The sequence below is a fragment of the Gigantopelta aegis genome, chromosome 9, assembly GCF_016097555.1.
Source record: "Gigantopelta aegis isolate Gae_Host chromosome 9, Gae_host_genome, whole genome shotgun sequence".
NCBI classification, from domain to species: domain Eukaryota; kingdom Metazoa; phylum Mollusca; class Gastropoda; order Neomphalida; family Peltospiridae; genus Gigantopelta; species Gigantopelta aegis.
This window is the reverse complement of record NC_054707.1, coordinates 83897876-84036823: the sequence shown is the minus strand read 5'-3', so window position 1 is coordinate 84036823 and position 138948 is coordinate 83897876. Positions and strand designations below refer to the sequence as shown.

Genomic DNA, 138948 nt, shown 5'->3' with positions numbered 1-138948 from the left:
TTTTTTTTTTGGGGGGGGGGGGGGGGCACGGCAAGTGTTGTCTTCGTTTTAATAACACAAAATAGGGCACCAAGACAAAATTTTCCTTCAAAAGTAGGGTATGAAGGCAAACTACTTTCTATCAAGTTCTAACAAAGAATGATTACTGAACAAAATAAGAAACTTCCGCTAACTTTGCTTGAACATAACTTGATAAAAACAAACCGAGGGAATAATTGTTATATATGTGTTTAAAGAGTGTTCCATGATGCATCGTTTGGTGCAAAAATCATGGCCATAGGTTAACAGAAACTGGGAGAAATTTTGACCAAGTATGGTAGGGGTTAAAAAAAAAAAACCCACTTAATAACGGGTATGACCACCTCTTGAATTGACCACTGCAGTGCATCGCAGGCGCATAGAATTGACTAAAGTGTTGGTTTCTGCCTGTGGAATATTGTTCCATTCCTGAATGAGCGCTTGACGAAGTTCGTTGACGTTAGCGGGTGGGTTGGGACGACGCCTCAATCGTCTGTCCAGACTATCCCAGACATGCTCGATGGGGTTGAGATCAGGACTTTTAGCGGGCCAGTCATCAATGAAAACAATGTTATTTGTCCTAAGAAAATCTACAGTATCTCTAGCTGTATGAGAGATGGCATTATCATGCTGAAAAATCGAGATGTTGGCGTTGTTATGGAACAGAGGAATGACGTGATGAGCGAGAATGTCATCGCGGTAACGTTGAGCATTTAAATTGCCATCAATGACGACTAGTGGTGAACGATAACCATGGGCAATGGCTGCCCAGACCATGACACAACCCCCACCCCCGAAACGATCTCGTTCAAGAACGCAACAGTCAGCATAGCGTTCATTTCTCCTACGGTAGACGCGCACCCTGCCATCACCACGTTGTAAAGAAAATCTGGATTCATCCGAAAAAAGAACGGTATTCCAGCGTCGCCGTATCCAACGAGTGTGTACACGTGCCCAATTAAGACGATTTAGACGATGACGTTGCGTTAAAACGTATCCGACGTAAGGACGTCGTGCATGTAAACCGTTCTCCCGCAGACGATTACGAACAGTTTGCCCACTGATTCGGTTATTATGAAGCCCAGGTGTGTTAGCAGCAGTAGCAGTGGCAGTTTGGAATCGATTGCGCAAATGCGTGTTCATGATATAGCGGTCTTGACCACGCGTTGTAACACGCGGACGTCCACGACGTGGCAAGTCGTTGGTGCTTCCTGTTACGCGAAGATTTTGTATCGCTCGACTAGAACTCCCAACATGCCTTGCAACGTCTTCTGTCGACATGCCAGCATCAAGCATGCCAATCGCCCGTTCGCGTAAATTATTGGGTATTCTTAGCATACTAAAAATGCTACAATGTAAAAAACGTTGTTGTTTTTTACAAATTTTGAAGTGTTTTCGTTCACTTGACAACAATGTCAGTAAGACAAGTAAAACAAATTGACCAAATACTACACGGGACATGTCGAACCATGCATGCACGTGCAAATTGAATTTCACGTTGTCGACGATTAACAGTGCAAAAATAATCGATAAAATTCATGAATCCTGATAATACAGCTCAAGGCTAATACTACCTATATAATTTCATTACGCAATGAATTCTTTAACACAACAAATACTATATGTACAAATTATATTTTTGAATTAAAAAAGGAGTCATGAAGTACCAAACATTATTTTAATATGGTAATCGTAAATGCATGATACAGGTACAGGTATAACCTCATATCACTTAAGTTTAGCCTCAGCTAACATTAATGAATTTTGTGCTAAATAAATGTTTGATGATTTATACAATATATAGTAGATACTAGGGTAGGACTTTCTTTTGGCACTGTCACGTATAAAGAACATTATAAATACTTATCACAAATAGTTAGGGTTAGTAACAGTGCCAAAGGAAAGTCTTTCCGTGAAATGCACAATCTCCAGTGGAGCTAATTTTAATCAAATTGTGAAATGCATAAAGCTGTCTAGCGGACTGCTCGGTCTCGCTGAATTCGGCCCAGGGCCCAGTAACACAAAACACTCGTAACACTTACGTCAGATGTACACCATACATAATGTGTGGCGTACGTCTGACGTAAGTGTTACGAGTTCTTTGTGTTACCGGGCCCTGGTGCTCCGACTACAAACGCTTCACGTGATTCTGACGTGCTCGAAAGTATAATTATTCATTTGTTGGAGGATGATCCAAACGTAAATAAACAATGAATAATAATGTGTAAGTCACAAAGAATATATTTAAACTGCTGTAAATAACGTTTTTTTTCTTATAAACATTTTAGCACGTTTTATCTTAGATCCAAGTATAACCGACCTGTCACTTCGTCTGTCTTCGCTAAATAATAAAATTGTGAGTTTAAATTATTTTAGTTTTTTAATTAAATTATATTATCAATGGATGCATGGGAAGGGCACGGTGGCAAACCAGGTAAGGCACCGAGGCATTTTTCTTGCCGTCGACGCCGTAATATTTTCGGGGCATAACGGAAAGTAAAAGCGCGCGCGCGCGCGCGCGCACGCACACACACACACACACACACACACACCGGCTACGTCACTGGAACTGTGAAAAAACCTTCACAAATAAACAAGCAGACGGCAACAAATCGGATGTTGATTGCGCGAACCGTGCAAAAAAACAAAAAGCGAATGGAGTTTGAAGCGTAACGCAGTTAGGGATACATTATAATTTATCGTTTATTTTTCTTTATTGTACGCACCAGTTGCAAGAAAACGCAAAGTTGTAGCTAGACGTTCGCCCGCTGTGATACTACATCTCATATTTGTGTCTTGCTTCTTGATCTCTAGCCCTACCATCGTTAAAATGGTTTCGAACGAATCCCTGTCAACTCGGTGGAATTGGCGAAACATTTCTGGATCTTCAGCGTTCAGCTCTTCCAGCAGATTGGCGTAAACGCCTTGTGCCTGTCGTCGCTGGATCCAGCTTCTTGTCCATGTTTGAAAAGCTGCACGTCTACGACGACGACGGCGCCTTAACAAAAGAATAAATAAAAGGGCCATTTCCGCGTCTTCGACTTCGTCTTCCATTTTAACGTCATCACATGATATCAACCAGTGACGTCACACTCGTAAGCAAACTAGCTCAGCTGATACTGATAGCTCATCGTGTGCGGTGATAATATAGAATACTATACGAGTTTTTGCTAGATATAATTTTTACGAAACGAGTGAACTTCCCAAACGCATCTGACCGAAAGAAAGTGAGGTTAGATACGTTTGGGAAGTTCACGAGTTTCGTAAAAATGATATCTAGCGAAAACGAGTGTGATATTTTATTTATTATCCTTTAAATCACGCAAATTATGAAAAATAAATCAATCAATCAATCAATTTTGCATTTCAAGACCGGATGTTGATTTACATAACTAGCCGGTGCACCGCCGCATTGAGAAATAGTTCGTTGTACTTCCGCTACTTCTCAGTAACGTTTTCAGGGGAGTGATGTAGACGTACTTCCCCATAAATTTCCATCGGGTTTCTTTTTTTAATTTAAAGAAAGCTGTAAGGTACATGCATAAATATGTTTATTTTCATATTGGGTGAAAAATGGGTAAAACTAATGCATAATTCCATATTTTAACAAAACGCCCCCAAGAAACAAATGTTCCCGTTACGCGACTGGTTATGCTAATAATGATGAATTCACAAATCACAACTGACAATAACAATTTGTTGACCAAAAATCCAACCAATAAGAGAATAACAAGTGTTTTTGCAGTTAAAAAAGTGTAGGTTGCAAAAGCAGCCGAGTTCACGGGGAAAACTAGTTATTACTTTAAGGTCGACGACAGTCACTTTTCGAGCCCTTGTTTTGGCTTTGTACACAATAAATATAGCATATCTTACCGTAATTTCACTTGAAATCCATATTTCGTAAAAGGTACAATTTTTTAATCACACTTAATTTTTTTGTAAACACATTCAGGTGCTTCAGTAATGTTCGAAAAAAAAAAAAAATCAATAGGAATTTTGCATTTTAGTTTTTCCAGCATTCTAAAATGGAAACGTCATTTGGCCTCAGATTACAGTTACTTTGCATTTGGTTGTCGAAAAATCCGGAAGTTTTCAGCGCGCATGTAGTTTGCGTTTTAAGACTGTGATTAAATCCATGGCAGACAGCTATGAAGTTTCTTTTCTGTTTGACTGAAGTGACAGGGGATAGCATGTAGTTTGTAAACATGTGTAAACTTGTTGACATTGAAGACTTGTTTGTGGTAATTCCGGCCCATGCAAAAGTAGTGCTTTTTGTGTAAAATGAGTGTACTCCGGCCTGCTTTTGAGGGTACACGTCTGTTTTGCAAAAACAATTGTTATGCTGGGAGAAAGAGCTGGACAACAGGGTTGTTGTGATTTTCATGGTATGTGTCCCCCATGCAGGGCAAAGGTAACATACAAAACTTCACGGGCCTGCTGATATTAATAAAAATTAGTTATAGCCACTAAGGCTATATAGAAAATATAGCGAAATTAATGTGTGGTCCATAGGCCTTCTTAAATACCCAGTTTGCGGTGATTGTAAGGAGGGGGAAACGTGACTACACATTAAAATAAAAACTGGTCTACTAACCTTGACCCCTGTTAAATTTCTACAGGCAAGCAAACAACGCTGTTTACAGTTCGGTATGGATTTTACTTTTTCATAATTCTAAAAAAAATATGTTTGAGTTTTCCGCAAAGCTCAATACCTTTTGTCAAACTTTGCATCATATGAAACCAGTCCAAACTGGTTAACGTTGGATATGTTTCATTTATTGTGTACGAAGCCAAAACAAGGGTCCAAAAAGTGACTGTCGTAGACCTTAATAATGATGAATTCACAAATCACTGTGCCACTACCAGTCGTATGGTTAGTGACACTCTGATGATTCGTATAGTGGTAGTACTCTTTTATAGTCGTCGCTGTACGAGCGCGCGTTGTGGAACACTCGTACAACGGTTGATAAACTCGGAAGATCGATCAAGTTAAGGAAGATTTTAATAGGTTACAAGTTACACATTTCACAAGGTATAGTTCAGTTCTTCATTGGGTTCTTGTCACAGAGTTAATTGATAGGATGATTTTTCGTAATTCGGGATAAAATGTTCACAGGAAATGCATCTGCCACACGTTTTCGTCGATATGTTTCAGTTTGAACTTTCGTCAGAAACGTTTAAAGTTCACTGGTTTCGTAACAAATGTAGCTGCGAAAACTTGTTGGTATTGCCGTTGGTCGGTTTATTTTCATATTGGGTGAGAAAAGACTGTCGATAGAGCTTGCTGGCTCCTCTTTTAACACTACTGGCACAAGGAAACAATGTTCCCGTTACGCGACATGGGTTGAGGCTAATCTGTCCGTCAACACAAATCACAACTGACATCTAACACCGTCCACAAAAAATCCATATGAATAAGAGACTAACCAGTGCTTTTGCCGTTAAAAACGTCAGTAGCTTAGTTCGGAAGATTTCTGGAGTTCCGCGGGAATCATCGTTCCTTTAAAGTGCTGTTCCAGATGTATGATGTATTGAGCTATATCAATCAAGATATTAGTTAATATGATTAGAAAATTAAAAAAAAAAAATTAAAAAAATTATATAACGGTATATTTTCCATTTAAAAATAGTCCCCTGAAAAACAGAACCAGCTGAATTCGTTTCGGGAATTTCCGTAAGATTTGATCCGTGACGTCACGAAGGGAACTCCTTTCGATAGTCCGCGCCATTATTCATTGCTTCTTTTGTGTTTATTATGGTTAAACGGCGTGTTGTTGGCGGCTGTAGCGATACAAAAGCCGATAAATTTAGTCTTCACACATTTCCTAGTAATGTTGCTGTGAGAAATCTGTGTGTAAATTTGATTAAAACAACGTGGAAATACTGGACAGGAAGAAAATGCCGGAGACCGGAGACCGTTAGTTTCGATTCGTCCTAACTGGCTTGTCGGCTTAAGCGAGATATGGGAATACCATGTGTTATGGCTTTTAAAAAAAAGATGCCGTACCAACAATTTTTCTGCGACACAAAACAAATGACAACAGCCGATGCCATCCACACCGAAACGACCTTGGGGTGCATATCGTCAATGTCCCAAATTGCGTTATGCTTTCAACTCCGGTCAGTTTGTTTTTTCATGCACGGTTCGTGCAATCATCGAGATCCGATTTGTTGTCGTTTGCATCTCGTTCATTTGTGAGATTTTTCTTTACAGTTCGTGAACATTAAAACAATAAAGTACAGACAAGTAAGTATCTATAGCCTAGTCCGTCCCATCCTACAAAAATGTAGGGGTTTTTTGTGAGAAAAAAAAAGAAGCTAAATGCATCTTAGAAAACAATCGGCTCAAAATAAATGACTTGTAAATTCCATTAAAAAAAAAGGCGTTATAAATTTAAATTAATTTTACTATACCTTCCCACAGAGAAAACCTTTTTTCATACTATGGAATGTGCTATAAGTTATTTATTTCTGAGCAGACTGTTTTCACAAATGCACACAAAAAAAAATAGTATTGTTTTGTTGTTTCCAAAACACTTTTTTTTTTTTTTTTACGTCAAACTAAACTGAAATTATTCACACAAAAAAAACATCTTCATAGGATGGGACGGGCTAAAAGTCGTTTTTTGTTTATTTTTTTAAATTAAAATAAGTTATTTATTTCTGAGCAGACTGTTTTCACAACTACACACAAAAAATAGTATTGTTTTGTTATTTCCAAAACACTTTTACTCTTTTTTTTTACGTCAAACTAAACTGAAATTGTTCACAAAAAAAACCCATTTTCATAGAGGGACGGGGACGGACTAAAAAATCGTTTTTGTTTATTTCTTGAAATTACCGATATCGGGTCCACTTGACTCGTAGAATTCAAGAGTTATTTATCGTCTTCTCTACTACATCACAAGTATTAGAATATACAGTGTAGCAAAATAATTCGCACCAAAAGCTAAAGAACAAAACAAGAATAAAAGTTGTAAATTAGTGGTAAGCTGTCTCCACGACCATTTTTCATCGTCATCTGTCAGGCCGGTGGTTCGTCGTAAGATGTTCCAGGTTCAAACTGATAAGGCATTATTTTTTTGTGTTGCACAAATATTAGTCCAGTCGTCATTACTACACTATTCATCATCGAAAGAAGAATCGCATGATCAATGAGCTTGGCAGTCGCTGTCGGTCTCACTTTCGCTTGCGCTGAAAGTCATCTCGTGGTAGGTTTCAGTGAAGCGCGTTCCCTTCGTGACGTCATGGCTATTTACAGGCAAATGTTTTTACCGAGAATTTTACTCGGTCGTTTCCGGCAGTGTTCTACGGGAGTGATGTTTTAATACTTTTATGGGGCATTTTCGTAATTATTGATTTACATATCGGTGTAAAATATTATTGCAATGAATTAAGAAAGCATTTAATTATGGAATTTGAAATTTTAGTGTATGGTCTGGCACAGCACTTTAAGGTGTCAGCGCCCTTGAACAATAGTTAGCTATCTTACTGTTTTCACTTTAATGTGAGGGTATTGTGTTACATCACAGACTGACAAAAACAATTTGTAGACCAAAAAAAAAAAATCCACACAATTTTTTCCAATAAAACGGAAACGTCAACCCAGTTTGTTTAATTATCATTGTTCTGTTCATTCAAATGCTTATCTTATTATTTGCTTCGCCACACTTTACTAAACCCATGTTAAATTTCTACGCGCGGTCCAGTTTACATCAACTTTTAATGAATGACATTGCTGAATCGGTGAAGGACATTTGTAGTAAAAGTTGTGGATGTTACTGACCTTGACATTAATTATGAATGAAAAAATAGTCCAATTACGCTAATAAGGTCGCTGTCCAACCAATCGAAATTGACTCTGTTCCCTGTTGACAAATCAAAATACAGTTTGTAATACGCACCTGGTGGTGCGTACGAAATTTGTACGACACCGCTATATCTTCACCAGGAGGGTAATAAAAAATTGTTATGAGCTATCAGCTGAGCAAAAAGTCTCAAGTAACTTTTTGCTCAGCTGATAGCTCTCGTGTGCGGGGGCTTTAAGGAATAAAGTAAAATAATATTATGCATCTTAATTGCAGCGCTAAACATCGATGCCCAATAATGTCATTTTATTGCAGTCCACACATTCGACTTTTGTTTTCACACAATGTCTCATAGCGGTATAATGTTATCGGCAACAAGCATATGCATTCAGGCTATAATATTATGGAAAAATGACACACAAAATAGAATTAAATGAGACTGCTCTTCCTTGCACGGATAACCGAGTGTCGTGAACGTGCTCGATAACCGAGTGCCGTGAACGTGCCCGATTACCGAGTCCCGTGAAGGATTACCGAGTGCCATGAACGTGCCCGATTACCGAGTGCCGTGAACGTGCCCGATTACTACAGGCCAAAGATGGAACTAAATCTTGTCTTATTCTTTGTACGTGCCTCTATACCCCTATGGTTTCAGACACGCCCCTCCAGGGTCACGCCTCTGGCATGGCCAGTAACGTGGCCCTGGACGGAAGCATAATTTGAAGGGGACAATTTAAAATATTGTTATAAATTGGGGAAAGGGGGGGGGGGGGGGGGGGGGGGTAGTATTTGGAGGTGCCATTTAAAATTAACATAGTGGGTATTTCAAATTATTCTATTTATTAGGCACTATTTTTGATCGGGCTATCAAAAAAATGAAATAATTAAATGAAATAATTAAATTTATTTTTGATGCTGTCAAAGGCATGTAGATTGAGGTTCATTTTGGGGGTCACGTGGTAACTAATTGCTAGCTAATCGTAGTATCCATAGTATATGTCCTGAACATTTCACAGGTGAAAATTACCCAGAAGTCCTGTGTGTGTGGTGTGGGGTGGGGGGGGGGGGGGGGGGGGTGCTCAAATGACGTCATTAAAATGGCGATCGTATTTATTATATTTTTCAAGCAGCCCAGTAAAATGATGTAGACGTTCCAGATAAAAGCATCAAATTCCGTCCACAAGTTTCCCAGTGCCACAATTTTCAACTTTTAATATTAACCACTTGCCCAAATTACAATATGGTGGTTAAATTGGATTTCAAGATGACCGCCATATAAAACCTATTAGTACCAATATCTCAGCACCAATGCCACCTAGGATCGCAATTCTTTGGTCTAACCTAACTTTTTTTAGGGGTATTGCAATGATATAATTACAAATATTACTAGCTAGGTTTGTATAAAAGGAACAAAATCAAAAATATTATTGAGGAAAACAAACATATATTATACACTTCCAGCTTCTTGCTGTATTATCGTTATGTTTTAGAAGTCTTTAAGAAGAAACTGTACAAAGAATAAAAGAAATGTTTTGTTTATCGACACACAAAACATGGCTTCGAAAATATGGTTACGGACCACAGAGATAATCAGAGAGGAAACCCGCTGCCGGTTCTCCATGGATTACCCTATTTTGATATGGAATCAATTAATTCATGAGAACGTACTTGAAAATAGATACGGTACTAAATTGTAGTCACGGCATAGATTAACACAATTAACAATTGCAATATGCAGAGGTATATATTATTGAAGCTGATTTCATACGCCACTGCACAGACATTGAATTTTTTAAAATTAAAACTATAATTATCGCAGTAACAAATACATTTCAATACACTCCAGTGCAGCACATCTGTTACCGTATCACCTCGGACTTGAAACTACACTTAACAGTTCACTTCCATTTGGTTAAAATGCCATTTAGTCGAATAATAAAATAAATTATAAAAAATAACGAGTAAATCGCTAATCATCTAACGGTTACATCCATTTGGACCATTTAACATTTCTGAACAGAATAACAAGAAAGAAATAACAATAATATTTTATAAAACTTATTAGAAAACATCACATTTTAAATGAACATTTTAGTGAATAATACTCGAGGAATAGTTTGAAAGTTTTAATGTCATTGCCTAATTATTGTCAATGTTATCAGAGTTTAATATTAATAGGAGTTAAAATAGTACCGGTGGAGTGTAAGCATCTTCATGAAACTCGAAAAGATATTTTTGGCCAATGTAATGTGATGGAATCATTTCGATTCCATCCAGAACGTATTTTACAATTTTGACACCGAGTTTTATTCTAAATTTTAATTATATCTATCTGTGATATTTGTATTTTTACACAGTCCTTTACACTGTGTTTTTATTTAACTGTTGAATTTTTATATTCATGTTGATCATAAAACAATTGTTTTTGCATTTACCATAGTTTGACACCCAATAGCCGATGTATTTTTCGTGCTGGGGTGTCGTTAAACATTCATTCATTCATTCATTCATTCATTCATTCATTCATTCATTAAAATAGTACCGGAATACACCTAGCTTAACATCATTATTAATCGGTCACAAGGCATTTTAAACAAATGCAAAACAAATTAGAGACATCTCATTTAAAGGTAGGGTCAACTCAGACAAGAGCCTTATGTGTTGGAAAGATGCATACCCGGACCACCAACACATACTGACACTTTAACAAACCCATGATTATTCCTGCTAACTGGGGGCAGCCATTTTGTTTCGTTTTTGTGACGTTCGGTGGTATAGCTTGGGGAGAAGTGACGTCAGCTCCGTCCATCTCCTCTATGCACAGTCTAAACAAACGCTCTAATTTACGACAAGGCTCTTCGCTTTCATCAACCTGATTTGTAAAACAACATAAATAACTTGATAGTATAATAAACTATTTAACTAAATATATTTCAGATTGCATCAGTAGCCCGATATAGAGTTACAGTATTTTTTCTTTTTAAAAAAATCCAAAGAAAAAATGCATATTATTAGGCCTATTGGTAGGGTACGTTCGAGCAAAAACGACCACTCACGATACTCAAGTGATACTTTTCTTTTCTTTAGGACGACGTAATTGGTCAATTTTGTGATTTTAGGTGGGAAAGTCTACTTAGTCAAGGGTTTTATAGAATTACTTACAGTAATAAAGCAGGACGGCTGATAATGACCATTACGATTTGAGGGGTATCCGTGCTGTTATCACACAATACCCGGTGATCTTAGTAAAAGAGACAGGTCTTTTTAGTGTGTCTGGGGACCGTCTAAATATACACCTGCCAATCAGGAACCACAGGTACAGGCCACGGAAAGAAAAGACCAATTAACAAAGAAAACACTCTGATTATTGTTTCAGTACGTGGGTTAATTTATGTACAAAACAAAGTTATTTCAACAATTTGACAATGGTGGTTTATTTTGTATTGAAAAATAATATATAATTGGTGCTGGCTTACTAGGATGGATATTATTACAGAACATTGCGATGCATCCGCAAAAATCAAGTATGTTTTGTTTCTTCAATTCGAAGACCAATTCCTGACGTGACACGTTAGGTATTACGTAACCACCAGCTCGCCAGAGGGCGTATTCACTGCGATGGTACAAAATGGCTGCGCCCGTTATATATAATAACCGTCACAATTAACCGTTTTATTAATTAACTATACGATTATATTTGTTGATATTAAGCAATAATGTGCATTATATATCGTTGAATATGCATACCAGGCCAAATGCCTTAATTGTTCCCTCCTTTAATATATTAGTTAATATTAAAGACACTACCTATTTTACTATTATTACTAAATGACACAAACGAATAGAAGCTTCCTACGCCAGTGAGTGTGACCCTCAAATACTGCAGTGTTGTTACAAGAGTAAGCCCGTAGACACGTTGTATACAGCATTGCACGGGCACCGCACGGGCACAGTTCGGCCCCGTAACATTCGTACGGATTTTGGGACGGAATTTCGGGCCCTTCAAATCGTACGTCACCCGTACGATTTCCAAGATCATAGTACGAGTATCTTACGATGTTCGTGCCAGTCCCTCGTGAGCCCTGTACGATGTGTAAAAATCGTACGGGTCCGCCGTCCGACCGCCGGGCGGCGTTCGTAGGATTACCCTCGGTTCCTTTGCAGCTTACACAACGAGCGCCTCGCGATTGGAGTTGAGAAAACTTCAAAGGGCACCGCGCGGGAACCGCTGAATATGTGACTGCTAAACACGGATGCCGCAGACCCCTGCGATACCCCGATTTCTTGAAATCATAAAAATCCGCCGTAAGTAGAACAATTCGTACGGGGCCCGGTGGATATGTTACAGCAGCATACGTGGATCAGGATCCAAAATATAATGCTATGTTTTACAAATTAATTTGTATTAGTAATCAAAGCACTGTATTAATATAACCAGACAAGCTGCCACAGCTTACATTTAGTAAATCTAACTTCATCATCACTAAGAAACAGCATTATTGGCCTGGAGACAACCACATGGGAAGCACTCTCTACTGTTTAAACGTTTATTAATGCCCAAAAATTAATAAATGTTGTTTTAAAATATATTATAACATTTCCAAACTTAGTAAAGGCTTAAAATGCCGAGCAACTAAAGAGAATGAAAAGACTATCGGAACTAGATGCAAAAATATCAAAATCGAGGCAGCCATATTAATGACGTCATTTGACTATGTTTTCCCCCATAGGTATTCTGGTAATTTTTACCTGGGAGCTAGTCAGGATCTTTAATTTCATAAAACCCAAAATTAACTGGTAGTGCGATAGTTGCCATTTCGGTAATTTTTAGAGAATGTTTGGGCCATCTCCTGCACGCCTAATCATGTATTTCAGCTCTAGAAGGCTAAAGGGTAACTAAATCATGACTACATAACATAACTAGGGCCTACACTTGTTTCATTTCACTCAGTAAACTAATATCTGCGTAATTATTAATGTAACAGTTTGAGACACTGAGTTAAAATAATAATATTTTAAGGTGATTGCAATGATTCGAGGTTACATAAACTATATGATAAAAAAGAAACCTTTCTTTCGTGAAAAACAACACCAAAAAGAAATCCGGATATGTGTTCGCGCAATGACCTCTTGGAGGAAGCGGGTTTCTTGATACCGTCGGCAGGTAACAGCAATTAGCCTTTTAAATTTTACAGAGGCGAATCCAGGGGGACCAGGAGGATGCGTCCCCCCTCTCCCCATTTTTCAAGTACCCTCAAAATGTCCAAGTGCCCTTTTTGTTTGTATAAAAATTGTTTTGCACGGAAGCATTTTTAGCTGCATGAAGTTAAGTTGTGCGTGTATGCGCAAGCTTGCAGAGGTTTGTCTGTGTTATTGAGTCTCAATGGAGTTCAGTGTTCACCATATTGTTTAACGCGAATTATGCGTGATCAAAGTTGCATAATGATAGCCTAACAGTTTTTGCTTTGAAATTGTATAAATCTTCAAAATTACTAATGAACAATATATAGGCTCTGTCATTTTTATGTATATCTGCCCAACCTAGACTGAGCCATCCCTAGAATAGTGCCCTATAAAGCTATAAGTTACAAGTGTTATTTGTATCGTTTTTATGTATAATCGCCCCACTTAGACCGAGTCGTCCCTAGAATAGTACCTTTTAAAGTTTTAAAGGGACATTCCTGAGTTTGTTGCAACTTTTTAAAGATGTTATCGACATATAAAATGTTTCCACGATTAATCTTACATATTAAATATATTTTCTTGTTTAGAATATTAGTGGCTGTATATTAAACGTGTTTCTAATCGTTCTAATATTTGTATTAGGTTAATTTTCATTTTATTTCCAAAAATCCAGTTTGGGCTTCTTACAAATATTAAGACGACCAGAAACATATTGAATATACAGACACTGATATTCTAAACAAGAAAATATACTTTATATGTAAGTTTAATCGTAGAAATATTTTTTATGTTCCCGGATCTCCCCCCCCCCCCCCCCCCCCCCCCCCCCCCCCACACACACACACATTTCATGTTATGCTTAACATTAAAAAAAACAATTTGGAGCCCGTTCAAGTGGTGATATGATTCTCCGGAAAATGTATTGATAAAGACGGAACTTTTCAATGAGCAGGAGGGATTTTGACCCTCGGATCTCTCCCCCCCCCCCCAGCCCTCCCTGTGTTGCTGCTGCTGCTGATACTACTACTATTGTTGGGGTTATTTTTATTCTTGGGAGGGGGTAAAAACAGAAAGAAATGTTTTATTTGACGACGCACATTTTATTTACGGTTATATGGCGTCAGACATATGGTGAAGAACCACACAGATAATGAGAAAGCAAACCCACTGTCGCCACTTCATGGGCTACTCTTTTCGATTAGCAGCAAGGGGTCTTTTATATGCGCCATCCCACAGACAGGGTAGTACATACCACGGCCTTTGATATACCAGTCGTGGTGCACTGGCTGGAATCAGAAATAGCCCAATGGGCCCACCGACGGGGATCGATCCCACACCGTCCGCGCATCGAGCGAGCGCTGTACTACAGGGCTACGTCCCGCCCCTCGGGGGGGGGAGGGGGGTGGTAAGTGAGTGTTTGTTTTGCGGGTGACTTTAAAAATATATATATATGCATTTGTTTTTTAACTGTCGAAAAAGGCGTGTAAGGCTGAGTCTACAAAGACCCACACAGAGAGACAGAGAGAGAGAGAGAGAGAGAGAGAGAGAGAGAGAGAGAGAGAGAGAGAGAGAGAGAGAGAGAGAGAGATATCATTTGGGGGTGGGGGCTGATTGAGATCGAGAGCGCAAAGCAAAGTTTCTAGGGGGTTCGGTGGTATGCTCTCCTGCTAAATTTTAAAACTAGATGTCCTGAAATGCAATTCATTTATGCATTAAGATTTACTACCAATAATATTTTTGATTCAGAATTATTGGAGGGGGGGGGGACCCCAGCTCCCTGCTCCGCCGTGCCTGAAAGGTTGTGGTATGTGCTATCCTGCCTGTGGGATGGTGCATATAAAAGATCCCTTGCTACTCATGGAAAAAATTTAGCGGGTTTCCTCTCTAAGACTATATGTGAAAATTACCAAATGTTTGACTTCCAATAGCCAATGATCAATAAACCAATGTGTCGTTAAACATAACATATTTTTAACTTTACTCTGTCGCTATGCTGAATTGGCGGTTGTAGCGAATTTGCCATAATGACGTAAAGAAAAATTCTGCTTTTAAACTACCACAGTTATAACAGAAGACTGAATTGCATTTAAAGCATGATCAAATATCTTAATGATATGTCAACAACAAGGTGCATTCACTGCTAGGCCTAACCATTCACTAGTTAAAACGTCTGTTTTGTTTAACGACACCACTAGAGCACATTGAGTTATTAATCATCTGCTAATGGATGTGAAACATTTGGTAATTTTGAGTCTTATAGAGGAAACCCGCAACATTAGTAGCAAGGGATCTTTTATATGCACCACCCCACAGACAGGATAACACATACCACGACCTTTGATTTACCAGTCGTTGTGCACTGGCTGAAACGAGAAATAGCTCAATGGGCCCACCGACGGGGATCGATCCCAGACTAACCGTGCCTCAGGCGAGCACTTTACCACTGGGGCTACGTCCCGCCCCTCACTAGTTAAAGACGGATCTACGATTGGTGCCCACTTCTGTCCTGTGCATTCCTCTTCTCTGCTTTCCGTACCTGTAGATGCTTCCACAATTAAAAAAGAAACCTATTAATTTGTTCATCTAAAAATGACGAAGTATACAACAGACCCTTCCTTCTCTGCGGAGGTGTTACAGGATGCTCTTCATAGAGCGCATAATACGTCGGTGTGACCAGATGAAATACACCATCAACTAAACTACCACTGAGCTACACCCCCAAACATGGATGGAACCAATTCATGTAATAGACTGTATAAATTTAAAAATGAATATAGAAATTAACGTGTTTTGTCCAAATGTAATAACCATAAACACATATGGCGACAACAGTAATAATCACTATAGCCTCCTTCGGGATGAATTTTGACTTTTGAAATGGGGTTGGGGGGATACCATACAGAGGTAATTGAAGTTGGCAAGACAACGCTGCCAGGTTGTAGGTTGAATGTCGTGCGAACAGGTGCAGTGACAGTCCCGCTTGGTGCCAGTTCAGCATGGTCTTCGAAGTGTCGAGAAACCAGTTAGAATAGATGGTATCCCGGGTCCGACTTCTGTCATAGTTGACAAATGCTTTTTGTTTAGCCAAGTGTACGAATTGTTAATCCTCGTCAATAGACTGCAGTTCATAGAAATGGGATTTAATTTTTAATATTTTTATCTCTAAAGTCACTGATTGTTCCCTTGGGATTTCCCGCGTCTCTAGATAAAGGTAAGAAGACTTTAGCGATATGTATGGAATTGTATTATTTTCTTTGTCGAACAAATCCTCCGTCTTTCTGCCAAAATTGGTCGTCGACTACCTAACAGTGTGTGTAAAAATAAGTCTTCAGCGACTGCCGATTGTCTATGTAAACGTGACTTTTGTCTCACTGGGAAATCTCCTTTCCTGACAACAGGGTTACGGGGAGTATCTCGGAGAAAAAGAACAACGGATTAAAAACTGAAAACGAGAGCCGCGATGTTTAAGTCAGCACTTACGAATCTAAGTCTTCTTTTGAAAGCGCCATATTAAACAGCTTGGCAACAAAACACGCGTCAAAAGTTTTGATAAGCACACAATGAATATTAATATAATGTGTTTACCGTACATACACATATGACAGACTTTATTAATTTGATTTTTTATATTTATATTTAAAGTTAAACATATAAAAAGTTTCTAATCAGAATTCACATGCCATGACTCAGTTGAGTTTGGTGCCAGTACATCTCGTTTAGTTAACGTGTATTGTATTATTGGAGAATATATACTCATTAAGATGATAGGTTAGTGCTCATGTTCAACGCATCGGTGTGATTGCCGATCATCAAGGCACAACGCGGGAAACCACTGCACCACGGGAAGGTATTGTTTATGTATGAGTTTTCAGGACATAATGACATTATTTAAGAAAAAGAAGTATAGAATTATACAGTTATAATTGTTTCAGGGAACGTGTCGAAAAAAAAAGGTAGGTAGCTAAATTTTATTTTACGGTTTTATTTTTCTTACGGTTCTGCCATTGCACATCACAAATTGTAATTCTGATCATGCACGTGCATTATTATTTTATATCCCTCACTTTATTTGTCTGTAAGTAGTACATCTGTAACAAAAAGCTGTACACAGTAGGCAGTCCAACATCGAGGAACATCGACCATATGTATACAGTATAATCACGTATAGGGTCTGCCGGTAGTTAAAAATATACAGGAGATATATGATGCAACATTCAAATAAATCTCATTGGTTAATTCAGGACCGTGCAACAAAGGAAAAGAAAGAAAGACACGTTTTATTTAACGACGCACTCAACACATTTTATTTACGGTTATATGACGTCAGACATATGGTTAAGGACCACACAGATATTGAGAGATGAAACCCGCTGTCGTCACTTCATGGGCTACTCTTTCCGATTAGCAGCAATGGATCTTTTATATGCACCATCCCACAGACAGGGTAGTACACACCACAGCCTTTGATATACCAGTCGTGGTGCACTGGCTGGAACGAGAAATAGCCCAATGGGTCCACCGACGAGGATCGATCCCACACCGACCGCGCATCAAGCGAACGCTGTACCACTGGGCTATGTCCCGTCCTGCCCCAAAGGAAGTACATGTTTACAGTCACTCTCTCATATCGTCCACATTTATATTCATTTCAATCATTGGCAGTCAAATATTATTATTTTCCAGAAATTGACCTTTGCATATGTACTATATAAAAGTTGCTTCTTTTCGTGTATCGCTAATTTTGGAAAATCTGTTGCATATAATATTATCTTTTCCTCAATTTGATTGCTTTCAAAATAAATGTGTATTCACATTTTGAATGTATGTACATTACTATTATATTATAAAATGTATGACATTATCACTATTAATATTATAGTGTATGCTTTTATGTCCAATGTTTTTGACCGACCTCAGTAGCGTCGTGGTTAGGCCATCGGTCTATAGGCTGGTAGGTACTGGGTTCGGATCCCAGTCGAGGCATGGGATTTTTAATCCAGATACCGACTCCAAACCCTGAGTGAGTGCTCCACAATGCTCAATGGGTAGGTGTAAACCACTTGCACCGACCAGTGATCCATAACTGGTTCAACAAAGGCCATGGTTTGTGCTATCCTGCCTGTGGGAAGCGCAAATAAAAGATGCCTAGCTGCTAATCGGAAAGAGTGGCCCATGTAATGGCGACAGCGGGTTTCCTCTCAAAATCTGTGTGGTCCTTAACCATAATTATGTCTGACGCCATATAACCGTAAATAAAATGTGTTGAAAGAAAGAAAGAAGTGTTTTATTTAACGACGCACTCAACACATTTTATTTACGGTTATATGGCGTCAGACATATGGTTCAGGACCACACAGGTTTTGAGAGGAAACCCGCTGTCGCCACTACGTGGGCTACTCTTCCGATAGGCAGCAAGGGATCTTTTATTTGCGCTTCCCACAGGCAGGATAGCACAAACCATGGCCTTTGTTGAACCAGTTATGGATCACTGGTCGGTGCAAGTGGTTTACACCTACCCATTGAGCCTTGCGGAGCACTCACTCAGGGTTTGGAGTCGGTATCTGGATTAAAAATCCCATGCCTCGACTGGGATCCGAACCCTGTACCTACCAGCCTGTAGACCGATGGCCTGCCACGACGCCACCGAGACCGGTAAAAAATGTGTTGAGTGCATCGTTAAATAAAAACATTTCTTTCTTTCTTTCCAATGTTTTTATTGTTTTTGCAATAAAATATGTTTTCATTCAAATTAATTTGAATATTTGGCAATAAAACATTTCTTATTTCTAGAAATTAATATTTAAAGCAGCAGTATCTGGAATATTTTTATTATTTAAGCATATAGAACAGAAAATCCAATTACGTTTGGTGCATATATGACGCCGCACTCCGCATTGCTTTCACTATGCTGGTGTTTCCAGGTCAAAATCAAAGCCAGTATTTTGAAAGTGGGACACTTTTGACGGGCTAGTACCGACCTCGGTTTTCATTGGCTTATCACAAGTATAGAATTCCCCAACAAGAGATCACGTGAGATTTCGCAATTTTTGAACAAATTTAACTGTCTTGATTGAGGGGTCGTCTCATATCTCCAAAACATATTTATATCCATAGAAGTATGGTACGCCTTTCCAGGGGTCGGTGGGTAGGGGATATGCCTTGAAATTTTGACAGTGGCCAGCTGTTGGCATACGCGTCACATGTAAGGGGGTGTTACTAATTACGTAACGCTCTAGGGGTAGAGGAAGAGGGTACTGTGTTCGATTTACGTAACATTTTTCAAGACTATATGTTATTTTTATTCATTACTTAGACCTATAAAGGTGTTTTTTGGAAATGCGCGGTCAGTCTAGGATCGACCCCCATCGGCGGGTATATAAAAGACCATGGTATGTGATATCCTGTCTGTGGGATGGTACATATAAACGATTCCTTGCTAAAAAAAAAAAATGTAGCGGGTTTCCAAGGCGCGTGTGCAGGGATTTCAACGGGGTTGGGGTTATAGACTGTGTTGAGCGAAGTTTATATGGGGCCATGCTCCCTCAAAAAATACATTTCAACTTTTTTAAAGCTTGAGCAAGTAAGGGTTTCGACCTCCAATACCCCTCCCCCTGCACATGCACCCGATTCCTCTCTAAGATTATATGTCGAAATTACCAAATGTTAGACATCCAACAGCAGATGGAAGGAAGGATGGGATATGTTTTATTTAACGACGCACTCAACACATTATTTTATTTACGGTTGTATGGGGTCGGATGATTATTAAATCAATATGCTTTATCTTTGATGTCGTTAAACACCCCCCCCCCCCCCCAACTTTACCCTTTCCAAACGAAATAATATTTATTTGAATGTCGATTTTAACACGTAAAATTAAGAAGTGAAAACATTCATTGTCTACTTTCGTATATTTTATTTTAAAAATATATACATGATTAATGTGTTACTAGTATACAAATTAAACTTTGAAAGTTCTACTAACACTTTATAAAATATCAATTCTGAAATAGGAAGGTACGACTATCGATAATACGTTGTCAAGATCAAAACCGGTTTTAACTAAAGACTCTAATACCGTATCCTCAACCGAGCGTTCTTCGTACAGCACAAGATTTCTCTTTTAATTTTTTGAGACGAACCCTACAATTTGAAATCGACAAACGCACGTGTTAACTGAAACTGACAACAGGCTGTCGTTTGTGCTTTGCCTGGACACCACTAGAGCACATTAATTCATTAATCATCGGCTATTGGATGTCAAATATTTGGTAATTTTATCATAGTGTTAGAGAGGAAACCCGCTACATTTTATCATTAGTAGCAAGTGATCTTTATAGGCCTATGCACTATCCCACAGACAGGATAGCACATACCACGGCCTTTGATATGCCAGAGTGGTACACATGCCAAGCAGGCATACGACTAGTAGATGAAATACTTTTTTGACCTTGAGAAAACGTGAATGTAATATTGTTTCTGTGTGTGTGTGTGTGTGTGTGTGTGTGTGTGCGTGCGTGCGTGTACCACTCTGTCGCTTTGGTGATTGTCCACAACCCAGTGGTAAAGCGCTCAATGGATGCATTGTCGATCTGGGATCGATCCCCGTCGGTGGGTCCATTGCGCTATTTCTCGCTTCACCCAGTGCACCACGACTGGCATATCAAAGACCGTGGTATGTGCTTGCTAGATCACTTGCTACTAATGATAAAATGTAGCGGATTTCCTCTCTAACACTATGATAAAATTACCAAAGGTTTGACGTCCAATAGCCGATGATTAATGAATCAATGTGCTCTAGTGGTGTCGTTACACAAAACAAACCTTTTTTTGTGTGATTATCGGGCACTTGTCGTTTTGAGACGGTCCCTGGAAGACGGAATGGCTGAGTGGGCGATCATGTGACGCAACGTCACGATATAGGTCGGCGAACTTATCGTTTTGAGACGGTCCCTGGAAGACGGAATGGCTGAGTGGGCGATCATGTGACGCAACGTCACGATATAGGTCGGCGAACTTATCGTTTTGAGACGGTCCCTGGAAGACGGAATGGCTGAGTGGGCGATCATGTGACGCAACGTCACGATATAGGTCGGCGAACTTATCATTTCTGCTGTGGGTGATCTTTTAATCCACCAGGAGGAAGCCTGCAACACTAGTGTGATCCGGGCGCTCGAGCATTGTTGGCAGCAGTTTGTAGACCGCGGAGGGGATTATGTTGAAAAAATAATAACAACAAATTCCCTCAGCGTATTTCATAACATTTCAGCCATCCCTTGTAGTTTTATCATTCTCCTTTTCTAGACAACTAGGTAAAGCTACCATATTGAAAAGTTCTTCATGCATTTTTGTTTTGTCCTAGGGCGTACTAAAACGATTATAACGGTTTTGTTTGGTACCCTCAGATGGTACCAATTTTTGGTCTGGCTCATTGACCATTTCTTGCTGTGACGTAAGACAGCACGTGGAGTCAAAAAGGTCTGTATGCTTGGACCATAGCTGTCTTTAATTTCTCTCTAACACAGGTCCCATTGTTCTGAATGAGTAGCATGGCTTGTTTTAAGAAAATTTTCAGCCAAAGTCGAAGTCATAAAACTTTCCTCAACTATATGGAGAATGTAAAGGAAAATATTTTGGGTACCAAGGCAAAGGAGGGAGCACCATGGCCATTGAGGATAGACCAAGGCAAATTATCAGGAGGACGTAAAAAAGCTAAATATATGCCTACCCACCTTTTCTGTGCAATTCATGCTTTAAAAAAAAATCCCTTGCTGGTGTTTAGTGAACGATTCGATAGTGGACATTGGGTCATTACACTTGATTTGGGTGGGAGCCGGTAACGGAACGCGATCTCAGGACCTACCAACCAGTACGATGTCTTAACCAACAACCCCCCCCCCCCCCCCCCGAGGTCTGTAGTTTCAACTCACATTTCTTTTCCTTTTATAACATATTATTCATATATACTTCAGGCCGTAGCTAGGATTTTTAGTTTTTTGTTGGGGGGGGGGGGGGGAACAACTGAGTAGTTAATAGTCTAAAACTCCTTAAACGGTTAAGAAGAGAATTTTCTTTAAGTTTCTATAAATTTTGATTTTTTTTCTTCTGCACCCCTCCGCCCCCCCCCCCCCCCCCCCCCCCGCCTGCTAGCTACGGCCCTGTACTTGGGCCTACCTTTATTTGACACCCAATAGCCGATGTGAATTTTTGTGTTGGGATGTCGTTAAACATTCATTCATTAATTCCTTTTATTACCTTAAAATTACACTTTCTTCCAAGCTACAGGACTATTACTTTGTGATATCTAGTCTTCGCCCATGTCATGGACTAGATCCCGCTCGACTGACCTTCTAATAAAATATTAAACGGACATTCGTGTCTTTTTCCGTTCAACTAAACCCAATATATGGCGCACGTACAACTCTCCCCCACCCCACCTCCACCCGAAGCTAACTTTATGGATAAAGTAGGCCTAAATTTAAATTGACGTGGGTTTTTTTTTCACTGTTAAATAATATATGATGAATTCAAATGACATTTGTTAAAGTTTATTGAAAAAGCTTGTACTGAAGTATAAGTATAAGAAACCGCACGTTCCAGAACCACGTCATTTTTCGCGCGTCGTCTGCTGTGGAACCAAGCATGGCGGTCCGCTATGATATATGCTTTATGGTATGGATAAAAAAAATGGCAGTGCTGTTGACGTTAGTAAACAAAACACTTCAGGAAACAATCTAAACTTATTAAGTAAGTATATTTAATGCGTATAATAATTTTTAGTACCTGTCACTTAACACCTGTTGATTAAATGACAAAAAATAATTCGCGAATCGGTAGGCAACGCAATTTTGACAAAAATACTTGTCAACAGGGGAGTGCAACCCAAGAGCTATTGTTTGCCATTGTATTCGCTATCGATTAAAGACTGCAGTCAAAAGCGGGACAGTCCAATACACTATTTCACTTTTATTGTAACGTGACACAAATTTTATATATATATTTGACCCGTGTCTGATAAATAACGGCAGCCTGGGTCCCATCATTGAACGTAAACCCAGTTACCCGGTCGGTATACAGCACAGTATTTTATAAACTGGGACGTTTATTCATATTCACTGATCGATCTATTTATGTTATGAATAGTTAGTAGGTCATATTTAACTTGAAAATACTTTGGTACGAACTTAAGCATAGAAATACATTTTATATTAGTTTTATTGTTTACCCAAACTACGTTTGTTACTGATCAGGATGCCAAAGTTAAGGGCAGATCCAGCGGTTATTATAGGAGGAGGTTGTTACAGTAAGTATTATGAAGTTACCACATATGGCCTACCAGACCCATAGGACTGATATCTGAAGTGGGGCGTGAGGGTGGTTGGGTACAAACTCTAGTGAGGAGGCCTCAGTCTCTGGTAGTGGTGGGAACCCAATAGCCAATGTATTTTTCGTGCTGGGGTGTCTATTCTATTCTAGTGGTGGTGGGGTGAGTGGGGTGTTGTTAAACATCTATTTTATTCTAGTGGGGCTGGGGATGAGTGGGGTGTCATTAAACATCTGTTCTATTCTAGTGGTGGTGGGGGTGAGTGGGGTGTCGTTAAACATCTGTTCTATTCTAGTGGGGCTGGGGATGAGTGGGGTGTCGTTAAACATCTATTCTATTCTAGTGGTGGTGGGGGTGAGTGGGGTGTCCTTAAACATCTATTCTATTCTAGTGGTGGTGGGGGTGAGTGTGGTGTCGTTAAACATCTATTCTATATTCTAGTGGTGGTGGGGGTGAGTGGGCTGTCGTTAAACATCTATTCTATTCTAGTGGGGTTGGGGATGAGTGGTGGTGGGGGTGAGTGGGGTGTCCTTTTCATCTATTCTATTTTAGTGGTGGTGGGGGTGAGTGTGGTGTCGTTAAACATCTATTCTATTCTAGTGGTGGTGGGGTGAGTGGGCTGTCGTTAAACATCTATTCTATTCTAGTGGTGGTGGGGGTGAGTGGGGTGTCGTTAAACATCTGTTCTATTCTAGTGGTGGTGGGGGTGAGTGGGGTATCCTTAAACATCTATTCTATTCTAGTGGTGGTTGGGGTGAGTGTGGTGTCGTTAAACATCTATTCTATTCTAGTAGTGGTAGGGGTGAGTGGAGTGTCATTAAACATCTATTCTATTCTAGTGGTGGTGGGGGTGAGTAGGGTGTCGTTAAACATCTATTCTATTCTAGTGGTGGTGGGGGTGAGTGGGGTGTTCTTAAACATCTATTCTATTCTAGTGGTGGTGGGGGTGAGTGGAGTGTCGTTAAACATCTGTTCTATTCTAGTGGTGGTGGGGGTGAGTGGGGTATCCTTAAACATCTATTCTATTCTAGTGGTGGTGGGGGTGAGTGTTGTGTCGTTAAACATCTATTCTATTCTAGTGGTGGTGGGGGTGAGTGGGCTGTCGTTAAACATCTATTCTATTCTAGTGGTGGTGGGGGTGAGTAGGGTGTTGTTAGCATCTATTCTAGTGGTGGTGGGGGTGAGTGAGGTATCGTTAAACATCTATTCTATTCTAATGGTGGTGGGGGTGAGTAGGGTGTTGTTAAACATCTATTCTATTCTAGTGGTGGTGGGGGGTGAGTTGGGTGTTGTTAAACATCTATTCTATTCTAGTGGTGGTGGGGGTGAGTGGAGTGTCATTAAACATCTATTCTATTCTAGTGGTGGTGGGGGTGAGTGGAGTGTCATTAAACATCTGTTCTATTCTAGTGGTGGTGGGGGTGAGTGGAGTGTCATTAAACATCTATTCTATTCTAGTGGTGATGAGGATGAGTGGAGTGTCGTTAAACATCTATTCTATTCTAGTGGTGGTGAGGGTGAGTGGGGTGCCGTTAAACATCTATTCTATTCTAGTGGTGCTGGGGGTGAGTGAGGTGTCGTTAAACACCTATTCTATTCTAGTGATGGTAGGGATGAGTGGTGATGGGGGTGAGTGGGGTGTCGTTAAACATCTATTCTAGTGGTGGTGGGGGTGAGTGGGCTGTCCTTAAACATCTATTCTATTCTAGTGGTGGTGGGGTGAGTGGTGTATCCTTAAACATTATTCTATTCTAGTGATGGTGGGGTGAGTGGTGTATCCTTAAACATTATTCTATTCTAGTGGTGGTGGGGGTGAGTGGGTATCCTTAAACATCTATTCTATTCTAGTGATGGTGGGGTGAGTGGTGTATCCTTAAACATTATTCTATTCTAGTGGTGGTGGGGTGAGTGGTGTATCCTTAAACATCTATTCTATTCTAGTGGTGGTGGGGGTGAGTGGGTATCCTTAAACATCTATTCTATTCTAGTGATGGTGGGGTGAGTGGGCTGTCCTTAAACATCTATTCTATTCTAGTGGTGGTGGGGGTGAGTGGGCTGTTCTTAAACATCTATTCTATTCTAGTGGTGGTGGGGTGAGTTGTGTATCCTTAAACATCTATTCTATTCTAGTGGTGGTGGGGGTGAGTGGGGTATCCTTAAACATCTGTTCTATTCTAGTGGTGGTGGGGGTGAGTGGGGTGTCATTAAACATCTATTCTAGTGGTGGTGGGGGTGAGTATGGTGGCGTTAAACATCTATTCTATTCTAGTGGGGGTGAGTGGGGTGTCGTTAAATATCTATTCTATTCTAGTGGTGGTGGGGGTGAGTGGGGTGTCGTTAAACATCTATTCTATTCTAGTGGTGGTGCTGGGGGTGAGTGGAGTGTCGTTAAACATCTATTCTAGTGGTGGTGGGGGTGAGTGGGGTGTTGTTAAACATCTATTCTATTCTAGTGGTGGTGGGGGTGAGTGGGGTGTCGTTAAACATCTATTCTAGTGGTGGTGGGGGTGAGTATGGTGGTGTTAAACATCTATTCTATTCTAGTGGTGGTGGGGGTGAGTGGGGTGTCGTTAAATATCTATTCAATTCTAGTGGTGGTGGGGGTGAGTGGGGTGTCATTAAACATCTATTCTATTCTAGTGGTGGTGGTGGGGTGAGTGGGGTGTTGTTAGACATCTATTCTATTCTAGTGGGGTTGGGGATGAGTGGGGTGTCGTTAAACATCTATTCTATTCTAGTGGGGCTGGGGATGAGTGGGGTGTCGTTAAACATCTATTCTATTCTAGTGGTGGTGGGGGTGAGTGGGGTGTCCTTAAACATCTATTTTATTCTAGTGGTGGTGGGGGTGAGTGGGGTGTCGTTAAACATCTATTCTATTCTAGTGGTGGTGGGGGTGAGTGGAGTGTCCTTAAACATCTATTCTATTCTAGTGGGGCTGGGGATGAGTGGGGTGTCGTTAAACATCTATTCTATTCTAGTGGTGGTGGGGGTGAGTGGGGTGTCCTTAAACATCTATTTTATTCTAGTGGTGGTGGGGGTGAGTGGGGTGTCGTTAAACATCTATTCTATTCTAGTGGTGGTGGGGGTGAGTGGAGTGTCCTTAAACATCTATTCTATTCTAGTGGTGGTGGGGGTGAGTGGGGTGTCGTTAAACATCTATTCTATTCTAGTGGGGTTGGGGATGAGTGGTGGTGGGGGTGAGTGGGGTATCGTTAAACATCTATTCTATTCTAGTGGTGGTGGGGGTGAGTGGGGTGTTGTTAAACATCTATTCTGTTCTAGTGGGGGTGAGTGGTGGGCACATCATTCTCATGTACACCTATAGGTGACAGCAGGTGCCAGCAGCTAGGGGTGTGGGGTATGATGCAGCTATTCAAATTATTATTTTATTCACCTTTCACCTGGTGGAGATGTGGGTGAAATCAAATCCTATTCTGGTCCTCCAGCTTCAGATTTGAGTGAGGGCAGTGCCCCCCCCCCAGTGCTGACTCACTCAAAAATAACACCCCAAGAGAATTAAACTCCAGTTCTTGTTTGTATACATCATAAATTACTAAATTATACAGCATTTTGATCATTTGAAAATAGCCATTTATTAGTATCAATTATATATATATATATATATATATATATATATATATATATATATATATATATATATTATATATATATATATATATATATATATGTATATGTATATATATATATATATGTATATGTATATATATATATATATATATATATATATATATATATATATATATATATATATATATATATATATATATATATATATATATATATATACAGTGAAACCTCTTAAATATGGACCCTCTCTAAACCAGAATTCCCTCAAAACCGGACACTTTTCATGGTCCCTTTTTAATAATCAGTACAGAACTTAACTTCTCTAAACTTGGAACCTCTTGAAACCGAACATTTTACTTGGTCCAGAGGATGTCTGGTTTAGAGAGGTTTCCCAATATATATATTATATTTTCATTTAATTATTTTTTTGAAGTTGATTACCACTGTAATTACTATAATATTCTTAGAAGAGGACAGAGACTGAAGTCCATAGACCTCACTATTTTTAAATCATCCCGTGCGAAGTCCTTTTCATTGGCTATCCCCTTAGCAACACCAAATACAATCCATTACCAAAAGTTGAAATGATTTTACCCAATGTTTGTCGAGCATGAGGCACGCGTCTCGAGTTGGCACCGACTTTTTAAATTGTCTTAAACAAAGATACAGCACTAACAAGAGGCTATTTGGTTTAGTGGTATCGGTTACACAATCCAACAATGGTGTTTGTCCAGTTGGAGGAATAATGAACAAACCTTAGCATTTCACCCGGCCTGACTTTACGGTTGTCCCAGGCACTGGAACATAACGTACATGTATGTGGAGCTAAAATTGGGCATTGTGCTGACAGTACCCTTTATCATTTGCACTATCTGCTCAAACAGTCTGGCTCTTAATTTTGCTGACTGTAATGTGTTCACTCTAGTAATTGCCCCTTTGATTTGTTGTCAGACTAGGCGAAACCTTTTCTCCCACTCGTACATTGTACATTTTGCCACTGTATGTCCAACTTATTTTCCTAACCGAAATAATGGGAGATTGTCCTGTTATACAGACAAAAGCACCACACCCTCGATTTAAATGTAGCACAAGCTTTTGAAACGCATCAGAGGTCCCATGTATTGGCCCAACAATATTTAATAGAAGGTAACCCTTTTGTGTTTTCATTCATATGCAATCTATCGCAACTATTGAAAAATATAACAAAACCTACAATTGGAGTTGTGTGGTGTGCCAGTTACTCAGACATTTTATTTAGATTTGGATGGGTAGTGAGTCTTTTTAGACCGGTCTTCATGGACGGTTACTGCAGTTGAAACATTTGATAGTGTTTTTTGTGTGTGGTTTTTTACAAATCAAGGCAAGTTTTTATACATTGTTTTTCTGGTAACTGTTTATTTCAGGTTTTTGTAAATGCACAAAACTCTTAACGTACAGTAACATAGCGAGTATGGTGTAGCTCAGTGTTGGAGTTCTCACCTCATGTGATTGCTTCCCCTTAATGGACACCGCAGAGTTTTCCCCAGCCAGACCTGACTAGTTGAAGTTTGTTTTTATTTTGTTTAATGACACCACTAGAGCACATTGATTTATTAATCATCAGCCTATGGATGTTAACCATTTAGTAATTTTGAGATGTAGTCTTAGAGATGAAACACGCTACATTTTTCCCATTAGTATTTAAGGGATCGTTTATGTGCACCATCTCACAGACAGGATAGCACATACCACAGTCTTTGATGTACCAGTCGTGGTGTACTGTCTGGAACAAGAAATAGCCCAATGAGCCCATTGACGGGGTTCGATCCATGACCGACCGTGTATCAGTCAAAGCTTTACCAAGTGTCCTGCCCCACTAGTGTGTGCCAAATGCTGTAGTATGTGCTGTCCTCTCTGTGGGCAATGTAATGTAAATATCCCTTGGTGCCTTTTGGCATTAGTGTGCCATGTGGTGTTAGGGGCTTTGCTATCTCACACTCTAGAGCAGGTATCAAAATAATCATGTTAGCAGGTGCTGATCCAGGGAGTTGTTGAAGGGGATTTGGACCTCGCCATACTCATGAAGAAACAAATCCCCCCAACATTTTTTAAAGTTCATTCACTGCTAATAAACAACTTCATTTTAGTAGTTGGGCCCATCAGAGCAGTTTTTTAAGCATGTGTGTGTGTGGAGGGTATGTGTGCATTGATCAAGGTCATTATTAAGCAAGTTATTAATCCTTGCCCGAGGGCACGCAACACCTGAGATATGTAGGGGGGGTCTAGGGGCATGCTTCCCATTGAACATTTTAAAATTGTCTGTAAGTGCCTTTTTTGGCATCTGAATAACAAAATTAGCCATTTTTAAACAACAGATTTAAAACTATTTTAAGGATTATTTTGCCTAGTATTTTAACCCAATAATGTTTTAATTTAGATGACCTTAATCGCATTAGACCTCACCAGTTAAGTGTGGGAGGGGCAGTGATTGTCAAAGGGGGTTCTGGGAGTATGCTTCCCCATGAACATTTTAAAATTGGATGGCTTTAAATGCCTTATCTTGGCATCTGAATAGCAAAATTAGGCATTTTTTAACAGCAAATTTAAAACTATTTTAAGGATTATTTTGCCTACTATTTTAACCCAAGAAAGTTTTCATTAAGATGGCTTTAAAGGCACTAGACCTCACTGGTTAAGAGTGTGTGTGTGGGGTGGGGGGGGGGGGGGGGTGGGGTGGGTAGTGATCAAGGTCCGCGATGTCTAGGGGTGTCTGGGGGTATGCTACCCTGGGAAAATGTTAATACTGAATGGCTTTAAACATGGTTTCTTGGCATCTGAATTGCAAAATTAAATACATTTTTAGACAATAATTTCTTAAGTATTTTAAGGATTATTTTGCATAGTATTATAACCCAATAATGATTTTGTTTTCTTTTGTTTTTTCATTATTTAGATAGCCTTAGACACAATTTCTTGACATCTGAATAGTAAAATTACCCATTTTCAGACAGTTGATTAATTGCTCTTTTCAAGAATTATTATTTAGAAGAGTGAAACCCGTTACTCTTTGATCTGAATTTTGAATTTTAGCATTGACTGTGTTACCGCTGTTTTGCTGCAAGTGTTTTGTTTCTGTGATTTTTTTTGCGTTTGGAAGGGAAACATCATCTGGAGGGAGACAGCAGGCGCAAGTGCAGGGGAGAGGATTCGGGGGTCGAACTCTGCCCTGCTCAAGCACATTTTCTGTTTTCTTTTCAATACATTTTCTGGGGGAGCATGTCTCGACCCTCCCCCTCCCCATAAACTTTGCTCACCAGTCTAGACTCCCCCACCCCATCCTGAAAATCTTGCACCTGGACAGCTTATTGAAATATTTTTATATTATAGTGTATTGTCAAGTGAAGTTATCAAACACATCGTGTCATCAGCTATATATGCAAATGGTTGTTTTTTAACAGGGATAGTGTACTTGATCACTGTATTGCACTGTCCGTATTAAACCCTCAGAGACTTTAAATACAAACAAACAATAACAACCCAAACAACAACAAAACAAAACAGAATACACCCTGCTCAATATATAGTGTTTCTTGGCACTAAGAACATCAGATTTGTTCGTTAAGCTGGGCGGGGTTTAGCTCAGTCGGTTGAGTGCTTGGTTGAGGTGCTTACATCGCAGGATCGAACCACCTCAGTGGATCTGTTCAACTGATTGGGTTTTTTCTCGTTCCAACCAGTGCACCACAACTGGTCAAAGTTCCCTTGCTGCATTAAGAAAATGTAGCGGGTTTCCTCTATTGACTACGAGTCAGAATTACCAAATGTTTGACATCCAATAGCCAATGTTTAATATATCAATGTGCTCTAGTGGTGTTGTTAAACAAAACAAACTTTGTTAAGCATTGCAGTTCTATATTTTACGCTGTAGTTCTAACAACAGTTTTTGATGATGCACCACTTAACACTTTTTATTATGCTTATATTTGACATTGGACATTATGGTTAGAAGCCACAAAGATAATAAGAGAAGAAACCCGTTGCCGCCATACCTACTATTGACACCCCCCCCCCCCCCCCAAACATCCAGGGGTCATTTATATGCACTTTGATATACCAGTTGTGGGGCACTGGTTGTGATGAAAAAAGATCAGAATCTACACAGTGATTTAATACAATTAGACCGGCCTCGGTGGCGTTGTGGCAGGCCATCGGTCTACAGGCTGGTAGGTACTGGGTTCGGATCCCAGTCGAGGCATGGGATTTTTAATCCAGATACCGACTCCAAACCCTGAGTGAGTGCTCCGCAAGGCTTAATGGGTAGGTGTAAACCACTTGCACCGACCAGTGATCCATAACTGGTTCAACAAAGGCCATGGTTTGTGCTATCCTGCCTGTGGGAAGCGCAAATAAAAGATCCCTTGCTGCCTGTCGTAAAAAGAGTAGCCTATGTGGCGACAGCGGGTTTCCTCTAAAAACAGTGTCAGAATGACCATATGTTTGACGTCCAATAGCCGATGATAAGATAAAAAAATCAATGTGCTCTAGCGGCGTCGTTAAATAAAACAAACTTTTTTTTTTTTTAATACAATTAGAAATTGAATTCTAATATGTTTGAGTTTATAATATTATAAGTCAAATACATTTTTGAAAAAGTGTGAGGGGTAGATGGGCATAGTCCCCCAGGTCCGACGGTCCTCCAAGTTGCATATAGACCCCACTTGGCACTGGGAACATCAGATTCTGAATGGGTCATTTGTTCATTAAGCATTGCGGTTCTATATTTTGCGCTTTTTTTTTTATGATGCACCACTTAACACAATTTATTATGGTTATATTGATGTCGGACATTATATTTAGAAGCCACAAAGGTAATAAAAGAGGGAAAACGGGTTTCTGTCATACCTACTACTGAAAACGGGTTTCTGTCATACCTACTACTGAAAACGGGTTTCTGTCATACCTACTACTGAAAACGGGTTTCTGTCATACCTACTACTGAAAACGGGTTTCTGTCATACCTACTACTGAAAACGGGTTTCTGTCATACCTACTACTGAAAACGGGTTTCTGTCATACCTACTACTGAAAACAGCATTCCTAGTTGCATGTAGACCCCCCTTTGGAAAAAATCCTTGATACTCACTTAGTTAGATATGAAACAGCTGCAGATTAAAATGTACTGATGTGTGAAAGACACAGATATACAATACATGACATGTAAATGTCATGGTTATCTTTAAAAACAACTTGTTATTTCACAGTCCACCAGGATGGACGAGGTCAGTATGGTCATCGGTTAACGGTTTAGTATAACCGGACTCCATTTCAGCATACAGTATTGGTGTGTAGACATTTTATTTTATGGATGTTGTGATTATCGCATACAGTATTATTATGTTATTAAAAAACAGAGAGTTCATATGGTCTTGTTATAGGTCCGAGGGGAGTTGTAACGGCCCTCCGGTGGCTATATTGGCCCGAGGCAACAATGAGTGCCAATTTAGCCACGGAAGGATCATTACAACTCCCCTAAGAGCTATGACTAGGCCAGTGTGACAAAACCCAACATTTAATGACATTTTTATTAATCAACTTACTGGAATAGTGACGATCACAATTGTGAATTAGGTTTGGGGCGTTTGAAGTAATATTTTACAAAAAGTTAGCCTAAATATTTTGTTTCAGACCAAATAAAATTTGTATGTTTACATGTAGGTATGTTTTTATTTTTGATAATTTTACACAAAGTATTAAAGGGACATACCCTAGTTTTTAAACACTAAGGTATATTTTTTACTATTAGAGCCATTTTTGATAACTGAAATCATACTTTACTATTTTATCGTTTAGGTTATCCATTTCCATACATTCAAAGTGTTTTTGTTCATCCTGGTGTTCTTTATACCACAAAATGCATTTCTCATATTTTAAAAAATGCACATGTGTCTGAGAAGTAACAGTTATGGAGTTGAGTTTTAGTCTATTTTTAAAGGGTATTTCACGATTTCAAAGTCACAGACTCATGTTTCACTCAATTGTAACTTTGTCCAGATGTGTTACAGGTTTGTAGATTGACTAAATTTAGTGTTAATTTTCACGGGTTAAAACTAGGGTCTGTTCCTTTAAGTTTTAAAAAATGAAATAAATAAAAAGTACCATTCGTCAAGTATATCGTATAAAACAATTACAGTTAGAAATGTTATGTTTATTGTGTATGAAGCTAAAACAAGGGTGTGAAAAGTAACTGTCATCAATTAGGCATTTTAAGGGGGGTGTGTGTGTGTGTTAAGGCGAGTTAGTTTGATGATTACTAAGTAAAAATTCATGTATTTTGTTTTACTAATAATTTAAGTTACTACAATGTTGTTGACTACTAACGCCAGGTGCACTGAAATGTATCCACACAAATTGTTCTATTCTTGTGTTGAAACATAAACATAAATGTCTCAGGAGGAAAGTCACAGTGAAATATAACTGACAATGTTATTGACAACATTGTGCCCAAAACAAAACCTAACTTGGGACTGATGACAGGTTGGCATTCTAGATGATAACGACAATATGTGAAAATTATGTATAATCATTACATTTTGTAACATGCAAATTTACCTTTTAAAAATTGCAAATTTATAGTGCAACTACATGGAAAATGAATTTTTTTTATAGTTTTTCATTAAACGAGTCTACAGCAGTAAGTAAACTTAGTGTTTTAGATAATTACTCTCAACAAAGTGAGAGGATGTTTCCGAGGTGACTTAATAGAAAACAATAGGAACTTGGTTCATTCACACACCTTGTGTATTTAGTAGGCTGGGACATAGCTCAGTGGTAAAGTGCTTGGTATGTGCTATCTTGTGTGTGGGATGATGCATATAAAAAAAACCCCACCTTACTACTAATAGAAAAATGTGGCAAGTCGTCAGTTAATTAATTAATTAAACAATTTTAATTAAAATACTTAAAATTGCATTTAGCTTGACATTGTAAAGTTTTACATTTAGTTCCATTCCCCACAAATTGTAAGTCATAAAACACCGAAATTTGTTTTATAATTGTTCCTGGGGATGTTCAACACAATGTATGTAAAAAGAATTAAAACTAAATATAATTTGTTTTTGAGATGAACATCTTATGGATTCAGCTATCAGTGACACCAAATAAGTTTATGGTAGGTGAAACATTGAATTCTGCAGAATTTGTATTTTATAAATAGTAATTATGTTAAAGAAATTCACTCAATTTATAATTTACACATTTCAGTGACGCATCACACATCTGCGTACATTTCAGAAAGACTACTTTAAATGCAAGGTGTTGCTACATACATTGTAACCAATAGTGTTAATTGTTACTGGGTGTAGTTGTCATAGTAATAAATATAACATCCTGCAACTGCTTATAAACTGTACTGTGTTTCGTTTTACAGTATCAAAACTAGATTTTATTGCCATACTGAAGTCGCATCCATAGTTGCAAGGAGCTAACAGTATTACATGCATTGGATCACTGAAGGTAAAGCATTACCATTATTTGGCTCTTTCTCTCCCTCTCATCCCTTTCTCTCCTTCCCATCTCTACCTCTCATGCCTTTCTCTCCCTCTCATCTGCCTGCAATCACTTTCTCTCCCTCCCATCCCTACCTCAAAGCCCTTTCTCTCCCTTCCATCCCTTTGTCTACCTCATATCCCATATCTCCCTCCCATCCCATATCTCCCTCCCATCCCTTTCTCTACCTACCATGCCTTTCTGTCCTTCCTATCCCTACTTCCCATGCCTTTCTCTCCCTCTCATCTCTGCCTGCAATCCATTTCTCTCCCTCCCATCTCAACCTCCCATCTCATCTCTGCCTGCAATCCATTTCTCTCCCTCCCATCTCAATCTCCCATCCCATCTCTGGCTGCAATCACTTTCTCTTGCTCCCATCCCTACATCCCATCCCTTTCTCCTCCTCCCATCTACCCCACATCCCTTTCTCTCTCTCTCTCCCATCTCTACCACACAGACCTTTCTTTCTCTCGTTTATGTAAAAAGAATAAAGGTTTCACAGAATGTCTTAAAAGTATATACTGTTATCTTGTTAAGTGGCAGTTTCCAAAAATCATAACACATATTATTGCTTTTTGTGCGAACTGATCTTTTGCTAGCTGTGATCCTTAATTGTGTTGATATAGAAGAACAGTGTACAGAAGTTTTCACTTAATAAGATAAAAATAGCTGCATAATTTAATGTGTGCACTACATTAACGGAATAATATCTGTGTTATCATTGTTAATTTCTGGCAAGGATTGCAAGCTTTGGCTTCTATTTTCAAGTGTTTCATATCCTAACCTGCATTCAACGTCTCAACCCGTTGTTTAATAAATAAAAGGCTTAGGTAAAAACACATTCATAGATAAAAGTTGGGCCATTGTTGTATCAAAATGTGCAAGGATTTCAATATGACAATCAATATTCAATTGTCCCTGACAGAGAAAATTGTTAAGTCTCTTAGGTGGACATAAAGCGTGGTGAATGGGGTCTTTTCTACAAGATTTTATTATGTAGTGATGAAATTTGGGTGTTGGTAGTTGGCCATTCACTTGGGTTTGTGAGTGGAGTAACTTTGATGTGAGGCCACTGTTAGCAGTGACAATGGTTGCCACTGCTGTGTGTTGTGTGGCTGAGACTTTGCCACTGTTCTTTTGAGATAAACTTTCTCCTTTCTCAACACCGTGGGTCCACACCTGGGCCGAACAATGTCCTGACAATCGACAGCACTTCACTTAATTCTATAAACATGATATTAGTTGCGATGCTTTTGTAAGAAAGGGGCCGGCAATCCTTGTTAGATTCTAATGTGTCAAGTTTTTATATTCTGCTTGGACATGAACAAGTGAAAAAAGTGTCGCCATTTTGTGCAGGTAGGTTTAAAAACATACAGTCAATATCAGTTAATACACTATTAAATACTGTTTATAACTAATGAATATATTTTTTATCATTTTGAGTTCTATATCACTTTAAAATGTTCATTTCATTTCATTTCAACTTATTTTCGTGCTTATAATCTAATTAAGGTTCAAGCACGCTGTCCTGGGCACACACACCTCAGTTACCTGGGCTGTCTGTCCAGAACAGTGGGTTAGTTATTAGTTGGTTACCGGCCTCGGTGGCACAGTGGTTAAGCCATAGGACTACAGGCTGGTAGGTACAGGGTTTGCAGCCTGGTACTGGCTCCAACCCAGTGCGAGTTCTTAAGGGGGTAGGTATAATGCCACTACACCCTCTTCTCTCGCACTAACCACTAACCAACTAACAACTAACCCACTGTCCTAGACATAGAGCCCAAATAGCTGAGGTGTGTGCCCAGGACAGCGTGCTTGAACCTTAATTGGATATAAGAAAGGAAATGTTTATTTAACAACGCACTCAACACATTTTATTTACGGTTATATGGTGTTGCTTAATTGGATATAAGAATGTTAATTGGATATAAGAATGTAATTGGATATAAGAATGTTAATTGGATATAAGCATGAAAATAAGTTGAAATGAAATGAATTAGTTGGTTAGTGGTTAGTGAGAGAGAAGAACTCGCTCTGAGTTGGAGCTGGTGCTGGGTTGCGAACCCTGTACCTACCAGTCTAGTTCGATGGATTAACCACCGCACAACTGGTAAAATGTTCATGATGTATCATGTGAGCACTGCAGGCCCAATAAGGAAAACATCATGAACTCATTTACAGTGATTTACATTTGTACTGGAGTTAGGGGTGGGACATAGCCCAATGGTAAAGCGTCCACTTGATGCGCTGTCTGTCTGGGATCGATCCCCTTTGCTAGGCCCACTGGGCTATTTCTCGCTCCAGCCAGTGCACCATTACTGGTATATCAAAGGCTGTGGTATGTGTTATCCTGTCTGTGGGATGGTGCATATAAAAGATCCCTTGCTGCTAATTGAAAAGAGTAGCCCATGAAGTGGCGACAGCGGGTTTCCTCTCTCAATATCTGTGTGATCCTCAACCATATGCCCGACGCCATATAACTGTAAATAAAATGTGTTGAGTGTGTCGTTAAATAAACCATTTCCTTCCTTGTACTTGTACTTGAGTTAATATCAAACACAGTAATACAAAGTCAAATGAATTGAGGACACAGTGTCCATGAGCAAAATGAAAGTTTAAAAGTTTGTTTTGTTTAACGACATCACTAGAGCGCATTGATTTATTAATTGTCAGCTATTGGATGTGAAACATTTGGTAATTCTGACGTAATAGTCTTAATGAGGAAACCCGCTACAGTTTTCTGTTAGTAATAAGAGATCTTTTATATGCACCATCCCACAGACAATATAGCACATACCATGACCTTTGATGTACCAGTCGTGGTGCACTGGCTGGAATGAGAAATAGCCCAATCCTAGATGAACCACCGGGTGAGCTACACGAAGGCGAGCTGAAGATCACTCTTCTCAAGGCGAGCTGAAGATTACTCTTCTCAAGGCGAGCTGAAGATCACTCTTCTCAAGGCGAGCTGAAGATTACTCTTCTCACATCAAGGCTCTAATTATATTTGATTACATTTTGTATTGCCAGGCGATCAATTTGTCACTCTTGTGAACCTTTTTGTTGCCAGTGTGGAGGTGAGCGTGAGTGAGCACTCACCTTTCATGGCAGACTGGTTCGCATATATCTAGGGAAGGTTTAACTTGGATAGCTTATAGAACACTTACCTTAGGTTCAGTGCATCACAGAATCAATCTTTCTCCCATCCCTAGTTGTACAAGACAGACCCGTTCCATGACGTCAGCCCATACAGAATAAATCTTTCTCCCATCCCTAGTTGTACAAGACAGACCCATTCCATGACGTCAGCCCATACAGAATAAATCTTGTCTTGCATGGGCTATGACGTCATTGAATTTAACATGGGGAGTATTACGGCGTTGGTAATACATATATGTGACATCATATTAATGTGAATTGGTTAGTTTTAGATCAAAATTTTGTTATTAAAACCTTCATTGTAAAAGCTGTCTTGTTAATTTGTAGTGTTAAATTATATTTAACACATGAAACAGACAAGACAAATATGATAGTGTAGTTTATTTATGATAAAACGATCAAATAAAGAAGTTACTTTTTCAGCCATCTTTGTTTGTTCATGTAAAATAATGGTTTATTTATTGAATTGATGGGAGAAAAAGACTCCATCATATGCGGTCATGTGGGATAGAAAAAGTACACACTCAGTGGTGGAAATTTCAACCCTGGGACTCTGCAAGTCTTGTCCTGCAGGGCTCGAAATGACCTATGGGCAGGTCGCCAAATGTGACCAAAGCCCTGTTTGGGCAACTAAAAAAAAAAAAAATAGTGGCATATATCTTCTTTCTACAGTATATGAGTTACTATTAATAATTGTATGACATATATTTATTCCACATTAAAATCTTGCTCGTGGGTTGCAGAACTGAATGTATTGGCTTACCATAATTTGTCAATATTCATTTGTATTATAAACATTGATGTTGTAGACTGAATGCAGTGATTCTGATCCATTTTATAACCATTCAGAACATCTCAGCCGAATATGCAATAAAATCCAAACATTCCCGAATGCTGTTTTAGTTTTTGTTATGTTTCGTGGTGTTTTGATTTCTGTTTTTTTTTCTAAATCTCGTTTTTTAATTGGCCAGTTAATTTGGTGTCTTTTGAATTGACTTATGAAATGAATTGTTAACATTTTCGGAGTAAAATCACGATCATGATGTCCTCTGCCGGGTGGAATTTTGTTAAACGCACAGCAAGAATAAAAAAAAAAAGCAAGCATGCTAAGGAATTTAAATTAGTTTTTCAGGTCTGTCTAGCACCAATGAAGTTAGGTTCTATTAGGATAAGGAGAACCTTACCCCCACTTCTTTTGTATCTATTTCTGACAAATACTTACAAATATTAAATACTGGACACATATGAACAACACTTCGCTAACATGTGAACAACAATTATGTAGCCCAGTTGGTTGTACATTATTTGTTTATATTATATGCGATCTGTCCCTGGAAGACGAGTCATGCCGTGCAATTGTGCATTGATGATGTAAACAAAAAAATATTAAGTTCAGACATTTTGTAAAATATGTACGAAATAAGTAAATAATTTGCTCAAGTCAGTGTTTTCTTTTAATATTTTATTTCAATATCATGTATGTTCTTGGTATCTTTGCTATCTAGAAACACATTTTATATGCTTGCTTAAATATTTCGCTTAAAACCTTAAATATGAATATTTTGTGTTTGGGCTACCTAAAGCAAGTTTGGGCCACTGAAAACAAAATTTTAGTGGCCCAGATATTTGTTTTTGGCCCACCATATTTTTGGCGAGTTTTGAGCCCTTTCCTGGGTCGAAATTTCCACGACCTCTGGTGTACTTTTTCTATCCCACATGACCACATATGATGGAGTCTATTAGTCTCAGTGGAATATACCTCTGGTATATCAAGGGTGATTGTGTGTGATGTCCTGTTTGCTGTTATTCAGTAGGAGTAGCCTGTGTTGAGACAGCAGGTTTATTCTCGCTGTCTGGGGTGGGATGTGGCCCAGTGGTAAAGCGTTCGCTTGATGCACGGTTAGTCTAGGATCAATCCATTGGGCTATTTCTCATTCCAGCCAGTGCTCCACAACTGCTGTAACAAAGGACATCTTATGTACTATATGTCTGTGGGATGGTGCATATAAAAAATCCCTTGCTGCTAATCGAAAAATGTAGCCCATGAAGTGGCGACAGCGGGTTTCTTCTCTCAATATCTGTGTGGTCCTTAACCAATTGTCAGATGTCATATAACTGAAAATAAAATGTGTTGAGTGCATTGTTAAATAAAACATTTCCTTCCTTCCTTCTTCTCACTGTCTAGGCCAGTGGCAGTCTCATAAAGTACCTTTACTCTGAGGGGGTTCGGGCCTTACATTTGAAGAGTGTATGGGGAAAGGGGTTCGGGCCTTACATTCGAAGAATGTATGGGGGGGGGTTCGGGCCTTACATTTGAAGAGTGTATGGGGAAGGGGTTTTCGGGCCTTATATTCGAAGAGTATATGGGGGAGGGGGTTCGGGCCTTACATTCGAAGAGTGTATGGGGAAGGGGGTTCGGGCCTACATTTGAAGAGTGTATGGGGGAGGGGTGTGTCAAAACCAGACTACTTGAGCCAAGATCCTAATTGTACATTATCCAGTACACCTTTCAGTCGTCAGGCAACTACTCTACTCCTGAGCTAATTCTAGCCTCAGATGGAAATACAATAAAATACCCCAACCCCACTCCCACCCCTAAATAATCTATGTACATGACATCTCTCTTTTATCATACATATATGTGTTATAAGTATTCTCTATTAATTGACCCATGGGGTGCTGGGGTGTTATTAAATGTTTCGTTATTTGTTGTTTCTTCATACTTATATATATATTATGTAGTTATACCTGCAGCCAGTAGCCAGGTAAGTTATGATCTGCCTACAATGCTAATTAGACATTCTTACCCCGGGCAACGGTTCGAATGTTGGCCCTGTGTACCTGATAATAGTTTCCATTGTCTCTTAATTAAAGAAAGGTACATATACTGATGTTAATTATCCCTGCAAGTCCTTGTGTGCCAGGTTGACGGCCACAAGGGGATGACCCCATGTAGGAAGACAAAAGCCTAACCTGGCAATGAACTGCCATGTGACAACAGAGTGTAACCTTACGGGATCAAGACCAGGCTACCCTCATAAAGAACATGTAAAACAATGAACAGGTGCTTTATTACGATCTGTGTACCATGTGCTTACACAACAGTTTGTCTTCCGTATTGGTGGGTGCAACTGTATTCATCTTTCTTTGACCCTCATACTTCAGTGAATTTTGTTGGAGGATTGTTAGATGTATTAGTCCCTTACTGGAGACTATGAGTTTCGTGTCTGTCCTTCTGTCCATCTGTCCATCCATCGGTCTGTCTGTGTGTCCATCCACCATCCTTCATTCACTGGTCCATCCATCTGTCCATCATCTGTCCATCACACAGTTTTTTCTGGACTGAAATGTTTTGTATAGCTTTATCGTGTACTAGTACAGATCAAGTTTAAATTTTAGGATCATTTACCCATGTTTGACATAGTTATGGCCCTTGAATTTAGGAGATACAAAAATTTATTTCTGGACTTTTTTTGTAATGCTTCAAGATTCTGAACTGACATTTTGTGTATTGTTTTACAATATACTGTTACAAATCAACTTTCATGGCAATTTGAAGTTGAATGTCCAGAACGGGGAGCTTGATTTATGAGAATAAACTGAAATGACTATTAACAGCTCTTTTTAAATATTTAAGTGAGTAATATAATACCGGTTTATTTATATTTAGCATATTCATAAGTTTTAGAAGTATAGAGAAAAACATCAAATATATCCTTTTTACTTTAGATAATTTATTGTTTTCAAATTTGTGATGTTGGATTACACAACATACTCTTTTTAGGTTTATTGGTGTGTGTGTGTGTGTGTGTGTGTGTGTGTGTGTGTGTGTGTCTGTGTCTGTATGTATGTGTGTGTCTGTATGTGTGTCTGTATGTGTGTGTGTGTGTATGTATGTGTGTGTGTTTAAGGTCATGAGCGGACGTTACCAAAAATAGAATGTTAAAAAACACCCACTGTGCCCAATATTGTTGTTAACATTTATTTCCAGACCATGCATACACTTACTGTGTATTTTGATTATCCAATATATCAATACGAGTTCAATAGTGTTTATTGCATTTATTGCCAATTAGAGACACAGCCTGTAGGTTGTGAAATGAACCTGTTGCTAGCCCCACTCAGTGGTGAGGACACTAGCGTGTACAATACACCAACACCAGCTCTGCTTATACGCACTGTGAATAGATTCGATGTGTGTCAATAGAAACAAACGTATTCACTTGTGCCCCATCATAATGGACAGTTTGTCCCCGGAACACCCCGACCATTCTTCTTCTTGTAACCAGACAGTCGCTTCAGCTCGCCCATTCTTCAAGTAGAAAATCACTTCCATTCTGTATTGGTCATAAAACGACTGTTCCAAATGTATTTGTTACACATAGAGGGGAAAACAAAAATCAAAGATTGACGGATTCGTTTCTCAGTCTTTCTGTGTATTTTCCTCATACATCTGTTGGTGTGATTTATTTTCTTTGCAATTAAATTTTGATTAAAAGGATACAATGTGGACTAAAAGTAACAGTCATAATATCATCATCCTAAAATGCTTTCTGTTTTCTCTTCTTGTCAACCTATACTGCCCACATTCCTTTAAAACACATGTTTACTGTAATTAACTGATTCAATATTATCATTCTATGTTACTTTCTTTTTAGCTCCACTATTATGTTCTTGAAAAGGGCTTTTTCTTATACCAGTTATATATCTGGCATCCAGTGTCCATATGTCTGTCCACCCATCACATTTTCCTTTGAAGTGTATCTTCTAAAGTTTTCTTTAGATTGTTCTGGAACTCGGGAGCAATCACCATAAACTGATTTAGAGAAATTTAGAAATTTAATAGAATTTAACGTCGAAAATTTAAATGTCTGTCTTCTTGAGGTTTGACTGGATAGTTCTGAAAATCAGTATGATGATTCCTCAGGTTTGTTTCATAAATTAATAGAATTTTGAATTTGTGAATGTTAAAAATAAGTCCTGTCTGTGAGATGGTGCATATACAAGATTCCTTTCTACTAATGGAAAGATGTAGCAGCCTGTATCCTCTCTCAGACTTTGTGTCAAAATTACCAAATATTTCACATCCTATAGTTGATGATTAATAAATCTGTGTGCTCTAGTGGTGTCCTGAAATAAACAAACGTTTGTCTCTTCCTGAAAGCCCCACTTTTGTCAGATATCTGTGTAATAAGCAGTGCGATTATTAAGTCTCGGTAGATCAGTTTGTCATTCTCCCTTGGGTGGCTTGTAAACACTGACAGTTAAAGTTTATTTACTAAATAGTAAAACCAGTGCCGTGTGCAGGTGTGCAGCAACTTGGGGGGGGGGGGGGGGGGGGGGGGGGGGGGGGGGGGGGAAGGGTGGTGGTGGTGGTTTGGACTGAGGAAAGCAGAGTTTCTAAGGCACTTCATATCATGCTCTCAGGGAAAGTATATTTTAGAAAAAAGAATTAATTTTAATCAGTGGCATGTTTTGAGTCCAGAACACCCCCCCCCCCTCTCTCCCCTGCAGATACACCTGTTGATAGGTCAGTAAAACAAACAATTAAATTAGTTGCCTTAATATTAAATACATTCTCTCAATTGTCACAAATAAATGAGTAATGTTTGTTGAGAAAATACTCATCCACCAGTACTCATTGTCGTCTAGCAGTTTTGTAGTACACTACACTGGCTAACCCAGCGCTGATAAAAGTTTAAAGTTATCAACTGTTTGCATAACACTTATTCATGTGCATTGTTGTATGGGGGGCAGCCATTATGGCTTTATTTGAGCCTGTCTTTTAAAGTCAATAATGGCAGTGATTTAACACATGTTTCTAAGGACGGACCGCTGCTTGGTACAGGTGTGGGTGAAACCAACATGACATCGTAAGATTTCTCTCACAAATGTATGTTTCCACTTTCCTTGAGCTAAATTCTTTTTATGTACAATATTGGAGGGTTAAAGCTATTGTTTGCCCAAACATGTGTATTGAATTTGAATTTCTGGTGAACATATTTCATTATAAATGTCTTAAAAAGCTAAATTTTAATTATTTATTTCTGCTGTATTTTTGTTTAACATAAACAGTTTTGAAGAAAATTTGCCGAATTATTACTAGTATTTGTTATACAAATTAAATCTGTGTAATTTGTTTAAAATGAAGTGGTATTTATTTCATGCTTGTAGGTTCTTTTATTGAAAATGATAATTATATTACAGCAGGGTGTGAGATCAGCATGTTTTTCTCACCCACCTAGAATGTAATGAACAGTTCATTGTTATACACATGTTGCCTAACTGGATATATGTAGACTGGCTAGTCACAGGTATGGCACATTTTAATAGCCCCATCAACATAATAACCGGGACCTTGTTTTTCCATGTTAAATTCAGACTTAGCAGGACTCTATTAAATGGGACTTGACATCTGTTCATGTGCCCATTATACATGTAAAACTTCATTGGTTTTCATAAAACTTCATTGGTTTTTATACAACTTCATTGGTTGTTATACAACTTCATTGGTTAAGTGGTGACTGTTATATTTTGAACTTGAAAGTTGTAAACTTTGAAATCACCAGAATTTTTTATATTTTAGACTGATTTTTAACACATGTGGCTAATATATATTGCAGTAACAAAGGTACTCTGTAACCTGTCTGAACCACATGCACTGTATAAAGTCTAAGTATCCCACCAGCCCTCTTCCCTGACTTTACTCACTATAAGTACGGTACTACAAATTTTACAAAAATTGTCCATTGCGAAGTCATTTACTTCGAAAAATTTGTAATAAAACAGAAATTGTCTTAAGTAGATTGAACAGTTTTGACTATATAAAAGTTCAATTGATTCATTGATCCATCTGTCCATCCATCCATCCATCCATCCATCCATCCATCCAATTATCCATCCATCCTTTCATCCATCCAATCATCCATCCATCTGTCCATCCATCCACCTCTGTCTGTTCGTCCATCCATCCATCCATCCTTCCATCCATCCAACCATCTGTCCATCTGTCTGTCTGTTCATTCATCCATCTATTCATCCATCCATCTGTCCACCCATCTATCCACTTGTGTGTTCTCTATCCATATGTCTGTCTGTCCATCCATTAATAATACATCTCTCTCCATTGACTCCATTACATTTTATAACTGTATTTTCCCCTACCGACGCCCAGGTGACTGTGTCTGTTATTAGGTTAAGTTGTGGTGCATTAGACATTAGACATTGTGAAGTGCTCATTCCTTGAAGTGCAGGCACTGCAGCACACATTGCAAAATTAAAAAACAGAACAATTCTGCCCCTTTGGTAAACATTACTTATCGATGAAGGGAGATGACTGGTAAAACATATTATTTATTGTTAAACATGTTCCTTGTGTAGCAGGTGGGCCCAATATGGAGAAAGGTGTATGTTTTTGTTTAAGTGTTGTACTTTCTCTCATTCTTGCGTTCCGTACAATATGCTGTGTGTTGTGCTGATAGTGCTGATTCACAGAGCATTGTGGCCGTGTTGACATTCCGGGAGGGTGGCTCACTGTCTTGTGGTCCGCAATGCTATCTCCTTGTGATGAATGTGTAAAAGTCTTATAAACACTTACCTGCCACATATATCACTTTGTTAGCAGAGAAAATGCACACAAATATACACCTTTTGGGGTATTTATTGTCTGTATTTAGACAAGTAATGAATAATATAACTTTATTGTCTGTATTTAGACAAGTAATGAATAATATAACTTTATTGTCTGTATTTAGACAAGTAATGAATAATATAACTTTATTGTCTCGACGTTACAAAGAAAAAGGCGAGATGTGGGTATTAGTTTTCTGATCATGGTGACAGTGTTAACTTTTTTTAATTAAAGTTTAATGTTACAGTTTCACATTTAGATCCATTTCTATCAAACTGTACATCCTCGGTCATTGAAACTTGATATTTCAGGGTGGGTGAGACTTTTAAAGTTTAATGTTACATTTTCACGTTTAGATCCATTTCTATCAAACTGTACATCCTCGGTCATTGAAACTTGATATTTCAGGGTGGGTGAGACTTTTAAAGTTTAATGTTACAGTTTCACGTTTAGATCCATTTCTATCAAACTGTACATCCTCCGTCATTGAAACTTGATATTTCAGGGTGGGTGAGACTTTTAAAGTTTAATGTTACAGTTTCACGTTTAGATCCATTTCTATCAAACTGTACATCCTCGGTCATTGAAACTTGATATTTCAGGGTGGGTGAGACTTTTAAAGTTTAATGTTACAGTTTCACGTTTAGATCCATTTCTATCAAACTACATCCTCGGTCATTGAAACTTGATATTTCAGGGTGGGTGAGACTTTTAAAGTTTAATGTTACATTTTCACGTTTAGATCCATTGCTATCAAACTGTACATCCTCGGTCATTGAAACTTGATATTTCAGGGTGGGTGAGACTTTTAAAGTTTAATGTTACATTTTCACGTTTAGATCCATTTCTATCAAACTGTACATCCTCGGTCATTGAAACTTGATATTTCAGGGTGGGTGAGACTTTTAAAGTTTAATGTTACATTTTCACGTTTAGATCCATTTCTATCAAACTGTACATCCTCGGTCATTGAAACTTGATATTTCAGGGTGGGTGAGACTTTTAAAGTTTAATGTTACAGTTTCACGTTTAGATCCATTTCTATCAAACTGTACATCCTCGGTCATTGAAACTTGATATTTCAGGGTGGGTGAGACTTTTAATTCCACAGAATTCTCATTTACATGAATTAGTAAAACTGAGCATGTTTTAATCTTTTTTTTTTAATTTGAGGATGGCATTGTTCACTATAACAGAAGATAACATTTTATGAAAGATAACTCTTTATTGAATGTAAAAATACCAATCCACAAATCTGTAGGCTGTTGCTCCCCCAACTTAGATTATGGGGAGCCATTTAAGCTATTGCCATATTATGCACTAATATTTCATTCTTTTGAAGTATTTTTTAAATATTTACGTGCTAAGGAGAGCTAAAATTACTCTCCTTGAACTGGTCAAGGGGAGTCATGGGGAGCCACAGTGACAGCTCCCCTTAAACGGTCAAGCCTATTAATATACCTGACACCGGCCTCGATGGTCAGTGGTTAAGCCATCAGACTGTAGGCTGGTAGGTACAGGGTTCGCAGCCCGGTACTGGCTCCAACCCAGAGCGAGTTCTTAAGAGCTCAGTGGGTAGGTGTAAGGCCACTGCACCCTCTTTTCTCTCACTAACCAACTAACAACTAACCAACTGTCCTGGACAGACAGCCCAGATAGCTGAGGTATGTGCCCAGGACAGTGTGCTTGAACCTTAATTGGATATAAGCATGAAATTAAGTATACCTGACTTATAAACATTTATTTACCTGAGTAAATTTATTTTAAAATAATATTTTTCTTTAAAACAATCTAAAAACCTACCTACCTACTGACCCAGTGATACAATTGTGTGTTGGATTACAACAAATAAACTTCTGTTTGTTTTTTAAACATGGTCCCAGTAACATATATCTCCAGATTTAGTTTCTTTCTCCTTTAAAGTTTGCCGTCTCTTAAGGATTGTATTTACATCTTTCCAGTCTTTTGTTAGCACATTCTTTTCTCATATGACAATGACATTTTGTGTGTGAGACTGCATGCCACCCGATTCCATTGTGTCGACTCTTTTCACAGGCTCTCAATTTCCTGTAATGTGAGTGTAAAATTAAATGTTGGGCTAATTTTACGAGGAGGACTACTTTTAACAAGATCCTAATGTTTGAAGAGAACTGAAATATCAGGCAAGTGTTTCTGCATTTTGTCTTACCGTAATTGCTCCGATTAATCTTGCACTGTCCGCCGTGATCCAACTCAAGGGCAGTACATGTGTCTGGACAGGGTGACTGCTGGACCGTTCCCAAGGTCGTCTTTAAGGGATGTGTAGGGTGGGAGAATATATAGAGATAAGGCAAGCAGATACCAAGTAATCTTTTGTAGTAAAAAGTTAAAGTTAAATTTGTTTTGTTTAATGACACTACTAGAGCATATTGATTTGTTAATCATTGGTTTTCAGAGGAAAATGCTTAATTTTTCCATTAGCATCAAGGGAATTTTTATATGCAATTTTTGACAGCACATACCACAGCCTTTTATATACCTTTGGGACACTGATTAGGGTGACAGAATATATTCAGAGAATGGGTTCACCAAGGGGACGGGTGTTGATATATATCTCCTTAATTAATGCACTGCACATACATTCAGTTTGGTACCGGTTTTAACCTTTAGACTACTGGATTAATTTTTGACAAAAACCATGTTTAGTGGGTACAAGTGTATAATTTTTACTCACATATATTCACTTAAATGTTTTATAAATACATAAAATAAAGTTCATATTTGAATTGGTAAGTATTATTTTCATGTTTTTTTTCTAATTTTTATATTTTAGATCAGTTGAAAATTAGGTGAAAAAGTTGCATTTACTTACGGGCATTTGTGGCCAGCTGTCCAGTATTTATGTCCATTATTCCCAATAACTGGTTTTCTGACCAGAATTTTAAAAAAAACAACGAAATGTGATTCATATCCCAATATTTGGTGATTTTCGTTGTTAGTAAAATGATCAAATTTATTATGAAATTATCTGTCACAATCAGCTATCTATCTCTGAAAATGACCACGACATGCTGCCATTGTTGTCAAGCGAAAATACTTGCCGAAAAACTTGTCTTCCATTTTCTGTTACTAAATTGCTTCCAGTGAGTGTTGTGTGCAAAACAGCGGGAAATATGAATTGGGGAATGCAGTGTACAGTATGTCGACTGACGTGACGTCGGGTGAGATATCTCGCCTGCAGTAGTCAGAAGGTTAATAGCTCAAGGGGGATGTATAAGGACATTATGTACAATGACTTCTGTCTCAGCTTCGCCCCTAAAACGTAACTGTTAATCAATGTCCTGGATAGACAGCCCAGAAAGCTGTGCTCAGGAGAGCGTACTTCAACCATAACTGAATGAATGTATAACCCTGGGTTGAAGTAATGACAACACTTCTTGTAGTTCCAATGTTTTATTGTATTGGAAAAACCTATAAAATATAATACAAACATTCCTTACTATTACACATACTAACTTTCACACTTCCGTGCACATGTATAATATAAACTCTCAACTAAGATAAAATAATTATATCACTATGTCCGAATATCAGTATAAAATACAAATTACAAATAAATATAATCTTACCAGACATCCACAATGTCTATTTGATCAGACACTTGAAATGCAGCAGTGTATAAAATATATCAAATATCCAACCACTTCTTATTCTCTGCAGAATAATTATTTAAAATACTTATGACTGTCTGCTTCTGGTGAAAGCTGATCATAATATCACAATTAAGAAAATCTAGTTATAAAGGGCGTAGTCCAAAAGCATGCAGTGCATGTCTCGGTGTCGAGTCATCAGTCTTGCATGAACTGTCATAGTCGCACGTGAATTAACAACTACTAAGAAACCACTACTAACACAAAAGATGAAATAAACAACACACCTTTCTTTAACTATTTTATATTTAAAGATCGAATCCTACCCAGTAGTTTTAAAAAATACTTAATATATTATGATTAATATTTAATTTAAATCTTTGATAATTAATAATTTAACACCTGGTTACAAATGAATGAATAAATGAATGAATGAATGAATGAACAAACAAATCAATGAACAAATGAGCGAATGAATGAATGAACGAACGAAAGTGGTGTGGGGTTTTGCCTATGGTGGTCTGCTAAATGAGCCTGACTGATGCTGTAAGGTTCTGACCAGCGCTGATGCTGGTGGTCACTGTGAGGTTCTGACCAGCGCTGATGCTGGTGGTCGCTGTGAGGTTCTGACCAGCGCTGATGCTGGTGGTCGCTGTGAGGTTCTGACCAGCGCTGATGCTGGTGGTTGCTGTGAGGTTCTGACCAGCGCTGATGCTGGTGGTAGCTGTTAGGTTCTGTCCAGCGCTGATGCTGGTGGTCGCTGTAAGGTTCTGACCAGCGCTGATGCTGGTGGTAGCTGTGAGGTTCTGACCAGCGCTGATGCTGGTGGTAGCTGTGAGGTTCTGACCAGCGCTGATGCTGGTGGTTGAGTTGTCTACTACCACTTGTGTTTCAGTGTTTAACGAAGTCTGTCTATTAAATTTGTATACATGCAGGGAACATTAAAAAAAATATATATTAGCGATATTTGGTGATCAGTTGAAAATTCAGTAGCAAGTACTAGTTAACGTTTTAGAATTGTGTAGCAATCTCTGAAATTTGCAAAGGGCATCCTGACACCAAGTTATAGCTAGTCCAGTTATTTACCATATTAAACAACACTTGACCACTGCATCACCAAGTTATAGCTAGTCCAGTTATTTACCATATTAAACAACACTTGACCACTGCATCACCAAGTTATAGCTAGTCCAGTTATTTACCATATTAAACAACACTTGACCACTGCATCACCAAGTTATATTTAGTCAAGTTATTTACCATATTAAACAATATTTGACCAATATTTGACCACTGCATCACCAAGTTATAGCTAGTCCAGTTATTTACCATATTAAACAACACTTGACCACTGCATCACCAAGTTATAGCTAGTCCAGTTATTTACCATATTAAACAACACTTGACCACTGCATCACCAAGTTATATTTAGTCAAGTTATTTACCATATTAAACAATATTTGACCACTGCATCACCAAGTTATAGCTAGTCCAGTTATTTACCATATTAAACAACACTTGACCACTGCATCACCAAGTTATAGCTAGTCCAGTTATTTACCATATTAAACAACACTTGACCACTGCATCACCAAGTTATATCTAGTCCAGTTATTTACCATATTAAACAACACTTGACCACTGCATCACCAAGTTATAGCTAGTCCAGTTATTTACCATATTAAACAACACTTGACCACTGCATCACCAAGTTATAGCTAGTCCAGTTATTTACCATATTAAACAACACTTGACCACTGCATCACCAAGTTATAGCTAGTCCAGTTATTTACCATATTAAACAACACTTGACCACTGCATCACCAAGTTATAGCTAGTCCAGTTATTTACCATATTAAACAACACTTGACCACTGCATCACCAAGTTATATTTAGTCAAGTTATTTACCATATTAAACAATATTTGACCACTGCATCACCAAGTTATAGCTAGTCCAGTTATTTACCATATTAAACAATATTTGACCACTGTATCACCAAGTTATAGTTAGTCAAGTTATTTACCATATTAAACAATACTTAACCACTGCCAGTTATTTACCATATTAAACAATACATGTACTTGACCACTGTATCACCAAGTTATAGCTAGTCCAGTTATTTACCATATTAAACAACACTTGACCACTGTATCACCAAGTTATAGCTAGTCCAGTTATTTACCATATTAAACAATATTTGACCACTGCATCACCAAGTTATATTTAGTCCAGTTATTTACCATATTAAACAACACTTGACCACTGCATCACCAAGTTATAGTTAGTCCAGTTATTTACCATATTAAACAATATTTGACCACTGTATCACCAAGTTATAGCTAGTCCAGTTATTTACCATATTAAACAATATTTGACCACTGCATCACCAAGTTATAGTTAGTCAAGTTATTTACCATATTAAACAATACTTGACCACTGTATCACCAAGTTATAGCTAGTCCAGTTATTTACCATATTAAACAATATTTGACCACTGTATCACCAAGTTATAGTTAGTCAAGTTATTTACCATATTAAACAATATTTGACCACTGCATCACCAAGTTATAGTTGGTCAAGTTATTTACCATATTAAACAACACTTGACCACTGCATCACCAAGTTATATCTAGTCCAGTTATTTACCATATTAAACAACACTTGACCACTGCATCACCAAGTTATAGCTAGTCCAGTTATTTACCATATTAAACAACACTTGACCACTGCATCACCAAGTTATAGCTAGTCCAGTTATTTACCATATTAAACAACACTTGACCACTGCATCACCAAGTTATAGCTAGTCCAGTTATTTACCATATTAAACAACACTTGACCACTGCATCACCAAGTTATAGCTAGTCCAGTTATTTACCATATTAAACAATATTTGACCACTGCATCACCAAGTTATAGCTAGTCCAGTTATTTACCATATTAACCAATATTTGACCACGGTATCACCAAGTTATAGCTAGTCCAGTTATTTACCATATTAAACAATATTTGACCACTGTATCACCAAGTTATATCTAGTCCAGTTATTTACCATATTAAACAACACTTGACCACTGCATCACCAAGTTATAGCTAGTCCAGTTATTTACCATATTAAACAACACTTGACCACTGCATCACCAAGTTATATCTAGTCCAGTTATTTACCATATTAAACAACACTTGACCACTGCATCACCAAGTTATAGCTAGTCCAGTTATTTACCATATTAAACAATATTTGACCACTGCATCACCAAGTTATAGCTAGTCCAGTTATTTACCATATTAAACAATATTTGACCACTGTATCACCAAGTTATAGCTAGTCCAGTTATTTACCATATTAAACAATATTTGACCACTGCATCACCAAGTTATATCTAGTCCAGTTATTTACCATATTAAACAATATTTGACCACTGCATCACCAAGTTATATCTAGTCCAGTTATTTACCATATTAAACAACACTTGACCACTGCATCACCAAGTTATAGCTAGTCCAGTTATTTACCATATTAAACAACACTTGACCACTGTATCACCAAGTTATAGCTAGTCCAGTTATTTACCATATTAAACAATATTTGACCACTGCATCACCAAGTTATAGCTAGTCCAGTTATTTACCATATTAAACAATACTTGACCACTGCATCACCAAGTTATAGCTATTAAACACCACTGCATCAATCACCAAGGCTATGCAGTGCCTACCATTAGCAGCAAGGAACCTTTCATAGACAATTTCCTCACGGACAAAACATGGCATTCTCTCTATTGGATTTGGGTGGTGGAGTGTGAGTGGTGTTTTATATATACAAGCTAAAAACAGCTACTGCAAGAAGGATGTATTGTCCAGTAAAGGATCTCCTCAGGAGTAGCTGTCCAATAGATGAGGCACCAGGTAGAGATTGATTGAATCAACCATTAGTTTGCCACATACCCTTTCAACTCTGTATTGTGCAGAGATATGGTCTGGATCATGGATAACGGTTTTGTCATTCAGATCTATTCCCTTGGCAAGATGTTTAACTCAGGTTTATCTGTATCCATATCAATAATAAGTGTTTATTTTAGGACAGACATTGTGCTAGTGGTCATGTGGTAGTTAAACCAAAATTAGTGTACCAGTAGTGGCCATGGTAGTGGATTTGGAACCCAGTGATAATGGGGTAGTAAGACAGAAACTAGTGTAGTGGTATCCATGGTAATGGATTTGGAACCCAGTATCTGTCAGTCTCAAAGCCGTGCAGTTGTTTAACCATTGTGCCACTTAGGCCACTTAGGCCAGCGATAATTACTGCTTATTGGTTTAAATTTAGACTGAACAGATAAGGCTCATGGCTTTCTTTGGAAGTCCAAACATATACAGTATTTCTATTGTGTGCATGCATGCAGCGAATGCCTTGTGTGTGACGTTTCATGCAGTCTTGGTGAATTGCATGATAAAGCCATTGAATGATATTGTTTCCGTCACCTGACAAGCCACTTGTAGATAGTCATCCTGTTGAACCTGGGTCTTTGTGCTGAGCTAGAACAGGAGTCATGGATTATGATTGCCAGCATTGTGTGACAACCACCTTATCTCATGCAGGTAGCCCCACCATTGTCTTCCAAGATCCATTGTTTGAAATTGGCTTTTTGTATCTCAATCTGTGACTTATCTGGTTTGTTGTGTTGTTAGCCAGACACAAATAGATTACAGTCTGTGCTGGAACATTCATGTAAATGTTGTATTCTTGGCTTTGCAATAATGTTAAACATGTATTGAATTTCCGGTGTTTGTAAATGCAATATGAATGGGTCGGAAAGGCAAATCCTGCAGTGAGACCCGAGTATTAAAAGCTTTATAAATGTGACTGTTGGAAATTATCAGGAATAGAACAGAAAAAAAACAAGTAGGTGACACAGCATACAAGGTTTTTTAAAGTTTAAAAATAAGGCTTTTAAAGGTACTTGGCCCTCTTAGGAGTCAAGTGGTTTACATGCACATTCAGAACAAGCTGTTATAGCGCATGCCTGTCGTGAGCGCCTGTCGTGAGTGCCCTGTCGTGAGCTCCTGTCGTGAGCGCCTGTCTTGAGTGCCCTGTCGTGAGCGCCTGTCTTGAGCGCAGGTTCTGACCTCTGTCAACTCGTTCGCGCCTGTCGTGAGAGCACCTGTCGTGAGCGCCCTGTCGTGAGCACCTGTCTTGAGCGCAGGTTCTGACCACTGTCAACTTGTTCGTTCAAGGCAGGAGGCCCTCTTAAAGCATTGTATGCCATTTGTCGAAACTTACATCCTTCTTAAAATGGTATTTGGTTGTTATATCTTTACGCAGAGAAATTAACTAAGCACCCATTGAAATAATAAATGACACTGATTTACCTTTTAACAAAAATGCAAACTTGTATTATTTAATTTATCGCTAGAGAATGTTCTGGCAAGCTAGGTTAGGCTTGGGAGTTTCAGCAGTTACCTCTAGATCTGAAGTGCGATCAGTTTGGGATTGACCACCTTCAGTGGGCCCATTGGGCTATTTTTCATTCCAGCCAGTGCACCACGACTGGTATATCAAAGGCCATGGTATGTGCTATCCTGTCTGTGGAATGGTGCACATAAAAGATCCCTTGCTGCATTAGGAAAAATGTAATTATGTTTCCTCTGATATGTCCGAATTACCAAATGTTTGACATCAATAGCCAATGATTAATTAATCAATGTGCTCCAGTGGTGTCGTTAATTTTTTTTTTATTACCTCTGGAACGTATCAGATGACTCACTGGGGGAATGAGCAGGAGGCTTGAGGCTTCCATCTGGGCATGCAGTGGTTCCACTTGCTACTGACATCGATTACAATACATTTTCTTTCAGAAATGGTCAATTATATCTGATCATAGAAAAAAAGTTTGTTTTATTTAATGACACCACGAAAGCACATTGATTTATCAATCATCGGCAATTGGATGTCAAACATTTGGTTATTTGACATATAGTCTAAGAGAAAAAACCTGCTACATTTTTCTATTAGTAGCAGGGGATATTTTATATGCACTATCCCACAGACAGGATAGCATATACCACAGCCTTTGATATACCAGTAATGGTGCACTGGGTGGAACGAGAAATACTAATCATAGAAGTTCCAGATCCATGGTTATTGTGGCTTCCATGTTGCCTCAAATACAGTACTACAAAACTGTGTTATTAAAGCAATTAAAATATTGAACATTTCCATCAGTACTTGTGCTTTTGTTAGTCAATAGACCCTTCTTTCATCTTTTCCAAACAAATAAGTAAAACATTTTGATGTCTAGACAGTCATAGTAGAATACACGAGGGATGGGAAGGTGTGTCAGATTAAGTTCTCTGTGTATTGTAAGGTGAAATTTATTTCTGATAACTTTATAATTACCTACAAATTTGTCTGGAAATGCACAATGTCAGATTTTTACACCTTATCTGGAGAGACGTATTAAATTGTTAATGGCTTCATCTTAGTCAGTAGAGACCTATTAGATTCTTAATGGATTCAGCTTAGTCAGTAGAGACCTATTAGATTGTTAATGGATTCAGCTTAGTCGGTAGAGTTATCTGGAGAGACCTATTAGATTGTTAATGGATTCAGCTTAGTCAGTAGAGTTATCTGGAGAGACTTATTAGATTGTTAATGGATTCAGCTTAGTCAGTAGAGTTATCTGGAAAGACTTATTAGATTGTTAATGGATTCAGCTTAGTCAGTAGAGACCTATTAGATTGTTAATGGATTCAGCTTAGTCAGTAGAGTTATCTGGAGAGACTTATTAGATTGTTAATGGATTCAGCTTAGTCAGTAGAGTTATCTGGAGAGACTTATTAGATTGTTAATGGATTCAGCTTAATATTGGTGTCATTAAAAACAAAAACTTTTAACTTGTTTTTTCATCCGTTGTTCATGAGTGGCATATCAGTCTTATTTTCTCTTCACTCCTGTTGGCATGTGCTAGACTCTGAGAATTGAAAATTGGCATAATCCCTTACAAAACCAAATTGAGGTAACCCATGTAATTTTTACATAACCCATCATGATCATGTAAATGATGTCCTAAATTTAATGCATGATTGAAAAATGAGTTACATTAACAAAACCCTAGATTTGCAAATAAAACCATCATTCTCATAATGTTCAGGACTGCTGGGGAAAAGTATATAAAATCCTTGTCTGGCAGTTGGCTCCAACTAGTACACCACAACTGGTCAAAGGCCATAATATGTGCTTTCCTGGCTGTGGGAAAGTGCATATAAAAGATCCCTTGCTACTAAAGGAAAAATGTAGTGAGTTTCCTCTCCAAGACAAAATGTCAAATTACCAAATGTTTGACATCCACTAGCCATGATTAATACATCAAGTGCTCTAGTGGTGTCGTTAAACAAAACAAACTTTTGATTACTACAAGTTAGAATTACCAAATGTTTGACATCCAATAGCTGATGATTAATTAATCAATGTGCTCTAGTTGTGTCATTAAACAAAACAAACTAAAGCAAACATTTTTTTCTGGCTTTTGGTAATGAGTAGTCTCTGCAGGTTTCTTATCTAACCATCGAGACCAAGTGTCACAGTTACATATGTCTGACCCCAATAGCAGCTGTGTGGTGTCATGAAACACTGCTTTCAGTTGTTCACTTGGTTCATTTCTTCAGACGCACTTCAGATGGATCTCATGTCTTCAGCTGAGTTTAGCATTTCGTTTGTGTGGACAGTTGATTCCAGCAGATTTATTTATTTTCATGTCTCATGAATTCATGTGTTCTAATAGATTTAACAATTCATTTGTTCACATGTATTCAAGCAGAGCTATCCATTTCTTCATGTGAGATGATCTCTCCTCTTGTTCAGATGAATTCATGCTTTGAAACAGATTCAGTCATTTTATTTCAGATGACTGGATATTTGTAGATGGTGACTTCAGCCTGTAGATAATTCACTTGTTAAAACCAGATAATGTCTTTACCCTTTGGCATCATTGTTCCATGTGGAAACATTGGTTCTTTTTCAACACAATTTTAACCTTCATTTGTCTATGGATAGATGTTTGTCAAGGATCACCAAGTTTCACAGATATTACCAGTGGTCACTGACTGGGTTAGGGGAGTGGCTGGGTTACAGGAGTGGCTGGGTTAGAGGAGTGACTGGGTTAGAGGAGTGACTGGGTTAGGGGAGTGGCTGGGTTACAGGAGTGGCTGGGTTAGAGGAGTGACTGGGTTAGGTGAGTGACTGGGTTAGGGAAGTGGCCGTCCTCACAAGGACAAACACCTGAAAGTGGATCAAGGAAGCAATCATGACCGCCTAATGTCCTTTCAACTTTGCCTAGTGCAGAAATACGATTTTGATATGGGAATATAGTTTTGTCCAGATTTATCAAAGGCCATGGTAGGTACTCTCCTGTTGGTATAGGAAATGAGATTTTACCCACCTATGATACTAGTATTTTTTGCACAGCTCTTTATACTGTTTTATTTTAAATTGTTAATAATAAATTCATTCATACAGTTACCTGTGTTTGCATGACATCCAATATCTGATATACTATTTTTTTATTATGCAACCACATATTATTATTCCCCCTCCCCCCAAAAAAACAAAACACACACAAAAAACAACAACCTCAAAACAAAACAAAACACCCAAACAATATTAATATATTGTGTATGGCAGGGAATATGGTTAAACAAATTAAATTGTGATGTTTTATGAGTAAGTTAATTTACTCACATTTGCCAAAGAGACGCATGGAAATTTAATTTCTAGTATTAAGATTCTCAGTGGTAATTTCTCCATTTGTAGAGAATACAATGACATAGTAGTTTTGTCTTCTCTCCTCAAGGTAATTAAGTGGTATATTGTCATGTTGTTTAGAAGGTCATAACTGATCTCAATCAAAGTGGATTGTATAGCAAACCCAGTAAACAAGTAAAGTACTGTATAACAATTGTCTACGGACCATAACTTTTCACGCAATCCTCCACACGCAAGTGTAGCACAAAGATCTTTTTGTAGATCGTTTAAAGAGGGTGTTACATTTCGAAGATTTTTAAGATTACAATAGGACATAAAGTGATGTAAAGTGATAGCAGGCATTGTTATTGCCAGTTTGGATTTCCGTTGAGAGTTGGAGAAGATTGAGCAAATACTGTGTTAGTCTGCAAATGCTACTTTAAGTAGAAACATTTTAGCATTTAGTTAAAGGTTCACTACTTTCATTTTATGACCTGTAAATTAATATTCTAATTGTCATCAATATGCAGGTAAGTTTTTATGCATCATATTTGTTACATATTTCTACTATTATACTATAAAGGTCATATTTGTTAACATTCATCGTTTAGCCTTAATCCTGTTGTGATTTACCCATCAAACTTCAGGCTGGTAGGTACTGAGATCGCATCCCGATACCGGCTCCGTTCCATACAGAGTGAGTTTTAATGACTCATTGGGCAGGTGTATGATCATAAGTCATCTCCTATGAGTCTCCTTCTTATCCCGTCCAGAACAGTAATTAATTAAACAAAATTAAAAACAAATTTGAGTTCTAAATTATACTCATCTTCATTTTTATATTGTATTGTATGTGTACACAGATCTTTACACTGTTTTGACATAATTATACAAGTTTAAATTTTTAATATACATAATCATATATATTCATGCCCAATTGCTGATGTGTATTTTTGATATAATTAATTCATTCACTATTTAAGCTGCAACTAAACCAATGATTCAAGTTTGTGTAATGCACTAATTATTCCTAGGCCCAGTGCTGTACAGTTGCAGCTTTTTGTCTACACATTAATTCAGTCTTGAGACATTTGGTCTTAAAGTTTGTATTCCACATGGACAAAAGGAGACTGGTACATGGAATGTCGTTACACTTCCTTGTCTCTCACTAACCATTAACACAGAGCACTAACCCTTGTTCATGACAGACAACCCATATAGGTTGGGTAAATGAAAAAAAAGGGGGGTGCGGGGTGGAACATGGTAAGTGTTGTCTTTGGTTTACTTAGTAACTAAAATTAGGGCACCAAGAGAAGATGGAGGGCATCAGAGCAAAACTGGTTGCAAGCATGTTTGGTTTCTAAAAATGAAGGAAGAAAGTAAATGGGTTTTTTAATGACGCACTTCTAAAATAGTTTCCCCAAACTGTCAGTTCTTTTGAAATTTGTCTTATTTTTAATAATTAAGGCTACATATAACCTCAGATGCTTGGTAAAGACACAGTGGGAAACCAGGTAGGGATTCACAGGATTTTTCTTTCCACCGACAACATCCAATTTGTGGGGGCACAGTGAAAAGTAAGGGGGCCAACCACAGTAAAATCTGAACCCTTTTGTCAGTACAGTATGAGTATACTGTTAGTCACATGAATATATGTCAAATGTATGAGGATAGTGTCACTTTTATATAAGTATATACTGTCAGTGTTGTATGACTACACCTTCACTATTAACAAGTATGCTGTCACTGTTGTATGGATAGACTGTCACTGTTGTATGAGTACACCATCACTGTTGTATGGATAGACTGTCACTGTTGTATGAGTACACCATCACTGTTGTATGGATAGACTGTCACTGTTGTATGAGTACACCATCACTGTTGTTTGACTACACCTTCACTATTAACAAGTATGCTGTCACTGTTGTATGGATAGACTGTCACTGTTGTACGAGTACACCATCACTGTTGTATGGATAGACTGTCACTGTTGTATGAGTACACCATCACTGTTGTTTGACAATACCTTCACTAGTGTATGAGTAAACTGTCATTGTATGAGTTTACTGTCTATCGTTTGAGTATACTGTCACTGTTGTATATTGTACAAGTATACTGTCACTGTTGTTTGGGTATATTGTCATTGTTGTATGAGTATACTGACACTGCTGTATGAGTATACTGTCACTGTTATATGAGTATACTGTCACTGTTGTATGAGAAGACTGTCACTGTTGTATGAATAGACTCACTGTTGTCTAAGTATACTGTCTACATTGCATGAATAAACTGTCACTTGTATGAGTAAACTGTCAATGTTGTACGAGATACTGTCACTTGTTTGAATATATTGTAACTTGTATGGGTACACTTACTGTTATTTCAGTATACTGTTTCTGTTGTATGAGTCTACTGTCTCAGTTGTATGAATGTACTGTCACTGTTTGCATATACTGTAGCTGTTGTATTGATATAATGTCACTGATATATGTATACATCTTCACTGCTTTACAGACATATGAGTGAACTATGTCATATGACTGCTTGATATTTTACTTTACAGACATATGAGTGAACTATGTCATATGACTGCTTGATATTTTACTTTGACTTGTTTGTAACTAATAGACAGGTGAGTGTACTATCATTGTCAAGTATATGTATCATGACAGCCTCTGCAGTTGTAATATCAGCTTATATATTTATGTAGAGAATTACATTGGGTGTGATTGTCTTGATGAAAGAGCTGTGTCATCATGTGACTGGGCTACAATGCTACTGTTGCCTCACTTGACTGGGTCTCGTGGATTCAGAGCCAGCCTATTGTAGTGCCAGGACAAAGGCGCTCAGCGGGAGATAGTACAATAATTGTCCACATGATGTCTCCTGTTGTGCTCCTGTCTTATATTGCCTTGCAGAGCCGGCAGATGTACATATGCTTAAAATTAGTTTGTAACAATGCCAAAATGTTTTCAAAGTTCTCCCATCAATTGCTTTATGCAGTTATATGAATTTGAAAAAAAAGTTTCTATGTGCTATATGAATCATCTTTAAGGAGACAGATTGAATGTAATCTAATGCAAGTTTAACAGATGTAGGTGCATTTCAAAAGCGGCAAATTCAAAAACATATGATAACAATCTAATGTCACTTTTATAAGGACAACAGTAGACATGGAATCTGCATGTGACATCATCCTCGTTGATACTAGAGGACTGCTGTGACAACCTGTAATGTCAATTTGGTATGTAACGTTGATGGGGGCAACAATTAAGTTATTACAATGTTCTGACCAATAAGACCAGAATGTTGAAATGTAATTCATAATAAAGAAAATATGGAAAACTTGAAAAATAAAACATTTGTAATACTGAGTATTAAGGACCATTCCAAAAGGCACTGAACTTGTTTTATGTTATGCATTATTAGGTGTTTGACAAATGTTTGAGAAAGTCACTAGCCCTCACAGAAGCTTTGACTAGTGCTGTGTGTATTACAGTATTACGGTCGATCATTTCCGCTAGCCCTCACAGAAGCTTTGACTAGTGCTATGTGTATTACAGTATTACGGTCGATCATTCCCACTAGCCCTCACAGAAGCTTTGACTAGTGCTGTGTGTATTACAGTATTACGGTCGATCATTCCCACTAGCCCTCACAGAAGCTTTGACTAGTGCTGTGTGTATTACAGTATTACAGTCGATCATTCCCACTAGCCCTCACAGAAGCTTTGACTAGTGCTGTGTGTATTACAGTATTACAGTCGATCATTCCCACTAGCCCTCACAGAAGCTTTGACTAGTGCTGTGTGTATTACAGTATTACGGTCGATCATTCCCACTAGCCCTCACAGAAGCTTTGACTAGTGCTGTGTGTATTACAGTATTACAGTCGATCATTCCCACTAGCCCTCACAGAAGCTTTGACTAGTGCTGTGTGTATTACAGTATTACAGTCGATCATTCCCACTAGCCCTCACAGAAGCTTTGACTAGTGCTGTGTGTATTACAGTATTACGGTCGATCATTCCCACTAGCCCTCACAGAAGCTTTGACTAGTGCTGTGTGTATTACAGTATTACAGTCGATCATTCCCACTAGCCCTCACAGAAGCTTTGACTAGTGCTGTGTGTATTACAGTATTACAGTCGATCATTCCCACTAGCCCTCACAGAAGCTTTGACTAGTGCTGTGTGTATTACAGTTTTACAGTCGATCATTCCCGCTAGCCCTCACAGAAGCTTTGACTAGTGCTATGTGTATTACAGTATTACGGTCGATCATTTCCGCTAGCTCTCACAGAAGCTTTGACTAGTGCTGTGTGTATTACAGTATTACGGTCGATCATTCCCGCTAGCCCTCACAGAAGCTTTGACTAGTGCTATGTGTATTACAGTATTACGGTCGATCATTCCCGCTAGCCCTCACAGAAGCTTTGACTAGTGCTGTGTGTATTACAGTATTACAGTCGATCATTCCCACTAGCCCTCACAGAAGCTTTGACTAGTGCTGTGTGTATTACAGTATTACAGTCGATCATTCCCACTAGCCCTCACAGAAGCTTTGACTAGTGCTGTGTGTATTACAGTTTTACAGTCGATCATTCCCGCTAGCCCTCACAGAAGCTTTGACTAGTGCTATGTGTATTACAGTATTACGGTCAATCATTTCCGCTAGCTCTCACAGAAGCTTTGACTAGTGCTGTGTGTATTACAGTATTACGGTCGATCATTCCCGCTAGCCCTCACAGAAGCTTTGACTAGTGCTATGTGTATTACAGTATTACGGTCGATCATTCCCGCTAGCCCTCACAGAAGCTTTGACTAGTGCTATGTGTATTACAGTATTACGGTCGATCATTTCCGCTAGCCCTCACAGAAGCTTTGACTAGTGCTATGTGTATTACAGTATTACGGTCGATCATTCCCACTAGCCCTCACAGAAGCTTTGACTAGTGCTATGTGTATTACAGTATTACAGTCGATCATTCCCACTAGCCCTCACAGAAGCTTTGACTAGTGCTGTGTGTATTACAGTCTATCATTCCCACTAGCCCTCACAGAAGCTTTGACTAGTGCTGTGTGTATTACAGTATTACGGTCGATCATTCCCACTAGCCCTCACAGAAGCTTTGACTAGTGCTGTGTGTATTACAGTCTATCATTCCCACTAGCCCTCACAGAAGCTTTGACTAGTGCTATGTGTATTACAGTATTACGGTCGATCATTTCCGCTAGCCCTCACAGAAGCTTTGACTAGTGCTGTGTGTATTACAGTATTACGGTCGATCATTTCCGCTAGCCCTCACAGAAGCTTTGACTAGTGCTGTGTGTATTACAGTCTATCATTCCCACTAGCCCTCACAGAAGCTTTGACTAGTGCTGTGTGTATTACAGTATTACGGTCGATCATTCCCACTAGCCCTCACAGAAGCTTTGACTAGTGCTGTGTGTATTACAGTCTATCATTCCCACTAGCCCTCACAGAAGCTTTGACTAGTGCTGTGTGTATTACAGTCTATCATTCCCACTAGCCCTCACAGAAGCTTTGACTAGTGCTATGTGTATTACAGTATTACGGTCGATCATTTCCGCTAGCCCTCACAGAAGCTTTGACTAGTGCTGTGTGTATTACAGTATTGCAGTCGATCATTTCTGCTAGCCCTCACAGTTTTGACTAGTGCTGTGTGTATTAGAGGTGTAACGAATACACAGGTTGGTGAATACGATACGTATCACGAATATAAGGTGACAAATATAACTATTTATTCATGAATACAATGCATATAGGCAAAAACGTGCTGACAAGTCAGAAATTCACAAATAATAATTAAAACATGGTATTATGATGCATTTGCTTATTCAGTTGCATGTACACAGTTTATCTTTTCAAAAAAAAAAAAAAAAAAAAAATATATACTCTTCAAAAAAAGAAACGCAAAAGGGTACAAATGGGTTATAACTCCGATTTTATGTTTCCTACCGGTTCATGCTTTGTGAATATAAGGTCATTGCATGTCCCAAACACATTCCCACGGTTACATTCGATAAAACGCAGCTACTGTACAATAAAGTTCCAAAATGTGAATATTCGCAAAAACGCAGCCACATGCAAACCATGTCACCACTGCATGTGCGTTGTCTGCACGTGTAACATGAACACCGACAGTATAAAAGTGCAGGGTGTTCGCTTGCCTGGCCTCTGTATCTGGCCGACAGTTGACAATCCAGGACATGCCACGTCTCAGTGAACTGCAGAGAAACAATGCCATCGGCCGACTAGACGCAGGCGAATCCAGAACGGCCGTTGCCAGGGCATTCCATGTGTCCCCAAGCACCATCTCCAGACTGTGGGACCGTTACCAGCAACATGGATCAACACGTGACCTCCCTAGATCCGGTCGACCATGGGTCACTACCCCCGGGCAGGACCGCTACATCCGGGTACGCCACCTTCGGGAACGATTGACTACTGCCACCTCCACAGCCGCAGCAATACCAGGTTTGCGCAGGATATCCGACCAGACCGTACGGAACCGCCTACGTGAGGTAGGAATGCGTGCCAGACGTCCAGTTCGAGGTGTCATCTTAACACCACAACACCGTCGACTCCGACTGCAGTGGTGCCAGATTCATCGACAATGGCCTCAACTGCGATGGAGACAGGTGTGGTTCAGTGACGAGTCCCGATTTCTGCTCCGACGTCATGATGGAAGATGTCGCGTGTATAGGCGTCGTGGTGAACGTTATGCGGCAAACTGCGTGCAGGAAGTGGACAGATTCGGCGGGGGGTAGTGTCATGGTGTGGACAGCCATCTCACACACTGGCAGAACTGACCTGGTCCACGTGCAGGGCAACCTGAATGCACAGGGCTACATTGACCAGATCCTCCGGCCACACATCGTTCCAGTTATGGCCAACGCCAACGCAGTGTTCCAACATGACAACGCCAGGCCTCACACAGCACGTCTCACAACGGTTTTCCTACAGAACAACAACATTAATGTCCTTCCTTGGCCATCGATATCACCGGATTTGAACCCAATTGAGCATCTATGGGACGAGTTGGACCGACGCCTCCGACAGCGACAACCACAGCCCCAGACCCTGCCCGAGCTGGCAGCAGCCTTGCAGGCCGAGTGGGCCACCATCCCCCGGGACGTCATCCGTACTCTGGTTGCTTCAATGGGCAAGCAGTGCCAGGCAGTTGTCAACACACGCGGAGGCCACACCCGGTATTGACTCCAGATGACCTTGACCTTGGTGGTGTGTCCTATCACTTACTCACAATGGACTTGAGTTAATTGTGAACAATCCTGCAACATTTGGTAATTATCGGACTCACCATTCAATAATTAAATCAATTCTCCAAATGTTACGACAATGTGGTTTTGCGTTTCTTCTTTTGAAGAGTATATATATATATACTGAACAAAAAAAGAAACTTCCAATTTGTACATATAGTATTTGTTGTGTTAAAGAATTCATTGTGTAATGAAATTATATAGGTAGTATTAGCCTTGAGCTGTATTATCAGGATTCATGAATTTTATCGATTATTTTTGCACCCTTAATTCGTTGATAACGTGAAATTCAATTTGCACGTGCATGCATGGTTCGACATATCCCGTGTAGTATTTGGTCAATTTGTTTTACTTGTCTTACTGACATTGTTGTCAAGTGAACGAAAACGCTTCAAAATTTGTAAAAAGATTAAAGTTTTTTACATTGTAGCATTTTTAGTATGCCAAGAATACCCAATAATTTACGCGAAAGGGCGATTGGCGTGCTTGATGCTGGCATGTCGACAGAAGACGTTGCAAGGCATGTTGGGAGTTCTAGTATAGCGATACGAAATCTTCGCGTAAGATTTTGAATGACAGGAAGCACCAACGACTTGCCACGTTGTGGACGTCCGCGTGTTACAACGTGTGGTCAAGACCGCTATATCATGAACACTGATTTGCGCAATCGATTCCAAACTGCCACTGCTACTGCTGCTAACAGACCTGGGCTTCATAATAACCGAATCAGTGGGCAAACTGTTCGTAATCATCTGCGGGAGAACGGTTTACATGCACGATGTCCTTACGTCGGATGCGTTTTAACGCAACGTCATCATCTAAATCGTCTTAATTGGGCACGTGTACACACTCGTTGGATACGGCGATGCTGGAATACCGTTCTTTTTTCGGATGAATCCAGATTTTCTTTACAACGTGGTGATGGCAGGGTGCGCGTCTACCGTAGGAGAAATGAACGCTATGCTGCCTGTTGTGTTCTTGAACGAGATCATTTTGGGGGTGGGGGTTGTGTCATGGTCTGGGCAGCCATTGCCCATGGTTATCGTTCACCACTAGTCGTCATTGATGGCAATTTAAATGCTCAACGTTACCGCGATGACATTAACAATGCCAACATCTCGATTTTTCAGCATGATAATGCCACCTCTCATACAGCTATAGACACTGTAAATTTTCTTAGGACAAATAACATTGATTTCATTGATGACTGGCCCACTAAAAGTCCTGATCTTAACCCCATCGAGCATGTCTGGGATAGTCTGGACAGACGATTGAGGCGTCGTCCCAACCCACCCACTAACGTCAACGAACTTCGTCAAGCGCTCATTCAGGAATGGAACAATATTCCACAGGCAGAAATCAACACTTTAGTCAATTCTATGCGCTTGCGATGCACTGCAGTGGTCAGTTCAAGAGGTGGTCATACCCGTAATTATTATTATTATTTTTTTTAACCCCTACCACACTTGGTCAAAATTTCTCCTAGTTTCTGTTAACCTATGGCCATGATTTTTGCACCAAACGATGCATCAAACGCATATATAACAATTATTCCCCTGGTTTGTTTTCATCAAGTTATGTTCAAGCAAAGTTAGCGGAAGTTTCTTATTTTGTTCAGTATATATATATATATATATATATATATATATATATATATATATATATATATCATATAATATCTTACATTTTCAGTGCAATCAAAGTATGTGATATTTTTCAGATCACATACTTTAAGAATTTGATAACTTTGCAAATTAGATGTAAATTAGTCGAGGTCTCGGCACTAGATTTATTGACATTTAAGCAAACGTAGTTGAGTGACACTCCATGATTGACTTATGCTTTCATAGTCATCAAATAAAAACATTTCAATGGCAATTTGACACTGAAAGCTGTCCAGCGTTCGGAAAACAAAAAACGTTAGGCATAACTTTATTTTGATGCAAGGACATCCAAAATGATGTCATTCGAGTTTGACGTCATTTCCATTCAAAAATACACCGCGCCACATATTCTTGCATCATTTGAATATCTAGTAATGGTGGATTGGAATTAAAGTTGCGTGTACAGTTTACAAAAACACGTTGTATTAAGCTTGAGCTTATATGATAAAGAGATTATTACCCTCGTGTATTTCGGTATCATCAATATCATATATTAGGAATAAAAATAATGTATTGTACAATACAATTTTTATTCCTAATATATGTTATTGACAATACCGAAAAACACTGGTAATAACCTCTCTCTCTCTCTATATATATATACATATATATATACATATATATATACATACATACATACATACATACATACATACATACATACATACATATATATATATATTTATTCAAAATAATGTGCAGTTCTCTGTGCTTAAAACATCAAAATACAAAATAAACTGAACAGTGAACAAATAATCTTGATAATGTCAAGCAAAAGGGTCTATTCTTTAATCAATTACAATGTTTTTCTTCAAAAAGACTAGAATGTACCTCGGAAAACCTCTATCGATTTCGTTTCGTGAATGTCTCTACCGAGTTCACTTCCAGCAGCGTATAATTTGACTCTCTGTATCTTCGCCAGCTAATCATTCCATTTTTTATTTATCTTTGATTGATTTCAAAATGGAATCAATTAATAGATGGAATGGTATACCTTAGCTGTCAAAGATTATGCCCTGAATTATAATAATTTAATATAAACCAATAAAGCCATCAATTACTAAAATTAAATCTGTGAATTGTACACGTGATTTTCGGCAGAAAGGCGGTTCTTTTTTGTGGGGACACATATACAATATATGTTACCATAATTGATCGTGTGATCCATTTATCATTATTTTATTTGGGACAGTAAAATAATTCCACAAGCATCAGAGTCATTATCGTGTTTTAGGAAAAAAAATACATGTAGGCAACAAACCATATGAAGTGTTGACACTGTCTGCATACAGTACTGGTCTCTTTTACAATTGTTGTCTCGACATTTTTATATTTGGGAAAACTGAAATATTTCCATACAATTGATTTAAATTTTGCAGGGGCATCAGCGATGCCCACTAGTTCGGACATTATTAAATGGGACGCCACAGAAAGTTAGAGAACGCTAACCTCATTTCCGTACAAATGCAGCGTAAACAGCCGAAGTCTGAACTAGACTGTCAATAAACCCTCTACGTATTTTAAATTTTAGACTTGCGAAACAGTGGTCCAGACTCCAGTCTAATAATTGTCATGATGGTCTTTATAGTATATATATTGTAAGCCTACGTGTCTGGGTTTTATATAAAATAATTGCTGTTGAATTTCAATTCAAACAGCGTGACTGGCGTATGCTTAAACATACGACATGCAGTTACATTATAATATCCGCGTGTATTCGGTTCAAGCTGCCGCAAATACGAATACAACTACGATACAGGTCGCTGTTCGGTGCACCGAATATCGAGTGTATCGTTACACCACTAGTGTGTATTGCAGTCGATCATTTCCGCCAGCCCTCACAGAAGCTTTGACTAGTGCTGTGTGTATTACAGTATTACAGTCGATCATTTCCGCTAGCCCTCACAGAAGCTTTGACTAGTGCTGTGTGTATTACAGTATTACAGTCTATCATTTCCGCTAGCCCTCACAGAAGCTTTGACTAGTGCTGTGTGTATTACAGTCTATCATTCCTGCTAGCCCTCATAGAAGCTTTGACTAGTGCTGTGTGTATTACAGTCTATCATTCCCGCTAGCCCTCATAGAAGCTTTGACTAGTGCTGTGTGTATTACAGTCTATCATTTCTGCCAGCCCTCACAGAAGCTTTGACTAGTGCTGTGTGTATTACAGTCTATCATTCCTGCTAGCCCTCATAGAAGCTTTGACTAGTGCTGTGTGTATTACAGTATTACAGTCGATCATTTCCGCCAGCCCTCACAGAAGCTTTGACTAGTGCTGTGTGTATTACAGTCTATCATTCCCGCTAGCCGTCATAGAAGCTTTGACTAGTGCTGTGTGTATTACAGTCTATCATTCCCGCTAGCCCTCATAGAAGCTTTGACTAGTGCTGTGTGTATTAGTCTATCATTCCCGCTAGCCCTCATAAAAGCTTTGACTAGTGCTGTGTGTATTACAGTCTATCATTTCTGCCAGCCTTCACAGAAGCTTTGACTAGTGCTGTGTGTATTACAGTAGTACAGTCTATCATTCCCGCTAGCCCTCATAGAAGCTTTGACTAGTGCTGTGTGTATTACAGTCTATCATTTCTGCCAGCCTTCACAGAAGCTTTGACTAGTGCTGTGTGTATTACAGTCTATCATTCCCGCTAGCCCTCATAGAAGCTTTGACTAGTACTGTGTGTATTACAGTCTATCATTCCCGCTAGCCCTCATAGAAGCTTTGACTAGTGCTGTGTGTATTACAGTCTATCATTCCCGCTAGCCCTCACAGAAGCTTTGACTAGTGCTGTGTGTATTACAGTATTACAGTCGTTCATTTCCGCTAGCCCTCACAGAAGCTTTGACTAGTGCTGTGTGTATTACAGTCTATCATTTCTGCCAGCCTTCACAGAAGCTTTGACTAGTGCTGTGTGTATTACAGTCTATCATTCCCGCTAGCCCTCATAGAAGCTTTGACTAGTACTGTGTGTATTACAGTCTATCATTCCCGCTAGCCCTCATAGAAGCTTTGACTAGTGCTGTGTGTATTACAGTCTATCATTCCCGCTAGCCCTCACAGAAGCTTTGACTAGTGCTGTGTGTATTACAGTATTACAGTCGTTCATTTCCGCTAGCCCTCACAGAAGCTTTGACTAGTGCTGTGTGTATTACAGTCTATCATTCCCGCTAGCCCTCATAGAAGCTTTGACTAGTGCTGTGTGTATTACAGTCTATCATTCCCGCTAGCCCTCACAGAAGCTTTGACTAGTACTGTGTGTATTACAGCTATACAGTCGATCATTTCCGCCAGCCCTCACAGAAGCTTTGACTAGTGCTGTGTGTATTACAGTATTACAGTCTATCATTCCCGCTAGCCCTCATAGAAGCTTTGATTAGTGCTGTGTGTATTACAGTCTATCATTTCTACCAGCCTTCACAGAAGCTTTGACTAGTGCTGTGTGTATTACAATCTATCATTCCCGCTAGCCCTCATAGAAGCTTTGACTAGTGCTGTGTGTATTACAGTCTATCATTCCCGCTAGCCCTCATAGAAGCTTTGACTAGTGCTGTGTGTATTACAGCATTACAGTCGATCATTTCCGCCAGCCCTCACAGAAGCTTTGACTAGTGCTGTGTGTATTACAGTCGATCATTTCCGCCAGCCCTCACAGAAGCTTTGACTAGTGCTGTGTGTATTACAGTCTATCATTCCCGCTAGCCCTCATAGAAGCTTTGACTAGTGCTGTGTGTATTACAGTCTATCATTCCCGCTAGCCCTCATAGAAGCTTTGACTAGTGCTGTGTGTATTACAGCATTACAGTCGATCATTTCCGCCAGCCCTCACAGAAGCTTTGACTAGTGCTGTGTGTATTACAGTCGATCATTTCCGCCAGCCCTCACAGAAGCTTTGACTAGTGCTGTGTGTATTATAGTCTATCATTCCCGCTAGCCCTCACAGAAGGTTTGACTAGTGCTGTGTGTATTACAGTCGATCATTTCCGCCAGCCCTCACAGAAGCTTTGACTAGTGCTGTGTGTATTACAGTCTATCATTCCCGCTAGCCCTCATAGAAGCTTTGACTAGTGCTGTGTGTATTACAGTCTATCATTCCCGCTAGCCCTCATAGAAGCTTTGACTAGTGCTGTGTGTATTACAGTATTACAGTCTATCATTTCCGCCAGCCTTCACAGAAGCTTTGACTAGTGCTGTGTGTATTACAGTCTATCATTTCCACCAGCCCTCACAGAAGCTTTGACTAGTGCTGTGTGTATTACAGTCTATCATTTCCGCCATCCCTCACAGAAGCTTTGACTAGTGCTGTGAGTATTACAGTATTACAGTCTATCATTTCCGCTAGCCTTCACAGAAGCTTTGACTAGTGCTGTGTGTATTACAGTCTATCATTCCCGCTAGCCCTCATAGAAGCTTTGACTAGTGCTGTGTGTATTACAGTCTATCATTCCCGCTAGCCCTCATAGAAGCTTTGACTAGTGCTGTGTGTATTACAGTCTATCATTCCCGCTAGCCCTCATAGAAGCTTTGACTAGTGCTGTGTGTATTACAGTATTACAGTCTATCATTTCCGCCAGCCTTCACAGAAGCTTTGACTAGTGCTGTGTGTATTACAGTCTATCATTTCCACCAGCCCTCACAGAAGCTTTGACTAGTGCTGTGTGTATTACAGTCTATCATTTCTGCCAGCCCTCACAGAAGCTTTGACTAGTGCTGTGAGTATTACAGTATTACAGTCTATCATTTCCGCTAGCCCTCATAGAAGCTTTGACTAGTGCTATGTGTATTACAGTCTATCATTCCCGCTAGCCCTCATAGAAGCTTTGACTAGTGCTGTGTGTATTACAGTCTATCATTCCCGCTAGCCCTCATAGAAGCTTTGACTAGTGCTGTGTGTATTACAGTCGATCATTACCGCTAGCCCTCATAGAAGCTTTGACTAGTGCTGTGTGTATTACAGTCTATCATTTCTGCCAGCCTTCACAGAAGCTTTGACTAGTGCTGTGTGTATTACAGTCTATCATTCCCGGTAGCCCTCATAGAAGCTTTGACTAGTGCTGTGTATTATAGTCTATCATTTCCGCCAGCCCTCACAGAAGCTTTGACTAGTGCTGTGAGTATTACAGTATTACAGTCTATCATTTCCGCTAGCCCTCATAGAAGCTTTGACTAGTGCTATGTGTATTACAGTCTATCATTCCCGCTAGCCCTCATAGAAGCTTTGACTAGTGCTGTGTGTATTACAGTCTATCATTCCCGCTAGCCCTCATAGAAGCTTTGACTAGTGCTGTGTGTATTACAGTCGATCATTTCCGCTAGCCCTCATAGAAGGTTTGACTAGTGCTGTGTGTATTACAGTCTATCATTCCCGCTAGCCCTCATAGAAGCTTTGACTAGTGCTGTGTGTATTACAGTCTATCATTCCCGCTAGCCCTCATAGAAGCTTTGACTAGTGCTGTGTGTATTACAGTATTACAGTCGATCATTTCCGCCAGCCCTCACAGAAGCTTTGGCTAGTGCTGTGTGTATTACAGTCGATCATTTCCACCAGCCCTCACAGAAGCTTTGACTAGTGATGTGTGCATTACAGTCTATGATTCCCACTAGCCCTCACAGAAGCTTTGACTAGTGATGTGTGCATTACAGTCTATGATTCCCACTAGCCCTCACAGAAGCTTTGACTAGTGCTGTGTGTATTACAGTATTACAGTCTATCATTCCCACTAGCCCTCACAGAAGCTTTGACTAGTGCTGTGTGCATTGCAATAATACAGTCGATCATTTCCACCAGCCCTCACAGAAGCTTTGACTAGTGCTGTCTGTATTACAGTCAATCATTTCCACCAGCCCTCACAGAAGCTTTGACTAGTGCTGTGTGTATTACAGTCGATCATTTCCGCCAGCCCTCACAGAAGCTTTGACTAGTGCTGTGTGTATTACAGTATTACGGTCTATCATTTCCGCTAGCCCTCATAGAAGCTTTGACTAGTGCTGTGTGTATTACAGTATTACAGTTGATCATTTCCGCCAGGCTTCACAGAAGCTTTGACTAGTGCTGTGTGTATTACAGTATTACAGTTGATCATTTCCGCTAGCTATCACAGAAGCTTTGACTAGTGCTGTGTGTATTACAGTATTACAGTCGATCATTTCCGCCAGCCCAGACCAACAATTCAGTAGCCAAAACTGAGGGCTAGTGGATTTGTCAGATCCTGCGTTATTGGGATGAGTTTGTGTGCAGTCAGTCTAGGATCGATCCCCGTTGGTGGGCCCATTGAGCTATTTCTAGTTCCAAACAGTGCACCATGACTGGTATATTAAAGGCTGTGGTATGTGCTAACCTGTCTGTGGGATGATGCACGTACAATATCCTTGCTACTAATAGAAAAATGTATAGGGTTTCATCTATATGTCAAAATGACCAAATGTTTGAAATCCAATAGCCGATGTTTAATAAATCAATGTGCTCTAGTGATGTCAGTAAAACAAAAACATCAACTTTATTGTACTGTACTGTTGATTCAGTGATATACTTAATTACACTGCGACCGGCCTCGGTAGCGTCATGGTTAGGCCATCGGTCTACAGGCTGGTAGGTACTGGGTTCGGATCCCAGTCGAAGCATGGGATTTTTAATCCAGATACTGACTCAAAACCCTGAGTGAGTGCTCCACAAGGCTCAATGGGTAGGTGTAAACCACTTGCCACTCAACAAAGGCCATGGTTTGTGCTATCCTGCCTGTGGGAAGCGCAAATAAAAGATCCCTTGCTGCCTGTCGTAAAAGAGTAGTCTATGTGGTGACAGAGAGTTTCCTCTAAAAAAAACAAAGTGTCAGAATGATGATATGTTTGATGTCCAATAGCCGATGATAAGATAAAAATCAATGTGCTCTTGTGGCATAAAGAAATAAAACAAACTTTACTTTACTTTTAATCACACTGCAACCATCACACATGACTGGAACTAGCTGTGCTGTTGATTCAGTGATAGACTTAATTACACTGCAACCATCACACATGACTGGAACTAGCTGTGCTGTTGATTCAGTGATAGACTTAATTACACTGCAACCATCACACATGACTGGAACTAGCTGTGCTGTTGATTCAGTGATAGACTTAATCACACTGCAACCATCACACATGGCTGGAACTAGCTGTGCTCTTGATTCAGTGATAGACTTAATCACACTGCAACCATCACACATGGCTGGAACTAGCTGTGCTGTTGATTCAGTGATAGACTTAATTACACTGCAACCATCACACATGGCTGGAACTAGCTGTGCTGTTGATTCAGTGATATACTTAATTACACTGCAACCATCACACATGGCTGGAACTAGCTGTGCTCTTGATTCAGTGATAGACTTAATTACACTGCAACCATCACACATGGAACTAGCTGTGCTCTTGATTCAGTGATATACTTAATTACACTGCAACCATCACACATGGCTGGAACTAGCTGTGCTCTTGATTCAGTGATAGACTTAATTACACTGCAACCATCACACATGGAACTAGCTGTGCTGTTGATTCAGTGATAGACTTAATTACACTGCAACCATCACACATGGCTGGAACTAGCTGTGCTGTTGATTCAGTGATATACTTAATTACACTGCAACCATCACACATGGCTGAAACTAGCTGTGCTCTTGATTCAGTGATAGACTTAATTACACTGCAACCATCACACATGGCTGGAACTAGCTGTGCTGTTGATTCAGTGATAGACTTAATTACACTGCAACCATCACACCTGAAACTAGCTGTGCTGTTGATTCAGTGATAGACTTAATTACACTGCAACCATCACACATGGCTGGAACTAGCTGTGCTCTTGATTCAGTGATAGACTTAATTACACTGCAACCATCACACATGGCTGGAACTAGCTGTGCTGTTGATTCAGTGATAGACTTAATTACACTGCAACCATCACACATGGCTGGAACTAGCTGTGCTGTTGATTCAGTGATAGACTTAATTACACTGCAACCATCACACATGGCTGGAACTAGCTGTGCTGTTGATTCAGTAATAGACTTAATTACACTGCAACCATCACACCTGAAACTAGCTGTACTGTTGATTCAGTAATAGACTTAATTACGCTGCAACCATCACACCTGGAACTAGATGTGCTGTTGATTCAGTAATAGACTTAATTACGCTGCAACCATCACACCTGGAACTAGCTGTGCTGTTGATTCAGTGATAGACTTAATTACGCTGCAACCATCACACCTGAAACTAGCTGTGCTGTTGATTCAGTGATAGACTTAATTACACTGCAACCATCACACATGGCTGGAACTAGCTGTGCTGTTGATTCAGTAATAGACTTAATTACGCTGCAACCATCACACCTGGAGCTAGATGTGCTGTTGATTCAGTGATAGACTTAATTACGCTGCAACCATCACACCTGAAACTAGATGTGCTGTTGATTCAGTGATAGACTTAATTACATATCCTGCATTGTCTTTTATAAAATACACTAATATTTTAATTTGTGTTTGTTTCTTTGTGACACAGGAAAATATGAATAAATTTGTCAATTTGTTAATAATACAAATGACATTGTCTTACATTTTTCACATTAATATCATGATTGCAATAATTTCAGGATGTCCAGTATATTGATTTTTTCAGTTCAAACTATGAAGAAAATAAAAATTGAATTAAATTTTACAAATGTCTTTTTTCTTTAACCCCCCACCCCATTAATTATGAATTTTACATCACAGATTTAACAAAATAAGTAACTATTATTGAAATGCTTATTTTACACCTTGAACATCTTTGTGGTAGATAAGACATGATAAGTGTGCAATTCTTGTTTGTATTATCCCCAGCAGCACAAACTGGAGATATAAAAATTACGAATTAATGGATCATTTAACAATATTCCATCTTTACCTCACTTTAAAATGTACATATGAAGAGATATATTTTGTGTTTGTTCCTCGGTGTTTGTATCACCGCGATCACTGTTGCATATCTGCGTATTGTTAAGTCTCCTGGGCAACGGAGCGTGGACAGTTTCGGCCTTAGAAACCTGCTGAGCCCGACAATTTAAAATACACAATGCTTAATTTTCATTTATGAAATTCAGTTTAGAATTGGTTTGAAATGGCCCATTCTGTGAATGCTTTAGCTGTGGCATGCTTTCAGAGTCTGATGGTTTACACAGCAGCATTTTTTATTATTAAAAGTTTTATTTCTCCCTGTTCAATTGATGAGCCCGTCGTGTTATGTGTCCACACCTCTTTCTCCAGATGACTCTTTTATCTCTAGCACAATGCTGTCTCGTGTCATTGTTAGCAACAGCTGCAAGGGGTGTTGAGCAATCACTATAGGTGCATAAAATTACTACACACGCATTAATGAATGTAATCTACAAACATATTGCTATTTTATGTTAAGAAGAGTTGAACCTACGTGTAATAGACGCAACATTAATATGGTCTGTTTTTATTACTTCGTTTTAATTAGACTGATTAGTTCATTTCTGTATGAATGTCTATTTTACTACTTTGTTTTAATTAGTCTGATTAGTTCATTTCTGTAAGAATGCTGAGATCACAGATTTGACAACATCTCTCCTATAGAGTTATAATATGATAATTATATTAATGTAATGAAACTGAAAAAAGAGGAAAAAATTTAGAATCATGGATGAACATTTGTCACATTTGTCACTGACTGACTGACTAACTACATTTTATTTGACTAGCTGGCATGCTTACTTGTTGGCTGGCTATTACCAGCACTGAGATAACCATGTAAATAATGGAGCCATCCCTGTCAGACCAATCACCGTTACTACTAACCCTCTCATAGTTAATGAAACTTTTTACATTTATACTTAATGATGAAATAGAAACAGCCACAATTTCAACTATCTTCGAAATACAAGTCTTTGAACTTTGACATCGTTAAGGATACCACCCATTTTCAAAATCCATAATATTTTTAATAATTGAGGTTGAGAAAAAACTCAAATACTTTTTAAAGGTCTTAAATAGACCAAACAAATTTTATTATCCACTAAACATTCGAAAGATAACTTCCAAAAAGTTCTATTTCGTCCCATTATGTTTCTACTCATAATATAACCTTTGACTCTTGACACCCCCTCCCCCAAATTAAAAAAAAAAAATTGTTATCAATTTTTTCTTCAAAACTTTACTGGATATACTTAGTATACTGTAGAAAATTGCTTGAAATGTTCAAACTATGCACCCTAAATCACCACAATTATAGTCCATTGTGTTTGACAGGTGATCCAACTTGTAACACTTATTGCAGTAACATTTGGCCTGCTAGACAAGTTTTTTCACTGCAGGTGTATACAATAGTAGAATAAAGAAGTGAAATTGATTCCTATAGTTCTCTCCAAGTTTGACAGAATAATATACAAAGATTACATCTGTCAAAACAAACTCCACAAACACCTGCAGTTTGTCAGCAAACGTCTCAAATTTTCAAGTGAGTTACATGCACATTGCAGTATTATGTTTAACGACACCACTAGAACACATTGATTTATTAATCATTTGCTATCAGATGTCAAACATTTGGTAATTTTGACATACAGTCTTAAGAGAGGAAACCTGCCACATTTTTGTATTAGTAGCATGAGATGTTTTATATGCACCATCCCATGGCCTTTGATATACCAGTCATGGTCCACTGGTTGTATTAGTAGCATGAAATGTTTTATATGCACCATTCCATGGCCTTTGATATACCAGTCATGGTCCACTGGTTGTATTAGTAGCATGAAATGTTTTATATGCACCATCCCATGGCCTTTGATATACCAGTCATGGTCCACTGGTTGTATTAGTAGCATGAAATGTTTTATATGCACCATCCCATGGCCTTTGATATACCAGTCATGGTCCACTGGTTGTATTAGTAGCATGAAATGTTTTATATGCACCATCCCATGGCCTTTGATATACCAGTCATGGTCCACTGGTTGTATTAGTAGCATGAAATGTTTTATATGCACCATCCCATGGCCTTTCATATACCAGTCATGGTCCACTGGTTGTATTAGTAGCATTAAATGTTTTATATGCACCATTCCATGGCCTTTGATATACCAGTCATGGTCCACTGGTTGTATTAGTAGCATGATATCTTTTATATGCACCATTCCATGGCCTTTGATATACCAGTCATGGTCCACTGGTTGTATTAGTAGCATGAGATCTTTTATGTGCACCATCCCATGGCCTTTGATATACCAGTCATGGTCCACTGGTTGTATTAGTAGCATGAAATGTTTTATATGCACCATCCCATGGCCTTTGATATACCAGTCATGGTCCACTGGTTGTATTAGTAGCATGAAATGTTTTATATGCACCATTCCATGGCCTTTGATATACCAGTCATGGTCCACTGGTTGTATTAGTAGCATGAAATGTTTTATATGCACCATCCCATGGCCTTTGATATACCAGTCATGGTCCACTGGTTGTATTAGTAGCATGAAATGTTTTATATGCACCATCCCATAGCCTTTGATATACCAGTCATGGTCCACTGGTTGCAGTGAGAAATAGCCCAATGGGTGCACCGACAGGGATCGATCCCAGACTGACTGCATTGTGAGTGCTTTATACTGGATTATGTCCTACCCTTTTTTTTAATTAACCATTGTCTGTTATTTTCTTTAGATTTAACTGGGTATGACCCCCCTCCCCCCCCCCCAAAAAAAAAAAAAAAAAAAAAAAACCCACCCAAACCCCCCCCCCCCCCACGAAAAACCCCATGCACAAACTGAATTATCGTTGACACAAATCTTTGTCATGTTTTTTCCTGTTCATATCCAGATGAACAAAAGAAATAACAATTTGAAACATACATATTAATAAAACACAAACAAAGTCATATTTTAATGTGAATTCTGTTTTGTTATTTTTTGCATTTGAATTTTTTTCTCTGCATCAGAAAAAACGTTACAGCTATTTGAAGATGTATGGTACCCCTAACAAGGTCAAAGTTCAGTGACCTGTACCTGGAAAATTAGTTCAGATAGAAATCTAAAATTTTAGTTTGGTCATTTTCTCGATTGCTGTATGTGTATTAAATTTCATTGAAATCTAAGATCGTGAGTTCTAAAAGTGATTGATTTGACATGGAACGCCCCTAATTTGTAATTTTAATCTTTGAAACTATTAGATTTATAAATACTGATGAAGTCTTTATCATTCAAGATATAGAAAAACTATCTCTAACAGCATTTAAAATAAGCACTTGTCCGTTTGTCCTGAGAAGTAAAAATCTACTCGGACAAACAAAATGAACCTCGGTAGTTGTCCAGTGGACAAGCAAAATGTTCAATGCAGTTTCATTTTGAGCAATGAAAAATATCATCCTTGTACTTGAATAAAACAAACCATATGTCTGGACAAGTGAAAAATATTGGTGGACAAGTAGATTTCTAGATGTATTTGTCCAGTGGACTAATAAAACATTTTGCTTATTTCTATCACTGTTTAACAGTTAAACTGAAGTATTAAAAGTTACACACCCACCAATATATATTTACCCCCCCCCCCCCCCCGCCCAACAACATTTGAAAGTTAATCCCCAGAAAAGAATAGTTTGACATGACCTATGACCATATATATATCATCATTAATTTTGATTTGACTGCTCTTAATCTGTAATTTTAATCCTTAAAACTGAAATACAGTGGCTCCAAAATTAAGAGGTCCCTTTAAATATGAGACAGTTAATTAATATACTGACTTGCATATCCTCGGCCATTAACACCACGGCATACCATCATAACATGCAATCTGCATTAATGCAGCTCATATCAACCCACACAAACACACAGGGACTCGCCCTGCTTCCCTCCCACCTGGCTGAATAACCAGGTAACCACCCACTAACCTGCCTTTATCTGCTCACCATCTTGCCAGGTAGCAACTGCCCTGTGTTACCAGAAAGTGTAAAATATTTAATGTCTGTCAACAGTTTGCCAAGCTTTGTTTTAAAGCTGATCACACACAGTCTGTGTTTGCCGTTCTGCTTTATGGCAGACTTCAGATGGCTGTGGTTCACTGTATTGCACTGCTAATGTTTAAAGAGACATTTCTCACTTTGTATCCATCGTTAAATGTTTCCGGCTAATTAACAGCTTTAAGGATTAACATTACAGATTAATTGTTTATTTTCTTGCTTATAATACAAATGGTTATTTTATATAATCATACCATCAAATATAAAAATAATATGACATTATTGGGAAATAACATCCAGTTTGATTCCAATTCAGGTAACCAGTTTCCTTTTTTTGTAACTTTTATTTCCATTGTAAATGATGTCCTAAATTTAATATGCAAATAAAAAATAGGTAACGCACAACTAGATATACACGAGGAACACACAAATGAAACAATCGTTCTTACACCTTGTTAAATGATAAACCCTTTCATAAAAACTGCATTGAAAAACATTTTTTTTTTAAAAGGAAAAAGTTTAAAATTATAACTTTCTGAAAATGAAACTGAAACAAAATTGGGATGAAATCAAGATTTTATGTAAATTTTAACATGCTTTGAAACACCTGCACATACTAAGTTTTTAGATAACTTTGCTTTTCAGTACTTTTGCATAGGTGATCAATTATGCTACATAAATTACAGTGAGGTTTTATAAACAAACAATAGAAAACCTGTGAAAAATACTGAATATTAAGCCGAACCTGGGATAGACATGCTCGAAACCTTCGTGGTATAGGAGCATGTAAATATTTTATTGATTGATTGAATATTAAGAAACAACTAAGGGAGAAAATAAGACACTTTTACAAGAATAGTATTTAGTTTAATTTGATCATTCTTATAGCCAAAAGCAGTTGTCTCCCTTACATTAACCTGAAACTCATTTATTTCTTTTTCTTTTCAGTTCAGTTTACTTTTAAAACCATACACATACAAATAATGGTGATAATATTATATAAGGATTGTTCCAGAATAAAACCATACACATACAAATAATGGTGATAATATTATATAAGGATTGTTCCAGAATAAAATCCATGGGAGGTGGGGGTGGGGGGAGGGAGATGACTTAGTGGGTTAGTGGTGGTTGTAGCCCAGTGGTGAAACACTTGCTTGATGTGTGGTAAGTCTAGGTTCAATACCTATTGGTGGAACCATCGGGCTATTTCTCATTCCAGCCAATGCACTATCACTGGTATATCAAAGGCTGTGGTATGTGCTATCCTGTCTGGTTATAGAGCGTATAAAAGAGCCCTTGCTACTAATGGGAAAATGTAGCAGATTTTCTTGCTAAGACTATATGTTAAAATCAGCTGATGATTAATACATTTCATTGTGCTCTAGTGGTGTTGTTAAACCAAACAAACTTTAACTTTAACTTTTTCTCCAAACCAGCTCCAGCTGAAATGGCCCTAGGAGCGTGATTTGGAGGTGTTTGGCCACTACGCTGACATTTCTCCAAACCAGCTCCAGCTGAAATGGCCCTAGGAGCGTGATTTGGAGGTGTTTGGTCACTACGCTGACATTTCTCCAAACCAGCTCCAGCTGAAATGGCCCTAGGAGCGTGATTTGGAGGTGTTTGGCCACTACGCTGACATTTCTCCAAACCAGCTCCAGCTGAAATGGCCCTAGGAGCGTGATTTGGAGGTGTTTGGCCACTACGCTGACATTTCTCCAAACCAGCTCCAGCTGAATATGGCCCTAGGAGCGTGATTTGGAGGTGTTTGGCCACTACGCTGACATTTCTCCAAACCAGCTCCAGCTGAAATGGCCCTAGGAGCGTGATTTGGAGGTGTTTGGCCACTACGCTGACGTTTCTCTCACTAGCCATTAACCAAATAGCATATATAGTTCTAATCATTATGTTTTATTTGTGTTGCTTGTAAAATATTCATGTTGTAAAATGTTGGGAGAGGCCTTAATATAGGCTCACGCCTGTTGGCCAATCCCCAGACTGCTACTGGGTTTTTTGAATGGCAATAAATAGCATGGTAGGGCTCTCATTTACAGTGAGCTGGTTATTCAGCTCCGTGGTAAAACACTCACTTACAGTGTGCTGGTTATTCAGCTCCATGGTAGGACAATGTGCTGGTTATTCAGTTCCGTGGTAGAACACTCATTTATGGTGTGCTGGTTATTCAGTTCTGTGGTAGAACACTCGTTTACGGTGTGCTGGTTATTCAGTTCCGTGGTAGAACACTCGTTTACGATGTGCTGGTTATTCAGTTCCATGGTAGAACACTCGCTTATGGTGTGCTGGTTATTCAGCTCCGTGGTAGAACACTTGTTTACGGTGTGCTGGTTATTCAGTTCAGTGGTAGAACACTCGTTTATGGTGTGCTGGTTATTCAGTTCCGTGGTAAAACACTCGTTTACGGTGTGCTGGTTATTCAGTTCTGTGGTAGAACACTCGTTTACGGTGTGCTGGTTATTCAGTTCCGTGGTAGAACACTCGTTTATGGTGTGCTGGTTATTCAGCTCTGTGGCAGAACACTCGCTTATGGTGTGCTGGTTATTCAGTTCCGTGGCAGGACACTCGTTTATGGTGTGCTGGTTATTCAGTTCCGTGGTAGAACACTCGTTTACGGTGTGCTGCTTATTCAGTTCCGTGGTAGAACACTTGTTTATGGTGTGCTGGTTATTCAGCTCTGTGGCAGAACACTTGCTTATGGTGTGCTGGTTATTCAGTTCCGTGGCAGGACACTCGTTTATGGTGTGCTGGTTATTCAGTTCAGTGGTAGAACACTCGTTTACGGTGTGCTGGTTATTCAGTTCCGTGGTAGAACACTCGTTTATGATGTGCTGGTTATTCAGTTCTGTGGTAGAACACTCGCTTATGGTGTGCTGGTTATTCAGCTCCGTGGTAGAACACTCGTTTACGGTGTGCTGGTTATTCAGTTCAGTGGTAGAACACTCGTTTATGGTGTGCTGGTTATTCAGTTCCGTGGTAAAACACTCGTTTACGATGTGCTGGTTATTCAGTTCCGTGGCAGGACACTCACTGGTGGGCTGATTGAGCTATTTCTTGTTCCAGCCAAATATCAATACATCTACTGTCCCTTAAGTAAGTTTCAGTATGCCAGGATATGCATATAAAATTTTAGTTTTTTTTTCGGTATGACCATTGACCATTAACATGCTTGTGCAATTTTTGGTATGATCAGGGCCCAATTTCACAAAACATTGTAAGACAAGTTTTGCACATAAACATAAATCTACGTCTAAACCACAATTATTATTCTTATTATAATACAACAAATATAGTTTGAAGTACACATATTTCATTTTCTTTTGTCCTTAAAATGCTCCATCTTCCGTAATGATGTAATTTTCTGCATGAAATAGATGCCAAACATGTGTAAATGAATGACCGGTATAACTGCTAGTTGCAGACATAGACTTGCAATATAGGCTGGTTATTTGTAATAAAAACCTTGCCAAATTAAAACTCAACCTTTTTAGTTAATTTGTACAAGCAATATCTTATTAAAGGTGATTTGTTTTCAACTACATTGCCAGAGCCTAGTATTAATTGTTAAATCAAATGAAGTTATTGCAATCACTATCAGTAATGGACATAAACATGCAAAAAGAAATGATTTAACTATTTTCAATATTCTTAATTCTGTTACATCTGTGTAGATCACTCAGACTAGTGTAGGTTATTTGCTTTGTGTAGTGTCATTAAAAATTCATTCATATGTCGCAGTTCCGTTCATACATGGCTTAAAACTGTCATATGCGAATTCACCAAATCCGTTGGGAGTTTAGTGAGTATATTTATACCAAATATGCCCAAAATGTTTAATGAGAGTTTATTATGTTATATATTGTTTGTGAGATTGATATTATGTTATACATGGTTTGTGAGATTGATATTATGTTAGCCATGGTTTGTGAGATTGATATTATGTTATATATGGTTGGTGAGATTGATATTAGGTTATACATGGTTTGTGAGATTGATATTATGTTATACATGGTTTGTGAGATTGATATTATGTTATACATGGTTTGTGAGATTGATATTATGTTATATATGGTTGGTGAGATTGATATTATGTTTTATATGGTTGGTGAGATTGATATTATGTTATATATGGTTTGTGAGATTGATATGTTTCGTCTTGCCAAGCTTTATATGTCACTAATTTGGGCTAAATGGGCTTTTTGGTTGATCTGAGCATACTGGGGTCGTTTTAGTACAGTAATGTTAATAGTAGCTAGTAAATAATGCATTTCAAGTTAGTTTAATCTAATTACAAATTAACAGTCCGTTGATTTTCAGGTGAAATGTTTTTAGGGTTGTGCTTAATTTGGGTTTGCTTGTTTTGGGATCTCTTATTTCAGGCACACTCTTCACCGCCTCAGTTTTGGTGTGGTCTAAAGCCCTGTATTGGTAAGTAACATTTCACTAGGTCACCCATTTTCAAACAAAATATGCCAGGTTACTAACAATACCTTAGGTATGTCCAGTTTAAAGAAACCCTGCTCAGGCCACAAGTAAACCAAACTGAACAAAATATGCCAGGTTGGTAACAGTACCAGGTTGGTAACTAAGTTGGTAACAATAGTTTCTGTCCAGTATTAAAAACCTAAACTGAACTTCAGTAAAGCCCTAATGTTGTGGGGTTTGGAATTACACTTTTTAAGCATGTAGGAGTAAAACGCATTCAAATCATTGTCAGATTGATCCAGCACTTGACAGAGTTTTTTGTTTCTGTGTATCACCAATGTGCTGTTAGGAATCAGCAAGAATTGTCGCATGTTTAAATGCTACTTTGTAATCTTTGTCCTAATGGTGGGCTGTCATTTGGGGATGTAATTTGATTGAACATCTTGATTGTCCAAGATCTGACGTATCAAGAGGTTGGTTTTTTCTGTTGTTTTGTAATTCAACTGGCATGGAAGACAGAAAACAAGAATATTTTTGTTTGACAGTAACTCAGCATATTTGTATGCTTGACACATACTGTTGTTATTGCACCTCGAGCTCTGCAGGATGATGGTAAAATCTGTTGCTCCTACAGCAAGACAGAACCAACAAAGCAAAAGACAACAAACATTTCTTGTTATCTATTACATGCTAAAAAAACCATCAAGAGTATATATAGGTACCAGTAAGAAAACATTTTATTTAGAAAATGATTTTATGTTAAAATGATCAGCACAAAACCAAAGTGTTTTGTATCATTTCTTGGTAACTGGGGTGGGATTTAGCACAGTTGGTTGTGCACTTGCCTAAGGTGCTTGTATCGCAGGATCGAACCACCTCAGTGGATCCATTCAACTGATTGTTTTTTTCTAGTTCCAACCAGTGCACCACAACTGGTCAAAGGCTATGGTATGTGCATTCCTGTCTGTGGAAAAGTGCATATGAAAAATCCCTTGCTGCTAATGGAAATATGTCAGAATTACCAAATTTTGACATTCATTAGCCCTTGATTAATTAATCAATGTGCTCTAGTGGTGTTGTTAAAAAAAAAAACTTTAACTTTTCTAAGTAATTGTTAAAAAGATTAGGCTTGCCTGGTCAAAATTAGGATTGGCCAGGTAACTTGGAACAAATAGTATTTCATGTTACACCCAAGGAATCTTTTATATGCATTTTTACTAGACAGGACATCACATACCAAAACCTTGGATATATCAGTGGTTAACAGAATCTTTCAAGACTAAGGATTGAATCAAATAATAAGTTAAAACATAATGATGAAATGTGATTTAGAAAGGTATCCATACATAATCAAATCTAAAGTTTATTTATATTGGTGAAAAATAATTAAAAGGAAAATATTAGACTGACCTAGAGTTAATAGAGCTATGCTTTGAACAACTGGGCCATGTACTTTCATGAGTGTGTAGTAAACATGTTATTACAACTGGTTACATATCAGATGAATTCAAGACAGTGGTTAGGTAATGTAGCTTTTTATCTGTGGTGGACCAGGTCAGTGACTTTATTCCTATGATAATTAAATTTTACATTAAAATTGTCAATGAGAATTGTTTTTTAAAAGTGCTAAAATATTTATAAGAAATATTTTCAAAGAAACTGTTTCAGTTTGAACAGAGGAGGCAGTGGCTTAACTGCTGTGTTCTCTTCCTCTGCTCCTGTCATCACTTACAGCAAGTATGCATATGTAATTAGCAATAATTGTCTTTTACCCACATTGACAGTAAATGTCTAAAGCCGGTACACCTCGCGCTAATCTGGCGGCCATTCTTGTAGTGTTGACCGTCCGCTGGAAGCGGTATCGCTGTATTACGTGCATTACACGACAGCATTCCTGTGATGCCTCCGTGTGCGCACTGCTTTGAAGCCCTGCGCAGGGACAAGAGATGCCGTGGTAGTGAATCCCTCACATACAGTGGCAAGAAGGCATTGTAATCATGGTCTTTGCGGCCAATTGGCAAGTTATTTGTTTTCTAATGTGCCTGTTGTAAAAGGATCATTGTGAATAATCTCCCCTTACCGAGACAGATGAAAGGGCAAATGAAAAGTAGAAAGTTATATTTAAGTGAATTAAGTTTGAAACCCAGCACGTGATGCGCCCGGCTTTGTTTCCGTCTTGAAGTCGGTTGGGTTTGGGATGATTCGAGGTTCACACAAAATGTTTTGTGAAGTGGAATTTGGGAAGCAGGTTTCTTCAAGTGTTCTTTGTGAGCAAAGTGTATTGTTCTTTTTATTCATGGCTAAAAAAAATTTAAAATAAAAATAAAAAACATTTTTGTCTAGTAGTTTGAAACATGTATATGCACTGGACTGTATGCACTTAATTTTATCCATTTATCCATCTATCCATCTATCCATCCATGCATCCATGCATCCATCCATCCATCCATGCATCCATCCATGCAACCATCCATTCATCCAACCATCCATTCATCCATCCATCCATCCATCCTGTTCATCTATCCACCCCATCCATCCATGCAACCATCCATTCATCTATCCATCCATCCATCCATCCATCCTGTTCATCTATCCATCTGTTGATCCATTCACCCACCCATCCATCCATCCATACATCTGTCTGTACGTCTGCCTGTCCATCCATCCATCCATCCATCCATCCATCCTGTTCATCTATCCATCTGTTGATCCATTCACCCACCCATCCATCCATCCATACATCTGTCTGTACGTCTGCCTGTCCATCCATCCATCCATCCATCCATCCATATGTCTACCCACCAATCCTTACTGGTGGCTATTTTCTTTCTTTTTTAAATATCCAACAAAACATTAAGCTTAAGTCCAAATACTAACTTATGCTTATTATTTTATAGTTTGATTAAAAAACAAAATCCCATTGACCCCTTTTCTTTGGATTCATTTTATTTCTTCCAAATTTAGCAGTTACTTGTATCTTTTATTTAAAATGTAATAGTTTAATGGTCATATATAATTGTTCACCTTTACTGACTGCTATTTGCTGTATAACAGAGAACACGTCATATTTCCATCTGCTGAATAACAGAGTATACTTCATATTTCCATCTGCTGTATAAAGAGTATACTTCATATTTCCATCTGCTGTATAACAGTATACTTCATATTTCTATCTGCTGTATAATAGAGTATACTTCATATTTCCATCTGCTGTATAACAGAGTATACTTCATATTTCCATCTGCTGTATAACATAGTATATTTCATATTTCCATCTGCTGTATAACAGAGTATACTTCATATTTCCATCTGCTGTACGGTATAACAGTATACTTCATATTTCCATCTGCTGTATAACAGAGTTTACTTCATATCTCTTAGACAAATTTGAGCTGTTACAGTACATTTCCCAACTTGGACCATAAATTTGAACAATTTGCCAAGTTCTGTATTCATGGAAGATATATTAAGAAGAATGCCTGTATCATGTTTGATTTACCATCCCCAAATACAGGTATTTTTCCAGAGTTTCTGAAGGTGCACTTTCATACCCCAATTGCACTAACATTGTTTTCTGAAAGATTTAGAAAAGTGATTTAAACGTTCCTGTAGGCTTTGTAAACAGTCCATGCAAGAGTGAAGCAATATCTACAGCTATCATTAATTTTTCAGTAAGTATGAAATATATACCGGTATATATATATATATATATCATCAAAAGTACAGGAGAAGATTTTCCTCTTATCGTGAAGATAAAATTGGATGAAATCATGTAACTCTGTTCCCTGAAACCAGTTCCTCACAGAAAACCTGCATATACTTAAATCATGAGGGAAACCAAAGGTGGAACTAAATATTAGTGCAAGTCAGCTTTTTAAAAGTGTTCAATCACGCAGAAAATTATTCTATTAAAATTTACCTTTTCACTATTAGTGTTGATTTTTACAGTAATTACTCCTGTTCTATGCACGCAATTCCCCTTAGACTTCTAAGTATCATTAACCTATCATATTCGTTTGTTTAATCTGATAATTAAATTCATTAAAAAGTATCTCTTTGATTTAAATGCTAGTATAATGACACTTTTAAAACTTTTAAATGGTGTGTATTCATTTCTGCTAGAAAACACTGTTTGTAACTAAGTTATTATCATTGAAATGGAAAATTTTAACAGCTTGTTTTCAAACAGTGTGAAGAAGCATAAAATTAGTATACTTATGTTGTTTTTATATCGGTTTTCTTTTAAAATGTAGTAAACCGTACTTGTTCTCTTTGATGTACATTCAGACTTGTTACCTTAACAGAACTGTGAAAGGAAGTAAGTCCAAGAACTGTGACTGATTAAATGTCAGCAATAACAGGCAGTTCTAACTGTAAACCTTGGTTACCATAAAATGTGTTAACAGATGCAGCTTTACGCAGACCTTTGTACACTGACTGAAATTGAATGGCAGAAAAAATATGTAGAACATAGAAATGTTTTACCAAATCAGTTTATTATATTATTGATGGTAAAGTTTTCCTTTTGATACATGGTTTACTTTTAAAATGGTGCTTGATGCAAAATATAATTGCCAATGAAAACCTACTCATCATCTACTGTACGAACTAAAAACAATGATCAATTGACCTGCCATTTTTCCCCTCCACAGCCCATGGTGTTTTTTCATTATGAAATATACTTATTAATTTGTTCAAGTATAATTTTTCCCCTTAACGTTTCGAGATCTCCTTTTTAAGCTCTTCTACTAGAGAACTTGTCCAACCTGACTGCTGTCAGTGTTCTTGGAGAGACAGTCCCATACTGGGTAGTCTGAAGGGGTCAGTTGGAGGATATAAAAGGGAAATCTCAAAGTGATGGAGAAAAAAAAAACCTATCGAAGTAATGAACTTTATTTTATCACGGACACAAATTACTTCTGGGTTTGGTAAAAGAATATGGCGGGCCAGCTGACCATCATTTTCGGTATTCGTATTACATGCTGAGTAGCTTCCACATGGTTTAGCATTTTTTTAATATAAATTTTTATACCATGTATCATTTAAACAGTAAACCATGTATCAAACTGAAAGTTACACCATCAATATATATATATGTAAATATATATGTATATGTATATGTATATGTATATGTATATGTATGTATATATATTATATAAACTGGTTTTAGGCAAAATTCAGTGTGCTGCATTACATACTGTTTTTGCTAATCAACTTTAAAAAGCGGGACTTTTTTTTATTATAATTTATATTATATTAATGAAACCGCACATGTGTTTGTTAAATAAATATATTTTGAATAACGAGTAAACAAGAAATAAATATAATAGTAATGTTCATTATAGTATACTATAGTACCACTAAACTAGAAGGGAAGTAACTCTGTTTTGTACTTGATCACGAAGCTGTACTTGGTGAATGGGTGAGATGGGTGAGGCAAGCAGTGCTTGATGAAGTTGATTAATTGGAACATCACTAGCACTGTGCTACATTCTGTCCTCTGAGAAGACTTTTTTTTTTGAAGCATTATATTAAAAAAAAAGTGAATGCCCTTCTACAATGAATTGAAGTGTGATGGTTTTTATAGAAATTCATGACTTCATTGTTGGCCGTTTTTTCTGCAATAAAAGAAGTGAGCCATGAGACTCGAGTAAGCCTGGGCTGGAACCGTTCCTCAGCTAGTCCTAACGCAAACTGTTGAATCAGAAATCATTTGCAACAGTTCAGGATTGTCATTAATTGAAGAATTTTCATTTTGCGAATCTCAATTTGAAGAAACCCAACTATTTGAATCTGTGATTGTTGCTCACCCTTTGTTGCCGCGAGGCCTGGCTGGAAGAGGGTGCTGTGAAAAATCTATAATAAAGTATAATAGGTGTCATGGCATGGCTTTGATATTCGTCACAATCTGACACAATTCCTATAAATCTCGACCACGCTCGATCTCCGCGCTCAAAGACAAATTCAGCCAAGAGAAGAAAATTGAACAAAAATCTCTGCTTCTGCTGGTGCCATTATCTCTAATAATTTGGAGTTGGGAAAATTTTGGGCAGAATTGATCCAAAGTTGATGAACAGTATGACAAGAGATGCATTTGGGCTAGATTTAGCATTGTGCTTGATTGATTTTTCGAGTAATAATGCACATTTGCATCAGAGCTATAGAAGAAAAAGATAAATCAATAGAGGCTTTTTCTTTCATTGTTGAAGTGTGTTTCGGCGAAATGTAACCCAGGGGCAAGTAACGATTGTGCGTACGCCCCACTCAGCGCTCCCAGCACCCCAGCTGCAGACAATGGGAGCTAATCTGTTATTATTCCGAGTGGATTAGAACTATCGGTTCGGTGCAAGCTTTCATCGCTCTGTCTCGTGGTCGGCTTGCGTCCTGTAATGCTTCAAAAATCAATGCCACTCCCAACAATGTCAGATGTCAGTTTTTGTAGAATGTGAAATTTCCATACTTGAGGAATGTTCTTTTGGTGTAATCCCACTTGATGGTATTTGTGAAGTTGAGCTAAATCTTTGAACAACTTGAGAAAATAAAAAGAATAGGAATGGTGGTATGATGAATCCCCAGCACTTTGTTCAGTAAATTGAGGCTTAATTATCACATTTGTTTAGTGTGAAAGAAAGAAACCTGTTACTATCACACACTTGTTATTTTTTATATTAGAAACAGATACAGGTTTAGGTTTTATATAAACTTTCTCATGAACCTATAACTCATATATTCAAAGGCTGTGGTATCCTGTCTATGGGATGGTGCATATAAAAGATCCTTTACTACATTGTCTAATGGGAAAATGTAGCAGGTTTTCTCTCTAAGACTGTCAAAATTATTAAATGTTTGACATCCAATAACCAATGATTAATAAATCAATTGTCATTAAACAAACCAAATGTAAACTTTTCCCATGCACAGATAGGACAGTACATACCATGACCTTTAGATGTATCATTTCCACCAGAGGCTATGCTACTAATTTGTATTTGAAACTAAACATGAAAATTCATTGAAAATATGATTCTTTTTTTTAAAAAATGGCCATGTTTAAAACAAAATGTCTACTGAATATTCAGAATGTGTGATGAATATGTGGAAGTATTTTTAAAAATATGATTCTATATTTTTTAAATGACATTATATTGAATACGTATACTTTCATGAATAGAAAATGATAATGGTTTTGAAATATCTTAAAAGGACAGAACCTAGTTTCAACCCATGAAAATTAACACGAAGTTTAGTTAATCTACAAACCTGTAACACATTTGGATAAAGTTACAATTGAGTGAAACACGAGTCTGTGAAATGGTGAAATACCCTCTAAGAATAGACTAAAACTCGACTCCATAACTGTTACTTCTCAGACGCATATACATTAAAAAATGTATTTTGTGATATTAAAACACCAGGATGACCAAAAACACTTGGATTGTTTGAAAATTGATCCACTAAATCATAAAATGTAAGTATAGTATGATTTCAGTTACAAAACAACGGCTATAATAGTAAAAAAGCGAGGTAAGCGTTAGTGTTTAAAAACTAGGGTATGTCCCTTTAAATTAAAAGGAAACTTATGATGGCTTTTAAATACAATGAATAATATTAAAATTAATATAAAAACGTATTAAGTTTTAAATACAATGAATAATATTAAAATTAATATAAAAACATATTAACTTTTAAATACAATGAATAATATTAAAATTAATATAAAAACGTATTAAGTTTTAAATACAATGAATAATATTAAAATTAATATAAAAACGTATTAAGTTTTAAATACAATGAATAATATTAAAATTAATATAAAAACGTATTAACTTTTAAATACAATGAATAATATTAAAATTAATATAAAAACGTATTAAGTTTTAAACCCATATCAGTTTGCATAAGTTATTTTTTTAATCACAATGTAAATAGAACCATTTTTTAAAGACATTTATTACCATCAAATTTCAGATGTTAAATATCCCTTTTTGATTCATGAATGAAGACAACTAAGGAAGCAGCCACGGTAAACCAGTGCAGTCGTACCTTTAATCTCTTGGTTACTAGCAACAGTTTAGGTGAAACTGCCTTCCTGGCAAAGGTAAACCAGTGCAGTAGTACCTTTAATCTCTTGGTTACTAGCAAGAGTTTAGGTGAAACTGCCTTCCTGGCCAAGGTAAACCAGTGCAGTCGTACCTTTAATCTCTTGGTTACTAGCAACAGTTTAGGTGAAACTGCCTTCCTGGCCAAGGTAAACCAGTGCAGTCGTACCTTTAATCTCTTGGTTACTAGCAAGAGTTTAGGTGAAACTGCCTTCCTGGCCAAGGTAAACCAGTGCAGTCGTACCTTTAATCTCTTGGTTACTAGCAACAGTTTAGGTGAAACTGCCTTCCTGGCCAAGGTAAACCAGTGCAGTCGTACCTATAATCTCTTGATTACTAGCAACAGTTTAGGTGAAACTGCCTTCCTGGCAAAGGTAAACCAGTGCAGTCGTACCTTTAATCTCTTGGTTACTAGCAAGAGTTTAGGTGAAACTGCCTTCCTGGCCAAGGTAAACCAGTGCAGTCGTACCTTTAATCTCTTGGTTACTAGCAACAGTTTAGGTGAAACTGCCTTCCTGGCCAAGGTAAACCAGTGCAGTCCTACCTTTAATCTCTTGGTTACTAGCAAGAGTTTAGGTGAAACTGCCTTCCTGGCCAAGGTAAACCAGTGCAGTCGTACCTTTAATCTCTTGGTTACTAGCAACAGTTTAGGTGAAACTGCCTTCCTGGCCAAGGTAAACCAGTGCAGTCGTACCTATAATCTCTTGATTACTAGCAACAGTTTAGGTGAAACTGCCTTCCTGGCCAAGGTAAACCAGTGCAGTCGTACCTTTAATCTCTTGGTTACTAGCAACAGTTTAGGTGAAACTGCCTTCCTGGCCAAGGTAAACCAGTGCAGTCGTACCTATAATCTCTTGATTACTAGTAACAATTCAGGTGAAACTGCCTTCCTGGCCAAGGTAAACCAGTGCAGTCGTACCTATAATCTCTTGATTACTAGTAACAATTCAGGTGAAACTGCCTTCCTGGCCAAGGTAAACCAGTGCAGTCGTACCTATAATCTCTTGATTACTAGTAACAGTTTAGGTGAAACTGCCTTCCTGGCCAAGGTAAACCAGTGCAGTCCTACCTTTAATCTCTTGGTTACTAGCAAGAGTTTAGGTGAAACTGCCTTCCTGGCCAAGGTAAACCAGTGCAGTCGTACCTTTAATCTCTTGGTTACTAGCAACAGTTTAGGTGAAACTGCCTTCCTGGCCAAGGTAAACCAGTGCAGTCGTACCTATAATCTCTTGATTACTAGCAACAATTCAGGTGAAACTGCCTTCCTGGCCAAGGTAAACCAGTGCAGTCGTACCTATAATCTCTTGATTACTAGTAACAATTCAGGTGAAACTGCCTTCCTGGCCAAGGTAAACCAGTGCAGTCGTACCTTTAATCTCTTGATTACTAGTAACAATTCAGGTGAAACTGCCTTCCTGGGTTGATTCAACATTTTATCTTCACCCCTATGTTAAAAATCAGATTTAATCTACAAATTGATGGTAATTTGTTAACAAAGTTTTTTTCAAATAGGCAATTTTTTTTGGTAAAAATGTAATGAGTATTGCTGTGGATTTAAACTTTGTAATATGTTTTTATAAGAATTTTAATATTATTCACTGTAGATTTAAATGCCAATTCATCATTTCTGTTTTCATGATAACAGACTATAAAATTATTTCATCATTTCGAGATAATTGTAACTGCGTGTTTCAGTGACAGCTTAACCATTCAAGACAGCATGTCAACAATAATAGGAGAAAACATATTTTTACTAACATTTGTCAAATTCATGATCAACATTAACATTATAACAAACTTCATTACCTTTGTGTAAAACAATTTGTTTTCAAGTTGTTCCCTTGGAAATAAGTTGATGGTAAAAGTTTCCAGAAGTTGTCATGGGACAATTTGTCCTCAACCCAGGGATGAGGTAGGAATAAAATGATGCCTTTACAGGCCTCCATAAATTGGTCATGTAATTTTATTCAGCATTTGTGTACAATTACTGAATGATCAATCTTAGTGATGTTTTTTTCTTCTTTGTTTATCAATTTGAAAAAAAGGTCATGCAAAACCAAATTAGGTTTTACAATTTTGTTTTGGCATAATACTCTGTTTCAGGTTACTCAATGCAAATTGTGAATTAAAAAGCTCTGTAAGTCCACCAATCCACCTTTACAGTAACCATTGGTATTCATGCCCTCCATAATCGAATGAATGAATCGGTCAATCAGCAAATGAATCAAGGAATGAATCAAGGAATGGATATTTAACAATACCCCAGCACTAGCTATTGGGAGTCAGAGATGATGTATGAAGCAGTTTGCTCCCTCATAGATTCCCTTACAGTGAAGATATTTTCTGAAACGGAAACATACGCTTTTCTTGTCCAGATGGAATGTTTATATATTACATTTGCTATGCATCTGTACTTTCTCATTAGTTTTAATATATTGTGTTGATTTTGTAAAACTTATCAAAATTATCTAATATGCATGTGTGTGAAATGAGACACAAGATAGAGTTTAAAATGTTTATTAAAAAAGATTATATACAGTTTATCATGTTTATTAAAAGATTGTGTGTTATTTCGTTCAGAATCATGAGGTTACAAACAAAATTAAACATGCAGATGGATATAAATATATTCCAAAATAACATCACACTTGGTATGTAGGACAGGTTTTATCTGTGGGCTGATGTTGGGGTCAATAAACTGTAATTTAGAAAATATAAATGTTAATATGAGTGAGATTGACATCTCCAGTATGATTACACATGGCATCAGATAAAACACATCACATCAGATAAAACACATCAGTAACACGTGTGAATTTCAAACACTCTGTTATTAAGGGTCATTCATAATTATCAACATTTAATATATATATAATTATCAGCATTTAATATATATATATTTTTCAACATTTAATATATATATAATTTTCAACATTTAATATATATATATTTTTCAACATTTAATATATATATAATTTTCACCATTTAATATATATATAATTTTCAGCATTTAATATATATATAATTTTCAACATTTAATATATATATAATTATCAACATTTAATATATATATAATTTTCACTAGTTTTCAACCTGACAGTACCTAATTTTTTTTTTGGGTTAAACATTATTATTATTTAAAAGAAACACCAAATGAAATCCCCCAGATTTACTCTAGTTTATATACCACAGTGGCAGAAATACCCATATATTTTCTGTCTCCCACAAAAAGGTCATTGGAAAAATACTTGCTGTAAATTCTTGTAATTAATTGAGCCACATAATTCAACAAATACATATTTTAATATGTTTGTTTACCCTTAAATATATTTATAGTATTGTTGGTTTAAACGTCATTGAGAGATGTGTGATGTAGGAATACAAAGTTTCATTGATAAATCACCAAATCAGGTGACCACCAAATGATGTCATTTGCGAAATGACTTCATTTTGGTAAGCAGAAAAAACATGTTTTTTCATTTAAATAATTTAGAAAATTTTGGAAAAAGCAGTTTTATTTTTTAATTTAATTAATTTAGCTTTGCATCATTCCTATTACCTGTATATCTTCCAAAAATATACATAAAAAAAAAGCCAGAAAGAAAAAATAGTGAAACATTTTGTACACAATGTAAGCGAACTCACTGAACCAGATGGCCCATAACCAGAAACGATTCTGTCCAAAGTCAGAAAAACAGGTACAAGTTTGAGAACAATCAACAAAAATATTAACAGTTCATATTTTTAGAAAAATCTCAAAAAGGAAAGCAATTTAGTTAAAGAATGTTTATTTTGTTTATCAACACCATTAAAGCATGTTGATTTATTAATAATCGTCTATTGAATGTCAAACATTTGGTAATTGTGACATATAGCCTTAGAGAGGAAAGCTGCTACAATTTTTCCATTAGTAACAAGGGATCTCTTATATGCACCATCCCATAGACAGGACAGCATATGCCACAGCCTTTGATATACCAGTTGTAGTTCACTGGCTGGAACGAGAAATAGCGCAATGGGTTAACTGACAGGAACCATCCCAGTCTGACCACGCATCAAGTGAGTGCTTTACCACTGGGCTGCGTCTCTCCCCCCCCCCCATTAGCAGTTCATTACTCCTGTCTGACCACGCATCAAGTGAGTGCTTTACCACTGGGCTACGTCCCCCCCCCCCCCCCATTAGCAGTTCATTACTCCTGTCTGACCATGCATCAAGTGAGTGCTTTACCACTGGGCTATGTCTCTCCCCCCCCCCCCCATAGCAGTTCATTACTCCTGTTTGACCATGCATCAAGTGAGTGCTTTACCACTGGGCTGCGTCCCCCCCCCCCCCATTAGCAGTTCATTACTCCTGTCTGACCACGCATCAAGTGAGTGCTTTACCACTGGGCTACGTCCCCCTCCCCCCCCATTAGCAGTTCATTACTCCTGTCTGACCACGCATCAAGTGAGTGCTTTACCACTGGGCTACGTCCCCCCCCCCCCCCCCCATTAGCAGTTCATTACTCCTGTCTGACCACGCATCAAGTGAGTGCTTTACCACTGGGCTACGTCCCCCTCCCCCCCCCCCCATAGCAGTTCATTACTCCTGTCTGACCACGCATCAAGTGAGTGCTTTACCACTGGGCTATGTCTCTCCCCCCCCCCATTAGCAGTTCATTACTCCTGTCTGACCACGCATCAAGTGAGTGCTTTACCACTGGGCTACGTCCCCCCCCCCCCCCCCATTAGCAGTTCATTACTCCTGTCTGACCATGCATCAAGTGAGTGCTTTACCACTGGGCTACGTCCCCCTCCCCCCCCATAGCAGTTCATTACTCCTGTTTGACCACGCATCAAGTGAGTGCTTTACCACTGGGCTATGTCTCTCCCCCCCCCGCCCCCTGTTTGACCATAGCAGTTCATTACTCCTGTCCACGCATCAAGTGAGTGCTTTACCACTGGGCTATGTCTCTCCCCCGCCCCATAGCAGTTCATTACTCCTGTCCACGCATCAAGTGAGTGCTTTACCACTGGGCTACGTGGCCCCCGCCCCCCCCCGCCCCCCCCATAGCAGTTCAGTTCATTACTCTTTTTTACATGTCTGTCTCTACCAAAAATCTACATAAGACAAAAAGTTTGTAAAAAGAAGAGAAATAGTGGATTACTGTCATTTTCACAAAGAGTGGACAGATTTTGTTCTGGTTGTCAGACTCCTATATTGCAGAGCAATAGTGTTTATTATTTCTGTCACAAAGTAAATGAAAACCTGTTGCTATGGTGTGGCCATTTAACAATTTCATTACTTAGTAATTAACTTATTTAATATGTCTGTCTGTCACCATCTGTCCATCTGTCTGTCTGTCTGGTGGTCTATACTTGTATTCAGTTGTTTAAAATGTCCACCTGTTCTCAGTGGATTTCCTAAAGACTCTTGATCTCGGGAATGTTTTATTTTCTTAATACAGAAGCATTGATCTCACTCTCCCGCAATAAGCAGAGGTTAGTGATTGTTGCAAGTTTGTCTTCTCAACGACCAGTTTTTTTTATCCCTTCTCCTTCTTCACCAGAAGGCTGCCGAATAAGACTTTTTACTTTGGAATAAAGAGCATTAATGTAAACTGCATGCTGTTCTTGCATTGAATGACACTTGTTATTGAGGCATTCAATTTTATTTTGGCCAGGGAACAGTGAGGGGGAAACAAAGCGCAGTGAGCCGATGCCATTCACTGGAAGCAGCCACTCCAAGACCTGGGTACCGGTGAGTGTTCTCTTTTATGATGGCTTCATTTCCTCTCCATTCGAAGCAATTCATGTCAAAACTTCACATTCCCTTACACTTAACACATTTTTCAGGTTCTTGTGCTGTCGTTATGGCAACCTAACAAAGCAGTCGCAAGAAACTGAAACAAATTTAAAGAAAGTTTTGTGTTGTGTTTTCAAAAATCACATTTTAATGCTTTAGGTGTGTTCAACCATAAGATGCATTTAAGCCGTTTTTTACGCTGGCCTTGTTTTTCTCTGTTTCAGCTATTATTTGTAACAACAAAATGGCTAGGCTAATAAAAAGGTTGTTTTTGTAATCTTTTGATGCGTACACACTTTGTGGTTTGATTGCTGAAAACTGTCCGATAATTTGGTGATCTGTTGTGTGAGAATTCCTTAATTCACTTATTTTCGTAAATGACCACAAAAATAATGTCTGCCACTTCTTTTGTAAATTCCACCTCTTTTATTAAATAAACTCCACCTTCTTTTCTTGGTGAATACTTGAGACAGACATAAACTAAAGAACTTTATAATAAGTAATTTTAATATAATTTATTTAATATTAATATAATTTCAATAAAAGTATGTGTGTATGTCCATATATATATATATATATATATATATATATATATATATATATACATATACATAAATGTTTGCATATTTCTGCGGATGCAAGAATGGTTAGGGCCTAAATGTTTCTTTGGCTTTTGCTTTCATTAAAAACATATTTTCATTGATATACACCTCTGCTATTTGGTCTGTCTGCAGAGATCAGTGGTTTAAATACAGCTCACCCCCACCAATTGATCTGTTTAAACTCACTGTGACTTGGAGCTGCTTTTGAGACATGGGTGGGGGGAGGGGGGGCAGGACAACTTACTTTCTATTATGTTTTCTCAATTAAAAATGATATGACTCTACGCCTTTGCAGTTTGTTAGATAAAGGATGCTGCTTGTTAAATTACCAATGATAATTTGACTATATATATGACATGGAATGTTTGGGAAGGGCACAGTACTGACAAACCAGGTAGGGCACCATGGGATTTGTTTTTGCCATAGAAATTTCAAAACAACCGATTTTCGTGGCACACCGACGAATAATAAAAGCAATCACAGCAAATGCATAGTAAAATTGGAACCATTAAATGTAGTTTTGTGTAAGCCATTTTTAATGTGCACATTAAATGTAGTTTTGTGTAAGCCATTTTTAATGTGCACATTAAATGTAGTTTTGTGTAAGCCATTTTTAATGTGCACATTAAATGTAGTTTTGTGTAAGCCATTTTTAATGTGCACATTAAATGTAGTTTTGTGTAACCCATTTTTAATGTGCACATTAAATGTAGTTTTGTGTAAGCCATTTTTAATGTGCACATTAAATGTAGTTTTGTGTAAGCCATTTTTAATGTGCACATTAAATGTAGTTTTGTGTAACCCATTTTTAATGTGCACATTAAATGTAGTTTTGTGTAACCCATTTTTAATGTGCACATAAAATGTAAGACATCATTTACATGGTCATGACTGGTTACCCAAGAATGAAATGGCTTACCTGAATTTAATTTTGCATAGCTCATAAATGATTGGCCTTAAGACCAATGGCGTATAACCTCTGTCACTGATGCCAGTTATTGTGTTTATTTAATATATATGTAATGTTTAAATTTTATTGAAAATTAAAGTTTGTTTTGTTTGACAACATTACTAGAGCATATTGATTTGTTAATCATTGGCTATTGGATGTCAAACATTTCGTAATTTTGACATATAGTCATAAATAGGAAACCCGCTACATTTGTCCATTAGAAGCAAGGGATCTATTATATGCATATTCCCACAGACAGGATAGCACATACTATAACCTTTGATATACCAGTCATGGTGCACTGACTGGAACGAGAAATAGCTGAATGGATCCACCGACAGGCATCGATCCTAGACCGACCGTGTATCAACCACTTTACCACTAGGCGATATACTGCTCGTTTACTGAGAGATGCTCCAGCTTATCAAGGATGGGAGACAATCTGCTTTATGGATGTACCGCAGGCCAAAAGTATTCAGAGCCTTGTAGCGCAGTAGGTCTGAATTAATTCTGCTAATACACACTTTGTTGATTCATTATAATTGACTTGACCAGCATGTCTGTTTGTCCTAAGGCTATGAGAAGACCAGTTGCAAATTTTAATCTGAAAACAATAACCTACATTAAGTACTATATTTGTACAGGACCGGACAGTGTTCTTGCTGTTGTGCACAAACCAGCTTCTAATGTAGCACAAGGAGAAGACCAAATGTTAATATTGTTGAAAACAGTATAATATATACAGTGAAATCACTTTTTTTCATTGTGGTCTAATGTCCATGTAATTCGTGGACTAGTGCAGTCAACAAATTTAAAAACACTATGAAAACATTATACATGTGTCATTTAAGGATTGTCTGTTATTTCGTTTATATTCAGTGAACAAAACAAATTATCTGCAAACTGTGTGAATCGGTGAAGCCGTTCTCACATAAGTTTTTGGATGATTTGTTTTGTTCATACCCAGATGAATGTAAAAGAAATAACAGACAATACTTATAATTAAATTTGAATCATATTTCCTAATAATAACACTAAAATTTCATACTTTATTTTGAATTATTTTTAGTCCATAAACAATAATACTCAATAATACAACTTGCTCATATAAAATGACGTCATCAGATATGACGTTCCCTGACAACGTAATTTTTACGTTCATTGAGAAATGAAAAAACTCTCGTTGCTATGTCTGGACCAATGGGATTATATTGTAATGAATGTAACAGAAATTTAATTATATGAATTTATAACACTACATTTTCGATCCACGAATTTAAGTATGCTATGGAATGTGTTTTATATAAAAACCACAAAAATGTAAACCTATGAAAATAAAGGATTTCAAGGTACTACATAAGTTTTGAACCTATAGTGTAATGGTGAATGGTACTGTTAAGAAAGTTCAGAAAATCTGTTGCCATATAGTTTTGACACCATATACATGCACTCTGATATGAATTGTATATCTAAGTTATCAATACATTTTGAGTTTGCATTAGACATTTACTTTTAAAAAGTGTGGACTTTATGTCACAAGAAATATTTGTTTAAAAGATTTCACATAGAATTATTTAGGCAACTTGGAGTGTAAAAAGACACTGATTAGTTAACACACTACTGATATTATATTATGGACACATGCACACGCATGCACACATGCACGAGCACACATGCGCGAGCACACACACACACACACACACACACACACTTGGTATGGGTGTAGGGATTAGTGTTTCTAATGAAGAAAGAAGCAAATAATTAACGTGCTTATTATTACAGCTATGGTAGGAGGTGGGTAAACTCAGTAGACACACACACATACATGTATGACAAGAAGAAATACAGTGGATGTTCATATGCAAGTCTTGGAGATTTCCAGAAGCAGATGTTCAGAGGTTGGAATCTAGGTGCGTAAAGCTCTGTGGCAGGTGTTGACATGTGTAAACTTTAACGTCATACTCACACCTGTGAAATCACCTGTCAGGAGAGATTGTGTAAGAATAAGGCCTACATCGGGGTTGGTGGGCATTTCCCCTGTTGAAATATCTAAGAGAGTGACCTTGTTAGTTGTCAAGTACTGTGAAACCTACTCTACCAGCCAACTGTATTAAGAGGCCACATTTAGATTTTTCTAAATGATCTAATATAGTATAAACTAACCTGTATTAAGCAGCCACCTGTGATAATAGGCCACTTTATGATAACCCCTTTGGTGGCTGCTAAACACAGGTTTGACTATTCTCTTTTTGTTTAACTGTTCCCTGATTAAGAAGAAGTTTGATTTGTTTAACAACACCACTAGAGCACATTGATTTATTAATCATCGGCTATTGGATGTCAAACGTATGGTAATTTTGACACAGTCATAGAGAGGAAACCCGCTACATTTTTCCATTAGTAGCAAGGTTCCCTGATTAATCTCTTATTGTCCTTTCACTCGTCTTTCAGTTGACATGGATGTATTAAATATTTCAGTGAGAATACTGATAGTGGAACCTCGGTAATCCAAATAGTATGGTTTTCCTAAGCGTCCAAATTAACAAATTTCCATAGCACTGAATCATACCTGAAATATTTCCCTTCATTGACAAACCTATGAAAAAAACTCGAATATATTTGGACTTATAAAAATTAAAAATATTTGTATTTTAAGCAGTGTTTTCATTACACGATTAGTCGAATGCGATTAGTCGAATGTGATTAGTCGAATGTGATTTGTCGTAGTGACTTTAATCGAGTGTGTGGAAAGACATTACATCATGAGATTCCATGACGTCAAACAAAACTCCTTGGTTAAGACATATTTTAACAATAATAGTTGTTATGGGTTTTGACATGTTAACAAACAAAAAAACCTGCGAGGTAACAAAATTGAATGGTTGAACTTTAATGTGATATAACAGGCTGAGAGCTTACGATTGGTCGTGAAAAATAGGACATGTTCTAATTGGTAGGACTCCAATCCGACTTGTTGTATAAAAGTAAAGTCATTCTGATTTAGCTGTTCTCACAGTACGATTCGATTGCATGCGACAAGTCAGTCTGACTAATCGCATAATGAGAATCCTCTTTACTAATATTTGGCAATAAAAGATTGTCAGACTGGACATGTATTCCACATGTATATTTTACAAAAATGTGTTTCAGTATATCACCAATCATTAAGTTAGAATTTCTTATTGTAATCAGTTTACTAAGTAATTTAAAACTGACTTGGATTTTGTAATTTATTTTTACTGAGCATTACATTAGGTTGACACCAAATAGTAGTGCTACAGTGATAAACTGGTAAACCGGTATACTGCGATAGTTGATCAGCTCGATACGAACTGCGGTACAGTTTTGCGTATCACGATTTTTACACACTATGTTTTCCTTGTATCTTATTTGACTTGAAATATTAAACAAACAAACAAAAACCACATCATTTTATTAATTGGTGATGACAGGAAATGTAACAATCACGTCAAGCATAGTCGGCTTACTTGTTGGCATACGAAATGATAGGTCGGTTATACTTGGTTCTAACTTGTAAACAAAACGTGTTGAAAGTCCAATAAAAATAACCAGTTAACGATAATTAAAAATAAATGTTTTTGACTTACACATTAGTATTCATTGTTCATTTACATTGGAATATGGCTACGGCTATCATCTTCAAAGAAATAAACCAACAAATGAGAATCGCACTTCGCTGTTTTTCTATGAACTCGGAATACTTCGGCCAATCGTTCAAAACACCTCAGCCAATAACCTCTGGTTCGATCGATCTGCCGAAACATTGTGACTCAATACGTACATTTCCGGAAAAGCCCGATGGTAAGGATTTCCGAATGTGACAATTTTAAAATAGTTTAACACTGACACAGTTCAGAACATGTATCCAGTACAGCTGGGGACATCATAACAGCACAGAGGGCCGCACTCAATCCTGAAGTAGTAGATATTGTAACAGCACAGAGGGCCACACTCAATCCTGTACCAGCACAGAGGGCCGCACTCAATCCTGAAGTAGTAGACATTGTAACAGCACAGAGGGCCGCACTCAATCCTGAAGTAGTAGACATTGTAACAGCACAGAGGGCCGCACTCAATCCTGTAACAGCACAGAGGGCCGCACTCAATCCTGTAACAGCACAGAGGGCCGCACTCAATCCTGTAACAGCACAGAGGGCCGCACTCAATCCTGAAGTAGTAGACATTGTAACAGCACAGAGGGCCGCACTCAATCCTGAAGTAGTAGACATTGTAACAGCACAGAGGGCCGCACTCAATCCTGTAACAGCACAGAGGGCCGCACTCAATCCTGAAGTAGTAGACATTGTAACAGCACAGAGGGCCGCACTCAATCCTGTAACAGCACAGAGGGCCGCACTCAATCCTGTAACAGCACAGAGGGCCGCACTCAATCCTGAAGTAGTAGACATTGTAACGGCACAGAGGGCCGCACTCAATCCTGTAACAGCACAGAGGGCCGCACTCAATCCTGAAGTAGTAGACATTGTAACAGCACAGAGGGCCGCACTCAATCCTGAAGTAGTAGACATTGTAACAGCACAGAGGGCCACACTCAATCCTGTAACAGCACAGAGGGCCGCACTCAATCCTGTAACAGCACAGAGGGCCGCACTCAATCCTGTAACAGCACAGAGGGCCGCACTCAATCCTGAAGTAGTAGACATTGTAACAGCACAGAGGGCCGCACTCAATCCTGAAGTAGTAGACATTGTAACAGCACAGAGGGCCGCACTCAATCCTGTAACAGCACAGAGGGCCGCACTCAATCCTGTAACAGCACAGAGGGCTGCACTCAATCCTGAAGTAGTCGACATTGTAACGGCACAGAGGGCCGCACTCAATCCTGTAACAGCACAGAGGGCCGCACTCAATCCTGAAGTAGTAGACATTGTAACGGCACAGAGGGCCACACTCAATCCTGAAGTAGTAGTCTGTGGTAACAGCACAGAGGGCCGCACTCAATCCTGAAGTAGTAGTCTGTGGTAACAGCACAGAGGGCCGCACTCAATCCTGAAGTAGTAGTCTGTGGTAACAGCACAGAGGGCCGCACTCAATCCTGAAGTAGTAGTCTGTGGTAACAGCACAGAGGGCCGCACTCAATCCTGAAGTAGTAGTCTGTGGTAACAGCACAGAGGGCCGCACTCAATCCTGAAGTAGTAGTCTGTGGTAACAGCACAGAGGGCCGCACTCAATCCTGAAGTAGTAGACATTGTAACGGCACAGAGGGCCGCACTCAATCCTGTAACAGCACAGAGGGCCGCACTCATTCCTGAAGTAGTAGACATTGTAACAGCACAGAGGGCCGCACTCAATCCTGAAGTAGTAGTCTGTGGTAACAGCACAGAGGGCCGCACTCAATCCTGTAACAGCACAGAGGGCCGCACTCAATCCTGAAGTAGTAGACATTGTAACGGCACAGAGGGCCGCACTCAATCCTGAAGTAGTAGACATTGTATCAGCACAGAGGGCCGCACTAAATCCTGTAACAGCACAGAGGGCCGCACTCAATCCTGAAGTAGTAGACATTGTAATGGCACAGAGGGCCGCACTCAATCCTGTAACAGCACAGAGGGCCACACTCAATCCTGTAACAGCACAGAGGGCCGCACTCAATCCTGTAACAGCACAGAGGGCCGCACTCAATCCTGAAGTAGTAGACATTGTAACAGCACAGAGGGCCGCACTCAATCCTGAAGTAGTAGACATTGTAACAGCACAGAGGGCCGCACTCAATCCTGTAACAGCACAGAGGGCCGCACTCAATCCTGTAACAGCACAGAGGGCCGCACTCAATCCTGAAGTAGTAGACATTGTAACGGCACAGAGGGCCGCACTCAATCCTGTAACAGCACAGAGGGCCGCACTCAATCCTGAAGTAGTAGACATTGTAACAGCACAGAGGGCCGCACTCAATCCTGAAGTAGTAGACATTGTAACAGCACAGAGGGCCACACTCAATCCTGTAACAGCACAGAGGGCCGCACTCAATCCTGTAACAGCACAGAGGGCCGCACTCAATCCTGTAACAGCACAGAGGGCCGCACTCAATCCTGAAGTAGTAGACATTGTAACAGCACAGAGGGCCGCACTCAATCCTGAAGTAGTAGACATTGTAACAGCACAGAGGGCCGCACTCAATCCTGTAACAGCACAGAGGGCCACACTCAATCCTGTAACAGCACAGAGGGCCGCACTCAATCCTGAAGTAGTAGACATTGTAACGGCACAGAGGGCTGCACTCAATCCTGTAACAGCACAGAGGGCCGCACTCAATCCTGAAGTAGTAGACATTGTAACGGCACAGAGGGCCGCACTCAATCCTGTAACAGCACAGAGGGCCGCACTCAATCCTGAAGTAGTAGACATTGTAACAGCACAGAGGGCCGCACTCAATCCTGAAGTAGTAGTCTGTGGTAACAGCACAGAGGGCCGCACTCAATCCTGTAACAGCACAGAGGGCTGCACTCAATCCTGAAGTAGTAGTCTGTGGTAACAGCACAGAGGACCGCACTCAATCCTGAAGTAGTAGTCTGTGGTAACAGCACAGAGGGCCGCACTCAATCCTGTAACAGCACAGAGGGCCGCACTCAATCCTGAAGTAGTAGACATTGTAACAGCACAGAGGGCCGCACTCAATCCTGTAACAGCACAGAGGGCCGCACTCAATCCTGAAGTAGTAGACATTGTAACGGCACAGAGGGCCTCACTCAATCCTGAAGTAGTAGACATTGTAACGGCACAGAGGGCCGCACTCAATCCTGAAGTAGTAGACATTGTAACGGCACAGAGGGCCGCACTCAATCCTGAAGTAGTAGACATTGTAACGGCACAGAGGGCCGCACTCAATCCTGAAGTAGTAGACATTGTAACAGCACAGAGGGCCGCACTCAATCCTGTAACAGTACAGAGGGCTGCACTCAATCCTGAAGTAGACGACATTGTAACGGCACAGAGGGCCGCACTCAATCCTGTAACAGCACAGAGGGCCGCACTCAATCCTGAAGTAGTAGACGTTGTAACAGCACAGGGCCGCACTCAATCCTGAAGTAGTAGACATTGTAACAGCACAGAGGGCCACACTCAATCCTGTAACAGCACAGAGGGCCGCACTCAATCCTGAAGTAGTAGACATTGTAACGGCACAGAGGGCCGCACTCAATCCTGAAGTAGTAGTCTGTGGTAACAGCACAGAGGGCCGCACTCAATCCTGAAGTAGTAGTCTGTGGTAACAGCACAGAGGGCCGCACTCAATCCTGAAGTAGTAGTCTGTGGTAACAGCACAGAGGGCCGCACTCAATCCTGAAGTAGTAGTCTGTGGTAACAGCACAGAGGGCCGCACTCAATCCTGAAGTAGTAGTCTGTGGTAACAGCACAGAGGGCCGCACTCAATCCTGAAGTAGTAGTCTGTGGTAACAGCACAGAGGGCCGCACTCAATCCTGAAGTAGTAGTCTGTGGTAACAGCACAGAGGGCCGCACTCAATCCTGAAGTAGTAGTCTGTGGTAACAGCACAGAGGGCCGCACTCAATCCTGAAGTAGTAGTCTGTAGCACTCAATCCTGAAGAAAAATATGACCTAAAACATTTAGCCGGACAGCTGAAACTAATACAGATCATTAAAAAGTTTATGCCTTCTGCTTTCATTAAAAAAAACAAAAACAAATATTAAATTTAAATAATACCAACTATATTGCAAAACATATTGCAATACAGTTTCTTATATCGCAATATATCGCAGTATGGTTTTGACCGTATCGTTGCATTCCTACCCAATAGCTGATGTATTTTTCATGCTGGAGTGTCGTTAAACATTAATTTATTCATTCATTTTATTTTTACTAACGTCTTTCCTTCTTTTAAAAAAACTAATTTTGTGGCATTTTCCTTTTTTGAATTAAAAAAGATTGTTGTCAAAATAACATTTTAAAAATGCACAGGTTACCTAATAGAATTTTAAAAATCGCCATTACAATGACTGTTGGCGTTTATAAAAATATAGAAAACCTGAAAATGATCACTATAGACATGTGGATGTATAGATAACTGTGTTTATATTTCTCTAACAGACATGTCTGAAGTGACTGCTATGTACAGAGATGGTTGTCATACAGAGAGACCATTATAGAAAGGTAGTGGCATAGTAAAGTGTATTTATATTTCTTTAAGTGGTATGCTTAAGAGTGACCTCTATAGAGAGGTGGTTGTCATACAGAGAGACCATTATAGAAAGGTAGTGGCATAGTAAAGTGTATTTATATTTCTTTAAGTGATATGCCTAAAAGTGACCTCTATAGAGAGGTGGTTGTCATACAGAGATACCATATGGCAGAGTGGACTATGTTATACAGTCCTTGATTGGATTACCGAATTAAAATGAAAGAGTTGCTATAGCAACAAGAAATAGAAAATAATCATATATTTTCTCAAGTGCACATAACGACTGTTTCATTGCAGTGATTGTCTACATGTATTTCGGAGTCAAAGTTATCGCCACTGATACAGAGGACCAGCTTAGTTTACTGGTAAATGCTGTATGTTTCTTTACGCATTTGACACAAGCCACTGATGTAATTAATTGTCAAGTTACTGCAGCCAAACACTTAGTGAGTGACTGTAAACTTCCGATCATTGTGGTTTCCCATTTGAGCGATCCTTCCGAGCAAGCGATGAGTAATTTCTGGCCTGCCTACCATGGCCTGTGTGAAAAATCATTGGTGGTGCATATTTGCTTTAAACTGACAAGCCTGTCAAGAATTAGTTTATCATCTGTCATCTATGACAATCAGCATTTTCTCCAGCATGAAATATGAAGATTGTATGATCTCGGGGCTTGTTTAGTTTGTTCATACAAGCATTGTGGAATACAGGGCAGAAGGGAGTCGATCAAGCCATCTAATCTCATATCCCAGTGAAAGGCAGGCTGGCTTCGGAGCTAACCAAATTATGAAAATATCTTGAGTTCCTTCCAATATCCCACCAACAATGGGTAAAGAAAATAGACTTTATCTAATGAAGCACAATGCGTTTGTCTGCTTCGCACACAAATTCTCGGCTTAAATTATGAAAATGTATCTGAATCGGTTGCCAGAGGGGCACAACATTGAGAGAAAACAAGAGTTTATTTGATGAAGAGCGGAGCGTTACAGCTCACCCTTCGTCATCCGATGGAAGGGGAGAGGGACACTGCGCTTGCATTACAATGGAAGTATTGACAATTCCCCAATAGTGTGCTGTTGTTAGGGGTGGCTAAAGCACCATGGCTTGGCGCTCTTTCGTAATCTCGTGTCCATCCCATTGTTTTGTGTTTTCTCTAGATTAGAGAGCACTCAAACCTTCTCTGAAGTTGCTATACCCAGGAGATCAAACAGAAACACTAATTTGTCTGCTGCCATGCAAACTTGGACCTACTCCAGACATTATCACTATTGTTAGGGTTAGGAATGTGGAGGGGCCATTTTCCCTCTATATCCACAAGGGCAGCATCTAGTGGGGGTGTGCTTGGGGCAGTTATTATCCCTATAATTGGGGCAGTTATTATCCCTATAATTGTTTTTAATGTCTGTTGTCTCCCCCCTCCCCCTTTGGTTTAAGCTAGATTCAGCTTTGTTCATAGCCTATTGAATGAAATACAATCAATTTGAATTTAACAATAAAATTAAATTCTGATGGACCCAGAAGGCACACAGTTATAATTTGCCTTATATAGCATATACAGTGAAACCTATTAAAAACATTTCCTCTGTAAACTGAAATGACCACAAAACGTTAAATGTCAGTGGAGAACATGACCTCTAAACCATGCAGATAGCCCATATCTTGCTCAGTCGGTACAGAACATGACCTCTAAACCATGCAGATAGCCCATATCATGCTCAGTCGGTACAGAACATGACCTCTCTAGACCATGCAGATAGCCCATATCTTTCTCAGTCGGTACAGAACATGACATCTCTAGACCATGCAGATAGCCCATATCTTGCTCAGTCGGTAGAACATACCAGAACATGCTCCTACAGAACATGTCCTCTCTATATCTTGCTCAGTCGGTACAGAACATGACCTCTCTACACCATGCAGATAGCCCATATCTTGCTCAGTCGGTACAGAACATGATGTCTCTAGACCATGCAGATAGCCCATATCTTGCTCAGTCGGTACAGAACATGTCCTCTCTAAACCATGCAGATAGCCCATATCTTTCTCAGTCGGTACAGAACATGACGTCTCTAGACTCAGTCGGTACAGAACATGTCCTCTCTATATCTTGCTCAGTCTCTATCTTGCTCACCATGCAGATAGCCCATATCTTGCTCAGTCGGTACAGAACATGTCCTCTCTAAACCATGCAGATAGCCCATATCTTGCTCAGTCGGTACAGAACATGTCCTCTCTATATCTTGCTCAGTCGGTACAGAACATGACCTCTCTACACCATGCAGATAGCCCATATCTTGCTCATTCGGTACAGAACATGACCTCTCTAGACCATGCAGATAGCAGAACATGTCCTCTCTATATCTTGCTCAGTCGGTACAGAACATGACGTCTCTAGACCATGCAGATAGCCCATATCTTGCTCAGTCGGTACAGAACATGTCCTCTCTATATCTTGCTCAGTCGGTACAGAACATGACCTCTCTACACCATGCAGATAGCCCATATCTTGCTCAGTCGGTACAGAACATGACGTCTCTAGACCATGCAGATAGCCCATATCTTGCTCAGTCGGTACAGAACATGTCCTCTCTAAACCATGCAGATAGCCCATATCTTGCTCAGTCGGTACAGAACATGTCCTCTCTATATCTTGCTCAGTCGGTACAGAACATGACCTCTCTACACCATGCAGATAGCCCATATCTTGCTCATTCGGTACAGAACATGACCTCTCTAGACCATGCAGATAGCCCATATCTTGCTCAGTCGGTACAGAACATTTCGTCTCTAACAGTGGTACCTCTCTCTAAACCATGCAGATAGCCCATATCTTGCTCAGTCGGTACAGAACATGACGTCTCTAGACCATGCAGATAGCCCATATCTTGCTCAGTCGGTACAGAACATGTCCTCTCTAAACCATGCAGATAGCCCATATCTTGCTCAGTCGGTACAGAACATGTCCTCTCTATATCTTGCTCAGTCGGTACAGAACATGACCTCTCTACACCATGCAGATAGCCCATATCTTGCTCAGTCGGTACAGAACATGACCTCTCTAGACCATGCAGATAGCCCATATCTTGCTCAGTCGGTGCAGTGATTTCCTGAGGGGTTCCCCCATCCCATATCAAAGGCTGTGGTGTGTGCTGTCCTGTCTGTGAGAAGGTGCATATAAAAGATGTCTTTCTGCTAATGTAAAAGTGTAGTGGGTTTCCTGTAAGATGAGTAAACAATTACCAAATGTTTGATATCCAGTAGCTGATGATTAATAAAACCAGTGTGCTCTAGTGGTGCCGTTAAACAAAGTAAAGTGTAATCTAGTTCACTGAGGCTGATCTCTCCTGTGACCCACTGTGACCCAGCGTATCTCAGACGAGTGCTCTACCACTGAGCTACATGCATGAAACCATGACGTATCAGTTTTAACTGTCTACAGACATACATAGTTGATATATTACGTATATCAGACGAGTGCTCTACCACTGAGCTACATGCATGAAACCATGACGTATCAGATTCAACACTCTACAGACATACATAGTTGATATATTACGTATATCAGACGAGTGCTCTACCACTGAGCTGCATGCATGAAACCATGACGTATCAGATTCAACACTCTACACACATACATAGTTGATATATTACGTATATCAGACGAGTGCTGTACCACTGAGCTACATGCATGAAACCATGACGTATCAGTTTTAACTGTCTACAGACATACATAGTTGATATATTACGTATATCAGATGAGTGCTCTACCACTGAGCTGCATGCATGAAACCATGACCTATCAGATTCAACACTCTACACACATACATAGTTGATATATTACGTATATCAGACGAGTGCTCTACCACTGAGCTGCATGCATGAAACCATGACCTATCAGATTCAACACTCTACACACATACATAGTTGATATATTACGTATATCAGACGAGTGCTCTACCACTGAGCTGCATGCATGAAACCATGACGTATCAGATTCAACACTCTACACACATACATAGTTGATATATTACGTATATCAGACGAGTGCTCTACCACTGAGCTGCATGCATGAAACCATGACGTATCAGATTCAACACTCTACACACATACATAGTTGATATATTACGATATATCACTGAGCTACATCCCACCCTAGTTATGAAACCATGACATAACAAATTCAACACTCAAATATTTGAACAAGATGCTTGTTTAATCTACACACATACATAGTTGATGTATTATGTAGGTATGAGCTAACATGGTATTTAGATTTATCGTCACACATACGAAGTTGATGTATTATGTAGTTAGAAGTTAACAGTGGGATTTTCATTTGTCATCACAATGTATGAGTATGTGGGTCTTTAGACCTAATAGGAGGTGACAGATTGGGGCCAGTACCTCATGTTTTCAATTTAAATATTGTTTTTAGCATACAGTGACAAGTTTCAAGCTGATGTTTCTTGTACAAAGCTCTTTTTCACTGTATTCTAGTATGTAGGAATTCAGGCATAACAGAAAATTCACATTTAGTGAACATACTTTGATGCATTTTGTTTAACTGGCAAAAACACACTAAATGTACATGCATTTAAAAAACAATAATCAAATTTAACTTAAAAAATGAATGTTGTTTTTTGTTTTAATGACTCCACTAGAGCACATTTCTTTATTGATGTATATAGTCTCAGAGAGGAAACCTGCTGCATTTTTACATCAGCAGCAAGGGATCTTTTAATAAACATTTCTCACAGACAGGATAGCACATATCATGGCCTTTGATATAGCAGACAGGGAACACTGATTAGGAAGGGAAAAAACTGACTTGGAGAATGGGTCCACCAAGGTGGTTTGATCCGACCACGAAAGCACCTCAGGCGAATGCTGTATCAACTGCTCCAGCTAGATCACACCTGTTATCTCATAAGGGGCCGTTCAAATATTACGTAACGCTATTTTTGTCAAAATTAGACACCCACCCACCCCCTTGTAACGCCCCGTAACGCTAGACCATACACCCCCCAAAATATTACATAACGCTCAGAGATACCCCCCCCCCCCCAATACACATACAAAGCAACGTGGCAATGTTTATACCCATGTGTACTACGATGACGTCATTAAAGTGACGTATTGCTGTACGATGAAAAAAACAAAACACGGATTTTCACTTGCGCCAGTTTATTTGATCACGAATCATGGTTGACAAAGAAAAAATATACCAGACCCTAATTGAAAGGTACGGATGAGCTCACACAAATTTTTCCAAAAAGACGGTTCAACTTGAAGTTGCTAAAGTTTGGAAGGAAATGGCATGTTTAAGAGAAAACAAAATTGTGTTATGTAACGCTGTTCAATACACCCCCCACCCCTTGTAACGCCACATAACGCTTGGACTTACACCCCCCACCCCCCTAAGTGTTACGTAATATTTGAATGGCCCCTAATGACAGTGAAGCTGCATACTGGTGTTTATTTCAAATTGTTTTTAAAGCTGTTGTTTTATAAAGCAGTTTGTTAATAACCGTAGATATAGTCCGCCACATCCTCTACAAAAAAGTGTTTTTTGTAAATAATTTCAGTTTGGTTTGACAAAAAAAGAAAAGTAAAAGTGTTTTAGAAATAACAAAGAAATACTATTTTTGTGTGCAATTTATAAAACAATCGGCTCAGATATAAATAACTTGTAGTAAATTCTATGGTGTGAAAAAGATGTGTTTGCTGTGGGACGGACTATAAGTGTGATTTCAGGCTTGTGAGATCTTGAAAGAACTATGTCATGCCATACATTTTGAATTAAGTTAAATGAATATTCGGTATATCTATTTAATTGGTACAATCTTGAGTACATTATTAAGCTTTAGGAATAAACTGCCATTAAATTTGATTTTCATGATGCACCATTGTTTGAATTAAGATGGCTGCGACATCCAGTCTGTACTAAAATCAATAGCGACAAGACTTCTGTGTTGAATCAAGTATGCCCCCCCCCCGCTAAAAAAACCCACTCAACAAAAACAAACCCAACAACATACACCCCCTCCAAAAAAAAACCTAATTACCGCACAAAAAAGCCACACAGGTTTATCAAACCGCTAGTTGTGTTTGTGTTTTGCATTAGTGAAACTTGAAGTGAGAGATGTAGCTCGATGGTAAAATGTTCACCTCAGGTGCGATGAGTTGCAAAATTACTCACAACTGACTTGGGCTTCCTTCCATCCCAACCAGTGTTCCATAGTTGCTACCTCAAAAACCATAGCTCAGGGTATATACTGTCTTGTATAAAAATATGTGTTATGTAAGCTAATTTGCTTTTTATTTTATTTTTTAAAGTAGCCTATTAGGCTGCAATAGGTTTTGTCTTCATTGTGTCAAAGTTTTAAAATATTCCTTTCCATTCCAAGCAAGAAGTGCCATAAGGATCATTCTGCAATTTTAGCTTATATATATTGTTCCACTGAAAAGAGTTTTCTTTATTTTGATGGAATCAGAACTGATTTGACTGTTGAGTTGTTGGGATGTAGTCCTATTCCCATAACTATGTAAAACAGGGTTGATTCCTGCATCTAGAACTGAACGCATACAACACAGTGGGCTGCCTGCATACTGAGGTCTAATGAGAGTTGCTTCCCTTTTTGGACCCTTCCAGTTAAGAGTAGTAATATTTTAAACTCCAGATGGTGAATTTCTTATTGTTTAGTGGAATGATGTCACAGGGGCAATCCCTGCAATTAAGAAAATGTCCACGGCAAAAAAAGAAACGTCATTGAAAAAAACCCTGAATATGGTCCAAGGTAAAAAAGTGCCGTGGAGATTTAAAAACTCCATAGCATTGCCGGTTGCCATGGGCTACTCTCGTCTTCTGTGGTAGGCAGGTAAACATTGCCGGTTGCCATGGGCTATTCTCGTCTTCTGTGGTAGGCAGGTAAACATTGTTCTCCAGATTAGGGGCTACTCTCGTCTTCTGTGGTAGGCAGGTAAACATTGTTCTCCAGTTCAGGGGCTACTCTCGTCTTCTGTGGTAGGCAGGTAAACATTGTTCTCCAGTTCAGGGGCCACTCTCGTCTTCTGTGGTAGGCAGGTAAACATTGTTCTCCAGATTAGGGGCTACTCTCGTCTTCTGTGGTAGGCAGGTAAACATTGTTCTCCAGTTCAGGGGCTACTCTCATCTTCTGTGGTAGGCAGGTAAACATTGTTCTCCAGTTCAGGGGCCACTCTCGTCTTCTGTGGTAGGCAGGTAAACATTGTTCTCCAGATTAGGGGCTACTCTTGTCTTCTGTGGTAGGCAGGTAAACATTGTTCTCCAGATTAGGGGCTACTCCCGTCTTCTGTGGTAGGCAGGTAAACATTGTTATTCTTATTAGGGGCTACTCTCATCTTCTGTGGTAGGCAGGTAAACATGTTCTCCAGATATGGGGCTACTCTCAAATTCTGTGGTAGGCAGGTAAACATTGTTCTCCAGATTAGGGGCTACTCGCGTCTTCTGTGGTAGGCAGGTAAACATTGTTCTCCAGATTAGGGGCTACTCCCATCTTCTGTGGTAGGCAGGTAAACATTGTTCTCCAGTTCAGGGGCTACTCTCGTCTTCTGTGGTAGGCAGGTAAACATTGTTCTCCAGTTCAGGGGCCACTCTCGTCTTCTGTGGTAGGCAGGTAAACATTGTTCTCCAGATTAGGGGCTACTCTTGTCTTCTGTGGTAGGCAGGTAAACATTGTTCTCCAGATTAGGGGCTACTCCCGTCTTCTGTGGTAGGCAGGTAAACATTGTTATTCTTATTAGGGGCTACTCTCATCTTCTGTGGTAGGCAGGTAAACATGTTCTCCAGATATGGGGCTACTCTCAAATTCTGTGGTAGGCAGGTAAACATTGTTCTCCAGATTAGGGGCTACTCGCGTCTTCTGTGGTAGGCAGGTAAACATTGTTCTCCAGATTAGGGGCTACTCCCATCTTCTGTGGTAAGCAGGTAAACATTGTTCTCCAGATTAGGGGCTACTCCCGTCTTCTGTGGTAGGCAGGTAAACATTGTTGTCCAGATTAGGGGCTACTCCCGTCTTCTGTGGTAGGCAGGTAAACATTGTTCTCCAGATTAGGGGCTACTCCCGTCTTCTGTGGTAGGCAGGTAAACATTGTTATTCTTATTAGGGGCTACTCTCGTCTTCTGTGGTAGGCAGGTAAACATGTTCTCCAGATATGGGGCTACTCTCATCTTCTGTGGTAGGCAGGTAAACATTGTTCTCCAGATTAGGGGCTACTCCCATCTTCTGTGGTAGGCAGGTAAACATTGTTCTCCAGATTAGGGACTACTCCCGTCTTCTGTGGTAGGCAGGTAAACATTGTTCTCCAGATTAGGGGCTACTCCCGTCTTCTGTGGTAGGTAGGTAAACATTGTCATTCTTATTAGGGGCTACTCTCGTCTTCTGTGGTAGGCAGGTAAACATTGTTCTCCAGTTCAGGGGCTATTATCATCTTCTGTGGTAGGCTTCTCCAGATTAGGGGCTACTCTGTGGTAGGCAGGTAAACATTGTTCTCCAGTTCAGGGGCTATTCTCATCTTCTGTGGTAGGCAGGTAAACATTGTTCTCCAGTTCAGGGGCTATTCTCATCTTCTGTGGTAGGCAGGTAAACATTGTTCTCCAGTTCAGGGGCTATTCTCATCTTCTGTGGTAGGCAGGTAAACATTGTTCTCCAGTTCAGGGGCTACTCTCATCTTCTGTGGTAGGCAGGTAAACATTGTTCTCCAGTTCAGGGGCTATTCTCATCTTCTGTGGTAGGCAGGTAAACATTGTTCTTCAGATTAGGGGCTACTCTCATCTTCTGTGGTAGGCAGGTAAACATTGTTCTCCAGATTAGGGGCTACCCTTGTCTTCTGTGGTAGGCAGGTAAACATTGTTCTCCAGATTAGGGGCTACTCCCGTCTTCTGTGGTAGGCAGGTAAACATTGTTATTCTTATTAGGGGCTACTCTCATCTTCTGTGGTAGGCAGGTAAACATGTTCTCCAGATATGGGGCTACTCTCAAATTCTGTAGTAGGCAGGTAAACATTGTTCTCCAGATTAGGGGCTACTCGCGTCTTCTGTGGTAGGCAGGTAAACATTGTTCTCCAGATTAGGGGCTACTCCCATCTTCTGTGGTAAGCAGGTAAACATTGTTCTCCAGATTAGGGGCTACTCCCGTCTTCTGTGGTAGGCAGGTAAACATTGTTGTCCAGATTAGGGGCTACTCCCGTCTTCTGTGGTAGGCAGGTAAACATTGTTCTCCAGATTAGGGGCTACTCCCGTCTTCTGTGGTAGGCAGGTAAACATTGTTATTCTTATTAGGGGCTACTCTCGTCTTCTGTGGTAGGCAGGTAAACATGTTCTCCAGATATGGGGCTACTCTCATCTTCTGTGGTAGGCAGGTAAACATTGTTCTCCAGATTAGGGGCTACTCGCGTCTTCTGTGGTAGGCAGGTAAACATTGTTCTCCAGATTAGGGGCTACTCCCATCTTCTGTGGTAGGCAGGTAAACATTGTTCTCCAGATTAGGGGCTACTCCCGTCTTCTGTGGTAGGCAGGTAAACATTGTTCTCCAGATTAGGGGCTACTCCCGTCTTCTGTGGTAGGCAGGTAAACATTGTTATTCTTATTAGGGGCTACTCTCGTCTTCTGTGATAGGCAGGTAAACATGTTCTCCAGATATGGGGCTACTCTCATCTTCTGTGGTAGGCAGGTAAACATTGTTCTCCAGATTAGGGGCTACTCCCGTCTTCTGTGGTAGGCAGGTAAACATTGTTCTCCAGATTAGGGGCTACTCCCATCTTCTGTGGTAGGCAGGTAAACATTGTTCTCCAGATTAGGGACTACTCCCGTCTTCTGTGGTAGGCAGGTAAACATTGTTCTCCAGATTAGGGGCTATTCCCGTCTTCTGTGGTAGGCAGGTAAACATTGTCATTCTTATTAGGGGCTACTCTCGTCTTCTGTGGTAGGCAGGTAAACATTGTTCTCCAGATTAGAGGCTATTCTCATCTTCTGTGGTAGGCAGGTAAACATTGTTCTCCACTTTCATTGCTACATAGACTAATGTTTGTGTGCTCATCTTTGTGAAAACAATGTCGGTGAGATACCTGTAGGATGAGAAGGAACGATTGCAGATTTGTAAAGTGATTTATTAACCATATCGGTAAAAACATCTTGGTACATATCAAAGTGTAGTGGGACTTAACACTTCGACGTCATAGAATGATGTCATCAATTGGCACATTACAACCTTACCGTAACATCATCCAAACAAGATCAGTGATATAAATTAAAATCAATTATGGGTAGAGCTTGTGACAATTGAAACTTATTTCATTTGGGACAGAAACATGATACGAAATGGAAGCTTGTTTAATATCGTGTAGGTATGTTTTGCTGAAAACTTGTGTGGGAGTGACTTGATGTAGGGCAGGTGTTGCAAGTCAGCAGTCATTACATCAAGAAATAATGGTTAATGTGTTAAGCACCAAGAGATCTACACTTCAAAGTTTCTTAATTAACCTTATTGGTATTTTATATATAGGTCATGTTTAAGGCTTGTTCCAGGTGCTCAGTTCAAGGCTGGCCAAACTTAATCTGAACAATTCATAAAAACACTCCGTCATTTCATTTGTCAGTTGTATCTTTGCATCTTTATTAAAATTATTTTCAGTAAAATATTTTTAAAATAAATATTTGTGTTTTTTGGTACATTATTTAAAATAAAATGTTTTAAATAAATATCTGCTTTTTTCTACATTATTTTCAATAAAATATTTTTAAAATAACAAAAAAAAGAATTAATAAAAACAACTAGTGACCAATTAATCTGTAGATAAAGCCAAGGAAAGAAATTCATATTTTAGATGTCCTTTTTACTGCATGAATATTATGTTATACCTCTGTGCCAGCAATGTTTTCTTCATTTTTGTGATAGAAAAAAATCTTATCCATCAATCCTTTAGTTTTTATTGTCTGAATTTGATCATGTTGATATCTGTTTAGCTTAGTTTAGTTTAGTTCATAAACTCTTTTCAAATTGTCTTGTTCTTAAACAGTCACTTTCATGTTTTCATGTTTTATTTTCTTCAATCTCTCATATAATATTGTATGTATTAAGTAATATATTGTTGTAAGTATTTAAAAAGGACATTTTATGTGTTGAAAAATGACCTTGTGTTTGTGACATACATTAATCTATGGTCAAATATGTCACAGAATCAGTGAAGCATGGCTATAAGAAAAGAAAATATCATTATTATTTCCATGGACACATGAACACAATAATACCCCAAAAACTTTTTTGTTAGTTTACAAAGGCCTCACAGGAAACTGTATCACTATAGTAGGCCTACAAGCTAAATACCGGTGCAGTGTTATTTACAACCAGTGTTTTAAATGCAGCCAATTCCATACTTTTCTCTGGGTTTCCATCCCAACACTGCTCAACGCTGGCTCTATATGTACGCACATTTCTGTGTTGTTTTTTCTCAGACCACAGATTAGTGGGCTTCCAAGCGTCAACATTCTGTACAACAAAACATAAAAATGTCCGTGTAAACCACTTTCTTGCCTCTTTCCACAGGAAGTCATCAATAAACTTTGTTCCTAATAATTCACACTGTGGCCACACTTAGGAAGCACTTTACAGCCTTCGGCTTGACTTTGATGCCTGGGATAACATAATTAATTCTCTCTTTGCAATTAACAGTTTCTTTTTCCCACAGTTTGTAATCAGTGTAAGACGTAATTCTTTGCTATTTATTCCTTTTCTAGTGTCACAGCTAGAACAAACAAACATTAAAATATTTCCTGTTAAATAGATACATCTTTTAATTAACCTATTTTCAAAGATAGGAGGCCTGTGGAGAATAGGTGTCCTCACTGTATAGGTGTCCATTTAGACAGGTTATATGCAGTGAAACCCTCTTAAACAGGACACCTACAGGACATTTTTAAGGTCTGATATTTAAGGGGTATCTGGTTTAGAGAGGTTCTGTACTGATATTTAAAAAGGGGACTGTGAAAAATTTCTGGTTTTGATGGATTTCCAGTTTACAGAGGGTACAGTGTTGATGAGTATCACTGTACATATACAAAAATAAGAACCATCTTAAGGTACAGAGAGTATAAAAATCAAACTTCAAATTTTTACATACATAAACAGACATGTACACACTCACATGCACACGCACATGCATACATACACACACACACACATACACATGCACACGCATACATATATATACATTGAACCATATAAACACACGTACAGAGCCTGTATTATATAGACTATAGATATATTGTATATTAGTTGTACAAAGGGTGATTACTAACGAGTGTGTGACTATCAGCCAACAGCTGACAGGAAGTTATGCATTTTAATTTACACAGCCGACCATTAAGCAGCTGGCATAATCAGAAAACATATGTTTATTGCACGCTTCATTCATCCACTTCCCACTACCAGTTTGATAAGTCTACCGGTGAAAGATAAGAGTTTTGTTACATGTTTGCCGTTTTATTCACAGCTTAACTTCCAACCATTGTTGGTGTTGGGTTTCGCAACTTGAGCTACAGTTTACTTGCCTGCAAGTGCAAGAAATTTTGTCAAGTGTGTAAGTGGAATATGGGAGAGCTGACAAAATGTACACTTCACTGGTTTGGATTTCTTCACATAGGAACACATCTTCCCTTTATACAGTGGCCCATGTATAAACTGTACAGCCAGAACACTGTGACATCTTCTCTTTATACAGTGGCCCATGTATAAACTGTACAGCCAGAACACTGTGACATCTTCCCTTTATACAGTGGCCCATGTATAAACTGTACAGCCAGAACACTGTGACATCTTCCCTTTATACAGTGGCCCATGTATAAACTGTACAGCCAGAACACTGTGAACACTGTGACGTCTTCCCTTTATACAGTGGCCCATGTATAAACTGTGCAGCCAGAACACTGTGACGTCTTCCCTTTATACAGTGGCCCATGTATAAACTGTGCAGCCAGAACACTGTGACGTCTTGCCTTTATACAGTGGCCCATGTATAAACTGTACAGCCAGAACACTGTGACGTCTTCCCTTTATACAGTGGCCCATGTATAAACTGTACAGCCAGAACACTGTGACGTCTTCCCTTTATACAGTGGCCCATGTATAAACTGTACAGCCAGAACACTGTGACGTCTTCCCTTTATACAGTGGCCCATGTATAAACTGTGCAGCCAGAACACTGACATCTTCCCTTTATACAGTGGCCCATGTATAAACTGTACAGCCAGAACACTGTGACGTCTTCCCTTTATACAGTGGCCCATGTATAAACTGTACAGCCAGAACACTGACATCTTCCCTTTATACAGTGGCCCATGTATAAACTGTACAGCCAGAACACTGTGACGTCTTGCCTTTATACAGTGGCCCATGTATAAACTGTACAGCCAGAACACTGTGACGTCTTCCCTTTATACAGTGGCCCATGTATAAACTGTACAGCCAGAACACTGTGACGTCTTCCCTTTATACAGTGGCCCATGTATAAACTGTACAGCCAGAACACTGTGACGTCTTCCCTTTATACAGTGGCCCATGTATAAACTGTACAGCCAGAACACTGACATCTTCCCTTTATACAGTGGCCCATGTATAAACTGTACAGCCAGAACACTGACATCTTCCCTTTATACAGTGGCCCATGTATAAACTGTACAGCCAGAACACTGTGACGTCTTCTCTTTATACAGTGGCCCATGTATAAACTGTACAGCCAGAACACTGTGACGTCTTCCCTTTATACAGTGGCCCATGTATAAACTGTGCAGCCAGAGCACTGTGAACACTGTGACGTCTTCCCTTTATACAGTGGCCCATGTATAAACTACAGCCAGAACACTGTGAACACTGTGACGTCTTCCCTTTATACAGTGGCCCATGTATAAACTGTACAGCCAGAACACTGTGAACACTGTGACGTCTTCCCTTTATACAGTGGCCCATGTATAAACTGTACAGCCAGAACACTGTGACGTCTTCCCTTTATACAGTGGCCCATGTATAAACTGTACAGCCAGAACACTGTGACGTCTTCCCTTTATACAGTGGCCCATCTATAAACTGTACAGCCAGAACACTGTGACGTCTTCCCTTTATACAGTGGCCCATGTATAAACTGTACAGCCAGAACACTGTGACGTCTTCTCTTTATACAGTGGCCCATGTATAAACTGTACAGCCAGAACACTGTGACGTCTTCCCTTTATACAGTGGCCCATGTATAAACTGTACAGCCAGAACACTGTGACGTCTTCCCTTTATACAGTGGCCCATCTATAAACTGTACAGCCAGAACACTGTGACGTCTTCCCTTTATACAGTGGCCCATGTATAAACTGTACAGCCAGAACACTGTCGGATGGGGTGGAATGTAGCTCAATGATAGCTGCTCGTATAAGGTGCGTTGGACTGTAGTATTGATACCCACTCCATCGATCCATTGAATCATTTTCTGTTGCATCCTAGCACTGTGTTTATAAATCTTTTTAAAATCTAGACTCGTCTCCTATAACCTCTTGAGACTTGAACATAATGGCAATGCCAAAATTGCACTCCACATATAGTCCACATATCACAGATGCTATTATTTCATACCTAACTATGCTTCACACTAAACAATGTGCTGAGGTGTTGTTCCTCTCCTCTAGTCCACATATCACAGATACTATTATTTCACACCTAACTATGCTTCACACTAAACAATGTGCTGAGGTGTTGTTCCTCTCCTCTAGTCCACATATCACAGATACTATTATTTCACACCTGACTATGCTTCACACTAAACAATGTGCTGAGGTGTTGTTCCTCTCCTCTGGTCCACATATCACAGATACTATTATTTCATACCTAACTATGCTTCACACTGAACAATGTGCTGAGGTGTTGTTCCTCTCCTCTAGTCCACATATCACAGATACTATTATTTCATACCTAACTATGCTTCACACTGAACAATGTGCTGAGGTGTTGTTCCTCTCCTCTAGTCCACATATCACAGATACTATTATTTCACACCTGACTATGCTTCACACTAAACAATGTGCTGAGGTGTTGTTCCTCTCCTCTAGTCCACATATCACAGATACTATTATTTCACACCTGACTATGCTTCACACTAAACAATGTGCTGAGGTGTTGTTCCTCTCCTCTGGTCCACATATCACAGATACTATTATTTCACACCTAACTATGCTTCACACTAAACAATGTGCTGAGGTGTTGTTCCTCTCTTCTAGTCCACATATCACAGATTGTAATTGAACTTTCTTTTATTTAACTTTTCTTCCGTGCTGAATACGGACCAAAACATTTATGCAAATTACATTTTTTTAGTGTAGCAAGACATATTTATAAGAAGTAAGCTTAATAATTTATTTATGTAATACAGCACATTTATGACAAGTGTGCTTAAAAGATCATTTGCTGTTTTGCCTCAAAACAATAACCTATCTAGCAGATATCATAACAAGTTTCTCTTCTTGTATTACAAACCCATATTGCAATTACCACACATTTGACAACTAATGGACAGCGAATAACAATGCTCTTGAAAAACCCCATTTCTACTATATTTCATTTGCAGGATAAATGTGAGTTGGGTAGTGGTGTTGTAGAGCGACAGCTATAAATGAATACACATATTCGTCTTTAACAGCTATTATTTTCTTGTCTGCACAGACCATTATGTGATAACTTGTGAAACAGGACGTGTAATAAAGTTGCATTCCATTCTGCTTTATTATTGATCAGCTTCAGACATGACATCATGTATTCTTTTTAGTTTTGCTGGGTTTTTTCCCCCAACACAGTTCTTTAAAAAAAAGAAGAAGAAGAAGGAATCAAGAATAGCTTCTAACAAAAGCTCCTCTTCCCCCTTCAGTATAATAAGAGTGGTGAGTTAAGAAATAGTTGATAATGTCAGCTGTAATTAAAGATTTTTGCTAGACGAAAGAGTTTGTATGGATTTCATTAGATCCTGCTGATTATTTGCAGGAAAGAATCGGACAGGGGTCCGTATTTACATATCTGGCAAGCAGAGCCGGCTGACAATGGAACATTGTTACGCAGCAAGTTGCAGCGTCTCAGACAATGGAATTCCTTCAGAAAGATTTCCAAAGTGTTGGAATCTCAATAATATTGAGTGATGACCTCAGAATTAATTTCAGGCTGGAGTGTCGTGCATGCGCGGCATGCAATAGCTAGTGTAATTCACCAACAATGGTGTCCTCTCCAATCTCCGCGGCTGAGAGGAATGGAAGCAGTAATTAAGTGTTGGTAAACATGCTTGTCATCTTCAATAATACTGATATCATATTATTGATTAATCCATCTATTCTCTTTGCGGTATGCAGAATGCTGTGAAACTGGACAGGCAGCCTTTTGCAAACAGTTGTCGATGGCATCAGTCAATTGTGGCTTCTCCTTGTTTCTTAGGGATGTGTGAACACATTAATTGTAGTATCATATTCTTTTAAGACTTTTTTCTGAAACCTCAAGCAATATTTTCTTATAATAAGCAACATGATGCTGTTTCATTTACTGATCCCATGTTTACAATAATCTGACACTTCATGAATACAAATTGATTTATTAGTTTTGTTTTGAAAAACCCACAAAAATAAACAAACGGGCAAAAAACCAAAAACAAATCCCAATAAAAGCCCATTAAGTTATTGCAAGAACCTGTTGTATTTATAATAAAATTTAAATATATAAATTTATGAATGACAAGACATGCTCAAGTTATAGAGGAGATAGTAAAAAAGAATTCAAAGTTGATAAAAAAGATGTAACAGAAAAGTATATATATTGAATTTTGTGTTAAATGCTGTGAAAATAGTGTTACCGACATTAGCTAATAGTATAATGCTGAATTGTACCGACATTAGCTAATAGTGTAATGCTGAATTGTACCGACATTAGCTAATAGTGTAATGCTGAATTGTACCGACATTAGCTAATAGTGTAATGCTGAATTGTACCTAATATTATTTTTTATAACAACCATGTATATAAACCATATATTTCTGTATATAAGGAGAACCTGCATAGAAATGTATGTACAAACCTGTGTACAAAGGACACCTAATAAAATATATGTCCTTTAAGGGACATGTATGTGAATTGCCCACTATAAATAGGTGGTTGTTATACAAGATATTCTGTACAAGTGGTTCATATGTATACCCATATTTATTAACGAGAAGAACAAAGTGAACTCTACATGTGCATGCCACATATTTATATACAATGTATTTAACATTCCTGTGTTCATGTGCTTCAGACTGCATGATGTTTGACACACACCGAGAGAAATCCTTGTGTCTGCAATATTTACTTTTGAAGACTTTCGGACTTGTTGCTTGAAACAGGGCCTAATTAACAATTGACTTGTGTCCATATAGCTGGTATTTTCTCGTCAATACGGAAACCCCTCAGTCAATAATTTCCTGTGTTGAACATGTACAGGAGTCACTTGGCTAAGAGAGTCTCTAATATCAATCGGAGGTGCCGCTACAACTACCATCAACCTGTCACACCGGGTTAAAACTGGCACCGGCAAACAGCATTCCTTTTCTCCATCATTAGTGTGCTGCTTTACACCTCCCCGTCACTACCTTTGGCACTGCCAGTTTACAACCGGTCCACCGGAGCGGGGGATGCAAGACTTTTTCTTCAACTCAGGCTGAACAGGATATGTGTTTCAAGCAGGGAAAGTTGTTTCTAAACGTGAATGGATAAATGGTATTTTGACTCATTAACATAAGGATAGAGGGGTTTTGGGGGAAAATTTGATCATAGCTATGTATTTATATATGAATATATTTTGTTAAATATTAATCCATCTATTTTATGTGGAATTTAATAACAGATATTTTAAACACTTGATAAAAATGAACACTAGTTAATATCAATGTTTTTAAAAAAATTATTTTGAAAGCATAGTTATTATTGGATTTAAGGATATCTGTACAAAGAAAGAGAAATGGTGGCTAATGTTTATTCTAAGTTACTACTAGCTTCAGTGGTGAGTAAGGACAGTGTTAATTAACCTGTCCATCAAGGCTTTGTCCAGTCTCTGCAAAGACACAACATTCAGTTCAATTAAAACTCACAGAGACACTCAGAAACTTCTCAAAACTAAACTTCAACAAGACATGATTTGATGTCTGCTGTTTACACCAAAGCTAGATATCATCAGTTGTTAAATACCATAAAAGCAGGAAATCTTTTATTAATTTGTTAAAAAGAAATCGAAACCAAGGAACATTTTGTTGTTACATACACCAAAAACAAGGAATCTTTATTTGTTCCATACAAGAAATCAAAGAACTTTTGGTTGTTAAATACATGCTAAAAAAGGAATCTTTGATGGTTGAATACAAGATAAACAAGGAATCTTTGACGGTTGAATACATGATAAACAAGGAATCTTTGACTGTTGAATAACAAGGAATCTTTGACTGTTGAATACATGATAAACAAGGAATCTTTGACAGTTGAATACAGGATAAACAAGGAATCTTTGACTGTTAAATACATGATAAACAAGGAATCTTTGATGGTTGAATACATGATAAACAAGGAATCTTTGACTGTTGAATAACAAGGAATCTTTGACTGTTGAATACATGATAAACAAGGAATCTCTGACTGTTGAATAACAACGATCTTTTATTATTGCATAGACTAAAACAAAGAATCTTTTATTGTGACATAAACTAAAACCAGGGACTCTTTAATTGTCATGGACACAAAAGAATAGCTCTGTGCTAATTGTGTGAACTAAAAGCAGGAATCTTTGGTATTGGTGTTCCCCCTAAAACCAGGAATTCTTTGATTGTGACATAAACTAAAACCAGGAATTCTTTAATTGTGACATAAACTAAAACCAGGAATTCTTTAATTGTGACATAAACTAAAACCAGGAATTCTTTAATTGTGACATAAACTAAAACCAGGAATTCTTTAATTGTGACATAAACTAAAACCAGGAATTCTTTGATTGTGACATAAACTAAAACCAGTTGTTGCGTACACCAAAGAAGTACACAAAACCAGAGATTCTTTAATTGTTGTGTTCACGAAACGAAGATCTCATTGCTAATTACGTGAACTAAAAGCAGGAATCTTTGGTAGTGGTGTGCACACGAAATCAGGGAATCTTCGGTTCCTTCCTTGTTGAGCGAGCGTATTGTGTTGAAATCGGTGCACCGCGCTGCTGTAATTGAGATCACCGCTCGGTGTCACTTGTGTGAGGATCAGCGGCTCGCGTGCGGCCTATTGTTGTTGGCACAAAGTATTGATGAGTGGCACTGATGGAGGCACTGGGCTCCAGCCGGACATCTCTTCAAACTGCGGCCTTCCCCATCACAGCAGGCTGGGGATCCGTATTCCTGGAGGCAGCGCCCACTCTGCCGTTCAGTCACACACTCTACAGGTAGGTCCTTCGCCATACCTGTTGTCTGCAGTTTGGTGGTTACTTGTTTTTAACATTTCTTAGTGCGATTGTTTGGTGTTTTTTAAAAACATTTATTGATTGAGTTTTGGAGACCGGTGATTTAGAAAATAGTTTGGTTGATCCAGATTTTAAAAAAGAAGAAGATTTTTGTCAGATTTTTATGTTTTTAAATTTTTTTTATTGATTTCACAATTATTTCTTAATGAAACCTTTACCCAAAATATTGATTTGATTTACAGTTCAGTTACTGGAACCTGTTTCCAATGGTCGAAATGTTTTTTTGATTTTAGAACGATTTAGTTTTGTTAATTGTTTATGTTAAAAACAAGAAGTAATGATTAAGAAGTAAAGCTTGTTAGTGAGACTGGTTTTTTCAAATATTTATTGATTGGTCTTGGGGTTGTTTGATTAGTAAAATATTATCATTGGTCCAGATGTTTATGTGTAAATGTTTGGTTTGAGTTGGATGTTCATTATTCTTCTAAAAGAAGAAAAATATTGGAGCGTGACTGTTTCATTTCATTTAAGATGGGTTTTTTTTTTATCCTTTTTAAAAAAGTTCGATGTTTGTTATTCTTTTAAAAGAATTATATGGATGACTGCACTGTATAATCTTTTGAAAGAATTATATGGATGACTGCACTGTATAATCTTTTGAAAGAATTTAGTCCCTTGCTTTAATTAAAGTTACTCCTTGTTTTCAGATTTATGAAGAATTTCTTAAAATTATAATTTTCTTCTAATCATTCAGGGTTTTTTCTTTTACTTGAATAATGTTATCAGTTTTATGTCAGTAATATGTAAGAATATATGTTTATAGTAAAAAGTATATAGTATTATAGTATGACCATTTTGATGGCATTGGTGTGCAGGCTGACTAATCCATCCGTCCGGTGAATAATTAAATGTTATCAGTTTTATGTCAGTAATATGTAAGAATATATGTTTACAGTAAAAAGTATATAGTATTATAGTATGACCATTTTGATAGCATTGGTGTGCAGGCTGACTAATCCATCCGTCCGGTGAATAATTAAATTCCCATTATATTCATTACAATTTAAAATCATCCTATTGGTTCATATGTAACAAAACAAGTTTGTTCATTTCTCTTTGTTAAAATAACACCAGAGAATGTATTATCTGATGATGTCACTTTATATTGGTGCTTTGTCTTATTGACTAGTATACTTTATGAACCTACCCCCTCCCCCCTAAAAAAAAATCAAAATAATACATGCACCTTTAGTGTTGTTATTAATAAATATGTTTTAAATTTAATTATAACAGTTGCCTGTTATTTCATCTACATTCATCAGGGTATGGAAAAAACAAATCATCCGCAAATTTATGTCTGAACAGCTTCACTGATTCACACAGTTTGTGGGTGACTTTTTTTTATTCATACCCTGATGACCATAAAAAAAAAACCCAGACAGTTGTTAATGACTATAATTAATTGAGTAGTGGACCTCTTCTTTTGACAAGGAATTACTTCTGTAGGTAATTTTGTTTACAATGCTTTCATTTCTTTTTATCATGTTTTATTTGTGTAAGTAATATAATATGGCTCAGAAATGATATAATGAATAATATGATGATTAAGAATTGTAAATTATGTATTTTAAGTTTGACCAAACCTATGACTTATGTGAAAACTACAAAGGATGCTGTTAACAGTTTTATTACTGCTAAAGTTTTTATTATTAATGTTGTTGTTGAAAAAAAGTTGATATGCTTAATGGTAATGAAGAGAGAATCAAATACTTTTCAAAAGACTATTTATTGGTAATTCGTAAACGTTACGAGATCATTTACATAATTTTAGTGTGATCATGTTTGTCAAGTTTGAACAATTTACAAACTTCGCAGGTGGATTGCGACCATTTTCAAGGAAAGGAAATTTGTTTTATGGTATAAAACCCAGCTGCTGGTTAAACACAGCGTACTGGGGTGTCAGTAAAATCTCTTCCCTTTCTTTCATGTTCCAAACTGGAGATGCTGTGGCTCACCATGCATACATAAATCTGCAGGTGCTATGCAGTAATCTTTTTCTCACTTTGTAGCTTATCTCGAAATAAAGCTACATATAAACAATGGTTTCTAATAGCTAGGCTAGAGACGTTTTAAGCATAACCTGTGCATTCATTTAACTGAGACAGAATTTAAGTTTTTCCATCATGGAGTCACCTTAAATGGAAGTGGAATTTCAGCTTCATGTGCACTCAGATGTGACAGGTTATGGGACCAATCCTACATAAAGGATAGGTTGGGTGTTTATGTACAATTTGTACTTCAAATAATAGACTTGTTGCATATTCACTCAGTATCTATAATAACATCACATTCTATTGCAAATGATTACACAAACCAAATGGCTTTGAAGGGATTAATGTTCATTATTGGCTAGAAACTTCATTAATTCTCTGGCAATTATTAATAAAAACTTACAACTGTTGATATTTATTAGTTAGAAGAACACAGAATAGATATCAACACCTCAGAACATTACTGAGGAGTTTTTAGGTTAATAAAATAAATGCATAAAAGAATGAAATGGATTAGATGTTTAACAACAAGTTCTGGCGTGTCTCAGCATGCTAACTGTGGTCCTTGGTCTGGAGAACCCTAGACCCGAGACACTGCTCTACCCCTGAGCTACTCTGACTGGAGTGAGATCGCTCCACATGGGAAATGTTAAAGGGACATTTCTGAGTTTGCTCCATTGTAAAATGTTTCCGACTAATAAAATATTTCTACAATTAAACTTACATAATAAATATATTTTCTTGTTTAGAATATCAGTGTCTGTATATTCAATGTGTTTCTGGTCGTCTTAATATTTCTAAGAAGCCCAAACTGGATTTTGTCTTCAAATAATTTCGTATGTATGAAAAATATAATATTTTAGGAAATAACATGAAATTTAACTTAGTACAAATATTAGAACAATCAGAAACACGTTTAATATACATCCACTAATATTTTATGCAGAAAAATATATTTGATATTTAATTACAATTGTTAAAAAGTCTTGGTTAGTCGATAACATCTTAAAAATTGCAGCAAACTAAAGAATGTCCCTTTAACATTAAAGTTTGTTTTAACACCACCACCAGAGCATATTGATGTAGTAATGATTGGCTGTAGGATGTCAAACATTTGATAATTTGACTCATAGTCTTCAGAGGAAACCTGCTACATTTTCTCATTAGCAGCAAGAGATTGTTTATATGCACAAACAGGACAGCACATACCATGGTCTTTGATATCCCGGGCATGATTCACCAACTGGAATGACAAATAGCCCAATGAGCCCACTGATGGGGATCGATCCAAGACCAATCGTGCATCCGACGAGTGCATGACTATTGAGCTAGGCCCCGCCCCCTTCAAATGGGAAGTCTGACCCAAGTATTATCACAGTGAGGTAAAAAAGATGACAGGCACTGATGCTTGGCCACGGACCAAGATATACAAAACTTAATGAGCAACAATTGATGTCAGAGACTCTGTGGGTCTGGTCGGTGGCACGGAGAAAGTTACATTTTGTTGCTTTTGTTTACTGGGCACGATAAGCTTATCAACTCAAAGATAAGCTGCAACAGGGTTTGTGGTTCCCTGTACTTAATAAGCTTGATTGGGAGCTGGATGATCGGTCATTGTTTGGAAAGGTAGCACAAGAAAAACACTGGAGAAATTAATATATGTGGTATGGAATACAGCACAGAGGTGTAGAGAAAGGTATCTAACACAAAATACTGGAGAAAGGAATATGTTGTATGGAATATAGCACTGGAGAGTAGAGAAAGATATCAAAAATAAAACACTGGAGAAAGGCTATGGGATATGACACAGGGGTGTACAGAAAGATATCAAAAATAAAACACTGGAGAAAGGCTATGGGATATGACACAGGGGTGTACAGAAAGATATCAAAAATAAAACACTGGAGAAAGGCTATGGGATATGACACAGGGGTGTACAGAAAGGTATCAAAAATAAAACACTGGAGAAAGGCTATGGGATATGACACAGGGGTGTACAGAAAGGTATCAAAAATAAAACACTGGAGAAAGGCTATGGGATATGACACAGGGGTGTACAGAAAGGTATCAAAAATAAAACACTGGAGAAAGGCTATGGGATATGACACAGGGGTGTACAGAAAGATATCAAAAATAAAACACTGGAGAAAGGCTATGGGATATGACACAGGGGTGTACAGAAAGGTATCAAAAATAAAACACTGGAGAAAGGCTATGGGATATGACACAGGGGTGTACAGAAAGGTATCAAAAATAAAACAAGGGAGAGAGGAATGTAACTATGAAATAAGGAGAGAGTTTCAGACCATTTGGTTCATTAATGAACGTTGTACCTGTATTTAGCTTGGCTTTCTTTTCCTGAGGATGCTAGCTAGTATTTTCCTAATGAAATGATGAGGTGTTTCTTTTAAAATGATGGTTTCAGCAATATGTTTTCAGTATAATATATTGGCACATTCTAAAAGAATCCACTTGAACTCCTTAGAAACAGTTCAACATAATTATGGGTATATTTCTTACATAAGTATATTTTTGAAAATGGGGAAGAAAACGTGCTTATGAGTATGCATGTCAGAATATGTATGGGTACTTGCATGAATGTGTGTGTACATGTGCATTAGTAATCACAGAGTACAGTGGAACATTATTAATCTAGAGTAAAACCTTGACTTGTATTTGTATACTTGCATGAATAGGTGTGTGTATTTGTATACTTGCATGAATAGGTGTGTGCATTTGCATTGATGACCATTTAGTGCAGTTGAAAATTGACTTGTATTAAGCATCTATCCAGAAAAACTGGCTTTTTATAGAACAACTGATCTTTTATATAGAGGACTTCAATTGGAGAGACGAATGTAAATTAACGAGTGGTTTGACTGTATTATTTCAACATGTAGTGAACATTAAACCAAGTAAGATGTTCAACAAACTGACCTGTATTGAGTCATCTACAGTCTCCTAAAGTCACTGTTCAGTACTAACATTTTGTATCTGTTAAACACAGGTTTGTCTTTACTAAAGCGCCAGTTGAAAATGAGAGTGTATGGTATATATAAATCAGCTTGGAAATGTGTGGGACTGTATTACCAGAATAAGAATGGGCCATCAGAAGACATTATGAAGTTTGCAGTGTGTACAGACCGGGAGCATGCTTGGTGATGTCCTGTACCTAATAATAACAGATCAATCACCGCTGGCACACAGATTCTTGATAGGGGTTCAGAGAGCAAGGTCACGGTCACTGTTGGTGATTTGTTACACTCATTGTGTTCTGTCAGCTGCAGGAAAATTACAAAAGTGAAATTGTTTTTTGTAATAACAACATTAAACACCAACCCAACAAAAAACAAAACTAGCAAAAACACAACACACACCCAAACAAATCCCCTAAAAAACCCCACCCCCAAAACCCCCTAAAAACAAACAAAACAAACAAACCCACCCAAAAAACATACAAAAAACAACAAACAAAACAAACAAAACAAAAAACAAAACAAACAAAAACAAAAACAAATTCATGGATTGATATTTATATTCACTTACACATAAAATCTGAAGACAAATAATCAATTTGCCGATATACTTTGTACAGTGTTTTTAAAATTCTGAAATTAGATCTTTCTGAGAATATCTGAGAATAGTTGATTAGTGTACACAAACACATGGCCAAGATAAGAAGTTAATGTTTATTATTTACAATTTTACTATTGTCTTAATGTTGCTAATGAACAGAGCAGAGTTTGCTTATAAATATTTTTACAATTCCCTTTTTTTCTGGAAATTTTAACTAACAATTTCACCTTGCAGATGTTTCATTTTGACTGTGTAAAAGCATTTATAAATTCTATAAATACATGTTTAAACCATGATGTATATTTTTTTACACAAACCCTCTTCTACAAAACAGTAACAAAAACAACCACCAAGCCCCCAACCCCCCCAAAACCCCCCAAAACAAACAATAATAACAACTAACAAACCCCAGACAACAACAAAAAACAAACAAATCCAAACCAAAAACAAACAACAATGTACAGACTGATTAATATTTTACATAATGAATTAAACATCTTTATGCATATAGCCATGCACGGTTTATGATAATAAATAACAGATTGATGATATCTGGTGAGTGCTGGTTATTATTTAAGCCCGTTGGTACATCTGATTGACGTCTTCTACCTGATAACACCGGCTAAACACCAGTCAGAGTAGAGTGTATGCATGGTGGCTGCTGCCTTCGCTGTGCCGTGTCTGTCGCTTGTCATCTTCAGGCAGTGACGAGACTTCAGTTATTGGCTAATAAATACAATACCTGACAGCGTGTTGATTTATTGACACCAGCTATTGTGATGGCGGTAAAGAGGGTTATCCATTCCAGTCATCTCATACTAATAATAAGATAGGTCAATAAGATATTTTTTCAATCACCGATACTATTTATAGCATTTGTACCCAAGCTTACCAGATGTGTAGAGGAAAAGGAAGGAATATTTGTTTAACAATACCTCAGAATTTATTTATTTTTTATTTTTTATTATCATTTCTTTTTTTTGTTGCCATTTGGTGACCATGCAGTTTCAAATTTAAGAATTTATTAGAGCAATTTTGAAATGTTTTTGCCATAGGCAAAATGCTCAGCTATGCCAATTTTGAGTCGGCCAACATCAGTTTTATACCAGTAACCTTTATAGCAAATATAAAAACCAAAATGTCTTTAGCAAGGGATCTTTTATTTGCGCTTCCCACAGGCAGGATAGCACAAACCATGGCCTTTGTTGAACCAGTTATGGATCACTGGTCAGTGCAAGTGGTTTAAACCTACCCATTGAGCCTTGCAGAGCACTCACTCAGGGTTTGGAGTTGGTATCTGGATTAAAAATCCCATGCCTTGACTGGGATCCAAACCCAGTACCTACCAGCCTGTAGACCGATGGCCTAACCACGACACCACCGAGGCTGGTACAGCAACAGCAGATGCTATCAGTGCTGGTTTTAGGTTGAGCCCGGGGTGACTAATATATTTGGGGTTATTTTGGTCTTTGGTCTACAATGAAAATCTACTACAACAGTATTGGCTACTCATACAACCTAGCAGCAAGATCTCTCTTATTTGCATTTTCCCATACACACAACAGCACATGCCATGGTTTTCAATATACCAATCATACTGGTTGTCACTGGATAAATCGGATGAGTCCACTATGGTTGATAGTTCCATCACACTTCCTTCAGGGCTTAGTGTTCCTGCACCGAGATACATCCCATCCCATCCCTCCCAATGTGGCCTGTCCCAGAAATGTGAACCAAATCAGTATTGTTTTATATAGATATAAATGGCTTGACACTGTATAAAGTATCAGTTTTACATGGTGTCTTATATTGTTTTTCATTAAAAAGCAAAACATGTAGTTCTGTCACAAAAATGGGAAATAACATTTCTATAAACATTTATATATTTCTATATTTCTATCATGAAAAGATGAGGTTTAATTTATGTATACAGACAAATAATATGTTCATTGTTTCATGAAAAGATACTGTTTTGGGTTTTTTCATGAATAGATGGGATAGCAGTTTTATTATGAAAGAGCAAGTTATCAGTTCTATTATCAAAAGAGTGAAATATCAGTTTTGTCATGAAAGGGTGAGATATTGGTTCTGTCATGAAAGGGTGTCATTGTTTTTATATAATGAATGGATAAGATATAAGTTGGTTATGAAAGGTTTATGTCTTTTCTCATTTCTGCAATTCAAAACAATTTCAACTCTACTTGTATATCTGTGAGAATCAAATTTGAGGCTGTTTAGTTATATTCATCAATATTACATGTGTACATATTTTAAAATACTTTCATTAAAATAAAGTAAAAAACATTTAAAGATTATTGCACTGTATATATTAGCACAACTGAGATCAGCACCCATGGAGAAAGGTTTTTCTAAAAAAACAAATTGACAGCCAAAAAGTGTGTATATTTATGAGGCAGCCGCCGAGATTGGAGTTTAGTGAATTGTGTAATTCAACAGCCGAGAAAAATGACCTGTAACATATTTCTCCCGTTGTTGATCATTATGTGTTTGGAAATCTCCTGATGGCGTCAATATTTTAGTTAGCTCGATTAAGATCATCGCTGTGATGAATGGACATGAAATGCACATCATCTCTCAACGAGCCCACAAAAGACAGTGGCGAAAGAAAAAAGTTGTAAAAATTTTCAATCACTGGCCTCGCATGCAAAACATTTATGTCAGTGGTTTGTATGATTCACTTCAGCTTGGGGGATTGTCTCCATCAGAGCAGGGTTCGCTCAATAATTGCATTTTTCACAGTCTCCAACCTTGGTACACAAACGCAATAAATCAGCGCTGCTAATTGCCTCGCAAACAATAGCCTATCTATTTGGTGGACGAGATGTGTGTATTGGAATGTCATTTGGGTATTGATTGTAATTTCAGATAATAGCATGGCTGATGAGTCAATTAAATTGCATTGTGTTGACTCGGTTTGTTGATTGTGTATTCATCGGAAGACAAGGCGCATGTCCTCCCCATTCCAGTGTTCCGAATCAAAGCCATTGTTACTGTGATCCTTCCCAATCTCTATTGATCCTGCTCGTCTTCGAGAGACAGAGGGCCTTCTTTGGGATGCCGGTGCCTGTCTCTCTTTCTCTCACACAGTCTCTAAAATTTTAACTGTTGCATGGTGCAGTTTTCAGCTTAGTGTTTGAGTGCTTGTTTGAGTTGGGATCAGAGCACAGTTAAAGTTTGTTTTCTGTAATGACACCACTGATTTATTAAACATTGGCCATTGGATGTCAAACATTTGGTAATTTTGACATACAGTTTTAGATACCCACATTTTTTCATAGTAGCAAGGGATCTTTTATATGCATCATCCCTCAGGCAGGATAGCACATACCACAGCCTTGTATGCACTGTCATGATGCACTGGCTGGAATGAGAAATAGTTACTTGTTAGTGAATAATGAGAAAAGTTGAGTCACTATAAGTAACTTTAGGTTAGATATGTTACTGGGATGTAAATCCATCACCTACCAGCCTTATAAGGCCAATCGCTTAACAACTACAGCACAAAGGATTCTGTTGGGCAGTAGGTGGGTTGCCAGGGGTGTGAGATATATAAATATATTGCATGACAGCAGCAAGATGGTGAAACATTGCCATACTTCCAACTGAAGCTTCATTGTTGAACAAGACAAATCAATCTTCTATCATTGTTACGGACAACAACAGATGGGTCTGATCTCTGTGTGCTGTTAATTAAGAAGCTCCACAGCAGTATACAATATACACAGACATAATTTTTATATAAATAGTTTATTGTTACGGGAGAACGAATCTCTAGATGTAGGAAACCTTCAGGACACAGTGGTTCTAAAACATTCCACTTTGATGTCATCTTATTGTGTGCCAGGTTGTGGAGTTTTTCCATCTCAGAAGATGAACAATGAGAAACATTTCCTGTATTCAAGCCGGATGATCTACAGGACATTTAGTAGATTTGGTGTAATTTTGTAGGCACTGCATGGTCCTATAGTTATTAAGCAGTGTAAAATAGTTCAGCTAGCTTTCTTACCAGTACTATTAAGGAAGGAAATGTTTTATTTAACGATGCACTCAACACATTTTATTTATGGTTATATGGCGTTGGACAAATGGTTAAGGACCACACAGATATTGAGAGAAGAAACCCGCTGTTGCCACTTCATGGACTACTTTTTTCGATTAGCAGCAAGGGATCTTTTATATGCACCATCCCACAGACAGGATAGTACATACCATGGCCTTTGTTAGACCATTTGTGGAGTACTGGCTGGAATGAGAAATAGCCCAGTGGGCCCACCGACGGGGATCGATCCCAGACTGACTGCGCATCAAGCAAATGCTTTACTACTGGGCTATGTCCCACCTTTACCAGTACTATTAAAGTCATATTACTTAAGACTTTCTGTTCAAATTATCACGTTTTGACAAATTGAATGTGTTTCTGGTTACTCATGTTTCTCAAAATACATTTTAAGTGAAATGGAACAAAACTAAAGTTAATAACACAAACTAATAATTATTTTGAACCCAATACATAGCAGCCCTAGAAGTTCATGGACCTAGCTATATGTATCAATAAACAAAGTGGTAAGATAAGAATACACAATGTATATTATTAATGCTAATGTTGTCGAGTCTATGGGCAAAATGTAGCCCAGTAGTAAAGTGCTCCCCTAATGCGTGGTCAATCTGAGATCGATCCTCGTCGGTGGACCCATTGGGCTGTTTCTCATTTCAGTCAGTGCACCATGACTGGCATATCAAAAGCCGAGGTATGTGCTATCCTGTGTGTGGGATTGTGCATATAAAAGATTCCTTGCTACAAATGGAAAAGTGTAACAGGTTTCCTCTCTAGGACTAAATGGCAAAATTTCCAAATGTTTGAACATGCAATAGCCTATGATGAATAAATCAATGTGCTCTAGTGGTGTGGCTAAACAAAACAAACTTTAACTCTGGTGAAGTCCTCTCCAATGGTGGCTGGTACATCTTGTTAGTGTACTCGGCACTAAGCCGCTAAGACCGTTGTCCACTCAAAAGTTTTATAATTATAGGCCCCAGTCACAGTGAGTTAAATTCACAAACTTGCTTCTGTATAAAAAGATTTGGAACCCATTGTTACTAGGAGACCCGAGGAGGTCCTATTGATTCTTGTTCCAATACTACAGGCTTTGGTTTGGATTTGGTCAATCCATATCACACTCTGTAGCAGAAAACATGCAGCATGCCACACACTGCTTTCAGTATTAACTTAATCAAATTCTAATAGGTTGCATAGAGAACGGCATGTTGCTTTTTAAACACTGTTCATTTAAGAAGTGTAGTTTCTTTTTGAAATTTACATATTGTTTTAGTATAGGGTTAATCCATTTTGAGTAAAAGTATGTAGTCCAACCTAATAAGTTATATAAAATTAGGTTTTATATTGGTTTTCAATTTGTTTTCTTTTTTATATTAACTTAAGGTTCAAGCATACTGTCCTGGCCACACATCCAGACTATCTGGACAGTGGTTAATGGTTAGTGAGAGTAAAGTTGGTGCAGTTATGTTTTTCTCTTGGCTGAGTTATTCAAAACTCTCTTTATGAACTCTGTACTATCCAGCTTTATGCCGGATCATGCATGGGTCGCGAGGGAGGGTGTGTCAAGGGGGTCTGGACCCAATCCTTATGACAAAACTTATTTTAGAGTATGTTCATCACTAATATATATACATACAACTTCCATTGAAGTAGTTGCATATAGACACCCCTTGTAAAAATATTGGATCCATGTTCACTGACAATCTAACCACTGACCCATCAAAGTCAGTTTGTGTCATGTTAGTCCTACATGTCATGGATGATTCAGATAGTCTTTAAAGACTGAGTCAAGCTGATAAGATCATTGTATTGAACTTATTGAGCTGAACTGTTTCTTTTTATAAAGCATTTTAGTTCAATAGTTACACCAGCCTGGGTGGTGTCGTGGTTAAGCCATCAGACTTAAGGCTGGTAGGTACTGGGTTTACATGCTGGTACCGGCTCCCACTCTAGCCACTATACTGACTTCTCTCTCACTAACCACTGACTAACCATTAACCCTCTGTCCTGGACAGACAGCCCAGATAACTGAGGTGTGTGCCCAGGACAGCATGCTTGAACCTTAATTGGATATAAGCACAATAATAAGTACAAATGAAATAAAGTATTTCTT

At 38.4% G+C, this 138948-nt stretch overlaps 3 protein-coding genes and 1 long non-coding RNA gene across 4 annotated transcripts; 3 read left to right on the top strand and 1 right to left on the bottom strand.

Moving 5' to 3' along the window:
• Positions 1 to 22644: 22644 nt before the first annotated feature.
• LOC121380498 lies at positions 22645 to 97839 on the top strand. Its single transcript, XR_005958951.1, has 3 exons — positions 22645 to 22757; positions 34328 to 34413; positions 97764 to 97839. It is a non-coding gene; the product is annotated as an uncharacterized LOC121380498 (long non-coding RNA).
• A 3425-nt stretch (positions 97840 to 101264) lies between these two features.
• Positions 101265 to 104428, top strand: LOC121381814 (M protein, serotype 24-like). The gene is made up of 3 exons (XM_041511171.1): positions 101265 to 101337; positions 101891 to 101942; positions 103312 to 104428. The coding sequence occupies exons 1-3, from the start codon at positions 101265 to 101267 to the stop codon at positions 104426 to 104428; spliced, it is 1242 nt and encodes a 413-aa protein (XP_041367105.1).
• Positions 104429 to 104990: 562 nt separating this feature from the next.
• LOC121381813 (M protein, serotype 24-like) lies at positions 104991 to 105935 on the top strand. The gene has a single exon (XM_041511170.1). The coding sequence runs from the start codon at positions 104991 to 104993 to the stop codon at positions 105933 to 105935; it is 945 nt and encodes a 314-aa protein (XP_041367104.1).
• A 228-nt stretch (positions 105936 to 106163) lies between these two features.
• Positions 106164 to 106592, bottom strand: LOC121381812 (keratin-associated protein 10-8-like). The gene has a single exon (XM_041511168.1). The coding sequence runs from the start codon at positions 106590 to 106592 to the stop codon at positions 106164 to 106166; it is 429 nt and encodes a 142-aa protein (XP_041367102.1).
• Between the last annotated feature and the right edge of the window lie 32356 nt (positions 106593 to 138948).

Coding starts and splice junctions, on each gene's coding strand:
- LOC121381814 (XM_041511171.1), top strand. CDS start 101,265: ATGTATGACAAGAAGAAATACAGTGGATGTTCATATGCAAGTCTTGGA. Junction 101,338..101,890: donor CCAGAAGCAGATGTTCAGAG/GTTGGAATCTAG, acceptor CTCGTCTTTCAG/TTGACATGGATGTATTAAAT. Junction 101,943..103,311: donor ATACTGATAGTGGAACCTCG/GTAATCCAAATA, acceptor ACACTGACACAG/TTCAGAACATGTATCCAGTA.
- LOC121381813 (XM_041511170.1), top strand. CDS start 104,991: ATGGCACAGAGGGCCGCACTCAATCCTGTAACAGCACAGAGGGCCACA.
- LOC121381812 (XM_041511168.1), bottom strand. CDS start 106,592: ATGTCTACTACTTCAGGATTGAGTGCGGCCCTCTGTGCTGTTACAGGA.